The sequence below is a fragment of the Pipra filicauda genome, unplaced genomic scaffold (assembly GCF_003945595.2).
Source record: "Pipra filicauda isolate LSUMZ 115617 unplaced genomic scaffold, ASM394559v2 scaffold532_size348037_pilon, whole genome shotgun sequence".
Classification (NCBI taxonomy): domain Eukaryota; kingdom Metazoa; phylum Chordata; class Aves; order Passeriformes; family Pipridae; genus Pipra; species Pipra filicauda.
Window position 1 is genome coordinate 1,416 of NW_024104679.1, and position 140,745 is coordinate 142,160.

The 140,745-nt window shown below is 50.9% G+C and overlaps 4 protein-coding genes and 1 non-coding gene across 11 annotated transcripts; 2 read left to right on the forward strand and 3 right to left on the reverse strand.

The window, feature by feature from the left end:
• Positions 1-11,020: 11,020 nt before the first annotated feature.
• Positions 11,021-39,979, reverse strand: LOC113985228 (Krueppel-like factor 5). The gene is made up of 5 exons (XM_027715856.2): positions 39,815-39,979; positions 25,805-25,852; positions 20,786-21,689; positions 17,682-17,741; positions 11,021-12,482 (listed from the first exon to the last, which is right to left on the reverse strand). The coding sequence occupies exons 1-5, from the start codon at positions 39,977-39,979 to the stop codon at positions 12,304-12,306; spliced, it is 1,356 nt and encodes a 451-aa protein (XP_027571657.2). The 3' UTR covers positions 11,021-12,303.
• A 13,987-nt stretch (positions 39,980-53,966) lies between these two features.
• Positions 53,967-61,089, reverse strand: KLF8 (Kruppel like factor 8). 2 transcript variants are annotated; one of them, XM_027715893.2, is made up of 5 exons: positions 61,048-61,089; positions 56,555-57,098; positions 55,863-55,989; positions 55,622-55,755; positions 53,967-54,928 (listed from the first exon to the last, which is right to left on the reverse strand). In XM_027715893.2, the coding sequence occupies exons 1-5, from the start codon at positions 61,072-61,074 to the stop codon at positions 54,747-54,749; spliced, it is 1,014 nt and encodes a 337-aa protein (XP_027571694.2). In that variant the 5' UTR covers positions 61,075-61,089; the 3' UTR covers positions 53,967-54,746. The 2 variants fall into 2 exon arrangements, with proteins under 2 accessions (XP_027571694.2, XP_039243080.1); XM_039387146.1 differs by having other exon boundaries at positions 55,622-55,773.
• A 5,261-nt stretch (positions 61,090-66,350) lies between these two features.
• Positions 66,351-82,576, reverse strand: LOC113985265 (ras-related GTP-binding protein A). The gene is made up of 10 exons (XM_027715908.2): positions 82,346-82,576; positions 81,848-81,881; positions 79,913-80,012; positions 78,759-78,825; positions 77,794-78,016; positions 75,785-75,880; positions 71,638-71,760; positions 69,188-69,279; positions 68,284-68,399; positions 66,351-66,840 (listed from the first exon to the last, which is right to left on the reverse strand). Exons 2-10 carry the CDS (start codon positions 81,872-81,874, stop codon positions 66,743-66,745), a joined length of 942 nt encoding a protein of 313 aa, XP_027571709.1. The 5' UTR covers positions 81,875-81,881; positions 82,346-82,576; the 3' UTR covers positions 66,351-66,742.
• Positions 82,577-82,888: 312 nt separating this feature from the next.
• Positions 82,889-82,960, forward strand: TRNAE-UUC. Its single transcript has one exon. It is a non-coding gene; the product is annotated as a tRNA-Glu (tRNA).
• Positions 82,961-95,960: 13,000 nt separating this feature from the next.
• On the forward strand, positions 95,961-135,726 carry RPGRIP1L (RPGRIP1 like). Of its 6 annotated transcripts, none has more exons than XM_027715838.2 (23): positions 95,961-96,382; positions 99,548-99,688; positions 100,504-100,648; positions 103,877-104,175; positions 105,458-105,557; positions 106,624-106,767; positions 108,369-108,474; positions 109,720-109,866; positions 111,114-111,187; positions 112,959-113,098; positions 115,213-115,319; positions 115,510-115,566; positions 116,427-116,606; positions 117,253-117,370; positions 118,543-118,995; positions 120,392-120,519; positions 121,434-121,517; positions 124,323-124,494; positions 125,602-125,726; positions 128,546-128,729; positions 130,554-130,638; positions 132,404-132,537; positions 133,148-133,250. In XM_027715838.2, exons 2-23 carry the CDS (start codon positions 99,604-99,606, stop codon positions 133,195-133,197), a joined length of 3,117 nt encoding a protein of 1,038 aa, XP_027571639.1. In that variant the 5' UTR covers positions 95,961-96,382; positions 99,548-99,603; the 3' UTR covers positions 133,198-133,250. The 6 variants fall into 6 exon arrangements, with proteins under 6 accessions (XP_027571639.1, XP_027571624.1, XP_039243076.1 ...); XM_027715823.2 differs by lacking the exon at positions 133,148-133,250 and adding an exon at positions 133,257-135,726 and having other exon boundaries at positions 95,962-96,900; XM_039387142.1 differs by lacking the exon at positions 133,148-133,250 and adding an exon at positions 133,257-135,726 and having other exon boundaries at positions 95,962-96,900; positions 99,560-99,688.
• Positions 135,727-140,745: the final 5,019 nt, after the last annotated feature.

The window sequence follows — 140,745 nt, forward strand, 5'->3', positions numbered from 1 at the left end:
GGTGTCCATGTCCTCCCCAAATGCCAGCAGGCTCAGATGCTCTAATTGATTCCTTCCCCAGCCCCTGCTTTGTTCCTCGCTGACGAACATTATTAATTGCAGGCTGCCCTCCCCGGGGGTACAATCCAGCCAGGAGGGCTGTGCCCTTTGCTCCGTGGCAGAGCTCATGAATCTTCCTAGAGGAGGAAAGGGAAAGCCCTGGAGGACCATGAGACTGAAGGAGCTTCAGAGGAAAGTTCAGGTTGTTTTGCAGAACCTCCTGCAGCCTTGGTGTGACCTTAAAGCAGCAGGATTGGGCTGGGCTGGGAATTGCTGTAAAAGAGATGGAAAATGCACCTCCTGACGGAAGAGATGGGATCTGCCAAGAGCTCCCTGGAGTCTGCTGACCCTATATCCGTGCAGGGCTTTCCTGCCCAGCCCCACAGCCATGCACAGCTTAGCTTTGCCATGTCTGCACCAAGGGATGGCTTGGGAATGGCAGAGGATCAGGCACTGGAGTCACCCATGGGTGCCTCGTTACTCCTGTCTCATCCTCCTGTGCTGTGACCCCACTGGCTCAGAGCAGAGCAGAGAGTGCTGGACCCTCCACATGTCCAGGCTGACACATCAATGACCCCTCATTGTATCCAGGTGGGTTCTGAATGTGTTTGTGGGGTCATGGTGCTGGTGCAGGCTCTGTGAGATCTTTGGGAGCCCATCTCCAAGCACAACAGGCCTTCCGTTCTCTCCCAGCAAGTGTGAGAAAGCTCTGGAGAGATCAATCAGCTCTGAAAGGATTATCCCCAGGCTTAGTGTTCAATTAATGCCCCGGATCTAATGATGGGGCTATTTTTCAGCAAGGACACCCCCCCTGGGGAGTGGAGCAGTGGCTGCTCCAGCCTAATCCCGCTTCCTGAGGAGCCCTGTCACTGATCCTGATGGATAGTGTTAATTACAGCAGGGCCAGCCCAGGGGAAGGGTCCTCCCAGCACTGAGCAAGGACATAAATCCTTGCCAAAAAAACCTGGGAGGAGTTGCCCTCAACAGTGGCCACGTGTGGGCTTGGGCACGTTCCGGGGCGACGGCGATTTCGGGACGGTTGGGTCATGGTCCTGCGGGGAAAACAGGGCCATTTGCTGGAATTTTCTGGAATAAATATAATTTCTGGAATTAACATCTGATAATGTAGTGGAAGAGGCCAGAAATTCAGCTTCTGCCCAGCAGCTGCTTGACACAGTTGTTAATGTGTAAAAGGTTGATGCATCCTCGCTGGAGTGAAGGATTTGGAGCAGCAGCGTCTCCCTTTGATGGAATCTCACATGGGCTTTTTCTCCTCGCTTTTAAATGACTCTTCAAAGCCCAACTCTATCTGAGATAAGAAAACCAATAAATCAGCTTTTCCAGCTGCTGGCTGGAGGAAAGCAGGACATCCCTCTGGCTGAAATCCTTCCTGCCCCAGCTGCAAGGAGCTGCATCTCCCCCCACCTGAGCCTCCTTCCCTTTTTTTCCTCCAAACGTTGCTGGTTTGCCCCAGATTTGCCTCTCTGGCTACACCCAGACATGTTTTCCGTGGGGAAAGGGAATGGGGAACCAGTGCCCCAGCACTGGTGCCCTGCTGGGGGTGGGAGCTCTGCTGGGGTGCTCAGGGGTGGAGGGAAGCTCCCGGGGTGTTCCTGGTGGTGCAGGAGCTATGGAATGGCCTCTGGAAGCAGATTCAACTAGTGAGGGAGCGATGATGTTCCTTTATTAAATGTTGCTCCCCAGGCAGCTCCTGGAAGCAGCCAAGCAACAGATTAGAGGCTTTCAGTTTGTTCTCCTGGCCCTCCTGGGTGGACACGGGGGGTGGGGTGGGGAGGGCTGGACTCCTGGGGTTCTGCCAGAGGGGATCTGGCCTGGTGTCCCTTTCCCGTGGCTGAGAAGGAATGTGGGGTGGAACTTGCCCAAAGATCCATGGGGTTATTCTGCTGCTGTCCTGGGACGTGTAAAATTCGGATCCTGGTGGGGGACTGCAGAGGGTTGTGCTGGTGTCCTGAGCTCCAGAGGGATATTCCCACACGGGGAGCAGGGCCAGCATCCCACTAGATGGCACAGCAGGACAACGGGGGCCACTGCAACCCCTCCACCTGCCTGTCCCAGGCAGCACTGGGGGTGCAAGGCCAAGGCAACCCCTGGATCCAAGAACTGCCCCAAGAACTGCTGGGAAACATCCCGAGGCCTTTGTGTGAAGCTCTGAACTCCAGGAGCCCAAGCAAATCTTCCAGTGCAGGTGTCCCATCCACCCATCCATCCCTCCCTCCCCTGGGTGATGCTTTCAGTGACACCTTCCAGGACCTCCCTCCCCTTCCTATTCCTTTTATTCCAGTACTATTTACGGAATTTTTCCCTCTGGCTGCTCTCCCAGCCAGACCAGCCACAGGAGCCTGGGAATGGGCTTTGAACGTGGAGCTGAGCCCCTCATCTTCCTCTGGGGCTCGCTCCCTGCTTCCCCTGGTTGGAGCATCGTCCCACAAAGCTCTGCCACGAAAGGACCCAAGGGGAAAGCGCCGCCCGCCTTCCTCGGGGGCAGGTAAAGCTCAGCCTGGGCAGGCCCGGCTCGCAGGACCGCGGCTGAGGCTCGGCCAAGCGCGGGGCTCTGCTGCCCCAAGTGCTGCTCGGGCGAACGGCAGCGAACGGAGGGACAGGGGATGGAGCGGGAGGAGTTTGGGGAAAGCGAAGGGTCCGGGGGTGAAGATCCGGCTCATCTCCCGCACTGGGTGGAGCTGTGCGAGGGAGGAAGAAGCCTCTGCTCTTCCTCGTGCCTTGGCAGATGCGTCGGCTTCTCCTGAGCGCGGAGACAGAGAACGGGCTGTGGAGTAAAAGTTTGTGCAGTAGAAGTGCGTAGAATCCCAGACTGGTTTGGGTTGGAAGGGACCTTCAAGGCCACCTAGTCCAACCCCCTGCCACGGGCAGGGACACCTTCCACTGGACCGGGTTGTTCGGAGCCCCCGTGCTGGACGCGAGGGGGTGGAATCACCTCCAGGAACAAGCCCTGCTCCCAAAACTCGCTGTGGAGCGAGGATGTCCCCCCTCCCTGCGGCGTCACACGGACACAGCCCCCGGGCCGGGTTTGTTTGCTCGGAGCGTTTTTGGCAGCGCTGCCGTCGGGGCTGTTTTGCCTTGGCCCCGCTCCGGGGCAGTCCCGGGGCACGGCAGGGGCACCCCCGCGGCACCCGCGGGCACTGGCCACGCTCCCTCTTTCGTGGCTTCCTTGCCCGAGGGAATGCAGGACCTCGGGACAGCGGGAGGCACCGGCAGGGACAGGGATTGACGTCACCGCGGGAAAAATTCCCGTCACCGGTGCGATGAGTTGCAAGGTCTCAGCTGAACTGGAGTCCAGTGGGAGGTGGTGGGAGCTTCCAGGGACATCCCTGAGGATGCCCAGGCAGGGGCTGAAGTGCCCTGTGAGCTGGAGGACATGATGGGAGCCGGAAGGGCGTTCCCTGCTCTCCTCACCCTTCCCAGTCCCGGGGGGAGCCTGGTGTGTTCAGAGGCCGAATCCTGTGGCAAGGGGGGGGGGGGGGGGGGGGTGTTGAATTGTCCCCTCCTGACCCCAGAGGGACCCTCGGTGATGATCCTGGCCTCCGGGCGGCTGTAGGGAAGTGAACGCCCCCCTCCCCAACCTCCCCATGTGTCCTGTGCCCTCTAATCCTCTCCAGCTCAGGGTTTGTCCCCGCTCTCACCACCTTTCCGGTGCCTGAGACAGATCTGAGCCTCACTGGGGCCATTCTCCCCCTGGTTTAGAGCCCTCACGCTCCTCCTGCCGCCACAGAGGGATTTTTCCATCAAAATATTTGTTGCATCCACCCAGGTTTCTCTCCAACCCACCCCCGGGGGGGGGTTAGGGCAGAGCAGACCCCACCCAGCGGTTTGGGGTCCCCATTTTTGTCAAGGCAAAGGCAATCCCGGGGGACACCTCTCACCCTTGTGGTGCCACAAAGACACTCCGGAAAAGGCGGTTTGGGAATATGGGAATAATTTGGGATAAACGCTGCCAGCGCCTGGGGGGGATTGGGATGGAACTGGGTTGCAAGGAGGGTGTGGAGCTGTTTGCTCCCTGCTCCATCCCCCAGCCCTGCTCCGTCTGTCAGGAGCACCGGGATGAGCCAAAAAGGGACGGGGGGGGGGGGAGGGGGGGGGGCGGGAAGCGGTTCCCCCTCTCTGGGGCCCCTCTGCCTCGCACATGCCGGGTAATGCCGGGTCTCCTTGGTGATGGATTACGGGATTAGAGGGTTCAGGTGAGCCCTCCTGGCTCCATTCGGGTACTCCTGGGAATGGCATTGTCTTGGCACGGGGAGGGGGGGTTGGGGAACCTCCTGCTGCTGCCACGTGCCCAGGAGGACCAGGCACAGCAGGAGGGTGAAGAATCTGTCCCACTGCCCAGTTCTGGGGTCAGTCAGGGCTCAGGTCGTGTTGTATCCTGGTGCTGAAAAGCCTGGGGATGTCCCTGCCCTTCCCCACCTCCAAGGAGAGGAAAAAAATGTCCTGGGGTTGGAAAAAAAGGACTTAGACCTGGGACAGTGACTTGGCTGGGGCAGGGCTGGGACTGGGGGTCCCTCTGCTTTGGGGCTGTGCAGCTTCAGAGGTGGGTGATGCCCCTCTACAACCCAAAGAAGGGTCTGGATGTGGATGTTCCCTATCCTGCCTCCTACTTCTGCCTCTGATGAGAGCAGGGAGTGGGATGAGCAGCCATTTGGGTGGAGATACAACGTGATTGGACACACAGCGGGGGGAAATCATCGGGAAAGGGAGGATTCCTTCCCAAAGATGATAAAAAAACAGGGGAAAGCCTGTAAGGAGCTTTTCTCCCACTGGTACCAGACCACCCCCCCTGTACAGGGCTGCCCATGGGCTGGGGGACACTGAGTGTCCCTGTGGGCTTGGAATTCTGAGTCTCCTCGTGGGACAAACAACCCTGGTAGGTCTGGTCACAGCAGCCATGTATCACCATGAGCTCCAGCACGTGAATCTTGGTCATAATCATCTTCATGATCTCAGGGGGGACAGGAGAGCCTGCAATGATTCCTGGAAGAAAGAGGAAAAGACCTCGGAAACCATCTGTTTATTCCCAGGAGCGGTCCCTCAAATGGTTCTGGGCACTCCCAGATGTCAGTGCTGGCAGGATCTTTGGGATACAATGGCTCATGTCAAAATACTCTCTATTTTTATGGATACAGGTCCTAGTTATTCTAGAAGCAAAGGCTGCAGCAAGGCCACTTTGCCTGGTTGAATTAAGGGCTGGCAGAGTTCACTCATCAGGAAAATAAACTCTACAGCACAACCCTCGTCTGAGCTGCAGTTCCCAAAAAAGGAAAGATCCAGAGCAGAAAGAGGTGCAGATTTTTAGCAGGACAAACACTCCCACCATAGCCCCAAAAACTTTGCCTCCTGCCTTGCACAGAGCAGCCCCCGTGGGCAGCTCCGAGTCTCCTCGTGGGCTGGGAATACCGAGGTGTCCCTGCTTGGCCGGGCCTCTCCAATCCCACCTCCCGGCAGCGCTGTTTGCCCTCTCTTATTTAAGCATTCATCTTGTTTAAGCACCACTTTAGCGCTGCAGGGCGGGGCGATATCTTGTAGAAAAGCAACAAGTCTTCCTCCCTCCCTTTCCCCCGGGCCTGTATTACCCCAAATAAACACTCACTTTGGGTAATAGTTAACTTTAATGGCTCGTCCCCGGCTTGGGCTGCACGATAGGGCTCGGCGGGGAGACTCGAGGGGTTGATAGTCCTCGGGGGAGAGGAGATAAGGGCTGGGTTTGAAGGGCAGCGCTCGTGGCTGCTGTCACGGCCGTGCCCGGGGGGTGGGAGCCACCACGGCACACGCATCTCTCCGCCACCTTCCCCAAAACGTCCCCGCTGTGGCACTGCCCTCCCAGCCTTTGTGTTTCCCAGGGGAGCTTCGCCATCCCCACAGCCCTGACCTGAACGTCTCTGTCCCAGGCCACAAACCTTGGCTGAGCTTCGGAGATGCCTGAAGAACCCGCCCAGCAGCTCCTTCTCTCTTAATTGCCTTTTCCCGAGTCAATGGATAACTTTACAGCCGGGGCCAGGGACACATCAAACGGCACAGCCTCGGGGAGGCAGCGCTTTGCCGCGGGGCGATGGCAGGGGGAGGCACTGGGGGGCAAGGACTGGAAAGTTCCAAACTAAAACCATCCTGAAAGTCACTGGCAGGCTGAGGGTGCACGGTGGGCGCCTGTGTGGTCCTCTCCAGATCCCCAGGGAAGCTGGGTGGAGTTTTCTCTCATCCCATCCCATCCTATCCCATCCCACCTGAACTTGGGCTGTCCGGGAGCAGTGGGACCTCCCAGCCTTTCCCTCCAAAATCTCGCCGGGGGGGGGGGGGGGGGGAAGAGGAAGAGCAAAGCCTCTCTGAGCCTCCCACAATGAGCTGCCCATCTCCACCAGCCCACCAGCCCCTCCTGCCACGGTGGCTCCCGTGGTCCTGGACATGGTGTGGTGCCACCGGCGCCGTTTCCTTCTGGATGCCAAGGAAAGGGCTGAGAGGACTCTCCAGTTGGCACCTTCACCTCCTGGTGAAGACCCTGTGGCAGGACCCCCTCCCCCAGGCTTTCCCCCAGGTTTTTATCCCCCCCTCTGCCTCCTCCTCCCCTCCCTGTCCTTGAGCAGCCGGATCCTGGCATTCCCGCAGCTTTAACAGCCCCAGGGGATGGTCAGTGGGATGGATCCAGGGTTTACAGCCCTTGCTTCACCCTGGCAGCACAAACAAGGCGGGGACGGTGCCAGCACTGGGGGGGCACTGGGGGCAGTGAAAGTCAAGGGGTGGGTGAGGGGGGTCTGCAGGGGAAGGGCTTTGGGCAGGGCAGGGTCCTGCTCTGCTGGGCACCCGCTGGGGAGGAGCCTGATCTCCCCTCTCTGCTTCGAGCAGAGCTCAAAAAGCCATCCCAGATTTACCCCTGTTGAAAGGGGATTTTTTTAACTGCCGCCTTCTCCTCGGTGTTCCAGGGAGGGGTTGTCCCAAAGGAACCTCAGAAAGCTCTTCCATCTCTCCCTCCAGTGCCCTCTCCGGGGTTTTCCCCGCTGCAGCTCCACTGAGGAAGGACACTTCAGTTTCCCATGCACTCAGCTTTCCTGGCATGGTGGTAGAGCTTCCCTGTGATCCACTGTCCTGGGGATCTCCCCAGGAACAGCTTGGCTGCACAGCCAGAGCAAAGTCCAGAGCACAGCATGTGCTGAAGGACAGGAGGGGGTTCCTGGAGATGTTCAGGTGTTCAGGCACGTGATGGCTCTTTCCATGGGAATGTATTGAGCAAAGATGAGCCAGTGGCCTGGCTCCTTCCCTCCTGGGCAATGTGAGACCATACACCAAAAATCAGAGTTTCCATGAATACTTTCAGAGCAGGAGATGGCTTCAAACAAGGCGTGTTGTGCCGTAGATCATGGAATCATGGAATGGAAAGGACCTTAAAAATCATCCAGTTCCAACCTCCTGCCATGGGCAGAGACACCTTCCAGTAGACCAGGCTGCTCCAACCAGGCCTTGGACACTTCCAGGGATGGGGCAGCCACAGCTTCTCTGGGCAACCTGTGCCAGGGCCTCCCCACCCTCATTGTAAAAACATCTTCCTTTGTTTTGTGTTGGGGATCCCACAAAAATTCCTTCTATCTGTGGGCTCGTGTCTAGGCACGTGGATGTGGCACTTGGTTATAACTGTGTTGGCCTTGGCAGAGCTGAGGGAACAGTTGGACTTGGTGCTCTTGGAAGGCTCTTCCAACCCAAACGATCCCGTGGTTCGATGTAACACAACTCGCCCGGGCATCGGAACAACGTTTGAGCTGAAGGGACTTAATCAGTCAGGGAAAGAGGATTTTCTTCACCAAAAAATGAAGCTGAAACACAAGACCTTTGGGAAGCTTTAGGGAATTGTTGGTTTGAACATGATCCTGCAAGTGTAGCCGGGCTGGGAGGTGACTGTGACAAAGGAGATGCTGGAGAAGGCAGGTGGGATCCTGCCAGGAACGGCTTAGAAAGAGCTGTTTGGTTCAGCCTGTGGAGTTACAAGGGCAGGGGGGGCTGGGGGGTCTGGGGGGTGTTGGGTGTGTCCATGCTAAAGGCATGAGCTCATCAGCCCTCTCAGAGCTGTTTGCATATGGACAAATGTGTTTATACACACACAACAGTTCACTCAGAGGGATTTCGGAGCCCAACCCAGCACTTCCTCATGTTCCCCTGGCTTATCTCTCCTCCCCCTGCCTAGCTCTGCTCTGACTCCCTCTGACCCCCAAGGTCTGTGGGTGTCCTTTCTCCCCTCACACAACGAAAAAGTGGGAGCACTTAGTGAAGGTGAAGAGCATTAAAAATAAATATTGTTTATAATATTGCAACATCAACCTGGGACAGGGCTGCAGGCTCTCGCCATGCACAGATCCTTCCTTGCCCAGAGACCCACTTTCCCAATTAAAAAAACCTTTTTTCCCCATTTTCTTAAGCTTGTAAAAGCAGAGGGTAAAGGCAAAAAAAAAAAAAAAAAAAAAAAGGCATTTTTAACAGGAGGGAACAGAAGGCAGACAACGTCTCCACGTGATAAAATTTTATTACAAAATATGAGATGGATTAATAGTCACAGGGGAGTTTGGCAGGGGAGAAGGAGTTCTGTAACAAACACAGCATCACCAGCGAAATAAATCTTCCACCCAAGTTCTCCAGGGCCCCAATTTCTTTCACATTGTGTTCATCTTGCACAGGAAAGGATCACCCTGAATCCACAGCCCCACGAAGCCACACCGCGCTTTTTTTGCCTATTTACAGCGATTTTCTCCCCGTTATCATACAGAGACCAGGCCCCACCTCCTGGCCTTCCATCAGCTCCTTGGAAAGCTTTTCCTAAGTCCCTGTCACCCCAGTGTCCCCTGGGATTGGGGATGGAGGCTGGGATCACCACAAGGTTCCATCAGCATCGCTCCCCGTCTCCCCGTCCTGCTCCCCAGAAACAGCCACGAAAATGCCATGAAATGCCATAAAATGCCATGAAAGGCAAACCTAAAGCTGTCCACTTCTGTACATATAAAAATAGAGAAATAAAAGCCAAGGCTTGTTGTGGTTTTCCTCTTTTTTTAAAAAAAGAAAACACCCCAAGTGTTGCCTTTGCATAGCCAAGCATTTGCATGGCAGCACTTTGCATACAGAGCAGTGGGGCTGGGCTGGGCTGGGGTGTTAAGACACTTCTTCCTCTGCCCCTCCCCATCAAATTTAAAAAAAAAATATATATTTATATATATATATATACACAGAGAGAGGACAAGGAGGTGCATTTTTTTTCTTTAGTGAAAATAAAAAAAAAAGATATTATCAGGAAAATTATTTAAAATTTCAAGCTGCCTGTTGGTTGGTCTGGCTTTGGAGTGGTTTTTAGCCAACTGGTTTTGGGCCCCCCTCAGAATCACAGCAGAGCTTTCCTTCTCCAAAAAGCAGAGGGGGGCAAAGGGACCCCTCTGAGAGGGCCAGGGGTGGGGGTGACCCCCCGACAGCGGGGGGACCCCGTGCCTTGTGCTTTAGCTCAGGCCTTGAGGAGGTTCAACCACAAAAGGTGCACCAAAAAGCCATCTTGGAGCGTGGAGGTTGGGATTGCAACCATGGGAGCTCCTGGGGGGCGTGGGGACACAGGTTCCCTGTGCCAGGGCTCATCCATGGAGGGGCTGAGCTGTGCCAGTGGAGGGAGTGGAGCTCAGCAGGTCCCAGCATGGCCATGGGGGGTCCCCACCAACCTCACCAAGCCAACCTGAGCTTCCTGGAGACACCCTGAGCCTCCTGGAGACACCCTGAGCCTCCTGGAGACACGGGTGGGGGACTGGCTGAGGCATCTCCACACTGTGCTGAAATTCCTTTGGGATGAGCTTGTCCGGGCCGCTCCACCACTGCTCTCCAAGAGGCTTTTCCATCATCAGAGACCTTCCCTGGGGCTCTCCAGATCCACCTCCCAGGCACAAGGCAAGAGGTAAAACTGTCCCCTGTGGTTCTACCTTCGCCGGGAGGGGGTGGCACCGCAGGTCCAACCTCCCAGGTGAGCTCAGGTCACAGGAAGGAGCCCAGGTCGTGGGGGTGGCATTGGCAAGGTCCTGCCCTGTGCCCCAGAGAGGAGCCAGAGCCCACAGGCAACAAGGGACATGGCCAACGAGCCCCTTGGCCCCACGGCCAGCCAATCCTCATGGAGCTGCCACGACAAGCAACGGAAGAGTTGGAAAAGGGATTGGAAAAAGCACTTGGAGGTCCATCCACGTGGTCAGCTGGGTATGAGCCAGGCCCTCCGACCTTCACTTGAGCTCGGTGTCAAGAGGTTGCTGATGTCAGACCCTCCAGCCCTGGTGCTGAGGGCTGGAAAGCCCTTCCCATGCACCATTGGAAAAGCCACCTAAGCCACCTCCAGCAATTCCATGGCCTGACATTCCCACCCTGCCTGAGAGCCAAAGAGCCACCCCAAGGGCTCACGGCAGCGCTGGGCCATCAGCCGTGGGCACATCACCCACCCCAAAGCCTACACCACACCACGGACCCCCCAGATCCTCCCTGCCCTCCTCTCCTGCCACAGGTGCCCCTCGGCTTTATTTATCCAAGGAAAAGCACGAGCAGGACCCCAAGGATGGGCTGTGGCTCCCATGCAGTTTGACACCAGCAGAGAGGAGTGGCCTCCACATTCCCACCACTCAAAGATGCCCCAGTTCAGCGTGGCCTCTCATCCCACACTGCAGACACACATCAGGCCACGGGGCACCGAAATTTGTTCGAGGAGAAATAAAAGAGGAGGAGGGTGTGAGGAAAATCAATATTCAGTTGGACACACCAGGCCCATTATTTGTTCTTGATTTATTTATGACCCACACAGCTGCTGTTGGAACTGGCAGGGCCTGGCTCTTGTCCTGCCCAAATTTAACCCCTGGTAGGCTTTGGAGAGCGGGTGATGTGCCCCACGTGTCGTGGCACCCCACAGCAAGGGGGGAAGGTGCTCACGGAGCCCGAGGTCATGAACTTGTGAGGTAGGTAAATGTGATTACAATCTGAACAGGAGGATTTATTGGAATTTGTTTCAAAGATGCTTTTTTTCTATTTTTTTTCCCCTCATCTGAAGGTGATGAAATGGCAACAGCACAGACCTGGTGTGATCGGCGACCACAGAGTCCTTGTGTGCGTCTTCTGGAGAAAGGCACCACCGGTGTCTTCTGGGAAACCAGACCTTCATCAGTGGCTTTTTGGGTGGCTTCAAACCCATGCCGGTCCTCCCAGAGACACCTGAAGTCAAAATTCATCTTGGAAGCAGAAATGCTAAGGACACAACCGAAAAACCTCGCCAGGCAGGGCAGGTGTTTGCTGAGCTGAGCTGCTGCCAGGAAACCACAGCTGGGCTCAACAGGACACAGGTGGGGCTTCTGTCACCTGCTTTTGTGCTGTCCCTTGCTTGAAGGCACGTCAGGTGAGTATGTCATAGGTCTTCTCCTCTTATGCCCCCACAGAGACTGGGATTGTCAACTCAAACAGCCCTGGGCATGTGCTCCTGTTCTCACACAACAGAGGTGCCACCTTCATGGTCACACCATGGGGCAAAGTGTCACATCCATGGCCATGCCAAGGGGCAAGGTGTCACACCATGGGGCAAAGTGTCACATCCATGGCCATGCCAAGGGGCAAGGTGTCCCATCCACGGTCACTTCATGGGACAAGGTGCCACATCCATGGTCACACCATGAGACAAGGGGGTCACACCATGGGACAAGGTGTCCCATCCACGGTCACTTCATGGGACAAGGTGCCACATCCATGGTCACACCATGGGGCGAGGTGTCACATCCATGGTCACACCATGGCAGAAGGTGTCACATCCATGGCCATGCCATGGGGCAGTCCAAGAGGGTCCAAGCTGCTGACCCGTCACATCCCTCCTGGGCCTCACCAAAGGCACCACCCTGGAAGGGGTAAAAAAACCATCCCCAAGAACTTGAGGCAGGAAGGACAGTTGCTCCTGAGTGACAAATAAATAGCAGGTTTGCCGGAAGAAAGCCCTTTGGAATCCAAGGTCTGTCAGCCCAGTGGCACCGGGAGCCTCGTCAGGAGATCAGTCTGTAATTAGAACTCATTGTAAACGAGCCAGTTGGGGTTTTAATTTCTTTTAAAACCAGAAAGAGTCGGGGACAGGCCTGGCAGGGGGTTCACCCGCCATCCCTGCCCTGCCAGTTGATCACAGCGTGGGTTTGTTCCTATGTACAGCACGAGGGGAGGCCCCTCGGAGGAGGAAAGAGTTCCAGCTGCTCTTGGAGAAGTGTGGGAAGGAGGCAACTCCTAGTTCTGGTGCCTCTTCATGTGCAGGGCCAGGTGGTCGGAGCGGGAGAAGCAGCGGCCGCAGGCGAGGCACTTGAAGGGCTTGGCCCCCGTGTGCTTCCGATAGTGCCGGGTGAGCTCGTCGGAGCGGGCGAAGCGCCAGTCACAGCCCTCCCAGGTGCACTTGTAGGGCTTCTCACCTGCGGGGGACAGCCACAGGTCACGGGCACAGCCTCCCAGAAACCCACCCCGTCCCCTGGGAGACGCCCAACTTCCTCAGGAGGACCAACGAGGGCACCCTGGCACTGCCAGGGCTCGCCCGGAGTCACCGCGGGCATCGTGGACTGCTGAGCTGCAGCAGCCACGTCTTGCCCCTCTTCACCCTGCTCCCACTTTGCTTTTCAGGCTTGTTTTCATGTCCCACTTTGCTTTCTAGGCTTGTTTTCTAGGGCTGCCCGTGTTCCTGTTGCATTTTGGAGCGTTTCTGGCTTAAAAAAAAAAACCAAATTTCTGAGTTTGTTGGGTTTTTTAAATAAAAAGTCAGCAGTTCCTAAGAAAGGTGTCGCTGCTCATACAGGTGGGAGGGATTTTCCTGTTGGATTTTGGAGCATTTCTGGCTTTAAAAAAAAACTTTTGAGTTTGTTGGGATTTTTTTTTTCAAATGAAAAGTCAGGAATTCCTAAGGAAGGTGGTGCTGCTTATATAGGTGGGGAGGATTTTCCTGTCAGATTTTGGAACGTTTCTGGCTTAAAAAAAAAAAAAACAACTTCTGAGTTTGTTGGGTTTTTTAAATAAAAAGTCAAGAGTTCCTAAGAAAGGTGTTGCTGCTCATACAGGCAGGAGGGATTTTCCTGTTGGATTTTGGAGCATTTCTGGCTTAAAAAAACCCCAAACTTTGGAGTTTGTTGTTGGTTTGGGTTTTTTTTTAAATGAAAAGTCAGGAATTCCTAAGGAAGGTGTCGCTGCTCATACAGGTGGGGGGGATTTTCCTGTTGGATTTTGGAGCATTTCTGGCTTTAAAAAAAACTTTTGAGTTTGTTGGGATTTTTTTTTTTCAAATGAAAAGTCAGGAATTCCTAAGGAAGGTGGTGCTGCCCATACAGGTGGTGGGGAGCATGAGAAGGAAGACAGGAATTACAGCACTGACCTTTTTTTGAGACCACCACCCAGGGATGGTGGCTGTCCCATGCCTGGAATTGTTCAAAGACAGGTCTTGGAGCAACCTGGCCTAGTGGAAGGTGTCCCTAAAGTCCTAGCTGACCTCCAAAGACCCCTCCCAACCCACACCACTCCTTGGTTCCATGATCTGAGAATGTTGCCCAGCTGCTTCTGGCAACTTGAGGGCTCCTGTCTCACCAAAACGGAGATCAGAAGAGTGTCCCATCCACTGCCAACGTTTGCTGGCACCAAAATGGGTGAGGAATTAAAATTTTTCCTTTTCCCCCGGGGAACACTCCGTCTTCCTCTCCCAAACGCCCGTTTACAGGTGACATGAGGTGTGGGGGGTGACCTTGGCTGGCCACCAGGTGCCCACCAAGCTGCTCCAGTGCTCAGCAGCAGGGGGAGGGAGAAAATAAGCTAGAAAAAAACCCTTTGTGGGTCAAGATAAATGGAGTTTGATGCGGGGGAGGCTGAGCTCCCCCGCAGCTCCCTCAGAAGTTCTCCTTGTGCTCCATTCCCTTCCCTGGACACGCTCCAGCCCCTCAGTGTCTCTCTGCCTCGAAGTTCACCCGGGGAGCAGCTCTGTACACAACACATTGTGTTTTCCTCGGGGTGATGTAATGCCTCTGCCCTCCTCCCTCCCTCCCTCCCTCCCTCACACACCTATTTTCCCCAACTGAAACCCATTAAATCACGCAACTCCTCGGCCAGCTGGGAACTGGGCTGGAAAAGCCAGTGGCCGCTTCCAACCGCCTGCGTGCCCGGGTTGTGGAGCTTGAACCCTGGCTGCAGCCCTCTCCACGCAAGGGTGTGGCGCTCTCAAATATTAGCCCTCGCTCTTAACAGCCTGAACAAGCAGGCAGAGTTCAGGGAATGTGCTGACTTTCCCGACCTCAAATATTTACCGTCGCAGCGGCCAATTGCCGCGCGCGGCGTCGCGGCCCAGCGCACGTACGCCCGCGCCCGGCGTGCACAGGCATGTGTGCCCCGCTCTCACACGCTCCCCACGCAGCGGCTCTGCCTTCCCCGCAGCCCCTGGGCCTGGCACAGCCGGGGGATCGTGCCGTGGATCGGGTCGGAAGGCACCTCACAGCTCGTCCCGTGTCCCGCGGGCAGGGGCACCTTCCGCTGGATGAGGCGCCTTCCAAACCGGCTTTGGGCACTTCCAGGGCTGGGCAAGGGGCAGGAGCACCTTCCACTAGACCACAGTGGAAGCTCCAGGCTCCTTCCAAGCTGGCCTGGAGCACCTCCAGGGCTGGGAAAGAGGCAGGAGCACCTTCCAATAGACAGGACACCTTCCAAACCAGCCTGGAGCACTGCCAGGGCTGGGGAAGGAGCAGGAGCACCTTCCACTACACCACAGTGCTCCAGGCTCCTTTCAAGCTGGCCTTGAACACTTCCAGGGGTGAAGAAGGGTCAGGGGCACCTTCCACTAGACCAGGCTGGCCTTGAGCACTTCCAGGGCTGGGGAAGCGGCAGGGACACCTTCCACTAGACCAGGCTCATTCCAAACCGATCTTGAGCACTTCCAGGGCTGGGGAAGGGGCACGGGCACCTTCCAAGCCAGTCTTGAACACTTCCAGGGCTGGGGAAGGGGCACGGGCACCTTCCAAGCCAGTCTTGAACACTTCCAGGGCTGGGGAAGGGGCACGGGCACCTTCCAAGCCAGTCTGGAACACTTCCAGGGGTGAAGAAGGGTCAGGGGCACCTTCCACTAGACCAGGCTCATTCCAAGCTGGCCTTGAGCACTTCCAGGGGTAATAAAGGGGCAGGGGCACCTTCCGCTAGGCCACATTGCTCCAGGCTCATTCCAAGCTGGCCTTGAGAACTTCCAGGGGAGGGGAAGCCACGTTTGGGCAGGAAAGTGAAAACACTGGGCCACAGCAAGATCTCCAGGGCCTTGCCCGCAGCCGTGAAACCTGGAGGAGACAGGTTGCCAGGACCACATCCTGCTCCTCAAAAAACCCCTGGAGGCTGCACCACGGGGAGGAGGGAGGTGTATTTTTTATGGCTCAGGGAAATACAGGTTCTGCAGAGGGCTTACCAGCAGTTGGCCGGGTGTTTTATGGGATCTGGGGGTGCCTCAGCGTGCCAAGACAAAGGCGGGATTCGCCCACCCAGTGCAGCCCAGACATTGTCCCCAGCAGGTCACCTGGCTGGGTCAGCCACACCGAGGCCCTTCGGTTGTAAACAATACCAGGTTGATCTCCAGGATGGAAACCATTGTCCCAGGAGCTGGCTCCATCTCCCAGGACAGCACGGCAGGGCAGGCTCAAACAAAGGGCCCGAACGGGCATTCCCGGCCCCGGGGGAGGCGGGGGAGCAGCCACGGGTTAGATATTTAATCTCACAATGGCTCCCAGGAAATGAATGGTGTCTCCAGGAGAGGGACACGGCCCAGCCCACAGCAAAACCACAAGGAAAGATCTCAGAGATCAGGTACTTCTCAGCCCAGGCAGGGAATGGGGAGGAAGGACATGATTAACCCTTCAGGGGATGGAGCTGAGGTGGCATCGGGCAGGAGTTGGGATGGGTCCTGCCATTGCAGCTCCAGTGAGGTGAAAGCCTCAAAAGCAAAACATGAGGCTTAAAATATTGGATGCAGAAACCCCGAGCCTGCCTGTGTCTGGCCCTGGATTGGATTCCCTTCTTTTTACTCGCTCCACACCACCAAAAGTTCTCTTCACTACTCAGATCACACCCTCCCTCACCTCTATGCCCTTCCCTCTTTGAGTAAGTGAAGTGGAAGGAGGCAAACACACGAGGCTTTCCAACCCAGTTACTGGGAAACCTGGAAAAACCACCACATTTGATTGGATTTAAAAGCCACCCAGGTTTTCCTGGACACCTCTTTATACTGCCTGACTCAGGTGGGTCATGGAGCTCTGAAGTGAAGGGGGAAAGAGAGTTTTCATTTTAAAGCAGAGCCCTGTGACAAAGGCCTGTCACCACCCAGCTTTGGGAGCAGGGACAACATCCTTCCTGTTCCTTTCTGTGCTGGTCTCCAGCCCACTCCTACCCAGATCCTGCCAAAAAAATATTGTACCTCACACACACAAAGAAAAATTCTTTGCTGGAGTGTTCAAGGGGCTGATAAGGGGAGAAGGGAAGGGAGCCAAGAGCAGGAAGCGATTCCCAGCCACGGGATGGGGTTTGGTCGTTGTTCATAAAAAAAGAAAAGTGAACTCTGGGCCAGCTTAATTGCTTTCAGTAAAGATCAGCCCTTCTATAAAAGAGATTTATGAGGGCACTGATGGTTCCTGGACTACCAGGGGATCTGATAAAGTTTCAGGTATAATAAATGCCTTAATGAGGGGACCTGGGCTTGAATGCACAAGTGGCACCGAGGGGAGCTGGCTGTGGTGGGAGCTGCTCTGGGCTGGGCACTCTGTTTGCACCAGCGAGGGCACCCCTGCCCTGGGAAGGAGGGCACAGCCCTTCTGTGCATGGATTTGGAGCCCTTCTGGAGGTGGGTTGGGAGTGATGCACCACTGGCAGCTGCTGAGGGGACACGAGTGGTCAGTGTAAACAGGGAGACACGAGGGGTCCCCTCCCTTCCTTGGGAGTCACAGGGGTGCTGACAAAAAAGAGACAGCCCTTGTCTCCTCAGAGGTCCTGTGCAGGCAACACAGGCCTTCACACAATCCTTCTGTGGGAGAAGCAGGATCAGATCTGGGGAGGATCTGGCAGATCTCAAAGGAAGAGCTCAGAGTGACAGAGGATCCCAGAATCCCAGACTGGGTTGGGTTGGAAGGGACCTTAAAGCTCATCCAGTCCCACCCCCTGCCATGGGCAGGGACACCTTCCACTAGTCCAAGCTGCTCCAAGCCCTGTCCAACCTGGCCTTGGGCACTTCCAGGGATGGGGCAGCCACAGCTTCTCAGGGAAACCTGTGCCAGGGCCTCCCCACCCTCTTCCCAACATCCCATCTAACCTTGCCTTCTTTTTGGGGGGTTTAGGAGGCATCTCTTCCAAACCATTGACTCGAGAGCCTCCCAGAGTTCTCCTAAATTCCAGACCATCCCAGCAGAAGGCAAGCAAGCACCCACAGCAGTGTGTGTCCTATAAAATCCACTATAAACCAGCACAACCCCTGGAGTTTTCTCAGCATTAACAGCAGCAGACCTGCCTGTGCTCCTTATCCTGACCAGATGAAACAGCTCAGTGACATTCTCAGCACCATTAACAGGACAGGGAAGGAGCACAGGCAGCATTTCCTGGTGCTGTGCTGCTCTTACCTGTGTGAGTCCTCTGATGTGCCTTCAGGTGGGAGCTCTTGGTATAAACTTTGGAGCAACCTGCAAGAACAGGAAAAAAACCCCACAATTTCCTCATGAGAAAGGGGCCCTTGCTCAAACAGTCTCTGATATTTGAGGTGAGGGACAGAGCTGGGTAATGCAAATAAGCCTGGCTGTACTACTTGGGTTCAGCAGGAACTAAAGAGCATTTGTTCTCCCAGACAGACAGGCCTTTACATCATCTTTGGACACAATCCTGACACCCCTGGCCATTGTGCTGGGAATTAGGGGGGGAAGAATCAGGCACAAACATTCAAACCTCCCCTTCCTCCACCAGATCTTCCAGGCAGGATAAAAACACTCAATTCACCCCCATTAGCTGCTGGCTTTGTGCTGCCCTTTGTCTCTCTGGATTCCAGACATAACTGATATCACTTTGCAAGGCTGGAGGGAAGGTGTATTTTGTAACAGTCCCAGCCCCAGCAGACGTGGTAAAAATGTCCCAGGCAGCAGGAAACATCAGGTACAGTGTGGAGCCACTACTTGCCTTCCAGGATCCAGAATAAAGCCAGTGGGAAGTGTTTGCAGAAGCTCTGCAAGGACAGTTTAGTCAAAGAAAGGGTCTGACCGAAACACTGTGATCCGGGCAGAAGTTTCAACAGCAGGTGTGTCAAAACGAGTCCTCAGTTCCTCTTTTCAGTCAGAGAGGGCTCAGGAGAGCCCCTCCTGCTGCCTTCCTGGCCCTGCTGCTTTGTGTTTTGACAAGCAGACTAAAATATGAATTTGAATTTTTATGACCTGCATAATGGTCCCATTTTCCATTCCAGCGTTTCCACCCAGCCTAAAGAAGCCTCTTGCCCCAGCTCAGCCCTTGGTCCCATCCTGCTCAGGTGGTGGGAGACCTTATCCCTCCTGGCTGGGGGGGGACAAGGGTTGGTGACCCACTTCAGTTCTGCTGCTGGTGCTCTGAAGCCTCACACTTGGAAGAGAAATCGTGGAATCACAGACTGGTTTGGATTGGAAAGGACCTTAAAGCCCATCCTGTCCCATCCCCTGCCATGGGCAGGGACACCTTCCACTAGCCCAGATTGTTCCAACCTGGCCTTGGATATTTCCAGGGATGGGGCAGCCACAGCTTCTCTGGGCAACCTGTGCCAGGGCCTCCCCACCCTCCCAGCCCAGAATTCCTCCCCAGCATTCCATCTAACTCCGGCAGTTTGAAGCCATTCCCCCTGTCGTGTCCCTCCAGGCCTTTGTCCAAATCCCTCTCCAAGTCTCTTGGGGCCCCTTTAGGGCCTAGAAGGTGCTGGATGGGGCTTTGCAAATACATCTCCCCCATTCCTGCAGTTCCAGGTGTGAATTCTCCCCGTGTCCCTTCCCTGCCTCACACAGCCCATGGCAGTGAGAGCTGCTGCCCCTGCCAGAAGTCCTGACTGGTCTCACCTCCAGCTGAACCTCAGAGTGAAGGCTGAGCCAGAGCCCAGCTCTGTCTCTGCACGTACACACCCCTCAGACACCCAGTGTTTGTTCAGCACAGGTTGCTGAGGGGTTTTTTTGCACCACAGACCAAAATCCTGCTGAAAACAGGTGAGTTTTGCCTTGGTACTTCATCTTACAGGAGGAGACTCTTCCTCAGAGCAGCGAGACAAGAGCAAGGAGTCTGTCCCAGAGCAGTGCTCCACTTACAGCCTTCAGGTGGAAGGTAAAAAGCAGCACATGCTGTCAACCCCAAGAACATGGGGGCAGCTGCTGGCTCAGAAAATCCCTGCTCTGCAGGTTGCCAGAGGGTGGGAAGGGGTAAGATCCTGGAGACAGGACCTGGACTAGGCAAAGCCTCTGAGCTGCCTTGCTCCAGACGCTCCTACACCACAGAAAGAGCACATAAATCTCCCAGGAGGCAGGTAGGAAATGACTCTCCTCGGTTCAAACACCCCCTTGGGAAAACTGTTTGCTAATCCACTACTGGTCAGCAGCTGGAGATCAGCCCAGGAAGTGGGAGGTGTGTGTCCCTGCCCTGGGAGTGGGGATTTTCAAGCCCTCACTCTGCTCTCAGCTGGGATCTCTCACTTGGGATTTGCTTCCCTCCTGTGTGTCACGGAATCCCAGAACTGTTTGTGGCAGGAGGGACCTTCCACCCCCTGCCATAGGCAGGGACACCTGGTTGCTCCAGCCTGGCCTTGAATACTTCCAGGGATGGGGAATGAAGGAAGGAATGAGTGAATGTGAGTTTGCAGCTGTGGGTCCAGGGAACTCGGCAAGGTCTCCACCTGCCAAGGCACCACAGATGTCCATCATTAGATGGACACCTCACGGAGTGGGAAGGCACAGGGAACACCTTCAGCTCTGGGCTGGACAAGTTTCATACAATGAGGGTGAGGAGGCTCTGGCACAGGTTGCCCAGAGAAGCCGTGGCTGCCCCATCCCTGGAAGTGTCCAAGGCCAGGTTGGAGCAACCTGGGATAGTGAAAGTGTCCCTGCCCATGGCAGGGGTGGAACTGAGTGATCTTTAAGGTCCTTCCAATCCAAACCATTCCATGATTCCACTGAAATGCCCTTTCACACCACCGTGATGCAGGACACGAAGCCATGGAAGGACATGACATGAAGACCCTCAACTTCATTGCCTGTTTGGAAGAATTGGGGCTACAGAGAGAGACCATCAAGGCTGCTTGTGGAAATTACTTCCTGGTTTTCCACCCTCTATGAGAGAGCAGGAAAGGAAGAGTCAGTGAGAAAGGCAGCGTGCTTTCACCTGCAGAGGTGATTCCACGTGGGGTTATTCAAGACCAGAGCAAAACAGGCAGCTGAGGAGCAGCTTTCCAGGAGCATCCCTGTGCTTTGCAGGACCTCTCTGCCCCTCAGAGCCGGGCTTGCTTTTGCCAGAGCATGAAGGGGAGAGGGAAAGGGAGACAACAGGCACCAGACAGTGCAGGTGGGATCAACCTCTTCTATTCCCTCCCACTTCCCCAGGGCTCTCCGCTGGACTCCACAGCTCCCTCCATCACGCAGATAAGAGGATTTGAGATTAAAAAAGAGGCCCAAGGCAGCCCCCAACCATCCTCAGGGTGCCAAGAGACCCCCCCGAAGCCAAGCCCTGCACACACCTGGGTAGTCACAGTGGTGGATCCTCCTCTTCTCCAGCTCAGGGTTGTTGCGTCGGTTGTACTTGGGGGGCTGCATGACAATGTGCCCCTGGGAGAGGGTCCCGACGCCATTGGGGACCGGGGGCACCTGGGATGACTGGACCAGTTTCAGTCCAAAAGTGGCCTCGTAGGACGGCGGGGGGGAGATGGTGTTGATGAGCTCGGGCTGGTTCTCTGGGCTGCCCGGCTGCGAGTTGGGGGGCGAGGGGGGCAGGGTGACCCCCGGGGCAGGGTAGAACTGCCCGGAGATGTTGAAGCTGCCCTGTCCCTGGGACACGTGTGGGTACTGCTTCAGCGGCCCCGCCGGCGGGACGGGCCTGTGGCCCACGCTGGCCATGGTGCTGCCCGTGGCCATGGTGACCCCCCCGAGGCAGCTGACGGCCGTGGTGGTGCTGCCCGAGGACGTCAGGGCGGGGACGTCGGCGCTGCCGCCGCCCAGGGGCAGCTGGTAGAGCTGGGACGGCTGGGGGGGGGCAGACAAGGGGACCTCCGAGGGCATCTCCTGCTTGATGAAGATGTTGTTGACCGCCACCGACTGGGGCATGCTGAACACGCTGGTGAAGTCGGGCAGGGTCTGCGTGGGGCCGGGCGCCGACGAGCAGGGCTGGGCGAAGCCGGTGCCGGGCTCGGTTTTGATCTGTGGGAAGGGTGCCATGGGTTTGGGGGGCCGGTAGAGCCCCGTGCGCAGGTGGGTCGTGTCCGGCAGGATGACGTTGATGTTGACGCTGTAGGGGGTGGAGCTGGGCTTCTCCGTGGAGAAGAACTCGTCCACCACCGAGGCGCTCTCCCGACGGTACTTCTTGTCCGGCAGCATCGGGATGGGGGGCACCTCGCTGGAAAGGTACTTGTCCATCTCAGAGCGTGCCTGGGGCGAAAAAACACGGACAGGAGAACTTGGGAAGAGGAACCTGGGAAGAGGAACTTGGGAAGAGAGGTCCCCTCTGGTTGTGGGGGCAATGCCCAACAGGGATTTGAGCCAGCAGGAAAGGGGGAGAGCGTCAGGAATGGCCCAGGAGCCACAGGCTGAGCTGATTTAGCTCAGTCTCTGACTCAGCCAGACGCCCCAGCAGTGAATCACTGTCCTCTGCCCCACTTCCCTCCTCCATACCTCCACTGGTAACACAGAGGATGCAGTTAGGGGAGGAATACAGCCTGATAAAGGGGAGACAAGCTTTGGGCACAAAGCCTGGGGCACACAAAGGAGAGACTGACACTAGGAATGGGAGGAAAGCAGAAGCTCTGCTCCAGCCATGCTCTCACACCTTGGGCATGTTGGATTTGCAGTGCACCTTGGACATGCTGGCTCTGGTCTCCTTCAAACTCAGCAGCCTGAGATGGGTTTTATTCTGGGGCAGTGTCTTTAATTACCTGAGAAATTCTAGGACAGCATCTTTAATTAATTGAGAATAATTTGGGCCTAGAAATCTAAGTGTTGTTGTTCAGTGCACTCTGAGCCTAAGATGGAAACCTCCAGGCACACTCTTACTGCCTCACCTTGGCAGAGTGACTCAGCCCTCACTTCACCTTTGGCTTAGTCCTGGTTTTACAGAGCTGTTTTTACAAGCCTGGGTCCTCCAAGCTAACAGGACTTCTGGCTCAGACAAGCAGGTTCCTTCCCCTCCTGGTTCCTGTCTGCTGTGGCATCCCACTGGATCCAGGCCCAATAAGTCAGCAACCTGATGGAGCAATCCTCTAGGAAATTCATCCCCTGGCGTTGGATGACTCAAGTTCTGCTCTCTGTGGTTACAGATACCAGCTCTAATGCTCTTCTGCAAAGCTCCAGCCTTTAATTATGTGGTTATCCATGTGTCAAGCTCCTTGCAAAGCCCTCGGAGACTCATTCATATGTAGAGGAGCTGGCAGAGCCGCCAGGTTTCCCTGGCAGAGCCCTCAGTGCACTCCAGGAGCACGAGCTGATCTCAGCCCACGCCCTGCCCAGGGTTGTACAGCCCTGAACTATGTCACCAGAGTGCCAGGGGCCAAAGTCAGCCCTGCTGCAACTCCACTGCTCATAACAAAGCTGGAGGGGGGCCAAGAGACTTCCTTGTCCTTTCCAGCAAAACGTATCACCTGGGATCCAGCTCATTCCAAGGGCCTTTGCCCCTCCGGGAGCACAACTGGCGGCGCTTGGCTGAGCTGGCACCTCCCCAGGCACAGGGACGGGCACAAATACAGCCTCTGCTCCACTGATACAGCCTCTTCTCCAGAAATACAGCCTCTGCTCCACAAATACAGCCTCTGCTCCACTGATACAGCCTCTTCTCCAGAAATACAGCCTCTTCTCCAGAAATACAGCCTCTTCTCCAGAAATACACCCTCCTCTCCACAAATACAGCCTCTGCTCCACTAATACAGCCTCTGCTCCACAAATACAGCCTCTGCTCCACAAATACAGCCTCTGCTCCACTAATACAGCCTCTTCTCCAGAAATACAGCCTCTTCTCCACAAATACAGCCTCTGCTCCACTAATACAGCCTCTTCTCCAGAAATACAGCCTCTGCTCCACAAATACAGCCTCTGCTCCACTAATACAGCCTCTTCTCCAGAAATACAGCCTCTTCTCCAGAAATACAGCCTCTTCTCCAGAAATACAGCCTCTTCTCCACAAATACAGCCTCTTCTCCACAAATACAGCCTCTTCTCCACAAATACACCTCCTCTCCACAAATACAGCCTCCTGTCCAGAAATACACCTCCTCTCCACAAATACAGCCTCTTCTCCAGGGACAGGAGCTCAGGGAAGCCAGGCTGGGAAGGGCTACACTGCCCCAGAACAGAGTACACCAGACTGGGACTGGGGTGTGTGCCCACTGCACTGGGAATCCTATGGAATCATGGAATCCTTATGGTGGAAAAGACCTCTAAGATCATCAAGTCCAACCATAACATGTCCATGCTTATCAGGCCCTGAAAAGTCCCTTGTTAAAGGAAGCTCAAACAACCCCCTCACGTGCTCCAGAGGGAACTCTCACTCAGGAGGAACCTAAAGCCACTCACAGAGTCATGGAATATCCTGAGATGCAAGGGATCCACCATGATCATCCAGTCCAACTCCTGGCCCTGCACAGACACCCCAACAATCCCCCCTGTCCCTCAGAGCGTTGTCCAAACCCTCATGGAGCTCTGGCAGCCTTGGGGCTGTGCCCACTGCCCTGGGGAGCCTGGGCAGTGCCCAACCAGCCTCTGGGGGAAGAACCTTTCCCTGAGATCCAACCCAACCCTGCCCTGGCACAGCTCCAGCCGTTCCTGGGTCCTGTCACCAGAGATCAGCCCCTGCCTTCCCTTTATTCCCAAAGGCATCAGTGGGAGGCAGGGAAGGGACTCCGAGACCCTTCACCTCCCTCCTCCCAGAGGGCTCCAAAGCCCTGATTTCCTCCCAGTGTCCAGCCTGGGTTCCTGCCCTAGGGAGAACCACTCCAAAGCTGTGGAGTTGAGCCCTGGGTGCTCCTGGCACCCAGACTGGCACGGGTTCCCTCGGGAGCCAGCTCCAGGCAGTCGCAGTGGCTCCGGATGCCACACATACCTGAGCAGTGAAGGGCCCCGCTGGCCACTCCAGCAGGGAAGGTGCTGGATGCCTTTTACTTCCACACTTCTCTTATCTCTGGCATTTCACTTTCTCACCTCCAGTTCCCAAGGGAAGGTCTCCTCCCCACTCCTCCAGTGGGGCAGGTGACCAGGCAGGCGGATAAAGGTGGAAAGGTGTGGATTTTAGAGGTCCTTCCCAAACTAACTGGTTCCATGGAGGGCCCTAATTTCAGATGCCAGAGGTGCATCCTCAGCTGGAGACCCCCTGCCCTCTGCCTGCCCCCCCCTTCGGTGTCACCCAACATCCCTTTCTCCCACAACCCCCCTACCTGCAGAGCACAGTCTTCTCCCTATTTTTCCACTAAAACCCAATTCCCTTTCTTTCCTTCAGGCTTCCCAGGAGGGTGTTGAGGGGCAGCAGTGGGGTGTCACCACATGGGAGGACACCAGTGGGGACTGCCTGTGGCTGCAGCCCCCCTGCTGTGTGTGTGTGTGCAGGACCTGGACAACAATGGAATTGTCCCATGGGATGCTCCACTGTGTCCCCAGGAGCCCCAGAGTTCCAGCATCCTTCCAACAGGGAGAAACGGGCACTTCTTGTTTGTGGCCCAGAAACACGTGGTAACCACAGACCCCCTGGCACTGCTCAGCAAGGGGGTGGCACTTCAGACCCCAAAGCACTTCCCAAGCAGAGCTCCATCCAAAACCAGGAACAGCTGAGGGAGCTGGGGAGGCTCAGCCTGGAGAAAAGGAGGCTCAGGGGGGACCTTCTGGCTCTGCAACCCCCTGACAGGAGGGGGGAGCCAGGGGGGGGTTGGGCTCTGCTCCCAAGGAACAAGGGACAGGAGGAGAGGGAACGGCCTCCAGCTGTGCCAGGGTGAGCTTAGATTGGATATTAGGAAAAAATTCCTTCATGGAAAGGGCTGTCCAGCCCTGGCACAGCTGCCCAGGGGAAGGGTGGAGTCCCCATCCATCCCTGGAAGGATTTAACAGCCCTGTGGATGTGGCACCTGGGGACATGGGTCAGTGGTGGCCTTGGCACTGCTGGACCTGATGGTCTTGGAGAGCTTCTCCAAATTAAACAATTCCATGAGTCCGTGAAGTCCTCGGCCCAGGGTGGGCACAGCAGGGGTGACCCAGTGCAGACATGCCTGTGTGGGATTCCCCTGAATTCAGGTGCCTCAGGCTGTCACTCAGGGCTCCTGTCACAGCCCCTGGGATCCAGTTCAGGGATTAACTGGAGCCATGAAGGACACACAGGTGCCTGGGGACTGGCAGAGTTGGAGGACGTGCCCTGCCTGGTGGTGGGGGCAGAAGGAGGGAGTGGAGGTGCCACCTTGTCCTCACAGTGGATCTGGGTGGGTGGGGGGATGTCCCAGCTCCAGGGGATGTCAGTGGTCCCTCACCAAGGGGAGCAGGAGGATGCAGGGGGAGGAATGAGGGAAGTGACTCACCTCCAGAATGAGTGGTGGCATCCGCTGGTCCATCCTCATGGGGTGCAGCTGTGGGACACAGCACGGGGTTAGTGGGGTGTCCACCCCTGCAGGCCCCCCCAGACACCCCTGGCCATGGAGGGCATTGCCCCCCACAGCCCCCACAGCCCCCTCAGCCTGCCCACCCTGTGCCCGCCGTCTCCTCCCACTCCACACCCCATGCAAGCAGCTGATGGTTGCCCACCACAGGTTGATGGTTGCCCACCATGGGTTGGGACTTGCCCAAGGAGGAACAGTGAAGCCTCTTTGGCTTCTCACAGGGAAAGCAAAGCCAGCTGAGAAGCACAGAGCTCTGCAGAGGAGACTTTGAGGCACACAGAGCAATGACCTTCGGAGACATCCAGCCCAGTGAAACCAGTCTGTCCTCCCAGTTCCCTGCTGGGCAGGCAGGAACATTCCTGCTGTGTGCTGGGAATGGGCTGGAAGCCCCTGGAGCAGACAGCAAGGGCTGAGCCCCAACACTCACTCCCCAAGCCATGCAGGAGGGTTTTTTGGTGCAGAGCAGGGGCTGTGATGAACCCCAACACTCCCCAGGGTGGGCACCCCCTACGAGGGGCTGGGACAGCAGCAGTGGGACAGCTCCATGAACTCAACCCAGCCCCTGCAAGGTGATGTTCTCACATCACACCGCTGCCAGGCTCCCACACACAGAGGACTTGAGGGAATCCCACCTCCCCAGGGACCTTCTCTGCCATTTGCCCTCAGCTGGCCCGTTCCTGTGCTTCTTTCCAAGGTGGAAAGACTTTGCCAGGATTTACATCTGCTTTAGCATTCCCTGTATGCCAACAGTAAACGTTGTGCATACACAGCCTCTCCTCTCCTGCCTCAGTTCCCCCCAGATTTTCACAGAGGGCCAAGGACTCTTCCCAAATCCCTCCCCCAGACCCAGATCCTTTCCCCAAGGTCAGTGCTCCAAACAGGCCACAGTCCTCCGGCACCAAGTAGGGGGGAAGAGTTTTATCCAAATCCCAAACCAGTATTTATCAGCCTTCTGAGGGTTCTGCCTGTGTCCCATTCTCCCTCCACGTCCTTCTCCTGCTCACTTCCAGTGTGTCCATCTTCTCCACAACCCCTTGGTTCCATCTGCTCTCCCATTCCTCCAGTCCAGCAGGTGGTAAAGCTCCTCTCCCCTCCCGGTTTGGGGCCACTCACACATCATCAGGCTGGTCATGAGACCAGCAAGGGCTCGAAACCAGCACAGCCTTCCCTCTGTCCCACAGAAAACCAGCAAAACCAACTCAGTGGACTCATTTTTGAGGTGTCCACATTCTGGGAGCTGCATCCAAATGGAGGATGTTCCTTGCAGAGCCACAACAGACTCCAGAGCCCCATGGCATTGAGAGGAGAGATGCCAGGCTGGGAATGCTGAGAACTGCCACCCCTGGAGAGCTGCTGGGCTCCATGTGCCCATGGAAGCACGAGGAGATGCTTAAACATGAACTCTCCTGAGGTTTGGGCTTGAAAGCTGTGTCCCATCACCCCCATCAGCTGGAAGAACCAGCTTCAGAAGCACCTGCATCCTTCAGCCAAGCTCCTTCACAGGGAATCCTGAGCCTGCAGCAGCTGGATCCTCCTGCTGGGGTCAACCTCACCAGGAGACCACCAAACCCTCTGCTCTGGCAGCTGTCTGCAGTCCAGCCTGGCCTTGGAGAGTGCAGACACAGAGGAAGGACTGAGAGCAAAGGGGCAGGGAGCCTCATGGACACAGGGGTTCTGCATCCTCACCCAGATCCATGGACACTGGGGCTCTGCATCCTCACCCAGATCCATGGACATGGGCTCTGCATCCTCACCCAGATCCATGGACACAGGGGCTCTGCATCCTCACCCAGATCCATGGACACTGGGGCTCTGCATCCTCACCCAGATCCATGGACATGGGCTCTGCAGCCTCCTTTTCCATCCCAAGCAGGTCCTGGCTGCATCCCTGCCTGGGACAGCTCCAGCCTCTTTGGGGGGCTCACACAAAACAGGAATGACCTGGACTGATCAGCCCATCCTTTCCTCCCTATCCTCCAGCCACGGGCAGGGAATGAACATTTCCTTACTTTTTTATGAAGGACTGAACTTATCACACCCCCAGGGCACTCAGTTCATCAGCAGGGCACAAGATGCCCACCATGACTCGATGGGGAAAGCCCTCAGGGCCTTCCAGATGAAGAACCAGATGAAGTTGACCCAGATGGGATCACCTTCCTATAGCAGGGACACCTTCCACTGTCCCAGGTTGCTCCAATCAGGCCTTGGACACTCCCAGGGATGGGGCAGCCACAGCTTCTCTGGGCAACCTGTGCCAGGGCCTGCCCACCTTCACAGCCAAAAATCCCTTCCCAATATCCCATCTAACCCTACTGTCTTTCATTTGAAGTCACCCTTGGTGTGGCCAGGAAGGCAAAGCCAACAGGAACAGTCTTTCACACAGTCAAAGCACTGAGCTCTGGGCACATTTTCCCCTCAAACATCAGAGTCTCTGTTTTTGACCCCAAAGGAGCATCTCTTCAACTTGCCACAGAAAAGAAAACCGAAATAAAACCGAGAAGAAAACACAAACAAGCACTTTGTCCACCCCAGTAAGGCCACTGGACACCAGTTTGTGTGACTGGAGCAGCAGGACCGTGTCACGCTCAGCACTGGCACGTCCCAACCTGGCCACCAAAATTCCCAGGAGGGCAAGATTACCTTGGGAGCAGCTCTGGGAGGGCTGTGTGGTGTGGAACCCCCCAGCCCTGCAGGCCAGTCACTCACTGAAGATGCAATGACACCCCAGCTCCCCAGAGTGGATTCTCCCGTGGCTCACGGGTGTGGACACAAACCTTCCCTCTCTGCCAGTTTCCATAAATCCTGCAGGAACCTGGAGACCTGCAAGCCCTGGAGCCCTCTCTCCCTCCTTCAGGTGTTGTCAAAGCCAGGTGAGGTGTTATCAGGACACGGATCGATACAAGCAGAGTCCAAGACAAACATTTCTGGGGAGGACTGAGATAAAACCCCGCTGAAGCCAAGGGTGGGGATTAACCAGGAGCATGGTTAGCACAGCGGGGCTGCCGAGGGGGGACTGTCTGTCCCGTGATTAAACGCTTTCTAATCTGCAGTTGATAAATAACAAACCGTCAGAGAAACATCAGGCGTTGTCAGCACAGCAGAGAACAAGGCGAGAAATCAATGTTTGCTAAACAGGCAACGAGCTTGTAAAGCTGCCACAGGGAGGGGCTGGGGGGGGGGAGAGGCCTCAGGGGGGACTCTCAGCCTCGAGCCCAGGGCTCATTCCTGCCTGGCCAAAGCCCCCATCCCATTTTCCAGACAGGAGACCCCTTCCCAGCTGGGTTCCCAGCCACCCCCCAGCAGTGGTGCTGTGCTGGTCACTGGTGCAAAGAGCTTTGGGGACAGAGGTGCCAGCAAAATGTCCCTGCAGGGCAGCCAACGGCACAACCCTGTGTCCAGCTCTGGGGAACAACAGAAGGATGTGGAGCTGCTGGAGCAAATCCAGAGGAGGCCCCGGAGATGCTCCAGGGCTGGAGCCCCTCTGCTGTGGAGCCAGGCTGGGAGAGCTGGGGGGGTTCACCTGGAGGAGAGAAGGCTCCAGGGAGAGCTGAGAGCCCCTTGCAGGGTCTAAAGGGGCTCCAGGAGAGTTGGAGAGGGACTGGGGACAAGGGATGGAGGGACAGCACAAGGGGGAATTGCTTTAAATTGGAGTAGGACAGGTTTAAGTTGCATATTGGGAAGGAATTCTTCCCTGTGAGGGTGGGGAGGCCCTGGCACAGGTTGCCCAGAGAAGCTGTGGCTGCTCCATCCCTGGAAGTGTCCAGGGGCAGGTTGGAGCAACCTGGGACAGTGGAAGGTGTCTCTGCCCATTGCAGGGGGTGGGACTGGACGGGCTTTAATATCCCTTCCAACCCAACCCATTCCAGGATTCCATGACATGGGGGTTCAAGGGATGGGGGAATGGCAGGATTCTCCATCCAGAGGCAAAGGGGGGCCCTCCTCGGGCCCAGGCACAGACAGTTGTGCCCGTTGTGCCAGCCCTGGGATTACCCAGCACAGCCTTTCTCATACGTGCACCTGCATGAAACTCCAGCCTCCAAGGGAATCAGCAAACAATGGGCAGGATAATCATCAATCAACCCCCCTGGCAAGTACCTGGCAGTGCCCCTTTACAGGCTCACATTATAAATAGACCGTATTTATATACAGATTTGGTTCAATATCAGCATTTATTGTCTCCTAGTTAAATATTGACCTGTGTAAATATTTGTTTCTCTGATCATTTGGGTTTGATACCGACCTCGATCGACGTTCTTTTTTCTGTTTGTTCCTCAGGTCTTCTGGAACTCTCTGTAAAACGGGATTAGCAAAGAAAGCCCCGGGACTCTTCCTTTCAAGCACCCACCGTTTGGCTGCTGGAAACAACAGAGCTGAGCCACACTCCTGGGGGAGGTGGCTGGGCTGGGGAAGGGCCCAGATGGGCTCCTCTGCTCACTCTGTCTCACAAGGCTTTGAAGAAACTCCAGGATTAGGTGCTGCCCTCAAAGAATCACAGAATTCTTTGGGTTGGAGAAGACCTCTCTAAGGTCACAGAGTCCAACCATTGGATGTCCCAGTCCAACCGTTTCTCTGTTTCCCGCAGCAATTCCCTGCCAGGCCATGGATAAGCAGAGTGAGCCCCCCACACTGCCCAGGCCTGGGGGTCCCAAACCATCATCCCACCCAGCTTGTTGTAAAGATGCTGTAAAATCCCACCAGGAGCAGGGGGAGAGGGGGACAACCGAAATCCTTTGGGAGGGAGGGGGGCTGGGGAGCAGAATTCATCCCCTGCACACAGAGGGGGTCACAGCTGGCCCCCAGGGGTGTTGGGGGTGTCTCTGTCACACACAGTGGGCAAAATTCACCTGTTTTGGCCCCTGGAAAGTGGGGATTGACATGGAAATCTCTGTGCAAGCTCTCCCTGGAGCCCATGGAGAAGCCTCCCACAGGTGGTCCACCCCACCACCTTCCCACCTACGAGAGCAGCTGCTGGAGGAGGACAAAGATCCCCCTCTTTCCAGGTTTTTACCTCATGGATGGCCCAGGAGCAGAGCCACGCAGCTCCACAGGGTTATTCCAGTGCTCCTTCATTTGTGTTTGAACTACCCAAGGTGATTATCACCTCTGAGGAACCAGGAATTTGCCTGAGGCCAAGAGTCACCATCCAGGCAGATGTGGGCAGCTGGGAGGCTGCCTGGCCTCTGGCAGCACCATTCCCAGCAGACTTGCTGACTCTGTTTGCTATTCCTTCCCTCCAACAGCTGATAAAGGCTCCCTCAGAGGCAATCTCCCTGGGTTAGTTATCAGGGGAATCATTCCACCGCAGCCAGGGATCCCAAAGGCCAAGGAAACCAGGAAAAACACCCTCAGCCAACGCCAAGGTCAAGTGCCTGGAAGAGGAGCAGTCGAAGAGAGCAAGGAGAAACCTTTCCAGAAATAAAGCCATAAATGGACTGAAAAATAACCAAACTGAGCCTGGAGCCAGTGCTGGCCCAGCCACAGCTTCTCCAGACCTTATGGAGCAGCACCTTATGGAGCAGGTCTAGGTGAGGGGTCCAGGTTGGCATTAGAGCAGCTCCACACTGGTTTCCCCTTTTGCAGAACTCCAAAGTGCCACCTCAGCACCAAATGGAGCCCAAAGGCAGGTGGGACACAGGGACAGTGTGTCCCCTCCCTGGCGTGAGGGCTGTGCTCAAGGTGTGGCAGGGGGGGCCAAGGGGAACCAAGGGAGCTGTACCTTCACACACAGCCTTCAGGAGATTCTGATCCCGTGATTTCTGAGCTGCCAAACCCACCTAAGCCAGCTGGAGGTTTTCCATCAGGCCAAGGAGGCCCCCAGTGCTGGAGGCTGAGCTGGGCTGACTCTTGGTGTGAGCTGCTACAGCCATTTGGATGGTTTTTTTGGAAAGATGAAATGATTTAATACTGTTTCCACTCCTGCAAGGTCAGGAAGTTTGGAGCTACTTCAGCCCCAGCCAAAACATGCCATGTAAACTCAAGTGTTTCTGAGTTTACATGTGCGTAAATCAACGCTGAATTTGGACACCAACCAGGAGCAGGTGCCACCATTTCTCCTTCTGGATCCAGCCCCCACCCCAGCACACCTTCTCCCTGACTCTGGGAAGATGGAAGCACTTGGATGTCATCACCAGGATGACCTGGACAAATTTATCCCCCTGTTTCCAGCCGTTTCCTGGCCACAGGACACTGGGCTTGTCCTTGAACCTTCCAGCTCCCCCTGGTTACACATCCCTGCAAGTCCTGAGCAGAGCATGATGTGGGAGAGCTCCCAGGGAGCTTCCCCAGTTGGCTTATGGTGGGATTCAGCCCACCCCACCCAAGCCATGGTGAAGCTCTCACTCATCACCTCACCCCTGATCCAAGGCAGCACATTCCCAGGGCTGACAAAGGCAGGGTGAGTCACCCACTGCTTGCTGGGGCTTGTGGAGCCCTCCTGGCATTGAGCACATCCAAAATCAGCCAGAGAGCCTGTTCTTCCCAGGGAAATGCAGCAGGCACCCCGTGCCAGGCCAGGTTTCACGTGCAGACAGCAAATCCCCCCCCCGGCCCTGCACTTCCTCCCCAAACCACTCGGCAAAACAAAGCAAACCAACCCCGAGGCAGGTGGGAACGTCGTGTGGGAACGAGCAGGTCTTTGGGCCAGCCCTTCTCTGAGGTTTGCCCAGCTCAGGGCCAAGGGGACACTGCCAGAACAGGGATGGAGGGGATGTGGGAGCAGCCCCATCCACTGCAGCCCCTTGTGCCACCCTAGAACCATGGAATGCTTTGGGTTGGACCTTGCAGATCATCTCGTTCCAACCCTCTGCCATGAGCAGGGACTTCTGTGCTGCCAGGAGGGCCCTGGTGTTGGCCTGAGAGCAGAAAGAGTCTAGATCCAGTCCTTCAGCTTAAAGGCTCTCTCTCCACATTTTCCCTCCATATAAATGAATTCCAATCGCTGTTAATTAAGGGACACTGATTAAGGCAATCAACAGTTCCTGTGGGAAGGCTCCAAGCCCTGCAGAAGCTCCAGACAGAGCATTTTGGAGCCCAGGGTTTGCCAGCCCCCGGGAAACAGGAGGGCTGTGACACCCCTCAGGTCCCAGAGGGGATGACAAACAGCCAAATTAATAGTTTTGAGCTCTCCCACGACACAGAAACACCAGATATTCAAAGTCACTCAGAACAAAACGTTATGAAATGTTCTGGATGATCAGTTGGGAAGGGGAATTTGAACTTTCCCATTCAAATGAACAAACTTGGGTCATTTCCACTCTCAAACCTGTTCACTGGGAGAAGGATTTTAATTTGGGTATATCCAGCCACCCCTGGGCACCCTCGACTGTCCCTGAGGAGCAGCACAGCGATGGTGTTGCACAGGCAGCATCAAAACGTTGGGCTGGATGGGCTGGGGAGGATCCACATCCTCTGTCCTCTCCAGGAGGGGTTCAGATTTGTGACATTCATGTGTGATAACAGAGGGAAAATATTCTTTCCTCCTGCAAGGTGATAAGTACCGTGGCTTTGGATAAACCTGCGTTTTCAGACCCACTACACTGGGACCGATTCCTTGTCATTCCCATCTCCTGCTTCTACTGGAAATGCTACAAAGAGGAAGGTCAGGAAATGCATTTTAATACTTGCAAATCCTGGTCTTGGTGGAAACTTGAAGGTCCCCCCCCCGTCACATTAAAAAAAACCAAAAAACCACAAATAAAAAATAACAATTTTGCATGAATTCTCCCAGCATTTCTGAACTTAATGAAAGATTCTTTGTTTGAGTTTCAAGCTGAGCTTGAAAGGGGCTGAACCTCTTTGATGTGGTAAACAGCCCATGGGGGTTTTTTTGGAGAGTTTTCATGCAAGCTCAAGTTCTGAGAACATCTGAATGGTAAACAGGAGTTCTCCAATCCCCAAAGCCCGGCCGGACCCTGTGACTCAGGTAATTCTCCAATGGAGCACAAGAAAAGCAAATACTGTAATCAAGGGGCTCAGCTAACGAGACGCTAAGTGCGATTATTTGCAGTGGATGGGTTAGATAAAAGAACTCACTGGAGCAGGGAAGGAGGAGAAAATAGCGCGGGGAAGGTGCCCAAACAGGTTTGAGAAGGGAAAACTCACAGTTGATGATGCACCGGCCAGAAATGCGTTACCCTAAACCCCGGTGAGTAAGTTCAGGTGACGGTGTTTGCTTCCCACACACTGTGCAGGAAGGGCGATAAAGGGAAATCCGTTGCCTTCGTTATGGAGTCGGAGTCTCCTGCTCATTCCCTCCCTTCCCAGGTTTCCATTTGGTTTTTTTAATGTTAGAAAAAAAAAAAACGAAATACCGACCCCACCAGACGCTTTTGCAGCGAATCCCCAACCCCTGGGCGGGCACGTGGGGAAGAGTGAGGAGCACAAGGACAGCACACCTGTAAATCTGTAAATCCTTGTCTTTCCCAGCGCTGTCCCTTTCCCTCTCTCCCCACCTCCCGAGCCAAACTTCCCCCGGGCAGAACAATCAGCCTTTGTCCCACCCAGACAAAGCCACGGAGCTCCAGAGCTCAAAGTTCGGAGCTGTTCCATCCTCCTCGGAGCTCCCCCACCCACACCTGGGGAACTCCTGGGTCCGGGGCGGGGGGGGGGCTCAGAAACATCAAAGAACAAATATTGGGAGTGAAAGGCCCCGAATTTCCCAGGTTTTGGCTCGGTGGTAACACCATTTTTATCCACAGCCTGCTGAGCCGTAGCAAGGTCCTGCTGACTCTGGATCTGCTCCCGCCACAGTGAGACCACCCCCCTGACACGTGGCTGGGTCAGGGGCTCTCCCTGAGGGTCTTCCTGCCAAACTGGAGGGATAATTGGATCCCTCCTGGGGATCTGGCCTAGCCCCCCGTGGCCCTGCAGGCACAAAGCCCAGCAGACTTGCAAATCCACGGGCTGGGCCTGGAAGCATCGAGATCAGCTGATCCCAAAGCAAAACAGCGGGAAGGGAGGGATCCCTCCAGCCAGAGACCGTGCAGGGCTCAGCAGGCAGCTCCCACCGGGAGGGGTCAGGGGATCCCACTCCTCCTTGCCCAGATTTTACTTGCTGTCTCTGTCCCCACCTTCCTGCCAGCACCCTCAGGAAATGAATTTTGTACACTTCCCTGGATTCCGTGGACATTTCTGACCCCTTCTGCAAAGCCAGGAGGATCCCAAAGGGCAGAACATCCCAGCCACCTGAGGGGGAGTGAGGTACCACTGCCCAGGGAAGCACGTTCTGGGTGGAGCAGCTCGGGAAGAGGAAGAAGGGACTGGACACGGAGTCCTGGGCAGGTCCCACCAGCCTGCTCCGCTTCCATGCCTGGAAAGGTGGGATCCTGAGCTCAGCTCGGCACAGAGGGAGGATGGGGGAGGGCTGAAGGAGTCACCAGCTCTCCCAGGGCTGTGGGTGGTGGCTCGGGTGACATGTGCTGGTGCAAACCTGCACGGTCCCCTCACACGGTCACCAGCTGGCAGGGGCACCTCTGATTGCAACACCAGGAGCTCGGGGACTGTCCCCAGACACGGGCACAGCCTTGGAAATGGGCACTGCCCTGCAGGGCTCGTGGCTGGGGTGTCCCCACGCCTGGGGACACGTCCAGCAGCCACAGCCAGGACCTTCTCCTGAGCATGCTGGGCACAAGCAGGACCCTGGGAAAGGACACAATATTTTCAGCCCTCTCTGAGTACCCAAGGAGTGACATTAAACTGCAGAAAGATGCCCAGGCTTGGCTACCTCTTTACTGTGAGGGTGGGGAGGCCCTGGCACAGGTTGCCCAGAGAAGCTGTGGCTGCCCCATCCCTGGAAGCGTCCAAGGTCAGGTTGGACAAGGCTTGGAGCAACCTGGGAGAGTGGGAGGTGTCCCTGCCCATGGCAGGGGGTGGAATGGGATGAATTTTAAGGTCCCTTCCCACTCAAACCATCCTGTGATTCCATGATTTTATTCCCAGCCACAAGCTGTCAGCATCTCATTCCAGCTCCACAGCAGAACTCAAAGCCACCATGTCCTCTTTTCCTGCAGAAAAGCCAAATTTATCCACTGCCTGCAGCTCCTGGAAATGAATTACTCCTTGACAGAGGTACTGTGACTTCTACATCTCTCCTAATAAATAAAGGTTCTTTATTTTTGAGGGCAGGACTCCTTCCTGGCCCTGACACAAACCACATCTGTACCAGCAGGACCCATCACCCTCGTTCCAACTGGGCTGTGCCAGGTGCTGGACCACCAAGGAGCAGGGAAGCCCATCCCTGGTCCAAGGGAAAGCCACCCTCTAGTCACCACCCCAGCACAGCCACGTTCCTGACAGGGATGTGGCCAAAAGGGCTCAGATCCAGGAGATGCAGGACATACAAACAGGGACAGAGCCACCCCAGGGACTCCAACAGCTCCTGAAAGCTGGAGCACTCCTAAAAATTCTCATCCCAGCTTCTCCTGTGACACCAGGAGGAAGATCCCTGCCAGGGGAGATCAGAGGAACATCACAGCACATCCTTCCAGCCTGTTGCAAGGGTCTGGGAAATGCCATTCCTGGTGCTGTGGATCTGAAGCACCAGGAAAAGCTCTGGGGGAACACCAGCACCATCCTGGTACATCTGATCTGTTCAAGCACCTCCCACATGCTGGAGATGTTTTGCTGTTCCCAGTGAGCCCCCCACCCAGCCCTGGAGCAGGGCAGGAGGGTGGGAGCCAAGCACAGGGTGAGGAACTGCCTGTGGGGCAGGAACTGGGCTCCAGGGACACAAGGGGAGCCCTTGATGCCATTCCTTATTTGCAGCAGCACGGCCCACCCAAGGAAAATCCCCTTCCACGCTCACCAGAATCTTCCCTGTCACCCACAGCAGCCTCTGTCCCCACTGGGTGCTCACAGGTCTCAACACAACCACCCCTGAGGCTCTGCTACAGGTAGGAAGGGGTTAAACCAGGGGACAGGATGGAGGGTTTGTCCATCTCTGTCTTCCCAGCAGCTTCTTTGCCAGGTCCTGCCCTGGAAGCGCAAGTGACCCCCCCCAACACCAGAATTCCCGGCCAGTGACCCTTCAACACCAGAATTCCCACTGAGACAGGCACTGCCTTCCCCAAATCCTCAAGGACAGGCGATGGCAGAGTCATCTCACAAGTGCAGGGAGGCCACAGGAGCACTTGGCCTGCACATGTTGGGCAGGAGCAGGGAAGTGCCATTTCCTTCCTGGAAACCCAGCTCTGTCCCCCCCATGTCACTGTCCAACCCCACAGCTCTCAGGAGAGGGCAGGGACCTCCATGGCACCACTGGAGACCACGGCACAAAGCCACAGGAGGCCCCAGAGGGACGGGGGGACCCAAACAGGACCTGGCAGTGGGTAACATCCCCCAAGCCCAGCCCAGAGGGACATGGTCACCTGCCTGAGAAGCAGCAGGAGACCCCAGGATGGTTCTCCAGGAGCTGCTGTGGCCCAACAGACTTGGAGAGCCAAGGGCAGCCAGGTGGGACCACAGATGAGCCCTGGTGCCCCCAGTGCCCTCCCTCATCCAAGAGACCTGACAGCAAAGGGATCAGCTCCTCCTCTCCCCTGGAACACTCCCCTGGATGTGCCTTGCTCTTGCTTTTATTTATTATTATTTTTTACCTTCTCTCCGGGGAAAAGATTTAAAGGGGAAAATGCCATTTCTGGCCAACCTGACTCAAATCAGGAGGGAAAAGTGCTTTTCTCTCTTTTCTCTCTGTTTTGTAACTTGGCTGGAAAGACCAAGGAAAGGGAAAAACCTGCTCAGAAACCCTACAAAGAATCTATTCCCACCTGGCTCAGACTGAACCAAATTTTTGTCAGCAAACAGCTCCCACCTTCCCCTCCTGTTTGAAAAGGGATTTGGGGCAGTGGGAGGGGACACGCACACGACCCTGAAACCAGGGAGATGGTTCGCTCCTGCCTTTGCCTGAGCTCAGGAGCAGCGGGAGATGCCCCGTGGGCGACAGCCCGAGCTCTGACAGGTCACAGCCCTGTCCAAGTGCCCTGATAAACATCCTCCCGGAGCAAAGGGATTCCAGCCTTTCCACCCTCCGGCCCCGGCAGCTCCCGCCGCGCCACAGCCTCTGGCATCGGTTAAGAGAAAGGGGCCAGGGCACGGAAAACTCCTCCCCGGGACATGTGGGGTCCAGCCCCGGGGGGTTCCCACCCAGAACGCTGCACCCTGTCCCGACGCTGCTCCTGGAGGCCGGGGGGGGATCCAGGGAGTGGGGCTGATCCAGGGAACGGGGCTGATCCAGGGAACGGGGCTGATCCAGGGAGTGGGGTGATCCAGGGAGTGGGGTGATCCAGGGAACGGGGCTGATCCAAGGAACGGGGCTGATCCAGGGACCGGGGCTGATCCAGGGACCGGGGCTGATCCAGGGACCGGGGGTGAGCTGGTGCTCAGCTCCAGCCCAGCAGCTTCCCAGCCACCATCCCAGGGATCCCAAAAGTGACACAGGATGGCCCGTGGCAAAGGGTTGGGGGGCGAAGGTGTTTCCAACCTGCATCCCCAGGTCCCTCAGGAGGAGAGCAGGAGGTGGCACAGGGCTGAGCAATGCCAGAGCTGCCACTGCCCACCCACCCCAGGGCTGATGTGTGGGACCAGTCCTGGCCCCGCTGCCTCATCCCACCCCTCATCCCCCACAAAGGCAGGGAAAAGCAAACCTCACACTCTCCCCGAGCGCTTTGGGGGAGGTCTGGATGGAGCTGACACCCTTTCCCACCGGGACAGGCCCTGGAGATCACCAGCACCTTCCCCACAGCCACCACCTCATCCCTGTTCCAGGGAATCACCCCAAAGCCGGCACGGAGGGGTAAAGGCTCCACAGCCCCGGGATTATGGGAGAGGGCCCAAACCAGGAGCACCACAGGGGGAGGGGGAGGAGGTTGCAAGGCCCTCTCCCCTTGTTTGACCGCCACATCCATGGCCACCACTGACAGGGATGCTGGATCACCAGGGAGTTCCACGGAAATACGGAGACACGGCCTTAATCCCAACACCTCCCTCGGAGGGACAGAGCCCCAAAGTGCCACTGGGAAAGGGGAAGTGGCTACAGAACCCCAACCCCTGTGCCAAACCAGAGCCACCCACCACAGGGACACCCTCCTGGGGGTCCCCAAAGGAACAGAGGCGGGGTGAGGGAGGTCCCCGTGGAGCCGGAGCCACCCTCCCTCCGGATCAAAATGGCGCTGGGGTTAATCATTACCCCGCGCCCCAAACCCCGGGGAAAAGCCTCGGCAGCAGGGTGGGGTCAGGCCTGGCTCACCCCCCTTCCCACCAGGAAGAGCAGCTGGAGGCTCTTGGTGGTGGGACAAGGGGTCTGGCACCCGAAACGCCACCGGGGAGCCTCGTCCCCTTGGCTGGGTGGGCAGCAGGGCTCGGACGGGGCTTCTGCCACCACCCAGGACAGGGGTGGACACGCAGGAACATCCCAAAGCCACTTCTCCGGGTCTTTACCTCCTGCACACAGAGGGAGGCTGCCCAGGGAATTTCAAGGAGTATTCCTTCCCCGCCAGGGCGGTGGAAAAATACATCTAATAAAATAAAATGGAAAACGAGGTCCCATTTTCCCCCTGGAAACGTCACGGACGCAGCGATCCCATGGCCCACGTCCTTCCCGGCGATCCAACGGCGGCACGGAACCCCTGGAGCCCCCTCGCCTGCTGGTTCCTGGGATCAAAAGCCCTACAAACCCCAGGTTCTCCTCCCAAACAGGGTGTTGTGAAGGAAGGCAGGAGAAAAAAAAAAAAAAAAAAAAACCAACAAAAAACCAAAACCACCAAAACACAAAACCACACAAACGAAACCCAACACGCCCAAGAGAAAACCCGGCCGAGGGGGAAGCGGGAGCGGACAAAGCCACGGAGGGGCTTCGGCAAAGAGCAGGAAAACGAGGCAGAATTAAACCCAAACCCAGGCTGGAGTTTTTGGGAGGAGCAGGCAAAACCTGAGCCTTACCTGGGCCAGGTCGGGCGGGTTCTCCAGGGGCCGGGAGGGGGGTTTGATGTCCTCGAAGACGGGGGTGTCCTCGCCGGGCTCCCCCGACATGGTGACGGGTTTGAGCTGCGTGAACACCGCGGGGTCCTCGGGCAGCGGGGTGCGCAGCACCAGCCCGCTGCTCATTCCTCACACACCCCGGGGGCAGAGCAGGCTGGGTGCCAAACAATATTTAAAATAAAAAAAAAAAAAAAGGGGGGGGGGGAAAAAGGTGAAAACGAAAAAAAAAAAAAAGGCAAGGAAGGGGAGGGGAAAGGGGAAAAAAAAGCTGGAGGTAGAGGCGAGCCGGAGCGAGGTGTAACCGTGGGAGGTGGCGGGTCAGGGAAGGCTCTACCTGGGCTGGGGAGGAGGAACGGGAGGAACACCAACGCCAACCTGGAAGCGGCGGAGAGGCTGCCGGAGCCAATCAGGCTCCCGGTGATGGCCCCGCCGGAGGCTCCACCGGGACACCGGCGCATAAAAGGCTGAGTGGGAGCTTCGCAGGCAGACACGCTCCCACACGGGGCTTGGGATCACCTGGCACCACGGGAGCCAGCCCCCAGCCCCAGGCAGGTGGCCAGGAGGGCCTCCAAGGGCCACGCTCCTACACGGCGGTTGGGAGGATCCGGCACCTCAGGATTCAGTTCCCAACCCCAAGCGGGTGGGTCAGGAGCTTCAGTGTCAGCCATACTCTGCCACAGTGCTCGGGAAGCTCTGGCACCCCAGGACTCAATCCCCAACCCCAGGCGGGTGGCCGGGAGCTTTGGTGTCAGCCATATTCTACCACACTGCTCTGGAAGCTCCAGCAGCCCAGGATTCAGTCCCCAACCCCAGGCAGGTGGCCAGGAGGATCTCCAGCTCTGACACGGTGCTCGGGAAGATCCAGCACCCCCACACTCAGGCCCCAACCCCAAGTGGGTGACAGGAGCTTCAGCACCAGCCACACTCCAACACGGTGCTCAGGAAGCTCCAGCAGCCCTGGACTCGAGTGGGTGGCTGGGAGCTTTACCAGCAGCCACGCTCTGACAGTGTTCAGGAAGGTCCACCACCCCCAGACTCAGTTCCCAACCCCAAGAGGGTGGGCAGGAGCTTCTCCAACAGCCACTCTCTGACACAGGGCTCGGGAAGCTCCAGCACCTCAGGACTCAGTTCCCAACCCCAAGCAGGTGGCCAGGAGGTTCTCCAACAGCCACGCTCCGACACGGTGCTCAGGAAGATCCCGCACTCCCAGACTCAGGCCCCAAACCTGAGCAAGTGGCCAGGAGCTCCAACATCAACCACGCTCTGACACGGTGCTTGGGAAGCTCCAGCACCCCAGGACTCAGTTCCCAACCCCAGGCAGGAGGTTCTCTAACAGCGACACCCGAACACGGTGCTCGGGAAGCTCCAGCACCTCTGGACTTAGTCCCCAACCCCGAGCGGGTGGCCAGGAGCTTCAACATCAGCCACACTCCACCACAGTCCTCACAAAGCTCTGCCACCCCAGGCTCAGTTCCCAGTCCCACATGGGTGACCAGGAACTTCAACATCGGCCACACTGACATGGTGCTTGGGAAGCTCCGGCACTCCAGGACTCAGTCCCGACCCCAAGAGGGTGGCCAGGAGGTTCTTCAGCAGCCACACTCCAACACAGTGCTCGGGAAGTTCCAGCACCCCTGGAGTCACTCCCCAGTCCCAAGTGGGTGGCCAGGACACCTGGCCAGGAGCCTCCTCATCAGCCACGTTCCACCACGGCACCCAGGCAGCTCCGGCACCACCGATCGGCTCCTCCGGGATGGAGGGACTCAGTCCCCACCCCAAGGGGTGACCACCCCCCAGCTGGGACACCATTCCCCACACCAAGTCCCCTGCACTGAAACCAGGGGGTCATGTGAGTTTTTTTACAGCCACAGCTGTTTTTTTTTAATAAGAAAACACCAGTTTTCTGACAAACGGTCGAATTTGGCATGAAAACTGGTTTTTAGAGAGGGGGTTCCTGCTTGCACTTTTCTCATTCCCGGGGAGAAAAAGGGAAGGATCAAAAATAAAAGGGACAAACCTCAGGGAGAGCAAAAAAACCAACAACTAATGAAAAGCTGGAAAGGCACAGCAACAAACAACACAAGTGACTGTGTTTGGGTTTCACTTTTTGAAAGGAAGGAGTGTAAAAATCCAGAGATACAGGGGAATAAAAATCACCTTTCTGGCCAAGAAAAAAAACCCCAAACCATTCTCCTCCGGACACATCCAGCCCCAAGTGTCCCCAGCCCCTTCCCAAGGAGCTGCACTGTGCCAGGCTCACTAAGAGCCCGGTCTCTGCCTCCTCTCTGTGTTCACCCACCCCAAATCAGCCCCAGAACCTCCCTTGCCCACTTCCCTGTGCCTCCCAGGCAGGATTCCCACACAGGCTGTGTCCTTGCAGGGGGATGTTGCTGTCACCCCCCTCGGGGACAACCCACCACCCTCAGGGGCCTCGAGGACCACAGAAATAGGAGAGGGAGGGGATTCCTGCCACTCTGGGGACTTCACAGGGGCCACACAAGGCCTGTGATCACTCAGATGACTCCAGGAGCCACAGCAGAGGTTGGGGGTCTCACAGCTGCCATTCCCACACCAGGCTCCAATAAGCATCAGCTGGCAGGGGCTCAGCATGTTGGGCCCTTGGAAAAGCAAACACAGGAAAAGCTCAGGCCTTGCCAGGAGCCCTGCCAGGCTTTGTTTTCCAGGGAAGCTGTGCTGCTGCTGGAGCACACACCAGAGCTCCCAGGGAACACCAGGAAGATGGGGGTGTCCCCACCAAGCCTTGCAGGACCACACAGGGAAAGGATTTCACAATGAGGGTGAGGAGGCCCTGGCACAGGTTGCCCAGAGAAGCTGTGGCTGCCCCATCCCTGGAAGTGTCCAAGGCCAGGGCTGGAGAAACCAGGTCTGCAGGAAGGTGTCCCTGCCCATGGCAGGGGCTTTGGACTAGATAATCTTTAAGATCCTTCCAAGCCAAACCATTCTGGGATTCTGTGATAAATTATATAAACCAAAAGAGTTCCTTCTCTCTCCACCCCATCACCAAAGCGTGGCCTTGCAGCCCCGGGGCCGGGTGCCCCCCATTCCCGGAGCAGGGCACGCTCCAGGCTGTGCCTGCCCTGCAGGGATCAGCCCAGATGGGATTTCCCGAGGCAGAGCAGCTCCCCCTGGCAGGGATGGGCCAAAGCCACGGCAGGGCCCTTATCTGCTGCTGGCCTTGAGTACATCCTCCCACCTGGGACTTTGCCCCCAGCCCCCGGGGGGGCCCCCTGGGCACACCCCGCTGGCACAGGGTCCCTTTGTGGCCCCACGTGCCGGCGGGGACAGCACGTCTGGTACAGCGATAAGGGCAGCTCTCCCTGACCCCGCCACACCACGCACCTCCCTCCCAACATTCCTCTCTCTCCCTCCATCACTCCATGCAGAATTCCCTTCTGTGGGGGAAAGCCGAGATGCCGAGGGGGGTTCGGGGAAGGGAGAGCCTGGGAAGGGGGTGATGGAGGGTCCACGGTGGCTCAACCCACCCGAGGGGGTCTCAACCCAAGGGCTGGGGCTGAAGGCTCTTTGCAGTGCCAAGGAGGGCAGGGGGTGCTGGTGGGAAAAGTGGGGAGCCAGCCCCTGATCCCCAGCCCTCGAGCACTCGGGGTTCATGGGAATGGCAAGGAAGGACACCCGGGTCCTCCTCTCACCTTCAAGCAGAGGGAGCAGCAGGATGTGAAGCCCTGAGTTAGAGACTTGAGCTAAAAGGCAAGAAAGGCACCGAATTTTGAGGCAGTCTGGATCAGGCTGGGAAGTGAACCTCGGCTCCTGCCTCCCAGATCATCCAGAGGCACCCCCAGCCTGGGTGAGCCCCAGGGGCTTCCACCCATCCTCAGATCCCAGCACTGGGCTGGGTCCCAAGAGCCACCCCAACGGGCGACAGCCCAGCAGCACAGCCCGGTCCCATCCCTGCCGGGGTCCCAGAGCACATCCCACCCAACAGGTGGGGACAGGGAAAGGGGCCAGACCCTGGCTGGGGGTCCCAAGCCCTGCTCTCCTCCTGCAGCAGCTGTTCCTCCCCCTGCTGCTCCCCCAAACCCACTACTCACCCCGAAAGCGGCGGCTGCAGCACTGACCTCTTGCTGTGCCATGATGGACATCCCAAATCCTCTCTGCCTCCCTGGGGCCAGGCGCTCCTGGTTCAGCCTGGGTGCTGCTCGGGATTCCTCTGGGAGTCACAGGCTGGCCAGGGAAGGGGGACAAACCCCCCCTTGCCTTTCCCCAGGACCAGCAGACAAAGGTCGGCGAAGCTGCCGGAGCCACCCCGCGCCTGCCCCGCTCCCCCAGCGAAACCCAAAACCACCTATTTTTGTCTCTTCCTTTCTCCTCCTCGGGAGGTTTTCCAGCCATCAAATCCCTTCCCGGGAGCCCTTCAAAGGAGAAGCGGCCGCCCCATCATCCACTTGCTAAACCAGTCTGAGCAGTGCCGGGAGAGGCCCCGCACCCTCCGGGAAAGGGACGGGGAACCGTCCGGAGGGACCTCGGGTGACCCCGGAGCGAGGAGAGGGATGAGTGTGGCACCTCTGGGACAAAGGCATTGCCACCCCCTGTGCACCCTAAGGGTGCCACCAGACACCAGGACCCCTCAGCCAGGCTGCAGACCCTCCTCAGTCACAGCTCGTCCGCAGCGGGGAGCGATTTCGAGATTGCTAAATTCTTATCCCGGCCAGGGAAAACGGCAGGCAGGGGATGGGGAAAGAGCCCCGCGGAGCTGGGGAGGTCCCCAGCGTCCCCAGTCGGGCGGTGCTGGAGCACTGGGAGGTATCACAGCCCCCGGCAGGGAAATCGAGCGGCTGTTCCAGGCGTTCCTGGGAGAGAAGGAGGGTGGGGAGGAAGCAGAAGGGCCCGAGGCTGAGGTAAATTTCCAGGACAAATGGCAAGTGGGAGGAAGGGGATGGTATCTGTCTTTTTAATCCCCCAAAACCCAGGCTCGGACCTTTGTCAAACCTGGAAACCAAGCGGAGGGGTTCCCCATGTTCCCATCTGGGCTGCAGGGATAGACCTGGGGCCTCTGCAGCAGGATCCACACCCGGCTCCACACCCTGATCCCAGTCCAGGGACACCCACTGCACGGAGGGATTTAACCCCCTGCCCCTCCCGAGCCCACGGGGGAGGGCAGTGCCCAAAACCAAAGCCAACCCCAAGAGTTCCAGCAAAGCCCAGTTCCCCCCAGTCCAACCCAGTTTGAGCTGTTGCTGCCTGTACCCAGTCGGACCGTGCTGGGAACACCATCTGCTCCCACCTCACAGGGAGACCCTCCAGCACCCACCGAGGGAACAGCCAAGCCACAAGCACAACCCCACCCAGCCACTGGAGAACCCCCCCGAGGATGTGGAGCTGGAGAACCACCTCATTCCACAGGGTCTGGCAGCAGCACAACCCCACCCAGCCACTGGAGAACCCCCCCCAGAGAACGTGGAGCTGGGTGTCCACCTCATTCCACAGGGTCTGGCAGCTCTGCAGCCACTGAGGGGCTTTGCTGAAGCTCAGGGCCCACCTGCCCCAAGAAAGGGGGTGGCACAGACCACCCTGGGGAGTTCCCCTTGCTCTGGGCCCCGGGCACCAACAGGATCCCAGGGGTGAGACAGGTCCAAGGCGGAGAGCCAGGAGGGTCCATGGCTGTGGAGGTGCCAAAACAGCTCCAGCACAGCAAAAGGGGGAGCTGAGGCTCTCACACCGAGCTTAAATGGTCCCACGGCTGTGGGTTGGGGTCTCGGGTGGGGCTGCTCACAGCAATTACGGCCAATTAGTGCCCTCAGGGCCTCAGCCGGGAGAGCAGAGCCTGGACGTCCTGGGATGATGATTCCAGCAGGTGGGGAAGGGCTGGCACCAGCTGCCTGTGCAGCAGGAGCTTGGCATCTTCTCCGACCACAGGGTGATGCCAACTGAGAGGGGACCGATGTCCCTTTGTCACGTGTGTGTGACACAGGACCCCGTGTGACCCCCAAACCTCTGTGCCTTCCCCCAAGACCTGGGGGCTGCACCCCACCACCACCCACCCTGCCAAGGGAGCAGGAGATGCTGAGCTCCAGCACCAGGAAAGGTGTCCCAGAGGCAGGAGAAAAGATGAAGGAGGCGACATTGGGGCTGGACAGAGCACAGGGGGTCCCACAAAGGGGGAGTGGGGTGGTCTGAGGCCTTCCCCAGCTCATCCCGTGAGGTGAGGACATCATCCCATGAGGCACCCTGCAGGCAGGAGGGGGGTTTGCTCCGGGGCTGGAGTGTTTGCCTCCACTCTGGAATGACAACCTGGCACCCTCCAGCCAAATGTCCACACGCAGGAGAGGCAAGGCAGGATGCAGGGGGGAAATCCAGGGAAAAAGGCACTTTTCCCTGAAAGCACATTCCCACTGGAGTGAGCTCAGCCAGCACTGGCATCTGAGACACGATTCCCTCTCTGGGATAAGACAAAGCCGTGGTTGGCAGCTGGGAGCAGTGACATGGGGACACCAGAGCTGTCCCACCATCGGTGCAGCGAGTTTCTCCCCTGCCAGGTCTCAGCACCGCCCCCCGGGGGCTGGCTCAGGGTTTGGGCACAAACACCTCGGGGTTTGGGCCACAAGGGCCAAAATCTCACACAACACCTTGGGTTTTCCTTGGAAAACTTCCTCTCTTTTGTTGCAGTTGCTCTGGCTCCTCCACCGGCAAACTGGAGCAGCGCAGGGAAGAGCTCGGCTGCCCCTGGGGCTTCCACGATGGACACGTGTCTCCCTGGAAAACCATCACCTGCTCCCAGGCATTCAGGGAATATTTGGCCGAGCTTCTGTAAAAAGTCATTTTTTTGCCTTTAAAAAGTCTTTTTTTTGCCGTTAAAGATTCCTTTTTTTTTTTTTTTTGCGTTAAAAAGTTTTTTTTAATCCACTGGATCAACGTAAAAAAATAGAAGCCCAAAGTAAAAAGAAAAAAAAAATTAAAAAATAAAAATAAAATTAAAACAAAATTTAAAAATAATATATAAAATAAATTAAAAATAAAATAAAAATAAGGTAATATAAAAATAAAAATAAATTCCAAAATAAAGTAGAAATAAAAAATAAAATATAAATAAAAACCAAAATGAAATTAAAAATAAAATTAAATTAAAAATAAAATGAAATTAAAAATAAAATTAAATTAAAAATAAAATTAAATTAAAAATAAAGCAGGATAAATAAATAAATAAATTAAATAAAGCCACGGCAGCAGGGAAGGATGGGTGGTGGGGCACCACCAACCCCTTCACTGCCACTTCAGAGGGGTTTTTCCACCCCTGCTCCACCTGGGGGTCCGGGGATGCCGCAGGGGTGGGTGAGGTGTTCGCCTCGGGGGGTCACTGCTGAAGCCAGAGGCAGGTCGAGGTGCTGCTGTTTCCCGCTGCGGGAGTTGTTCAAAAGGAAGGAAAAGCCACATTTTTCCCCAACACTGAAATTTTTTTCCCAGTTGCTGGGAAAAGGGAGATGATTAAACCCAAACACTGTGCCCAGCTCGGCCCCTCTCCCTGCCCCACAGCACGGCACACACGGAGCAAACCCCACTCTTCCCAGTGTTATTCCTCTGTGGAAAGAACGGGTTTGTATAAATCTCACAGCTCTGGAGGTCCAAAGTGCCCGTAGGGTCGAACAACAAAAGAGCAAACAGACCCACTCCCGCCCCAGGGCTCGCAGCAGAGCAGGGGGGGCGATGGAGTCCCCGCCTGGGGGGCTCGGGGCTGGCCCCAAAGCCCCCGGGAACGGAGCAGCCCCAGCCCCCGAGGGGCTCAGAGACCCCCCCGGGTTCTCCCTTCTCTGGGGGAAGGCAGGACACGGGAGCAGCCCCGGGAGGAGCCGCAGCAGTTGGAGAGCTCGGCTTTGGAGAGGGAACAGCAGAGGGGTGGGGATGTTTTGGTTAACGAAGGGCCCGAAAATCGGTGGACAGACACTGGGAGACAGAGGAATCCAGGAATCCAGAGGAAAACCGCTTGGACTGGGAGGGGAAAAAAGGACAGGGGTTCCTTCGTTGTGGGTCCTATGAGGTACCAGCTCGGGTTGTTTCTGTGTCACTGTGCCGTGAATAAATTGCTTTATGGGATGGGTCCAGGGAAGGGAATGGAGCTGGGGAAGGGGCTGGAGCAGCAGGAGCGGCTGAGGGAGCTGGGGGGGCTCAGCCTGGAGAAAAGGAGGCTCAGGGGGGACCTTCTGGCTCTGCAACTCCCTGACAGGAGGGGGGAACCGGGGGGGGGGGTCGGTAACATGTGAGTGGTAACGAGTGACAAGATGAAACAGGTTGCTCCAGGGGAGTTGGAGATTGGATATCAGGGGAAACTTCTTCCCAGAAAGGGTAATTAGACATTGGAAGGGGCTGCCCAGGGAGGTGGTGGAGGTGTCCAAGGAAGGCCTGGATGTGGCCCTCAGTGCTCTGGGCTGGGGGACAAGGTGGGGGTCGGGCACAGGTTGGACTCCATGGTCTCAGAGGTCTCTTCCAACCTCAGCGGTTCTGGGATTCTGAGACATCTGACATCTCTTCTCCTGCTGGGACAATGGGTGGCGATGGAGAGGGAAGAGCCCATCGCCCCGTGCCCCTGTCCTTGCCACGGCTCCCAGGGCGAGGAAGGGCTTGATGCCCGTGTGGCTGCGGGAGTCGGGGGAGCTCCTCGGGACGGGCCAACTCCCAGGTGCAGCTTCCCCGGGGGCACTTGCAGGGCTTCTCACCCGTGTGGGGGGAACAGAGAGGGGTCAGCGCTGCCACAACGACCCCCACGCGCCTCCCGGCAACTTCCAGGGAAGCGCAATCCCTCGGTAATCCCAGAGCAGGGCAATCCCTCGGCACCTCCTCCCAGCCCTCGTCCAGCGCGGGCCGCGGGCGCCACCGGGTGCCCGAGCGCTGCCGTCGGGTGCCAACAGCAGCACAGCCCGGCCCGGATTTTGGGGGCACTGCCCTGCCCCAGCAGCCCCCACGGCACAGCCGGGGGTCCCAGCCCCGCACCCGGCGCAGAGAGACCCCCCGGGCGCTGGGGCTGGTGAGGAGGGGGGAGCCCCAGCTGGGCACTTTGGGGGCTTGGGGAGGCCTTTTGGGGGTGCATGCGCTCTCTGAAAAAAACCAGAAAGGGGTCCTTTATGGGGTTAGGGGTGTCTTTGGGGGCGCTGGCACCCTCTGCCAGAGACTGGGGAGTCCCTTTGGGGGCTCAGAGGGCTGACACCCTGTGCCAGGGCTGGGGAGTCCCTTTGGGGGCTCAGAGGGCTGACACCCTGTGCCAGGGCTGGGGAGTTTCCTCTGGGGACATGGGGGGCTCTTGGGAGGTGGCCTTTGGGCGCACGGGGAGCCCTTTGGAGGTGCTGCCATCCTCCGTCAGGGTTCAGGGCGGCCCCTTTAGGTACCTCTGGGGCACTTCTTGGGCTCTGTGCTGGCCTTTTTGGGGGTGCTGGTACACAAAGCCATGTCCCGGGGACCCTCCCGCCCCCTCTCCCCCCAGGCTGGTTATGGGGGCTCCCGGTGCCCCCGTGTGCGGGGCTGGGACCCCCGGCTGTGCCGTGGGGGCTGCTGGGGCAGGGCAGTGCCCCCAAAATCCGGGCCGGGCTGTGCTGCTGTTGGCACCCGACGGCAGCGCTCGGGCACCCGGTGGCGCCCGCGGCCCGCGCTGGACGAGGGCTGGGAGGAGGTGCCGAGGGATTGCCCTGCTCTGGGATTACCGAGGGATCGCCCTTCCCTGGGAATTGCCAGGAGGCACGTGGGGGTCGTTGTGGCAGCGCTGACCCCTCTCTGCTCCCCCCACACGGGTGAGAAGCCCTACAAGTGCCCCCGGGGAGGCTGCACCTGGGAGTTGGCCCGTTCCGAGGAGCTCACTTGGCACCTCCACGAGCAGCCAGTGCCAGGCACTGTGCCCATGGAACACCATCCTGGGCATGGACATCAAGTCCTGCGGTGACATGGCCCCCAAAGAGAACTGAGTGGGACAATGGGAGTCCTTTCAAAACCAGCCTCGTGGAGCCCTGGGCCAGAGAGCTCGGGATGGAGCAGGGGGATCATATTCCCTGTCAGGCAGCAGCCTCTGGGAAAGGTGAATGGAATAATGGACTGTTAAAGACCACACTGAGAGCAATGGGCGTGGGACCTTCAAACATCGGGATCTACATTTAGGAAAGGCCCATGCTGGAACAGTTCCTGAAGATCTGTAGCCTGTGGGAAGGACTCACACTGGAGAAGTTCCTGGAGAACTGTTTCCCGTGGGAGGGACCCCACTCTGGAGCTGGGGAAGGACCCCTCTCCCTGAGCAGCATCAGGAATGTGGGATGACCTGACCGTGCCTCCCATTCCCATCCCCCTGCATCACTGGAGGGAGGAGGCAGAGCCTGGGAAGGAGGGAGGGGTGGGGGGAAGGGGTTTTTAAGCTTTATTTTACTTCTCATTCTCCTCCTCTAATTTTGTTAGTAATAAATTCAGTTAATATCCCCAGTTTGGGTCTGTTTTGGCCATGGCAGTGATCAGTGAGTGGCCTCTCCCTGTCCTTACCTCAGCTCCTGAACTTTAGGCTGTATTTTCTTTCCCTGCCCAGCTGTGGAGGGCAGTGATGGGCAGCTTTGGTGGGCACGGGGCATCCAGGAGGGTCCAGCCCACCACAGGGGTGGGCAATATGCTGGTTCTGGCCAGGACAGGGTTAACTCGTGCAGCTCCAGGAGGAGCAGGATTCTGGGTTATTGATCCCACCTCAGCCACGTGCAGGGGGATGGAGTCTGGAGGGTTCTCCCCAGCTTTCCAAGTGTGGGGTCAGGTGGTTCCACGTGGTGAGGGATCACCTGGGAATCATTCCCTGCTTTATACACTCTGTTGTTGGTGTTGGTACTGTCTGTTTCCTTATTTCACTGCTGTTTCTGGTTAATTGTTCTTATCTCAACCCCTGATCTTTACTTTCTTATGCCTCCACTTCTCCTCCCCATCCCCCCCGAGTGCTCTGGGGTGTTTCAGTGGGAACACTAAATGGGGGGATACCATTCCCAAACCACCACAGGTGTACTGGACATCCCTCCAGGGGAAGGCAAACGGTGGCCTGCACTCTGCTGCCAGAGGAAGGACCTGACCACTCCCTGGCTCTCCAGTTCCCAAATCATCTCATGGATGGGGATCACAGAGTCTCAATTCCATCCTCGTGCCGAACCTGGCCCCTTCTCCTGGTACGGAGGGGGCAGGGGAGCTCCCACTGCTGCCAGCCCCCCTCCCTGCCCCACAGCACGGCACACACAGGGCAAACCCGACTCCTTCCTGTGTCGAAAAGAACGGGTTTGTATAAATCTCACAGCTCTGGAGGCTCAAAGTGCCCGTCGGGTCGAACAACAAAAGAGCAAACAGACCCGCCCCCGCCCCAGGGCTCGCAGCAGAGCAGGGGGGGCGATGGAGTCCCCGCCTGGGGGGCTCGGGGCTGGTCCCAAAGCCCCCGGGAACGGAGCAGCCCCAGCCCCCGAGGGGCTCAGAGACCCCCCCGGGTTCTCCCTTCTCTGGGGGAAGGCAGGACACGGGAGCAGCCCCGGGAGGAGCCGCTTCAGTTGGAGAGCTCGGCTTTGGGGAGGGAACAGCAGAGGGGTGGGGACACACAGACTGAGACCTCGCAGGAGTCACAGAATCCTTTGGGTTGGAAAAGCCCTCTGAGACCATCGAGTCCAACCATCCCCCAGCACTGCCAAGGCCACCACTAGCCCATGTCCCCGAGTGCCACATCCACAGGGCTGTTAAATCCTTCCCAGGAGAGGGGACTCCACCCCTGCCCTGGGCAGCTGTGCCAGGGCTGCACAGCCCTTTCCATGAAGAATTTTTCCTTAATATCCAACCTGACCCTCCCCCGGCACAGCTGGAGGCCGTTCCCTCTCCTCCTGTCCCTTGTTCCCTGGCAGCAGAGCCTGACTTCCCCCCGGCTCCCCCCTCCTGTCAGGGAGTTGCAGAGCCAGAAGGTCCCCCCTGAGCCTCCTTTTCTCCAGGCCGAGCCCCCCCAGCTCCCTCAGCTGCTCCTGCTGCTCCAGCCCCTTCCCAGCTCCGTTCCCTTCCCTGCACACGCTCCAGCCCCTCAGTGTCTCTCTTGTCTGAGGGGCCCAGAGCTGCCCCCAGGGCTGGAGGTGCCTCAGCAGTGCCAGCACCGGGACGGGCACTGCCCTGGGCCTGCTGCCACACCAGGGCTGGCACAGCCCAGGTGCCCTTGGCTCCTTGGCCACCTGGGCACACACTGGCTCTTCCAGGTCCTTTCACAGAATCATGGAGTATCCTGAGTCGGAAAGGACCCACCAGGATCACCCAGTCCAACCCCTGGCCCTGCACAGACACCTCAACAATCCCCCCTGTCCCTCAGAGTGTTGTCCAAACCCTCCTGGAGCTCTGGCAGCCTTGGGGCTGTGCCCACTGCCCTGGGGAGCCTGGTCAGTGCCCAACCACCCTCTGGGGGAAGAACCTTTCCCTGAGATCCAACCTGACCCTGCCCTGGCACAGCTCCAGCCAATCCTCAGGTCTTGTCACTGGTCACAGAGCAGAGGCTGGAGCTGCCCCTTTGCTGCCCCTCATAAGGATGTTGAAGATCCCAGTGAGGTCTTCCTTGTTTCCTCCAGGCTGAACAAACATTCCCCAGACTGTCCATATATCTGGGGTTGCCCCATCCCAGGGGCAGAATCTGGCCCTTGCCCTTGGCAAACTCCACATGGCTGGTGGTTGCTCATGTCTGATCTGTCCAGGTCTCCCTGCAGGGCCTCCCTCCCTTCCAGGGACTCAACAGCTCCTCCCTGTTTGGTGGTGTTGGCAAAGTTACTGAGCATCCCTTTGAGTTCTGTGGTGAGGTCAGGTCAGGTTAATGACGATGTTGAAGAGCACAGGGCCAAGGAGGGAACCCTGTGGAACCCCACTGGTGACCAGTGTCACCCGCTGTCACCCCAGTCACTGTCACCCTTTGTGCTCAGCTGCTCACCCATCCTGTAACACAGTTATCCAGCTGTGGGCTGAGTTTGTCCAGCAGGATCCTGGGAGACACTATGGAAAGCTTTGCTGAAGTCCCAAAAGATTCCATCTCCTGGCTTTCCTAGATCAGCCACGTTACCCTGTCCCAGAAGGAAATCAGGTGGGATAAGCAGGTCTTTCCCCTGGCTGCAACCAGTTGTCCTCCAGGTGTTTTTCAGTACTTCCCAGAAAAATCTTTTCCATGATTATCCCGGGCACTGAATGAGACTGACAGGCCTGGAGTTTCCAGGATCCTCCTTCTTGCCCTTATTGAAAATGGGGACAACATTCTCCAGATTCCAGTCAGCTGAGAATGCCCTGGATTCCCAAGACCACTCAAAAATCATGGAGAGAAGTTTTGTGATGACATCAGCAGCTCCTGAAGGATTCTGGGATGAATCCCATCAGGCTCCATAGATTTGTAGGGATCCAGCTGGAGCACCAGATCCCACATGATTTCAGGCTCCACTTGGAGTTGGTCATTTTGCAGTCACAGTCCTGCAGCTCAGGGCACTGAGGCCCCCCTTGGTCCATCATCCATGTTGAAGATGGAGACAAAGAAAGGGTTAAACCCCTCTGCTTGTCCCTGTCCCTGCTGGTGAGGTGACCACCCTCATCCTGGAACAGGATGATGTCATTTCTACACTGCCATTAATATATCTGAAACATTCTTCCCCATCTGGCAGCTTGCCAGCCCCTCTGCCCCAGGCCTGCGGCTTGTGGGGGGCTGTCGTGCCCAAGTGCAGGACCTGGCACTTCACCTGAATCACCTGTGCCCACCCTCTAGCTGTGCCCAGCCTCAGGGGGGTCAGGAACCACAAAGCTCTGCCCATGAACACCCTGAAGTGGAGAGGAAAAGCAGTATCCCAAGCTGCCATCAGTTGTTTTTAGGGGCCACAGGTCTCTGAACTGTCCCCCCAGACCCTCCCCACACCAGCTGCTCCCTCCCCAAGCAGCCAAGGCAAAGGCATCAGCTCCAAGAGACGTTTTGGGAAGCTCATCCCTCAAACTAGCCCCTGCAGGGACAGCCTGAGGATTAGGGTGTCATGGCCCCCCCATCCATCACCCCTCCCACCACTCAACAGCTTCAACCCCAAATCCTGCCACCCTCCCAGAAACCAGGGGGAGGTTGGCTGAGGGGGAAGGAGGAAGAAGAAACACTCCACGAAAACAATTATTAAAAAGCAAAGTGTGTGGCCACAGCCGCTGGTTTAACTTAGAAATGCTTCACGTGGCCCAGAGGCTTCCAAAAAACCCGAGAGCTGGTGGCTCTCATTCCCCCCACCCTGTCCCACCCCCTCTTAAAATTCCATAAAGTCAAAGTTTCATGTTCCACAGAGTTTCCCTTTTTGTGGTGGTGGTGGTGGCCTTGTTTGTGGGTCACTGTGGGGTTGTGTTTCCCCCTGTTCTTGCTTCCTCTTTTCCTCTTGGCCCTCGACGTGACCCCGGCACTTCCCACAAAGCCCAGCACGCACTGAGGGACACACAGAGGTGACACTCCAGAGTCCCTTCTCCCACTGGGACAGTGTCTGGGAGGGAGAGGGAAAAGGCCAACAGCTCCTGCACAAGGGCCTCGTTGCCTCCCTGACCTTGCCATGGCTCCCAGATTTGCCCACAGGCACTGGGAGGGGGCAGGGGACAGTGAGCACACCGGGTGGAACAGGCTGAAGAGACGCGGGTCAGGAGGCAGCTGCTGGATGAATCCCGGGTGAGGAGTCAAGGAGGAGCCTCCAGCCATGCCGAGTGGGGAGGAGAATCCCAGGAAACAGAAGAGTTGGGGACAAGAGAGAAGGAGGAGCAGTCCAGAATCCAGTTTCCCACGCTGCGCCAGCGGGGCTCCCGCAGCACACTGCTCCCGCAGCTAACTGCTCACAGTTAGCTCGGCCTCTCCACTCCCACAGTCCCTGCACACGGAGGGGCACGGGGGCCCCCTGGCACCCCTGGCACCCCGAGCTCACATCATGACGTGCCGCCGGCGGTGCAGGGCCAGGTGGTCGGAGCGGGAGAAGCTGCGGTCGCAGTCCGAGCAGCGGAAGGGTTTGATGCCCGTGTGCTTGCGGAAGTGCCGCGTCAGTTCGTCCGAGCGGGCGAACTTCCAGGTGCAGCCTTCCCACGTGCACTTGTAGGGCTTCTCACCTGTGGGGGGGAGGCACAGAAGGGTCAGCGCTGCCACAGCGACCCCCAGGTGCCCCCCGGCTATTCCCAGGGAAGGGCAGTTCCTTGGTGCCTCGGAAGAGTCGCCGCTGAGCCCAGGGACGGACCACGCGTGGCCCAGGGTACCGGCACCACGAGAGGGCCAGCACAGAGCACAAGAAATCCAAAGGTACCCTGACACAGGGTACCAGCACCCTGAGCCCCCAAAAGGACTCCCCAGTCTTTGGCAGAGGGTGCCAGAACCCCTAAGGGGCCACCCCTGAGCCCAGGGATGGACCACGCATGGCCTTGGGCACCAACACAGGGCTCAAATGCCCCAAAGGTACCTAAGGGGGCCACCCTGAACCCTGACAGAGGGTAACAGCACCCCCACAGAGCACCCTGTGCCTACAGAGAGCACCTCCCAAGAGCCCCCTATGACCCCAGAGGAAAGCCTCCAGCCCTGACACAGGGTGCCAGCACCCTGAGCCCCCAAAGGGCCTCTCCAAGGGCCCCTCTCTGTTTTTTTCAAAGGGCCCTGCACCCCCTAAAAGGCCTCCCCAAGCCCCCATAGTGTCCCCTAGCTCTGGCATAGAGTCACCCCAGAGCCCAGGGATGACCCACTATCACCCTCCCAGCCCATCCCTGGGTGCTCCCAGCCGATGGGGGTCCTGGGGACACTGCTCCTGCTCCCACCTGTGTGTATCCTCCGGTGGGCTTTGAGGTGGGAGCTCTTGGTGTAGACCTTGTTGCAGCCCTCAAAGTCGCACTGGTGGATGCGCCGCTTCTTCAGGTCGGGGGAGTCAGCCCTGGGCCCCCTCACTGCCGGCCTGCGGGAGGAGGGAGGGCTGGAGGCACAACCCTGGCACCCCTGGGCTCTGTGGGGCACCCAGGGGGCACAAACCCGGAGGGGAGGCACAGACAGGGTGAGACTCACTCTCTTTGGAGGTCCTGGAACGGGGCTGGGCCGCTCTCCGAGGCGCTGTCCTCGCTGTCGCTGTTCATGTCCATGGGGAACACGGAGCCCGGGTCCATTTTCACAGGTGGGGTCCGGGATAGGAAAGCTGTTGGCACAGAAAGAGGGAAGGGGTGAGGCAGGTGAGCACAGAAAAGGGACACTCCCAAAATCACCCACCCCTACAGCATCAAAACCATCATCCTCCTGCTCCCGCAGGGCATCGAACACTCTCCATCCCCCCCCGGAATCAAATCCAATTGGGCAGATGGAGAAACTCCCGAGGCGGGGAACAACTTGGGGGGCACCCTTTTGGCTGCCTGCTCCTGCCCAGAGGAGGGCACATCCAGGGAATGTCCTGGGAAAGGGGATTGCAGGGGGCACAGGAAGCAGGCAAACTGAAACCAGAGCTGCTGGCAGCGGGCAGCCAGTGGGAAGGGCAGGCAGACTGCCAGCAGCAGCATGGGTGGAGGACAGGCAGTGCCATGCCCCGCGTGTCCCCGCCCTGCCGTGTCCCCTGAGGGGCACAGGCTGGGGGCTGAGGGCGAAGGTGGCACACGGCGCGTGGGGGGGGGAACACCCCACAGTGGAAAAACCTGATCCCCTTAAAGAGTGAGGCGGGACAGCTGCCCCCCCCCCCTCCCACCCCCCCCAAACTTCAGGGCTGCCCTTACCGGACCCCGCGTTCTTGCCGTCGCCCCCGATGAGGGGCACGGTGATGGCGGTGACGCCGTCGGTGGGCACGGTGGTGTAGACCACGGGCAGCGACTGCACCACCACGGGGATGGTCTGCAGGTTGCCCATCTTGCTGGGCAGGTTGACGGAGGGGATGGTGTGAATGACGTGCAGGATCTGCTGCCCGCCGCTGCCCTGCGTGGACGCCAGGATGGAGCCGGGCGACAGCACGGCCGGGATGGCCGAGGTGGAGCTGAGGCCCGAGGGCGGGATGGACACGGTGGCGGGCGCGGGCAGCGGCGGGGCCACCAACATGGGCGAGGACTGCACCGAGGAGGGGGGAGGCGGCGGTGGCGGCGCCGAGGCGGGAGCCACCTTAGACTTGTTGAGCGAGAGATCCACGGGCTCAGCCTGGGGCTGGCTGCAGTCGCTGGCCAGCAGCTCCTCGGGGGGCTCCGTCTTGATGTCCGCCAGCAGCACCGGCGGGTCGAGGGGGCCCTCGGCCAGCAGCGCCGACGAGCTCATGGCGGGCGTGGCCTTCCCCTGCGAGAGAGAGAGAGAGAGAGAGAAGGAGAGAGACCCGTGAGCGCTGAGGGGAAACTGAGGCACCAATCAACAGAGCGAGAGAGAGGGGGAAGGACTCGGCGCCTCAGGCGGCGCCGGGGCCGGGCGGGGCCGTGAGGGGCGGGCGGGACCCGCCGGGAGGGGCCGTCACGGCCCCTCCCGGCGGGTCCCGGCGGGTCCCGCCCGCCCCTCACGGCCCCGCCCGGCCCCTCACGGCGGGTCATGGCGGGTCCCGCCCGGCCCCTCACGGCCCCGCCCCGCCCGCGCGCGCCTTTGTGCCGGCCCAGACCCCGCCCCGCGCGCGCCTTAAAGGGGCCGCGCCCTCCCCCGCACCCCACCCATGGGGTCACTCACTCGCTGACCCGCCCCCCCCCCTCCATCCACCCTCCTACCCCCCCCTTCCTCACGCGTGGCCGCGGAGCTCAGCGACCCACCCGCAGCCTCCCCGCAACGCCGGCAGCGCCATCTCACCTCCAACCCCCCCCCCCCGCCACCACCACCACCTTCCCTCCCCCGCCGTGAGGGGCGAGGTGCGAAGGGCCCCGCGGCTCCACCCGGGCTCGGCCGCGCGGGTGGAGCTTTCTTAAAGGGGCCAGCGAGGCAGCGGGGACCACCTCCCCCCCCCCACACACCCTCCGCCGCCACCTCAGGGCTGCCGCTCCGCGACACAACACCGTGGAGCAACAGGGACCCCCAAACACCCCCGCGCCCCCCCCCCCTCAAGACACGCGTGGGGGTGCCCGGCACGCGGCGGCCACGGGGGACCCCCCCCTCCGCAAAGCTGCGCCTCGTCACCCCCCCCTACAGTGACCCTCCAGACCCTCCGCACCGACCCCGGGACCCCCCTACACTGACCCGGGACCCCCTCCCCCGGCACGTACCTGCCCCCGCAGGGCCCGTCCCCGCCCGCGGAGCCCCCACGCACCGGCCCCGCGCGGCCCCGCCCCGCCACACCCAGCGCCGCGCCCCGCGCACTCGGCCCGGCCCCGCACGGGGCGGGGGGGGGATAGAACACACCCCCCCGAACCGGTACACACCCCCCCGAACCGGTACACACCCCCCAACACCGGTACACACCCCCCAACACCGGTACACCCCCCAAACACCGGTACACCCCCCAACAACACCCCGGTACACCCCCCGAACACCCCCCCCAAAAACCGGACACTCCCCCAACACCGGTACCACCCCAACACCGTTACACACCCCCCGAAACACCCCCACACCGGTACACACCCCCCAACACCGGTACACACCCCCCCGAACCGGTACACCCCCCCCAACACCGGTACACACCCCCGATCAGACACCGACCCCCGAAACGCGCACACCCACGGTCACGCCTCAGAGGGACACCCCCCCCCCTCAAAGCACCTCCACACACACAGCCAGGGAACCCCACCAAGCAGAGCCACGTATTCACCTGGGGACCCCCAAACCACCAGGAACCTCCCCCCAAACAAAGCCAGGGACACCCCCACCCTCCCAAGGACCCACATATTCAGCTGGGGACCACCAAACCAAGAAGGACCTCCCCAAACAAAGCCAGAGACCCCCTCTTGTACCCATATGTTCACCTGGGGACCCCCAAACCACCAGGACCCTGCCCCAGACAGAGCCAGGGACCCCCCTGAACACACTCAGGGACCCACCCCCAGTACCCACATATTCACCTGAGGACCCCCAAACCATGAGGGTCCCCACCCCCAGACACACAACACTCAGCCAGGGACACCCCAAGCAGAGCCAGAGACCCCCACATATTCACCTGGGGACCCCCAAACCACCAAGAATCCCCCCCCAGACAAAGCCAGAGACGCCTCCTCATACCCACACGTTCACCTGGGGACCCCCAAACCACCAGGACCACCCCCCAGACACAGTCAGGGACCCCCTCCCAGTACCCACATATTCACCTAGGGAACCCCAAACCACCAGGGACCCCCTCCTCCCCCAGACACAGCCAGGGACCCCCCTGGACACAGCCAGGGACCCATCCCCAGTACCCACATATTCACCTGGGGACCCCCAAACCACGAGGGACCTCCTCCTCCCACAGACACAGTCAGGGACCCCCCAGATAAAGCCAAGGACCCCCCTGGACAGAGTCAGGGACTGACCCCCAGTACCCACATATTCACCTGAGGACCCCCCCAAACCACCACATACCCCTGAAAGAAAGCCAGAGACCCCCACATATTGACCTGGGGACCCTCAAACCACGAGGGACCCCCCCAGACACAGCCACACACAGCCAGGGACCCCCTCAAATAAAGCCAGAGACCCCTCCCCAGTACCCACCTATTCACCAGGGGACCCCCAAACCACGAGGGATCCCCCCAAAACAGCCACAGACACACAGGGATCCCCCTAAGCAGAGCCAGAGGAGAGCTCTCCAAGGAGAGCCACAGACACCCCCCTCAGTACCCATGTATTCATCTGGGGACCTCCAAACCACCAGGAACCCCCCCCCCAGCAAAGCCAGGGAACCCCCCAGTACCCCCATATTCACCTCGGGACCCCCCAACACACACACTCAGCCAAGGACCCCCCCAGACACCCCCAGACAGAGCTATGGAGCCCCAAAACACCCCCTCCCCCCAAAAACACTTCCTCTCTCAGCCAGGGGCCCCCAAGACGCCCCCACAGAGCAAAGGACCCCCAAAACACCCACCTGAAGAATCACAGATCACCAGGACCCCCAAAACACCCCCCCACAAGCAGATATCGCCCCCAAACACCTCGACTCACAGCCACTACCCCCCAAGACCCCCACGCTTGGCCAGTGCCCCCCAAGACCCCCAAAACACCCCCCCAGTCAGACACCTCCCCCCCAAAAAAACACACCGGAGGACGCCCCCAGACAGACACACAACTGTCCCCCCGCATCTGGGTACCCGCAACGCACTCCCGGAGCCCCCCCGGGGCCCCCAAACCAACCCCTCACGCGCGAGGAGTCCCCACAAACAGATTCATTTGGGGGGGGAGCACAAAGGGGAGCCCCTTCCTCCCCGGGGAGACCCTCCCCAACCGCATTTTGGGGGGTCTCTTGCACCCCAAAGCCCCGCGGGGTTGGGGGGGGGTGAGATGGGGCTCGTGCCCCCCCAAATTCCAGCCTTGCTGCCCTCCCCCCTTCATCAGTGAACTGAATTCCTCCGTCCTCAGCCTGGGCACACCCCAGACCCAGCCAAGCGCGGCGAGGGGGAACTGTGGGACCCCTCCCTCGGCCCCACACATCGGGGGGTGCTGTTCTCCCCCCTCCGCAAGAATTAGTCCCTCCCCCCCTTTCGCCCTAAACAGCTTAAAGAAGGATTTGGGGTGACCTTGGCGGGACGGGGGGGGTAAACGGCTTCCACCCCTCTCCCCCGCTTTGTCCCCTGCGTGTCCCCACCCCCGGGGTCCCCCACCCGTGGGCGTGGGGGGGTCACGCCCCGCCGCCGCCACCGCCACACCCCCCCGTGGAATTTCCTCCGCGCTCCACCCTCCGCTCGGGACACGGCGCGGGGGGAGAGGAGGGAATACAAAGAGGGGGAATACAGGGAGGGGGGATACGGGGGACGGGGGAGGGGAGAGGGTCAAGGCGAAAAAAGGGGGGTGTCCCTTTAAGAGCAAAGGGCGTGGGAGGGGGAGGGCCGGGCGGGGCCGCCCGCGGGGACCTCCCGGCCGCGGGGGGGCGCCCTCCGCGGAAGCGCGCGCGGCGCGTGGGGGGGGGGGGACACCCCACGCGCGACCTCCGCGGGGGGGGGGGGGCGGGGGGGGGAGGGGGAGAGACGGGGGGGAGCCGGACCCTCCCCCACCCACCACCGCCCCCTCCCCGCCATCCCCGCGTTCACACCCCACACGCCCCCCCCCGCCCCCCAAAACCCACCCCAAAAGACCCCACGCGCGACCCCCCCGGAGCCCGCCCCCCCCCCCGGTGCCCCCTCACCGTCCCCGCCGCCTCCTCCGAGCGCATCCCCGGCCGGCGCCGCCGCCGCTGCCCCCGGGGCGGTGCCGGGTGGGGCGGGGTGGGGCCCCCACGGGCGGGGAGGGGCCGCGTGGGGCGGAGCTCCCCTCCCCCACCCTCTCCGGTTTTTTTGGGGTGGGGGGTGCCCCGCCCTGGAGGTGACATCATCGGCAGCCAATGGGCGGCTCCCCTCGCATCCGGCGTTGCCATGGGAACGGACGGGGGTTTTGGGGATGGGGGGGTGAACCCCAACTTGCTCCCCCCCCCCCACGAAGGGCACACCCACCCCCCAAGGAGGGCGCCCCCAAAATCGGGGAGGGGGGGGGGGGGGGGTTTTGCTGAGACCTGGTGAACTCGTGTCAGCGATGGGGGGGAGCAGAGACCCACCCTTTTGGGGGTCGTGTCCCCCCCCCCCTGACTGAGAGGCAGGAGCATCCCACTGCACCCCCACCCCAGAGGGGCTCGGGACACCCCCAAATCCTTGGGCTGAGCACCCCTGGGGGCCCGGGGTGGGGACAGGGCATGATGTGGCCCCCTGGGGGGGTGGTGTCATTCCTAAAGTGGGGGGGGGGGGCACTGCCCGCACCCCTCCCTGCCCAATCTCTGCCTCACCCTACAGGTAACCCCCCACCCCCAAATATTTGGGAACCCCCTTGGCACCCTAGCTGGGGGGCACCCGTGTGGCTCTGGGGACAGTGGGGGTCCCCCGGGTTTGTCGGGGCTGTGGCAGAGCTGGGGGAGCCTCCCCGAGGGGCTGCAGCCACAGGAGGGGCTGGGGGTCCCCCGGCCCCTTCCTAGGGTTCCTGGGGAGCCCCAGGGCACAGCTGCCACCTGGGAATCCACCCCCCACCCACCCCACGCTCCCTGGGCCCCCACGATTTTCCAGCCCCTTGTTCCATGGGGACCTGGCAGCTCCCAGTGCAGTGTCCCCAACCTCGGGGTGACCCCACTCTCGGGGTGTCCCCAGTCTCTGGGTGACCCCAATCTCAAGGGGTCCCCAGTCGCAGGGTGACCCCAGTCCCACAGTGACCCCACTCTCAGGGTGCCCCCATTCTCGGGGTGACCCTACTGTCCTCCCCCTGCACTGAGTTTGCCAGGGCTCAGCTGCTGGCTGGGGCATCCCCGGGCAGGTTAATCACCCCCTGACCCCAAAAAATGTATCTCCTGCCCCAACCCAGGTCATCCCCAGGGCTGTTTCTCACATGGCCAGGTGCCCTCCACCCACGATGTCCCCCCCCAGGGGTGACTCAAGGCCAGCACGAGTGACCTTGGCCGAGAAGCTGCAGCTCCTCCGACCACCACAGAGCTCAACTGGGGGGGAGGAGGGACCCCCGTGACCAAAATGACCCTGTTTGGGAAAAAAAATGTAATCTCACCCCCTAGAAATGTGAGGGAAGGGGTCACCTCCACGAGGAGGGGTCACCCTTGACCAGCCTCCCCCGGGAAGCTTTTGGGGCCAGAAAAGTTTTTTTGGGACCACAAAAGCTTTGTGGGGAGGGAGTTGTATGGTGGGAGTGGGCCCTGGAGGGACCTCCACCCTTGGGACCCCCACCCCGATGGCACTGAGCTGAAGGAGCAGCTGCAGGCCCTGCAGTGCCAGGTGAGCTCCCAAAAAACACAGGAGAAAGGGGGGAATGGGTCATGGGGTTCCCCCGAGGTCCCTGTGGCAGCTGGGGGACCCAGGGCACATCCCCCCCTCCTGCTCTCCCTGGAAGGGCATCCCTGAGGATGAATTTGGACAGGAGGGGGCACACCCCGGGTTGTGCTGGTGCTGGGGGGGCCCTGCAGCTCCAGGGGGCCCCATGCCCATGGCACTGGTGCCTCCTCCAGCAGCTCTGCCCCAGCAGGAACAGGGCAGGAAGGGCTTAGGGAGACCCCACATCTGGGGGGACACAGAGGAGGCAGAGGCAGAGGAGGGAAGGACAGGGACAGCCCCCCCAGGAAGGGGCTCTGGGGGGTCCCCTGGGCTTTGTCACTTCCCAAGCGGAAGGTCCATCACCTCCAGCCTGTTGGATCCAAGCAGCAGCAGCTGATCCCAGGTCCAGGGGATGGACAACACCACTGGGGCCGGGCAGAAGGTGAGGGACAGGGAAGGGCCATGGAAGGAGAGGGGGGTCACAAAGAAGGACAAGCAAAAGAGCGAGAAGGTCACAGCCCCAGCAGCCCTCCAGCCCTCCGGGCAGCAGCAGCACGTGCTGGGCTCCAGCAGAGGTGGGGGTTGTTCCTGCCCACCCTGGGAGCAGCCAAACAACAAAAGCACCCCAGAAATGGGTGTTTTGCTGTTCTCCCGCCACCTCAGGTGAGGAGCCGGATGTGGAATATCCCAGATCCCTCCTCCATGCAGCCATGGAAGCCAGGGCAGTGGTCTCCAGGTTAACCACAGGTGTGATCCTTGACTCCACAAAACCCACAGGACCTTGGCCATGCACCATCCTGCCTCTCCCCTCCCCGCTGAGCCTGATCCGCCACATCTCCAGGTCCAACTGCACCAAGATGTTTCCTTCCACAAACCACTTCAGCTCCAATAGGAGATGGTCCCTTCTCACTGCTCTGCTGAGGGAGCAGGTCCCTCCATCCCAGCACTGGCCTCCTGGAGCTCTGGTTTGACCAAACACTTCAGGTGGGCTCAGCTCATCCCTCCAAGGGCAGGTCCCAACCCCTTCCAGCCCAGCTAAACACACCTCACCTTGTTCTTGACCCGCGGAACTCCGGAGCAACCCCAACACCCACAGCTTCCAGAAAAATGGGCGGAAAACTAAAGGAACTCTTGCGGCTCAAAGGGTTGGGATGAACATTAGGAATCCCCATGACCACTGGTGAGGGAAGATGAGACTGTTCCACTCCTTACAGCACTTCGAGACCAGCCTTTGCCCAGCACATCAAAAGCAGGGATGGAGGCACTGGAGCACACCCAGGAGGTGCTGGGGCACCTTGGGAAAGAGCCAGGTGGCTCTCCTCGTGGAGATGGTGGTGGCAGGACAAGAGGCACCATGGGAAGCTCCAATATGTGGATTTCTATTCTTAATTTTAAAATGCTGAGGGTGATGACACAACAGAAAGATGCTCATCTCAGCAAGGCCAGGCCCTCAGCTCCCACCTGGACCTGCCTAGAGCAGGACAATGGCCATGGAGATGGGGCCAGGCTGCAGCTGGGTGAGATCCAGCACCATATAATCATAACCACCCAAAATCATCCCCAGCTCACACGTGGGAAAGACCCTCATCTGACAGAAGGTCCCACAAGAGCTCAGACTTGGAGATCTTGGATCTTCTGAACTCCAGGCCCCTGGGGATGCTGTGGATGCTCCTCATGAGGTGCCTACAAGCCACAGTTGAGCAGAGCAAGGCTACTGCCAGGGATTTGCAGAATCCATGCTCCCCACTGGATGTGCTGGAGGAGCTGGATCCCAGCTGGATCCCAGTGCCTGGCAGCTGGTGAGCACCACAGACCTATGTCCATCCCACCCAGCCAATTCTCCTGGGGACAACCAGGTGCTGCTAAGGAGAGAAAAGCAGCAGGGGTACCCTCAGGGAGAGCCCCAGAAGCCAAGTTGACCCTAACACAGCTCATCACTGCTCACCCTAAAGCTGACCCGACTTGGACCATCCACAGTCCAATGCAGGAAGGGAACAGTCAGAAAATTTGGGAGCAACACCCAAGACAAACACAGGGACCCCAACCTGCCCAGCCCCAGGGAACCCACCCTGGGCCCCACGGCAGCTCTAGGAGGAAAGGAACAGGGGGGGGATTCACTCAGGATCTCGGTGACAGGTGGCATCAAGTTTCTCCCAGTTCCAAGGTCAAGCACTGACGGAAAAGGACGGATCGCTGCCATCTCAGCGGGGTTTGCCTCTTTGGGACAGGATGTGTGTGTGAGCAACATCTGGAGCAGCACCAGCTGGTTTTTGCTGTGAAGATCTGCCAGAGAAAGGAGGAAGAGTTTTCCAGGAGTGGGATGAGGGTGCTGAGCCTGATCCCCCAAACCTCCCTGCTCAGATCTGGGGAGAGGCAAACAAGCCAACACGGTGCTGCTGGAGCATCTTGCTATAAAGCCACCTGTGTTTTGTCACAGGAGGTTTCACAGAGCAGCACCAGCAGCACTTCCACCAGAGCAAAAGCACAAGGTTGATTCCCAAAATCCATGTATTTTAGGAAGAGAGATTTGCAGCCAGAGAACAGCAGATCTTTAGCCCCAACACTGGGTCACTGGCCCTGACAGGCTCCAGCCAGGCCAGACCCGGCACACGGGGTTTGGCTCCTGAGCAGCTCCCAGAACACTCCTCCCTCACCCCCATTTCCACCCCTTAACCTTATCCCGCTTCCATGTGCTGAAGTTTATCCCCTAAGGAAGCCCAACAACTCCTCATCTCCATGGAAATGACGCAGCATTCCCACTGTCCTTGCCCCGGCTCCGGCAGGATCAGGGATAACGTGTTGGGATAAGGTGCTCCCAGCAGGTGCCTCAGTCTTCCTGGAATTGTGGCTGTGACCCATCTTGTGCTGTCCTGGAGCTGCAAGCAGAGCCCATCCTGGTTATCCCCTGGAGCTGGATTCCCAAGGCTCCAACACATGGATCAGCAGCGACTCCTCCTCTTGCTCTGCTCGGCAGCACGGAGGGCAGGGTTGGGGGGTGGGAATCCACGACATTCCCTGCAGGACCTGGCCTGGTCCCAGCTGGAGGGGGAACTGGAGTTTGCTCCACCCAGATCTGCTGTTCCCACTCCAGGTATTCCACAGTCAAGCACAACCCCTCCATCTCCAGCCCATTCACAGTTCTCCAGAAGCTCCTGGACTGTTCACAGCTCCTCTCCCACGGGGATGATTCCCATTGAAAGCTCCCCCAGCCTGAGCAGCTGCAGGGTGGGCGGTGTGAGACACGGGTGTTAATTCCATGAGGATGGAGAGTGGATGGGAGGGTTTGTGTGGAGCCCCCTCCATTCTCCAGCCCAAGGTGCCCTTTGGCTCCTCATCCTCACCCAACAGACTTGCCCTGTCGGATGTCTCCCCTCCCAGTGGGTGTGTGGGCAGGGATATGGGGGCAAAGCCAGGCTTGGAGTCACCACACCCTTTTTATACAGTAACCTGATGCAGCAAGAGAAAAAAAAGGGAGGGAGATGCTGCCAAGCATCAGCTCCCACCCACCACGCCAGCAATTCCCAATGAAACTCCGGAATGGCTTCCAGACAAATCCCCCAAAAACATGAAAGGTGAAATGCAGCTCCCACACATCTGCTTCCCAAAGCTGCCTCAGGTTTTGGAAGAAAGCAAACCCACTTTCCAAAGCTGTAGGATCTGAAATCCCTGGTAGCAAAAATTTAATTTTATGATCGAAGACAAGGAGAAATTCAGAAACTTATTCAAGCAACCAACCGAGAAACCACTAAATATCCCATATTCCTGGAACTTAAAATGTCCTCCTGGCAGCAAAACATCCACCTGAGAGCACCAGCCCACGGGCATATCACCTGTCCTGCCTCCTCCCCAAGCCCAGGGGGTGCCAGGGAAGTCTCTGAAGGTCCGCAGTGTATCCAGACATCCTCTGAGCCTCTAGTGTCCGACGTGAAAAGGAGAGAAAACAAAGCAGCACACTCATAAAGCCCAACAAAGACATCGACAGTGTTAGATTCTCCTAAAAAGTAGTCCCAAATCCATGCTTGCTGCCCCCAAAGCCTGGGATCAGCGCATGAGCAGGCTGTGCTTTGGGCCATCCACCCTCTCCAGCTTCTCAAAGTGTTTCCTGGCGTTGCGGATGTTGATCAGCGTGGCCGCGGAAGCTGCGACGGAAAAGGGACAGGGGAGATAAAAAGGAGTTAAAAGGGGGCAGTGGCCACGTCCTGAGGGCAACAGCCCTGTCTGCAAGGTCCTGCTTCATCCTGCTGCTCCCAGGATGGGCAAAATTCAGTGTGGGAGGCTCCGGGGGAAATCTGATGTGGGAGGGTTTTGGCAGAATTTGATGTGGGAGGGTCTGGGCAAAATTTAATGTGGGAGGGTCTGGGCAGAATTTAATGTGGAATGGTCTGGGCAAAATTTAATGTGGGAGGGTCTGGGCAGAATTTAATGTGGAATGGTCTGGGCAAAATTTAATGTGGAATGGTCTGGGCAAAATTTAATGGGGAAGGGTCTGGGCACAGTTTAATGTGGGAGGGTCTGGGCACAGTTTAATGTGGGAGGGCCTGGGCAAAATTTCATGTCAGATGATCTGGGCAGAATTTAATGTGAGATGGTCTGGGCAAAATTTAATGGGGAAGGGTCTGGGCAAAATTTGATGTGGGAAGGTCTGGGTAAAGTTTAATGTGGGATGATCCAGGCACAATTTAATGTGGGATGGTCTGGGCACAGTTTGATGTGGGAGGGTCTGGGTAAAATTTAGTTGGGATGGTCTGGGCAAAATTTAATGTAGGAAGGTCTGGGCACAATTTGATGTGGGAAGGTCTGGGCAGAATTCAGTGTGGGAGGGTCTGGGCAAAATATAATGTGGGAGGGTCTGGGCACAATTTAATGTGAGGGGGCCTGGGCTGTTTGCTGATCCAAGAACACCACGAGGAAGAGCCCAGTGAACTCCAGCCACAGGGAGAGCTGCACAAGTCCCCAGAGCTGCCCATCTGCTGTTCCCCAGCACAGCCCTGTCCCAGCTGTGCCTCAGTCACACAGTTTCCCTATTTCAGTAACAAATGCAAGGGCAAGCACAGTGTGAGGCACGAGGTGTCCTGGACAGTGTCTCTGGAGCACCTCAGATCCCACCAGGAGCTCCAAGTGGAGCTGTGTAAACAGTTAACTGGTCCCAGGGGGCCTGGGCTGGCACTGCTGCAGCTTCTCCTTTAGGATAAATAGATGCTGCTATAATTAGAGTCCTGTCCACCAAGAGCAACACTCCAACATGATCCATCCCTGCTTCCTCTCCAAAACTCACCGGGGCTGCCAGCCCAGAACAGCCCAAAATAGGTTATTAGACATGACCTGCTAAACCAGGTCACATCTGTTCTGGTGGTTCCTCTCACAGCCACAGATCCTCCCCGTGACAGCAAGAGCTCAGCTGTCCCAGCACATCCCACCTCTGCAGAGTCACTGCTCACCCACCCTCCCCACCCCGCTCAATTCCTCTCCCTCTCTTCAGTTTTGTAATTAAATCTCATTTTCACAGTTGAAACTGTACTCATTTTGGCCTGTTGGGTTTTTTTTTTCCTGTCCTAAACAGGCTTATCTTGGCTTTGACTTACGTATGGAAGGGTCTGACATAACCACCATCACGTATGTGTTGGATGTAAAGATGTCAATGAAAGCAGCAAAGTTAGAGTTCCTGACCTCCATGCTCTGGAAAGAGGCTGCCAGCTTACTGAAAAAGTAGAAATAAAGGAAAAAAAAAGTAAATTAATTATTCCCGTACCACTGCTCAAGCAGCTTTTGTGCCCACATGGCCAAAATCCCTTATTTGAGCTGTGGGGAACAAAGCAGAGTTTGAATTCCCACTTGGCAGGGAAAACCAGGTGTGACCACAGCAGGGTTGGTTTTTAAGGACAAAACTCTTTGGCTCTGGGCTAAATGAGAACAGTACAAAGTGATTTGTGCATTGAACAGTGAAGGAAACTCCAGACACACAACCCCCTGACTGAGCCTGGACACTCTGGAGGACCCAGCAGAGATAAGGATAAAACTGGAACATCTGGAGACATCTGAACACCTGTAAACCATGGAGCCACTTCTCCATCCACCCAGGCTCCACACACTTCCAGGTATAACCAGACTGCAGAGCCTGGAGGCTGCTCAGAGCCAAGCTGCCCCAAAGCTTTCCACTTTTCCATTCAAAATATATGGATAAATAGTGCCTGGAAGCCTCTTCCTCCCCAGCCAGCCCAGGACTGGAGCAGAGCTTTCCACCTGACATTCCAAGCACTGTCATTGATTTATCCTGGAACTTTCCTCCTTTGCCCAGGAGAAAACAGCTGTTTCAGAACAAAAAAACCTCTTCAACCATCAGCAAAGGAGAAAGATATAAAAGCAACAACTTAAGTGAGCTGTGCTTAAGCCCAGTACAATCCCACAGAACTGGGATTCACTGGAGAGCCCCACAAAGCCAAAATCCCTGCTGAGGTTTCTCCCCACCTCCTGATCACATCAGCTCACCTGCAGCTCAGCTTGAATTGTTTGATGATGTTGCTGATTTTCTCAAACCTGTGGACGTCCCTCTGCTCTTTGCACTGATAGTGAGAAATGACCTGGAGAGGGGGCAGAGTCAGTCAGTGAGTCCAGCACAGGTTCCTCACTGTCAACAGCAATTCTGGGAATGGGTGGGACCAGGATTCCCTTTGCCTTTGGCTGATAGAATCTTGGGAACTATTTGCAAGAACTCTTGTGGTGCTTTCAGGGAGGAACAGGAGCCAGTAACACAATCACCAGGGAGCCTTTCACACACACAAAGCCTGGAAATATGCAGTTGTCCACCTGAGGTCTGGATGCTGCAACTTAGCAGCAATTTAAATCTTGATTCAAAGTAAAAGAATGTGCAAGGAGAGGAAAAAAATGCAACCTCAGGAACGGGAAAGGACACCTGCCAAGTGCTGGGATGGCTCTTCTCAGTCTAAGGTGCTGTGGATTCTCAAGGAACCTGAGCACAGGCAGGATGCACAAACGGAGCTCCTGGAGCCAGACCAAGCTGTTCCTCCTGGAGAAAAGCAGCACAAAGGCAGCTGGATTCCTCAGGAGTTCTCTATCCATCAGTCCAGTCAGACCAGCACTGAGCTGCCTCATCCAGAGCACTTCCCTCCTCTTCCTCCCACGCAAATCCAGCAGCAGTTGCAGGATTGGATTCAAACATTCAGGGGATCTAAAGCCTTTTAGGAATCCTTGCAGTGGGATCTCTCTGCAAACCTTTCTCCCCAACCCCTTCCCTCCTCAGCCACATGAAGAACAGGCCAAGAACTGCATTTACTGCACGAGGGAAGGGCACAAAGAGCTGCACCATCTCCATTCCCACAGCAAAGCAAAGAGGAATTTTAAAAAACCTGAAGCCACAAGATTCTTCAGAATCACAAAATCAACTGTTACTGGCAGTGCCCTTGCACAAGGATGTGAAACTCTGGAGTCACATTTGTGACTTCTGAGAATTAATGGGTTTTTTAAGTTTGGGGTTTTTTTCCTCTTTTTTTCCCTTAAGCACCTTAAAACAATCACTCTTTAAACCTGCCCAATTATTCACACAAGGACAGGTTTAGCCAGATTCAAGGGTTGCATTCCCAGTGTGAAGTTCCTTCCTAAACATCCCAGATGAGGTGTTTTTTTTTTTTTAAACTATGATTTGAACACAATTTCAGAATCAGGTTTCCAGAGTAAGATTCCACAGTAAGATTTTCAGAGTTAAGATTTCACTTCAGGAGAAAAAAGCCCTGGGGGCTTTTTAATGTATTCCATAAATACATGGAATATATTATTATATATGAATATGTATTATTATTCACATATTTCATAAATACATGAAAAAAGGGAGATGAGTCTTATAAAAGTCACCATCACACTGAAAATAAGAAGTTTTGTAGCAAAGATTATTCATTTTCAGTTAAAAATGTCCTTCACTGTTACACACCCCCAAGGTGGAACTATTTATTATCTAGAAGAGGTCAAAAAGCAGAACTTGCCAGACATGGCAGGTGTTTGCTTCTGATAGTTTAAGAAGGGGGAAGAGTCATGGCTCCTTTCCCACATTCCCTCCATCATTTCCAAATCCCCATCAAGGAAAGCACTCAAAAAACTTCAAACTCTTTCCTTCAGCTCAGCAAGAGTTTTGGGGTAAAGACTGAGGAGCCAAATCCATAATCCAAGAGTGTGGATGGACAAGCAGCAGTGGTGGTTTTAAGCAGCACCTTTCACCTGGCAGAGACAGGGATTGGGAGCACAATAACCTGGAAAACCATTGCAACCCAATGGTTCATGATCCTTTATCTGTATTCTGGGTTTGCAGAGCATCAAACCCCAAAAGAAATCAAGTCCAGTTTAAATGTCACAGCAGGAGGAAATGAAAAGGCTTCTTTTTCAAGCTAAATGAGGTTCCTGCCCTGTGCAGAAAGGAATTCTCAAAGAAGTCTCACACTTTCACAGCCTGGAAGAGGGAAACACCAATAAACCCTCAGCTCAGCTGCTGGAAGGGGGAATTTTGGGAAGGTCCCATGAGCCACAGAATCATATCAGCTACTTTCAGTATCCCAAGGGCTGGATCAAAGCATCCCCTGTGTGGGGCTGGCACCTCCCAACAGCACTTCCATGGAATCCTAAATGGTTTGGGTGGGAAGGGACCTTAAAGGGCATCTCATTCCACTCCCTGCCATGGGCAGGGACACCTTCCACTAGCCCAAGTTGCTCCAACCTGGCCTTGGACACTTCCAGGGATGGGGCAGCCACAGCTTCTCTGGGCAACCTGTGCCAGAGCCTCCCCACCCTCACAGCCCAGAATTCCTTCCCAATATCCCATCTAACCCTGCCCCTGGCAGTGGGAAGCCATTCCCCCTTGTTCTCTCTCTCCAGACCCTTGTCCCAAGTCCCTCTCCAGCTCTCCTGGAGCCCCTTTAGGCCCTGGAACTCACCAGGAAGGTGGCTCTCTCAAACAGCAGCACTTCATCTGCCTCGATGATCTGAGCAAAGTTCCTCAGGTTCATCTCCAGCTGCTGCACGTTGGGGATCAGCTGGTACACGATGCTGGACCAGGCCTGGCAACACAGACACAACATGAGGGGTCACCAGCACTTCTTTGGTTCCCAATGTGCTCAGATTCCCTAAAAGTCCAGATGGCGTACAGTGCACCTCCCAGATGTGGTTAAAGTTTGCACGACTCGGGCCAGAAATGTATTCCCGCTACTTAGCAACGCTGCAATGGAGGGAGGGAGAGGACAAGGTGGGAGCATTGGTCAGTAAACTCAGGATGTATGAAGACACTGTCACCGCCCCATTACGAGCCCACGTCTCATCTGTGGAAACCAAACTGGCTGAACACGTCCGAAGCCTGGAAGAGAAGATTGAAGAGGGACACCAAAAGCTAAGAGAGGAAATTAAGGAAGGGATGTTCCATATCTCGCCAGGACAAACTGTGAGATAGCTCTCTGCTATCAGGAGCCAGCGTCCCCCAGCCAAGGAGAGAAGGTACACTCCACATAGCAATCTATGGTTTTACCTCCATGAGCACGGAGAAGATATGAGGAAGTGGGATGGGAAACCCACCTCTTCCTTAGCAGCCCGGGTATGTGAACTGAAAAGAGGAACAAGTACCACAAGGAACTCTCCAAAGGTTAATGCTGCTCCAGTCTCTCATGGGCAAGACTCCAGACGGTACAGGAATGATGATACGTCTAAACCTCTTGAAGGGACCTCCAGGTCATACCCACAAGAAGAGCACAATGAGTACCATGACCAGGACTAGGGGTGCCCTGCCTCTAGCCAGGTAGAGGAGAGGGACAATCGGGTCTATTGGACAGTGTGGATTCGGTGGCCTGGCACATCAGAGCCACTCACTGGAAAAGGGTGAGGCTCCAGAGCACCTACAGTACATTGACGACATCATTGTATGGGGGAACACGGCGGGCGAAGTCTTCGAGAAAGGAGAGAAGATCATCCAGATTCTCCTAAGAGCCGGTTTTGCCATTAAACGGAGTAAGGTCAAGGGACCTGCTCAGGAAATTCAGCTCCTAGGAGTGAAGTGGCAAGATGGACGCCGCCTAATCCCAATGGAGGTGATTAACAAAATAGCAGCCATGTCCCCACCAACCAGCAAGAAGGAAACACAGGCTTTCTTAGGCGCTGTGGGCTTTTGGAGGATGCATATCCCCGAGTATAGTCAGATTGTAAGCCCTCTCTACCTTGTGACACGGAGGAAAAATGATTTCCAGTGGGGCCCCGAACAACAACAAGCCTTTGAACAAATTAAACAGGAGATTGCCCATGCGGTAGCCCTTGGGCCAGTAAGGACAGGACAGGACGTGAAGAACGTGCTCTACACCGCAGCCGGGGAGAATGGCCCTTCTTGGAGCCTTTGGCAGAAAGTGCCTGGGGAGACCCGAGGACGACCGCTGGGATTCTGGAGTCGGGGATACAAAGGATCTGAAGCCAGCTATACACCAACTGAGAAAGAGATCCTGGCTGCCTATGAAGGAGTTCGAGCTGCCTCAGAAGTAATCGGCACCGAAGCGCAGCTCCTCCTGGCACCCCGACTACCAGTGCTGGGCTGGATGTTCAAGGGAAGAGTTCCTTCCACACATCACGCCACCGATGCCACGTGGAGTAAGTGGATCGCTCTGATCACGCAGCGAACCCGGATAGGGAACCCTAATCGCCCTGGGATTCTGGAAATTATCACCAATTGGCCCGAAGGTGAGAGTTTCGGACTATCCTCTGAAGAAGAGGAGGAGAAGGTGACACGGGCTGAGGAGGCCCCACCATATGACAAGCTACCAGCAGATGAAAGGCGATATGTGCTCTTCACGGATGGCTCCTGCCGCATTGTAGGGACAAACCGAAAATGGAAGGCAGCTGTATGGAGTCCCACACGGCGAGTTGCAGAAGCGACCGAAGGACAAGGTGGGTCAAGTCAGTTTGCAGAGCTTAAAGCCGTTCAGTTGGCTTTGGATATAGCTGAACGAGAGAAGTGGCCAAGACTCTATCTCTACACTGACTCATGGATGGTGGCCAATGCTCTGTGGGGATGGCTGGAGCGATGGAAAAAGGCCAACTGGCAGCGCCAAGGGAAACCCATCTGGGCGGCGGAGATGTGGCAGGACATCGCTGGCCGGGTAGAGAAACTGAGTGTGAAGGTCCGTCACGTAGACGCTCATGTAGGCAAGAAACGGGCTAATGAGGAGCATCGTAACAACGAGCAGGCGGACCGAGCTGCCAGGATTAAAGTCTCTCAGGTAGATCTGGATTGGCAGCACAAAGGAGAATTATTTCTGGCTCGATGGGCCCATGACACCTCTGGTCACCAGGGGAGAGATGCAACATACAGATGGGCTCGTGACCGAGGGGTGGACTTAACCAAGGACATTGTCTCACAGGTCATCCATGACTGCGAGACGTGTGCTGCCATCAAGCAGGCCAAGCGGGTGAAGCCTCTATGGTATGGTGGACGGTGGTCAAAGTACAGGTATGGGGAAGCCTGGCAAGTTGACTACATCACGCTCCCCAAAACCCGCCAAGGCAAGCACTACGTACTGACCATGGTAGAAGGAAGTACTGGATGGTTGGAGACATACCCCGTGCCTCATGCCACTGCCCGGAATACCATCCTGGGCCTTGAAAAACAAGTCCTGTGGCGACACGGCACCCCGGAGAGAATTGAGTCTGATAATGGGACCCATTTCAAGAATGGCCTCGTAGACACCTGGGCCAAAGAGCACGGCATTGAGTGGGTGTATCATATCCCCTACCATGCACCAGCTGCTGGAAAAGTTGAGCGGTGCAACGGACTGCTGAAAACCACCCTGAAGGCACTGTGTGGGGAGACTCTCAAACACTGGGAGCTGCATTTAGCAAAGGCCACCTGGTTGGTCAACACCCGAGGCTCCATCAATCAAGCTGGCCCTGCCCAATCAGAACCTTTGCATACTGTAGATGGAGATAAAGTCCCCGTGGTGCATATGAGAGGAATGTTAGGGAACACTGTTTGGATTAGTCCCACCTCATAGGGAAGACTGGATTAGTCCCACCTCAAGCAAAGGCAAACCCATCCGAGGGGTTGTTTTTGCCCAAGGGCCGGGTTTCACCTGGTGGGTAATGCAAAAAGATGGGGAGACACGTTGTGTACCACAAGAGGACCTAATTTTGAGTGAGAATGGTCTGTAATGTTTCATTGTATATATATATATATATAGATGTACATAGTTTTAAAGGGATATAGTTTTTAAAGGGGGTTAATTTGGGCATGACATGGATGGCATAGAATAAGGGTGGATAATGTCCTAGTTAGGACAGCTGAGACCAGTTCATCAGGGTATGGGTGTAACCCAAAACTGTGTATTCTATAGCCTTCCATGCCATTTCCCAGAAACACTCAGAGAGGGATTATTTGCAGTTCTGGGTATTGACAGCCTGGGCAACACTGAGAAGCTTCTCTCACCTCAGGTACCTACAGTGGACACCACCAGAGGAAGCCCAGACCTGAGGAGACTCTTCACCAAGTCAAGTTCTTCTCCACATCACTCAGAGAAACCATAATGCCACTAAACAGGCTTAAACCACCCTCATTTGAAGTTGGCAATGCTTCTGTCTCTTCCTCCCAGATAAATCTGCTCAGGTTTCCAGAGATATTTCAATCTGGAGGAAGGTCAGATCGCAGATGGACACTTGGCAGCCCATCCCTGATCCAGAGAGCTCCACCCTATCCCAAGGAGCCAGGAACAAGCCCAGGAGGGGCTGGGGATGCTGTGATCAACATCTGTGCTCTTCCAGACTGGGATCCTCCCAGCTCAGCTCCCCCTCTCTGCCCCTCTGCTGACCCGGGTGTGTGGCACTGCCTGACCAGACCCTTCCCCAGGAGCCAGCTGGATATTTGGGATGCCTGTTTGCCAAGTACCTGACTTCTTTTAATTAATTAATTAAGCCCAGGATGCCCTGACACCATTTACACCCTCCAGAAGGAGCTGTTGCAGAACTGACCAGAGCCAGTCTCTGCCACAACACCTCTTCCTCTTCTCATGCTCCTGTCTCCAAGTGGGAAGGCAGATATGGAGAGGGAGCTGTACAAACCTTGTAAAGGGTTTCATCCCAGATGGAGGTTCTAAAACAAACACATTCCAAGGGCCGGGAGAGGCGTTTCAAGTCCTCTTCACGCTCCTTAAAAATCTGGGAGATGAAAAGACAGAGCAGCAGTTGAGTGAAAGCAGTTTTGCCTGTGCTGTGGCCACACAGACCATGGATGTCTTGCTAGATTATCCCAGACTGGTTTGGGTTGGAAGGGACCTTAAGGATCATCTCATTCCACCCCCTGCCATGGGCAGGGACACCTTCCACTAGCCCAGGTTGCTCCAAGTCCTGTCCAACCTGGCCTTGGGCACTTCCAGGGATGGGGAATCCAAAACTTCTCTGAGACCCAAAGCTGAAATAACTGCAGTGGGAGTGGGAGTGAAGGCAGACAGGCTGGAGTGTCCCTGAGGACCTAAACTGTGACAAATCCCTGGCAAAAAGCTCCATCACTGAGAGCAGGATGGGAGGGAAGCAGCTGAGGGCCCTCAGAATGAGCTCACACAGACTTCTCTGCCCACACCACACTCTGCCCTCAGAAGTTATGGGCACCAAAAAAGGGCAGCAGAGGAACAGCAAAGCCCAGCCAGGCTCCTCTGGAACTGCTGGAACAGCAGCAGGACAGCCAGCAAGGGGAACACACAACCACCACCCTCACTTGAGTCTTGTGGGAACATGACAGAGCATGAACCAAGCCCCATGAAATGCTGGGCCAACACCATGTGGGTCCTGGACAGAACAGGCTTCACTAAGACCTACAAAAACAGTGATTTAGCCCAGTGTTTGCATGGGCTACTGAGCAGCAGATACCCTAAAACAGCTCTTGATGGGTGGTAAGGCCCCTCTTCTGCCCACCCCTCCCTTCAGGGCCTCTCCTGAGTCTGTACCACTGGTTAAACCAGTATTTGTGCACTAGTCCCTCCACAAATCTGGACAGGACTGCAGCAAAGAAGATTTTAGACTCATCCTTCCACCTGGAGGGAAATGAGGAAAAGCACCTTGAGCCCTCTGAAAGAGCTCTGAGCTGTTTCTGCCCTGAGCTGGAGGGCAGAACTAGAACTGGAAGAGGAAGATCTCTGCTCTCAGATAGGACAAGGGATCCAAAGCCCACCTGCCACGTGGAAAGGTGTGTCTGTGCAGGGAGGTCAGCTCTGGTTTCAGCCACAGGACCTGCACGTTCCCTCTGCAGATGCCCAGGCAAAACTCAGTGGGAACTGGTAAAAAGTTTAATAAAACCTCTTATTTCTGACAAAACCCAACACCCTGAAGTGGTCTCCAAACTCCCTGCAATGCAGGGAGTGGCCAAGCAGCTGGGGATGTGCTCAGACCCACACAGCTCAACTCCCTTGGGCTATCAGGAGCTGTCCAAGCACAAAAAGGAAGGTTTGTAGGAATTCAACATCTTCCCACCTCCCTGTGACCTTTCAAAAGCTCCAAACAGAACAGAAGTCACCCAACGCCTCTGAAAGGTTGATCCTCAGCCTTTGGTTAGGTGCTTGGGTGCTTCAGAGGATCTCTGGGCAGGCAGAGCAGGATCGACCAACCGAAACCACCTCCTGGTTAAGTGGGAAAGTTCCACCTCTTATTTTTTGGTGATGCTTTAGAACAGAGCCTGTGCTGGACTGAAAGCAGCAGCTGAGCTGAAAACAACTCTCACTGTCACCACCACCATCCAAATGGCAGGCAGGGAGTTTAAGGAGCTGGATTTCCTTCAGTTCCACCTCCCTTCTGGAGCCAAGGTGTGCTGGAAGCTCTGGAACCAGCACTATAAAGGGAAAGGCTTTGAGTGGTTGTCACTAAAAATCACTGCTTCTGTTCTCCGGGACATTACAAGATGACACACTTCAAAAAAGGCAGAGAAAGCTTAGAGGGCTCTGCCAAGCCTGAACATCTGAGAAACCCTTCGAGGAACAGCCCTGGCAGGGCTGTGTTTGATGTGTGACACCGCCCTGCACCCGCACAGGCAGGAGATGCTCCGTGGGGAAGCATTTCCATGGCAACCCCCGGCTTCTCACCAAATCCCGCTGGTCCTCCTGCACCAAGTCCATCTTGTGCACCAGGCAGAAGATCTTGGCATCAGGGGAGTTCTGCAGAATGGCCTCCAGGCAGGACTGGTAGTAGTGCATGTCCTTCTCCAGCTCCCGGCTCTCCACGTCGAACACGTAGATGAGAACCTCCACGTTGCGGAAGATGTTGTCCCTCTGGCTGGTGAAGTAGTTCTCCATGAAGGTGTCCTGCCTGAGGAGCAGAGCAGGAAAGCAAGGAGACTCCTGTTAGAGCAAGCAGGACTTGCTTGGAAAGGTGAAGAAGGTGCTAAGTGTAAAATATCAGGGCTTTCATTTGGAGCTGCAGATCCCACCGCAGGAGCCCGTGTTAGAGCTCTATTCCCCATGACAAAGCTCCCTGAGCATTCCCAAGCAAAGCTGGAAGCTCCTGAAGAGCATCAGCCCACCAGTTCCACCTTAAGCTGAAGCTTCCCTTGTGCTCTGTGTCCTGCTTCTGGATCCACACTGGCTTCTAAAGAGCTGCTTATAAAACACCCACAGCAGCAGAAGCAGCTGAAATATGACCAAGGTATCAGTTTAGCCTGTTATCCCAGGATTTCAGTCTCCCCTGGCTTTGGTTGAATGTGTTTAGGTGATGCATGAGGCCATGGAGCTGAGGAAGCTGAGCAAAGCTCAGCTGAGGCTCTGTCAGAGGGACAGCATTCCTCAAAAAGCTGCTTCCAGGAGCCACAGGATCACTGGTAACCTTCAGCATCACCTCTCTGCACACATCCCACTTGGAACAAGCTGGTGGTGGGCAATTCCAAGAGCAGTAGCACCTCCCAGTACCTCAGGAGAAAGCCCAGATGGAGGATTCTCTTGGCACACAAGCACCACACTCCCCCCTTGGAGCAGAATCTGCTCTGTTCCATCCTTACCTGATTCCCCACACCACCCCCAAAGGACTCAAAAAGAAAGGAATAAACAGTACCTACCCTCCACAGTCCCACAGGTTTAACACCAGGTTCCCCAGGAATCTGACATGGGAATGCTCCACATCAACTGCAGAGAGACAACAGGAGTTTACTGACTGTACCACACACCTGGATCAGAGCTGCCTCCTCCAAAAATCAGCAGAGAATCATGGAATGGTTTGGGTTGGAAGGGACATTAAAGCCCATCTCATCCCACCCCCTGCCATGGGCAGGGACACCAGGTTGCTCCAAGCTCAGTCCAGCCTGGCCTTGGACATTTCTGAGGATGGGCCATTTCTCCCAACACAGCCCCCAGTTGGTAAAATCCCACCTAAACACCACTGCTGGACATTTCCCCCAGGAATTCCAGCCTCCCTGCCCAGGGCACTGCTCTCCTGAGAAGTGCAGCAGGTGCCCCCCCCTTCAACCACACGCTCCCTGATCTCTGGGATGTTTTAGGAATGATTTTAGTTGCATCAAACCCTGCAAGGCCTGAATCCAGCCTTGACAAAATAAACCAATAACACAGAGAATGGAAACTTCAGGAACAGGCCAAATTTACACCAATCCCTGACATTAAGCCCTCACATTAAATCCTTCCCCATGAGGAGTGTTAGATACGGACAATTCACCCTCCTCTTTCAGAGGAACCACTTCTTGCTTTTTCTCATCAATGGCTGCTTTGGAAGGGGAAAAAGAAAAGGCACAAGGCACTAATTAAGCCCAGTGTTTAATCCTTCCAAAACCACGGGCAGATTGCAGGATCCCTGTGCTGGAGATCAGCTGCATACAAGAGGAATGCTCCACCAACACAGAGCACGAGGAGGCTCTGACACTCCTCCACTAACAGGTGTAGCTGCAGCACAAGCTGCTTCCTTATCCCAAAATAAAAAAAGTTCAGGATGAAGGTCAAACAGTAAAGCAGCAAAACAGGACCCAGTCAATAAAGCAGCAAAACTGAAGCCAGTGCTGCCTCCCCCTTCCTTCTCCAGCTTCCTGCCTGTCCCCGGCTGGCCTCCGAGGGAGCTCCCTGTGAGGTGTGGCAGCTGGGAGGACCAGCAGGGACACACCTAATCCAGAGGAGAGGCAGGAATTGCTGCAGGGAATGGTCCCACCCCATTAATGAGGGGAGTTTGAGCCCTGAGAGCTGGGAGTGCAGACAAGAGCAGCCTTACTGGTGGCCCCCAGGCGCCGCGTGTCCCGGGCGATGTAGTTGGCAAAGATAATAGATCTCATGCTGGTCTTCCCAGACCCACTTTTACCCATCAGCAGCACCTGGGAAGGAAAAGAAAACCAGGAAGAATTAGGTATGAAACAGCACTAAGGCCTTCACAGCCCCCTCTAGTTGCCATCTCACTGCCAAAGCCACAGAAACACAGCACTGACATGTTTCAGCTGGGACTGCACAGGAGAGAGAGGCAAAGAGGAGCATCAGGCCTGGGAAGCAGGACATGGACATCCTTAACTCCTTTCTATCCATGGGCACTGGACTGTGGTCAGACTGAACACCTTCTCCCAACACAGCACTTGGGAAGAGCAGGAGCTGCCTCCCCCTTTCCCGGCCCCTCACCACAGGAAGAGCCCTGATGGCTTTCATGGCAGCAAACGACTTTGCCAGGACAGAGGAACAGCTTTGTCTCAAGCTGTTAAGACCAGACTGGAAACAATCCCTCCCCCCCTTTCCTAATCACAGGATGGTTTGGGTTGGAAGAGACATTAAAGATCATCTGATCCTGTTGTTCTCCTTCCCGTAATGTGACTTGTTTTCTCTTCCCCAACAGAAGTGACAATTCAAGTTTCAGGGGTTAGAAGACCAGAAGAAAGAAGTTAAAAGCAGGTGGGACAGCCCAGGTCAAGTGCACCAGTGTATGGGGGACACTTGACTCCAGAGTCTTGTCTGCAGGACATCAGGCCAAAGGAGAGGTACCAAAAAGTAGGGGATGCTGGGGCTTGGGGAGTGGGGATGAGGGGAGACAGTCCCACAGGAGACAGTCCCACAAGGCAAGACTTGACATTGTGATCTAAAAATAAAAATAAAAAAGAAACCCAAGCCAACCGTGGCAACCAACACAAAACCCAGCTGTTAAACGAGTTCCAGTCACAGAACCGAGTCCAGCCTTTGGCAACAGCTCTGGAAGTCTCCCATCAAGGAGAGGTTTAAGGAGAGCAGGGGCAATTTAAGGAGTGCAGGACACTGGCCAGGAGGGCACTTGCTCCACTCCCACCCTCTCTCTGTGACAGTACAACAGGAGCTGCCACAATTTCATGGGAAAACCTCAGCAGAATCCCACCTCTCTGCTCGCTCCAGTCATTCCTGCAGCTTCCCAGAGGCTGAGAGAGCCCTGGCCAGAGGAACCTGAGCACAGGCCTCCAGGATTTGGGAATGAGGCCTGTCCCTGAGTGAGGGAGGCTGGTCAAGCCAGCCCAGAAGGCTGTGCTGTCCCCTGAGCTCATCCCAGGGAACACAGCACAGCACAGCTCTTATTTCACAGCACCAGCACAAACGCCACAGCCAGGAACTCCATCCAGATCACAGGGAAACCCAAATCCCAAGTTTTGGGCTGCAGAGGCCTTGCAAAGGGATCAACCAGCAGGCAGGAAACCCAATCCCAGCACATCATGGAAAACCAGCCACATATTCCCTACACAGCCCCTTTAACAGCTTTGGATGTGCTTCTGCTGGAATACACCCACCCCTTCAATTCCCAGAGGAGCTTCTCCTTCCCCAAGGGTTAAATTCCATCCTCCCAGGAGCCCTGAGTGAATTATGGGCTCCCCACTGAGCTCCTGGACACCTTGGAAGGCTCTCCCCTTGGAAGGGCCAAGGAAGTGGTTTGGAGTAGATCCTCTTCCCCCACGCTGAGCACGGGGGTTTGCAGAGGGTTTTGCAACACATCCCAGAAACAGCTGCCCACAGTTCTGGTGGATGGCCCTGCAATCAGCCAGGAATAAACCCAATTTTAATGTCTGGCTCTTGATGCAGCCGCTGATTCCAAGAGCCTTCCAAGGCACCTGAGCCCCAGAGGGACGGACACAACAAACAACGACATTCCCAAACGGGGATGGGGAAGGAAAACCCAACAGCACAGGATCCCCCTCCCAGTCCTTACCTTCTTCTTCATGGCTGTGCTGGGCATCACACACCTGCCGAGAGAAGCCCACCTTGGATCGCTGCTTTCCTTGGATCACCGCTCGCCCATCCCGATCCCACCCCCGCAGCGCGGGGGAAGCGCTGGCACAGCCCCCCCTCCCCCTGCCATGGGGAACTCCCGCTGCTGGGAAACCTCCGGCACTCCCGGAATCCCACGGCCCGGGCGGGAGGGGCCGGGACCCCCCGCAGCCTCTTCCCCGGGACGAGCCGGGATGTCCCTGCCCTAGGGATGTTCCGCAGCCCCTTCCCCGGGGATGGCCCCAGAGCCCCTTTCCCAGGATGTTCCACAGCCCATTCCCCTGGGATGGCCCCACAGCCCCTTCCCCCGGGATGCCCCTTTCCCCGGTCCCCCCTTCCCCCCCAGCCCCATCCCCAGCCCGCCCCGAGGCCCTCGCCCCCATCCCCGCGGGGCCCCGCAGCGGCCTGGCCGCCGGGGCCGGGCCGTGCCCGCCGGTACCTGCGGCGGCGCTGGGCGGCTCGGGGGGGGCTGTGCCGGGGCGGCCCCCGGTGCCTGCGGCGGGTCGGGGCCGGCCGGGGGCGGTGCCGCTGTGGCCGCCGGTGAGTCGGGCGGCGGTGGCGCGGGGGGCGGGCCGGGAGTGTGTCCCAGTTTATCCGGGCGGAGTGTCCCGGAGTGTCCCGGAGTGTCCCGCCGTGTCCCGGTTCCCCCCCCACCGCCGCTCACGGGACCCAGCGCTGTGGGGCGGCCGCCGCCGGTCACGTGAGCGCGCGCGCGCGCGCGCACCCCGCCCGCCGCGCGCGCGCCCCCACCATCCCGTCAGGAAGCCCCGGCCGCCATGTTAAGTGAGGGCAGCCCTTCGCTGGCAAAGAGTGAGGGGGGGTGTGTGGCGAGGGTGTCCTGGTGATTCCCGGCCATTCCCGGTGGTCCCGAGGGCACGCGTGGGGCGGCGGAGCGGGGCCCGCCGGAGCAGCACCGCTCGGCGCGGCGGCGGGGAGAGGCAGTGGCACTTTGGGCCGCGCGGGAAGAATAACTTCCATCGCCTCCCATATGGTCTAGCGGTTAGGATTCCTGGTTTTCACCCAGGCGGCCCGGGTTCGACTCCCGGTATGGGAAGCTTCACCTTTTCCTGCCGGGAAGGGGGAACTGTCGCCCGTGTCTCGCCGCTTTCCTCAGATTTCTCTCGCAAAACTCTTTCGGGCTTCTTTTCCGCACCTCTGCGGCAAAATTTCTCCCTGTTTAAAACCTTCGAGTGCGTCGGACCGCACAGCCCCTCGCTAATTAACATACCGTTAATTGCCCTTTTAGCTAAGGCAAGCAAGAAAATTCCTGCTTGTGTCCCACAGAGTGTTTTAACCCAAGGCAAATACCATTGTACTGCAACTCCAGCAGCAGAAATCTGCTGGAGATATACATCTATAGAAATATATATATATATATAAATGTAATGTATAGAAATATATTACATATATTATACATAGAAATTTATTCTATTATATTACAGTAATATATATATTACATATATATAGAAATATATTTTATATGTATATATATAAATTGGGGGGGGTCTCATTGCTGAAAGAAAATCTTGGAGCAAAGCCAGATGTGTCCAATGCCTTTGTCACGAGGTGCCCATGCTCTGGCAGAAAGAACATGGGTGGCAGCAGATCCCACCAGGCTCCTCCACCAAAGCCCACCTGGGTTCCCACAGAGAGGCAGGGCAGGGCAGCCCCCCATCCACGGGGAGAAGTTGGGGTCTTCCTGGGAGCTCCCTCAAAGCTGGGGGACTCGGAGGGGACATCCCCACCGGCTGCTGTGGCCTCCTGGGTGCCAGAGATCCGGAGGTCAGGGGGGCTTCGGGAGACGCCGAGGTGGTGCTGCCACAAAGTCAGAGCCTTGTCACCTTGTGTGTCCCCTCTCAGGCCTTGTCACATTGTGTGCCCCTCTCACAGCCTTGTCACCCCATGTACCCCCACTCAGAGCCTTGGTACCCCATGTGTCCCCTCTCACAGCCTTGGCGCCCCATGTATCCCCTCTCACAGCCTTGGCACCCCATGTGTCCCCTTTAGAGCCCGGTCACCCCATGTACCCCCCTTTCAGAGCTCTGGCACCTCATTTATCCCTCCAAGAACCTCCTCACCTCATTTATCCCCCCTCAGAGCCTTAACACCTTCTGCACCCCCTTTCAGCGCCCTGGCACCTCATGGATCCCCCCTTCCAGAGCACCTGGCACATTTTGGCTCTGAGGCAATCCCTGCCTGGCAAGATTTTGGGACGTGGCCCCTCAGAGCTGCCTCTCCTGCCCAGGAAGGCCCTGCCCAGCTCTGCCCTCTGCCAGGGGGCCCCCAAGCAGGTTTTAGGGGGTCCGTAGACAGGATGACGTGTTCCTCGGGGGGCTGTGGGTTCCAGGGAAGCTGGGCTTGTCCTGGGTGGATGGTGGGGCTTGGCAGGAGACCCCTCAGCTTCTCTCAGCCTCTTCCAGCCAGGAATCCCCATGGAAACAGAGTCTCTGTGTCCCCTCATGAGGAAAACTCCTGCTGGTGTTTTTTGAGGTTACTTAAATGATTTCCAAGACCCACCCAGGGCTATAAATACCTGATGGAGTTCCAACTTCAATAAGAAGCTCTAAACAACCCTAAAAACAGAGGCCAGAAGTCTAAATTATAAAGAACTAAAGACTTCAGGCACCACCAAGGACATTTTGTTCCTTTGAACCCCAGAATGAAGATATTTCTGCTAAAATCTCAACCTGCATCTTAAGAGAAAGGAATTATTTCGTTCCACCAGGACACAGAGAGTACCAGGAATATTCAGTGCAGGGTCTCCCAGGAGGCCTTTCCTCCTCCTCCTGCTCCCACAGATGTGGGACACTCTGGCTATTGCCTGCCCTGATGCCTCCTTGTGACATCCACAGCCTTGGGAGTTCATGGAGTTGTTCTGGGAGCAGAGCCATGAGTGAAGGAAACCATTCCAGAGGGCTGGAGAGAGGAATGTGCAGCTCCAAAATGCATAAGGGTGAAGAGATGAACGACAGAGCTGACCGACAGGTATCCTTAGGGATAGAGCAGCCAGTTCCAGCTGGATGGGCTCTGAGGGAATTACCAGATTCCCAACTGGGAAGGGAAGCTCATTGCTTCCAAATCAGTGAACGAGGCACAAAACATTCCCTTTGGAGCCAAGGAGGGTTTGTACATCCATGCAAGGGAATTTCAGCCAGGGAAGTTTCTTGGATGCTGGATAAAAAAATATCCACACAGCAGAGGAAAATGTGTCCCAAGGGGGTCAACAGCAGCTGAAAAGGAGTTTTAGGACACACAGCCCCCACATTCCATGTGCTTCCCACAGAACTGCTGGGGTTGGGAGGGACTTGGAGGTGTCCAGTCCAACCCCTGCTCACAAGAGCAGGTGTCCAGGGCTGTGTCCAGAGAATCTCCAAGGAAAATGGGTGGGAATGGCAGTGATTGCCCAGAGGATTTCACGCTCTTAGGCTTTTTTAAGTCTTTTTTCCCCCATTACTTAAAGCTTTTAAGAGCCAACACAGCCAAAATTGGTTTTAGGTCTCTCTTTGAAGACTGGGAAAGATGTGAGGAAAACATCCCCCCTGTTCCTTTTTATATTTGCATTTCAAACATCAGGACAACACCCTTGTTAGAGGCATTTCACCTCTTCATTCCTCCATCTGAACCCTTAGAGGTTCCAATTAAGCAGAAAAAAAATTAAAAGTGTGATTAGCTGTGAAGGGGGAGCAGAATAAAATGGTTTTTTCCTCTCCCACCCCCTTCCTTCTGTACCTCTCCCTTTAAATGTGTCCTTTAAAGTACATTTTCAAAGAGAACTGTACAAAGTCAGAACATTCTGATAAAATCCCTTTAATTCTCTGATATTTTTGTAGGAGAGAAGCTCGTCTTCAATTTTGACACTAAGTTTATAATTTATCTGCACAAGGACAACATTCACTTGCTGCCAACACCTGCTCTGAGCTTGTTCATCAAGGGCCTCCTGCACAGATCCTGGTAATTGCACGTTTAAATTGTTGATGTTTGAAGCTTTATTGGCCAAACTTTCACTGGAACAATCCCAAAGGCTCCAAAAACTGCAGCTCAGGGACTGTACAGGAATAACAACACACTCCACGAGACAAACTGCAACCACTGAACTTCTCTGCACCTTCAACTCTCACTTTTAGGATTGTGACAGACAATAAATAGTTAGAAAATGTGTAGCTACACTATTTCCTTGCCAGGCTGCCCTGGAGTTTGTGTTTAGCAGTGAGGGGGGTTAGCACAGAGACATGAAGGCACCAGCACTCTGATCATCTTTTGCAGCACTACAGGAAACAAGCCTGGAAGCCTCAGTTCCAAAAATATCCAGGTTTTTCTGGTCTAAAATAGCCTCATCACCCAGGTAGTGTTTAACTGGCTTCATTACTGCAGCCTGAGATGAATCAGTGACCCCACAGGATTGTCACTGTGAGCAGCTCCCACTTCCCTCACACTGAGAAGAAAAAAAAATACACACACCCCCCTCAAAAAGCTGCCAAAACTTTAAGACAAAGCATTTTGTGTAAAAAGTGTAAAAAAGAAGTTCACTGTGCTCTGATAAAAGCTGTACCAAGGGCTCCAACAAGTGCCAAGACACTTTGTTCCCAGGGTCTGACTGTGGGGCTGCAGGATTTTCTGAACACACAGAACATTTTAATCTGCTTTAGCTGCTTTTATGGAAAAGAGAGACACAAAATGAGGTAACAACCCCCCTCCCTTCTCATCCTGCCCCCAAACCTGACTGAAGGGCAGCAGTAACTGTTGTTTAAAGAACAGGAAAACAAGGGCATTGTGTGAAAGCACTTGAAGAGACAAAATGTGTGGGTTGTAAAATCCTCCAGAGCAGGTGAGGTGGCGAGCTCTCTGTGCCAGTGCTGCCTGGGGGGAATTAGCACAGAATCATTAATCACAGAATCATGGAATGGGTTGGGTTGGAAGGGACCTTAAGGATCATCTCATTCCACCCCCTGCCATGGCAAGGACACCTTCCACTATCCCTGTCCAACCTGGCCTTGGACACTTCCAGGGATGGGGCAGCCACAGCATCTTCTTGTCTGTAATCACCCAAAATGATCCAGCAGGGAAAAAAAGAGGGAAGCTCAGAGGTGTTGGGACAGGAGGGAGCCTTGTCAGGTGGATTCTCCACATGGATATTCCCGTTCTAGTCCTGGAAAGCCTTTGCTGACCCCAGTTGTGATCACCCTTTGTTTGCTGCAGCATTCCTTTCTTACCTCCTGCTTTGAAAAGCAGAGAATCCTTTCCAAACCTGTCAGGAGGATACAGGGCAAGGGTGGAGCTGCTGATGAGCTTGGAAGGGTACGGATGATAACTGGGATGTGACTGGTTTGACTTCCAGATGTTCATCCAGCTGGAAATCAACACAACATTCCCACTCCAGCTCTGGGGCAAGGACTGGGGAGTGTGAGGGGTCTGACAGCACACGTGAGGTCAAGCCCAGAGCTCCAGCGGGGATTTGGGGAAGCTCATCCCCCATGGATATATGAATTCTGGAGCAGCCCCTGCTCGTTTTCCCACCTCCAGCTCCTGCCTTTTGAAGGTGATTTGGGAGGGGGTTTCCCCACTGCCCTTCTCCAGCTCCACGACACAAACGAGTTCGAAACGCTTGAGCTGAGGCCTCTCCCACGTCCCTCACCCAGATCCCTCTGGAAAACTGCCCCCCGGCCCCAGCTCAGCTCCGGCGCCTCCCACGGGATTCCCCTCCGCGGAGATTTAACGCAGCGCTCGAGACCCTCCTAAAGGCCACCAAAGCCACCCCTTGGCCACCCCCACGGCTCAAACACCCGCAGACAAATCTCTCCGGGTCGTTTTTTGTCTCCTTTTCCAAGGCGCAAAAACTCCCAAAAATTCACTTCCCGAAGGCCCCTCACGGCCCCCTGTGACGTCACCAGCGCGCCGCCCACTGATTTGTCGCTCCCGCGCTCGCGCCTGCGTACTGAAGCTGGCGGTGCTTCCGGGTTGTTGAGGGTCGGCCCCGCCGCTCCCGGTATTCCCGGTGTTCCCAGTACCCCCGGTGTTTCCCGTGATCCCGGTGGGGCAGGGCGGTCTCTCCGACCCCGCCCTTCCCCCCGAGTCTGAGGCCCCGCCTGGCCCGGGGCGGTGCGGGCGGGCCCGCGGACGGGAGAGCGCGCAGTGCGCGTGCGCGAGACGCGCGGGTTCTGGCGCCCCCTGGCGGCCGCGGGGCGTGGGACAGGGGACATGGGACCCCCCCAGTGACACAGAGAGAGAGACCCCCTGAGTGACACAGAGACCCCCAGTGACACAGAGACCCCCAGTGACACAGAGAGAGACCCCTGAGTGACACAGAGACCCCCTGACACAGAGACCCCCTGAGTGACACAGAGACCCCCAGTGACACAGAGACCCCCAGTGACACAGAGACCCCCAGTGAGTGACACAGAGACCCCCAGTGACACAGAGAGAGACCCCCAGTGACACAGAGACCCCCAGTGACACAGAGACCCCCTGAGTGACACAGAGACCCCCTGAGTGACACAGAGACCCCTGAGTGACACAGAGACCCCCAGTGACACAGAGACCCCTGAGTGACACAGAGAGAGACCCCCTGAGTGGCACAGAGACCCCCAGTGACACAGAGACCCCCAGTGACACAGAGAGAGAACCCCTGAGTGACACAGAGACCCCCTGAGTGACACAGAGACCCCTGAGTGACACAGAGAGAGACCCCCTGAGTGACACAGAGACCCCTCGAGTGTGACAGAGAACCCTAGGCCCAACAGAAACCCCCGAACCCCACTGAGAGACCCCCGAGTGACACAGAGACCCCTGAGTGACACAGAGACCCCCCTGAGTGTCGCAGAGACGCCTGAGTGTCACAGAGACCCCCCGGGCCCCACAGACCCCACAGTCACTGAGGGGGAAAAGCCCTCCAGGATCATCCAGTCCCCCCTGTGGTGACCCACCCCACCTTGTCCCCAGCCCAGAGCACTGAGTGTCACGGCCAGGCCTTCCTTGGACACCTCCAGGGGTGGGGACTCCACCACCTCCCTGGGCAGCCCCTGCCAACGTCTGACCATCCTTTCTAGGAAGAAATTCCTCCTGATGTCCCACCTGACCCTCCCCTGGCACAGCTTGGGGCTGTTCCTACTCATCCTATCCCTTGTTCCCTGGGAGCAGAGCCCAAATTCCCCCCCCAGCTCCCCCCTCCTGTCAGGGAGTTGCAGAGCCAGAAGGTCCCCCCTGAGCCTCCTTTTCTCCAGGCTGAGCCCCCCCAGCTCCCTCAGCTGCTCCTGCTGCTCCAGCCCCTTCCCAGCTCCGTTCCCTTCCCTGCACACGCTCCAGCCCCTCAGTGTCTCTCTTGTCTGAGGGGCCCAGAGCTGCCCCCAGGGCTGGAGGTGCCTCAGCAGTGCCAGCACCGGGACGGGCACTGCCCTGGGCCTGCTGCCACACCAGGGCTGGCACAGCCCAGGTGCCTCCTGCCCCCCTGGGCACACCCAGGCTCACGCCCAGCCGCTGTCACCAGCACCCTCAGGGCCTTTCCCAGCTTTCCAGCCCCTCTTTCCCCAGCCTGGAGCTCCATGGGGTTGTGGTGACCCAAGTGCAGGACTTGGCACTTGCCCTTGTTGTCCCTCACACTGTTGGTCTCATCCCATGGATCCAGCCTGTCCAGATCCCTCTGCAGAGCCTTCCTGCCCTCCAGCACAGCCACATCCCACCCAACTTGGTGTGATCCATGAATGTACCAAGGGTGCACTCAACCCCCTCACCCAGATCATCAATAAAGGGATGGACCAGGACTGGGCCCAGCACTGATCCCTGAGGGACACCACTGGATGTGGCACCATTCCCACTCCTTCCTGGGCCCAGCCAAAAGGGAACTTCTCCAAAACTGTGGCTGCAGCTTTTCCAGCAGGTCCACCCTGTGCAGTGCTGAAATGGGGCACGAAGGCAATATTCCAGGCCAAAGAATAGCTTGAAAAAAGGAAAAGCATGAGAAAAGCCAAAGAGGATGATGAGGAGAAACAATCCTGGCCTCGGGGACAGGGAAAGGTGTAAGTTCAGCCCAGAGGAGAACTGGTGCTTTAACTAGCACATTTAATTACCAACCTGATGTAAAAGTAGAGGAAAGTAGAGGGGTCTGGAGCACAGGTAAAGTGAAAAAAACCAACCCCAAAAGTGAACAAACCCCTCACAAATAAAGAGCCCTGAGAAGGAAGGACAGGAGGCTTCAGCAACAGAGAGATGTGGCACAGCCAGGTTCATTTGGGTTGCTTTGTTTGAGGCAGGGCCCAAAAAGAGGAATCTGAGAGAGGAATCAAAGAGCAACAGGGTGGAAACAGAGGGAGGTGAAGGGCTGTCCCTCTCCCAGGTAGAGGGAGGTGGAAGGACTGTGGGTGTAACACACCTTTGAAGGTGAACCCCTGTGGCTGAAGTCAAACAGAAGGTTGGGAACAAAGCAAGGGAGAAGCAGCCAGACCTGAATCCAACAGAGCTGCCTCCACTTCCAAACAGGGCAATCCTCAGAGGACAAATGTCCTTCCTCTGAGTAGCTCCAGAGGTTACAGATCACCAGAGCCCCTGCAGAAAATTAGAAATAGAAAAATAGAATAGAAAGTTAAACACAGAGAGAAATAAGTTGCTGCACCCATAAAATAGAATATATTTTCAGATGTAGGAAAGCTCAGGCAAATCCTTTACATGTACAAACACTCTGCACAGCCCACTGTGCTGGAGCACATTGTACCCCCCAGGAGTGGCTTTTCAGCACCTGCATCCATTCATCCATCCCATCCATCCATGAATCCTTGGCTGGAAAGAGCAGGGAATTACCCTGAGTGGCAGCCAGAGGTCCCTCAGTCGCAGGCAGTGCAGTGCTGTGTGTGGAACCCACTCACACAGCAAGGGCATGACAAGGACAGTTCTGTTACTGCTGAGGAGTAAATGGCAAAAATGCACAGTTCCAGTTCCTGTCTTGGGGAAAAAAGCAGCAGGGATCCGAAAAAAGAAGCAGGGATCAGTCCTTGGAGTCCTTGATTGGTCTGGGAAGGGTTTTTCCAAGTCAGGGACAAGCACAGGCAGCAGCTCCACAGGAGGAACAAGCTTTGGAGCTGAATGCCTGCTCTGCACAGCTGGACTCAGGGGTGGCACAGCACCACAGCAAAAGAGGCATTTAGTGGGTTTTAGTAAAAAAACAAGGAGTTTTCAGGGACTCCTCAGGTGTTGCAGGGCTGGGTTTGTCCCAGGAGTGCTGCAGACACTGGGTTAGTCTGTGCTACCACAGCCCTGCCAGTGCCCAAGGCCAGGTTGGAGCAACCTGGGCCAGTGGAAGGTGTCCCTGCCCGTGGCAGGGGGTGGGACTGGATGAGCTTTAAGGTCCCTTGCAACCCAAACCATTCTGGGATGCTCTGACTGTTGCTGGTGTTCCTGTAATCCCAAATCCCTGCTCCCCCTGGCTGGATGAGTAGTAACTCCTGAGAGCAAAACCTAGAGCTCAACAGCCCCATAACAAGGCAGCTGTGACTGTCCTTAGTCCTGAGAGCACACATAATCCCAGGACCTCCAAGGAAACCTCTGGAATTACTTCCAGGCCAATGTTATTCATCCTGGAGCAGAAGCTGTTGGAACAGCAGGAGAGGGAGGTGCCCCAGGTGTCTTCTTCTGAACTTACAAACATAGTCCCTTTTCACCCTGTGAAACACAGAACAGGGAGGGCAGAGCTGAGCCAGGCACAGCTCCCAACATTCCCCGGGCTGGAATGGCTGATTTATTCAGGAGGGTTTTTTCTCAGGCTGGGCACCTCCTTCCAGAGGAGTTTCTGCTGATATCAAGGGTCCCTTAAACTGCATTTTGGCTCCATTACTTTACCAAGTTCATTAGGTAGCATCGAGAAATACTGAGCCTTGCTCACATTGCACCCTTTGTTATCATTGGTTACATCTCTAGAGCAAACATAAATTTTAATGTAATTTAAATGAGATACTATAACATTTAAGCATCAATTTTTACCATTTTCTTTTTCTTTCTCTTTTTAATTTTTCTCTTTTTTCTTTTTCTTTCTCTTTCTTTTTTTTCTTTCCATCTTCCTCATTTTCTTTCTCTTTCTGTTTTTCTTTCCATCTTCCTCATTTTCTTTCTCTTTCTGTTTTTCTTTCCATCTTTCTCATTTTCTTTCTCTTTCTGTTTTTCTTTCCATCTTTCTCATTTTCTTTATCTTTCTGTTTTTCTTTCCATCTTCCTCATTTTCTTTTTCTTTTTTCTTTCCATTATTCTCATTTTCTTTCTCTTTCTGTTTTTCTTTCTTTCTCATTTTCTTTCTCTTTCTTTTTCTTTCCTATACTCTTTTTATCTTTCTCTGTTTCTTCCCTTTCCTCATTTCCCTTTTCTCCTTTCCCTTTCCCCTTTCCTCTTTTCCCTTTTCCCTTTCCTCCATTCCCTTTTCTCCTTTTCCTTTCATCTTTTCCCTTTCCTCCTTTCCCTTTCCTCTTTTGCCTTTTTCCAGGGAAAATCTTAGCTCACCACTTGCAGTAATGCACAAATCAAAACTTTTTGGAAGCAGCAAATTCAGTGTTCAAACTCTGATTATTGGACAGGGAATCTCGTCACACCTCACTGTGCCATCACCTGCTGGACTTATTTATGTCCTGGGTCAATCCTACTATTGCTTCCAATAATCCTAACAGGAAAGAAAGGGGGATCTGGGTGTGATTGAGTGTTCAGAACTCAGGGAACACGCAGCACTCAGCCCTTTCCCTGCTCCTGGGGATGAGGATTTCATTCACCCCCCCACCCCTGGGCATCAGAACATGCTCTTTGTGTGGCACCACAGCCTGGAACCAGTGCTCAGACCCTGCCCACACTGGGACCAGTGCTCAGATCCAGCCTAAAACCAGTGCTCAGACCCTGCCCAGACTGGGACCAGTGCTCAGATCCAGCCTAAAACCAGTGCTCAGACCCTGCCCACACTGGGACCACTGCTCAGATCCAGCCTAAAACCAGTGCTCAGACCCTGCCCAGACTGGGACCACTGCTCAGATCCAGCCTAAAACCAGTGCTCAGACCCTGCCCAGACTGGGACCAGTGCTCAGATCCACCCTAAAACCAGTGCTCAGACTCTGCCCAGACTGGGACCACTGCTCAGATCCAGCCTAAAACCAGTGCTCAGACTCTGCCCAGACTGGGACCAGTGCTCAGACCGTGCCCAGACTGGGACCAGTGCTCAGATCCAGCCTAAAACCAGTGCTCCCATCCTGCCCAGGGATCTGCTGGCATTGTCCACTTGGAATCATTCCCTAGGTCAGGCTCCACGGAGGAGAAAAGCAGCTCTGGGATCTCCCCTGTACTGAGTTATTTGGCTCCCTCCAAACCTACCCCTGGAGCAGACCCAGCCCCTTCAGCACAGCCTGTCAGGATCCCAGGATTTTGGTTCCAGACTGGCAGCAGAGGGAAGTGCTATAAAAGTGAGGATGCTGAAAATAAAACCAGACACAACCCAGTGTCACAAAACAGCTGCTTAATGACACCTGGAGTGTCCCTGAGCCAACCCCTCAGCCAGGGCTTGCTGGCTTTAGCTCAGTCAAATCTCCTCATGTGATTCCCTTTTATTTCTAAAAAATACAGATTGATTATCAAGAGCCCAAGTTCCCCCCTCTTTGCTCAGGAACAAAAGGCTCTCAGATCAACCTATAAAATTTTACTGGCTGAAAAATGCAAGTTCTAACTGATCTGAGCGCTGGTGCTGGACCACGGTGAATCCTGGGAAAATCTGCCACAAATACAGAGAATGTTCCTGTAAAATATTCCCTGATGTCTGTGGTAAGTCAGCACACATCACCTGGAACAGGTTTCCAGCATTTCTTTATCAGTGTATGAGCACAGCTTTGGCCAAGCTAAAAAGCCCCTTTTGTGTTTCCAATCCCAAAACAAAACACTCAGAAACCCCCAAACAACCAACCCCCCCCAAACAAACAAACAAAAAACTGCCCAAAACAAAAACCAAAACAAAACACTAAAAAAAACCCCAAAAAACCAAAAAAGCCCAACCAAAATACAAATTGGATTAGTTGCACAAGTCAAGATTATTCTTAGAAAAATCACGTTCAGGGTATTTATGTCTTAACAAACCTGGGTGAAATCAAAGGATGGATTCAGGGGGTTTGCTACCAGCGTTCCCTGTGTCCTCCTCAAATTCCTCTGAAGGAAAGGGACTCTACAGGAGATGGATTCTGCAGGGACACAGGGCTGTGGTCACTCCTCTCCTTATCTGTGCCCAGGAATTTGGAGCCCAAAGGGGCTCCAAGGGAACTCCAAGGAGGAGAAGCTCCTTGGCTTTTGCATTTCCTTGTCCTGACACACTTCGGTGACCCTGCAGTGTTTTGGGCTCTTGCTCATTCCAGCAAGGATTGAAATGAAAAAAAGCCACCCCAAACTGTCACTGCAAACCTACAGGGAAATCCAATCCCTCAGACCCTGCATCCCTGGACATAAGGGCAACTGGAGTTTGAACCAGATCCCAGTGCCCTGGACAGGTGTGTTCCCACAAGCACAAGCCCATGGCTCCATTCCCAAGAATGAATTTTCACATCCACCTTCTCAGGAATATTTGAGAGAGTGAGACCAGCTTACCATAAATACAAAGCAAAAGCCAATCACTGGGATTCTGCTAGACAGCATTTAATTGTACACAACTATAGCAAAACAAGACCGATTACAAAATGACCAGGTCATTGTTAAAGAGAAGAATTTTACTGCTGCCAGCAGTAGTAAATTAAAATCTTCAGTTGCAAACTTGGATCAAATCTTTTGCCTGCCCCTACAGTGAAACAACTTTTAATGTTGAATAGTAAATTAACAGCAATACCAAACCCATACGTTCTCTGTTCAGGTGTGTCTGATTGCAATCTTAGAAAGCTTTATCTCAGTTTACAATGGAATTGGCTGTTCTTTCATTATCATCACTAAAATCAGCATTATGCTTTCAAAGAATATGCTTTCATACTGCTTCTCTGGACTGCTATTTTCTGAACAGAAACCAGCAGAGGCACAACAGCCATCAAGAGCTGCAGTCCAGTATTGTGCAATGTGGTAGAAACAAAAAATTATGTTCAAAGGCACCTGTAACAGCAAAACCTTTAGCAACGCTGTTTGCTTTCACCAACGTCTTTTATTAACATCTTTGGTGCCAGCAAAAAAAAATCTAAACACGTTATAAAAGCATTATAAAACTTGGGTCACGTAAAAGATGAAAAATGTCCTAAACTTGGCGTAGAGTACTTTTAAATTTGAAAATAAAAGTTACGTAGCGGCACAGTGCAGCATCTCCCTAGGAATATATATATATATATATATATATACACACATATATATATATACATATATATATATACACATATATATATACATATATATATACACACATATATATACATATATATATACACATATACATATATATATATACATATATATATATTACACTAGAGACTCTTCTAAATTTAAATATCTTGCCCAGATGGCACAAACGTTTATCACTAGCTACTGTTAAAAAACTATTAGTTTTCGTCTTTAAAGGGAGAGGGGAAATACGTTTTCACCCGGCGTGCAAGGGGCCGATCCACCCACAAAGCCGAGCCATTTTATTTATTTACAGCTCTACAGCAGAAAGAAAGGGGGGGGCTGGGTGGCAAATGCACAGCGCCAGCACGACGGCTACCGAAGCTTTTCACTATTTTTACCTTTTTAGAAAACTTTTACACGTCTCCGACGTTTTGCAGCGGGACCTTCAATCCTCGGTCCGGCCCCGCGCCAGCAGGGGGCGAGCGAGAGGCCCGAGCGTGAGGCGGCGGCGCGCGGGCCCCGCCCCAACCGGGCGTGAGGCGGGGGCTGAGCACGGACCTGAACCCGAACCGAGCGTGAGGCGGGGGCTGAGCCCGGACCCGAACCGAGCGTGAGGCGGGGGCCGAGCCCGGACCCGAACCCGGACCCGAACCGAGCGTGAGGCGGGGGCCGAGCCCGGACCCGAACCGGGCGTGAGGCGGGGGCCGAGCCCGGACCCGAACCCGAACCGACGTGCGGCGGGGGCCGAGCCCGGAGCCGAACCGAGCGTGAGGCGGGGGCCGAGCCCGGAGCCGAACCCGAACCGAGCGTGAGGCGGGGGCTGAGCCCGGACCCGAACCCGGAGCCGAACCCGAACCGAGCGTGAGGCGGGGGCTGAGCCCGGACCCGAACCCGGAGCCGAACCCGAACCGAGCGTGAGACGGGGGCCGAGCCCGGACCCGGACCCGAACCCGACCCGAGCGTGAGGCGGGGGCTGAGCCCGAACCCGACCCGAGCGTGAGGCGGGGGCTGAGCCCGAACCCGACTCGAGCGTGAGGCGGGGGCCGAGCCCGAGCCCTAAGCGCGGCTGCCGGCGGGGCTGAGCCCGAACCGCGGTCCCGGGGGGCAGCGGGCGCTCGGCCCGCACGGCGGCTGCCGTTGTTCCCGCCGGCAGTTGCCGAGGGAGCACCGAGGACGCGCCGGGCCGGTGAGTGCGGGGGGGCTGCTCCTCCTGCGGGCGGGAGCTGCCGAGGGCGATGTGGCGCCGAGCCCCGCGCGGGGCTGTGCCCGGCCCGGCAGCCGGCCTGCGGCGTGGCAACCCGAGAGGGGGTGTCAGACCCGCGGGGGCTCCTCCTCGCACCTCGGTGAAGAGACCGAGTGCCTCACGGCTTTAATCAAAAGAGCCCTGAGAGGCGGCCTGGGTTGCAGCTTTGTACGTAGAAAGGCCGCTGGGCTCGAGCGGGAGTTGCGTTCCTGTGCCCGAAGAGGTCCCTGCCCAGACTGGGACCAGTGCTCAGATCCAGCCTAAAACCAGTGCTCAGACCCTGCCCAGACTGAGACTAGTGCTCAGATCCAGCCTAAAAACAATGCTCAGACCCTGACTGGGACCACTCCCCGTGAGGCGAACGCCGCCTTCCCTCCCTGCTCCTTCCAGTCGTGTAAGGATTCGTCAGAACTGGCGGAGCTGAAGAAAAGTTTGGAAGGCACTTGTAAAATATATTAAAGGCAAGACAAGGTTGTTTTGATTTTTCTGTGTTGTAGTAGGACTTACAGGTCTGAGAGGTGTTTCTCCCCTCAGTCTACAGCAGAATATTGTGATCTTGTTTCCTACTATCTTCTCTCCTTTTTTCCTTTCCACCTCCCAAAAGTCACAACACTGCAGCAGATAATGTTTGGAAGATGATATGTGAAAGTTTATATGAGTGAATACTCCTTCCAAGTAATAAATGAGATTATTTTAGATGACAAGCCAAATAGAGTAAATGTTTATCTTTGAAGGAGTCAATAGAGAGAGAATGTAGGCTGGAAATACTTTGTATTTCCAAGGCCAAGGTAGACAAGGGGTTTCTCCTCCTTTTTGTTTTTTCCTTTTCCTTTTCTTTTTTTCTTCTTCCTTCTATCAGAGAAGTGGGACAGGATTTTGTGAGAAAAGCATCATCTTGGCCATGTCCGAGACTCAGGAAATTCTAAATCCGTATTGAAACAATTAAATGGTCACAGTTTTTAAGATTTCATTAGAAACCCCGTCCAGCCCCACTGGCTGAGAACTTCTGATAATTTAAAATCCGCAGTTTTGCTACTTTTGAATGATGCTGGGACAACAGTTCACTTCTGGGAGTTATACAGGAATTTGGACCTAAAGCATGAGCTTTGATACTCTAGTTTTAAGTATCCATCTCATTATGGTCTGGTCTTGTCTAACACTGCAAAGTCATATGCACTTTTTTTGTCAGATACTGGTGGTGATAGAACCAGTTTTTAAAGTAGTGCAGTATATAAAAAAGTTAAGGTTTCTTTAACTTTAGTAACTACATGTAAAATTCTTACTTATACTAGGTTAATCCTAGAGATATGGATTTTTTTTCCTCTCTTCATATGTGAAGTTCTGCTCTCTTAATTTTTGATTACTCTACAGTCACTTCAGCATTTGTTAATCTTTCTTGGAAATAAAACCTGATTTAAGTTTTTAAGGTTCAGCATGACGTGGATCTGGCAAGATATAAATACAAATTTATCTCTCTTGCTTTATTATGCTTTCTCTTATTCGAGGTACAAGCATATGTTGTTTTGGCTTTGTTTTTAAATGAATGGGTTTCTTTGATACTGAAGAGAACAACCATAGCAAAGTTTCTTAAGCAAGCAGGAAATAGTGAAAACCAGTAGTGTTTGCCTATGCCTGTTATTGTGGTGGTGGGTTTGAAGCTTGGTTTTGATAGATCACAAACATTGTGGAGTCTTACTGATAAAATATTTGTTTAGCTCTTGACATCTCTGAAATTTTCCAAAAACCTTTGTATTTTTTGGTTTGTCAATCAAAAGACAAAGACATCTACATTCTGGAAAGACATAATTGTAACATCTTCTCCTTGCTACCATCACGAACCAAATTTGGGTTGATTATCTAGGGGTTCTGGTTTCTCTTTAATCTCAGTTGCTGTAAAGACATTGGTACAGTGACATATAACATAAGGAAGCATTTGTTCCACAGGAAAGAAAAATGGGTCCAGGTTTTTATAAACAGTCAAAGCTGGAAATAACACTAAATTTTAGTGAAAAGAATTGAAAGCAAGACTGACTTGTTGGAAACTAAACTTCCATTAAAAACCTTTTTGTTCCTTTTGGACAAAGCCATAAGGACACCTGTTCATGACAGAAGACTTTACTAGCAGAAGGAAGGCATTGCTCTAGCAGCAGCTTTGATTAGGATAAAATTAACAGGTATTTCATGGAATGTCTGTGTAGCTTCTGTCCTCTGGTGCAGGTCTTTAGTAACATCACTGTTCATTTCCCAGTACATTCCTAGATATTTTTCAATTCACCAGGGATTTGTATCACCTCAAGAGTGTAACAACAGTGGGAGGAAAAGGCCATGCAAAGGACTTTATGTTTCTCCTTTTCTTGCTGTTTCAGCATTACTTGAATCTCTGGCCAGCAGCTAATTTTCTGCACTGGAAGACAAGAAAGAAACAGCAGTGGTTAACAAGTTTCTTCACATATTACTCTGAAACAAATGTAGTACTTTCTCACATGAATACTTTCCTAATCTCACTTTGTCATGTAACTAAACTTTCTGCTGCCTCAAGAGAGAAATGTCTTGGTGTTTATGAGAATCATTCCTAGGAGTGTCTCTGTCTTAAAAACTAATTTCTCTTATGACAATGATTGCAAGAAGATGAAGAGAATGGCAGGCATGGAAATGACTCCATAACCCCCAGTACCTTGGTTTCAGAGTCCCACTGAAAATGTGGAAGATGGCATTAGTCACCTACCAGTTGATGCCTTAAGCTTTGACCTGTCTTAAAATGAATAAATAGTTAAAAAAACCCCTCCAAACCCCGAACAAAAACCCAAAAATCTCCACAGGTTCCCCTCCCCCATCTATTTGGAAATATGGCCTTAGCCCAAAGATTTCTGAAGACAACAATGATAATTCTACATTTACAGTTGGAGCTATTGTGTAACAAAAAAGCTGTGTTTTGTCCATGGATTACAGTTAGCATAACATGAAACTTAAAAGTTCAGATTGTCCCCTGAGCAATCCAGTTGAGACAGGAGCATTTCCAGTCACGTGTGAGTTTGTTATTTCAGTGAATCTGCCATGGCTTTTGTCACTGTTTTACATGATGTGTTGGGGTTCACTCTGGTCTCACAGTTTCAATTGCAGCTGGAGAATCATTTCCTTTGGAGTTTGTTCCTGGTGGATAAGCCATGCCTGTGTCAGCTGATGAACCTGGGGGGGACCCAGCTGGGAGAGAGCCAGGTCAAACTCCAGCTGGAACTGAAGGACCACAAGGTTGGTGCCAGATGCTGCTTATTGCACTTACAGACTCGGATCAGTGGCTTTAGTTTCTTTCTAAAGATGCTTTTGATGTTCCCATTTGCAAAATTAAGTTCAAATACCATTCAGAATCTCAGTTAAATTCTGAAAGGTGCTGTGACCTATTCTATGTTTAAGTTGCTTGTTATAAGAGAGGAGCTGCTGTGAGATGCTAAAACCTGGAAAACTCCTTGAGCTGTAACATTCATCCTTCCAAAAGGCAAGAGAACTTTTTTGCTGAATTAAGGTCAAGGCCAGATCCATTCAAAAAAATTGGAACCAAAAGTACCACGCAATTCTTATATGTTACTCAGCTGCTGTTAGAATAGAACTATAGGACTTACTTTCAGAATTATGAGTTAACCCTTTCAAGCTTCAAGAGACTATGTTGACCTTGAAACAGATTTGAAAGCATCTTCATTGCAATGCTAATTTTATTTTTTCAGTAGTACGTTTGATCGTACTCGGTTGCTTGCTAAATTGTTACCTTTGCATGGTCTAGTAGATAATTTTTAAAAATTTTTCGGCTTGGGTTTTTTGGGGGGTGTTTTGTTTAGTTTGCTGCATCATTTGAACTCTTTTTTTAGTCTTTAAGAGGAAGGAAAAAGGAAGCGATTAACGTGCCAATAAATCTGAAAAAATTATCAGACCGATGGGAGTGTAAAATATCAAATGACTTGAAAATTGTCATGAATATTTTTTTTTTTCCAGTATTTCAAAGCGGGGTAGGCTTTGAATTACGTGCTGTTGAAGGTGTTGAGGGTAATTTGAAGTTGCCTTGCTTTGGGCAGAACCGTCGGCTGCACAGAGCGTGAAAGCTCGACAGGCCGTGTCGCGCATCAGCCGCGAGGAACTGGAGGACAGATTCCTGCGGATAAGCGACGACCACCTCCTGCTCAAGCAGCATGCAAACAGGCAGGAGGAGAAAATTAAAAGGTAGGGGGGTTAGTATTTTTATTTTAAACTTTTTTTTTTTTGCCCCTCAAAACGTTATTGACGTGTTGAAAGTCACGCTGGTTTCTCTCAGAGCGCTTTCTGATGCCGTGGGGAAAATCACGCCTTGGAATCCATTTCTGTGTTGGTTTCTGGTTGTCTCTGGGTATGTGAGATGCTTTTTGCAGTGCACCCTGTTAGATCTCCATGTACAGAGGTACACTGCTACCTGCTACTGTGGAGTTGGCACTTTGGGTTCCCAGCTGTGCTGGCAAAGTACAAATATAACAGGTGTTCTGGGAGTTGAAGAAGAGGCTGCAGAAGCCTAATGATTTATCAAGGGTTTTATTCTAGAATCAAAATGACCTATACAGAGAGATTCTGCCCCTTTTTTTGTCCCTGTCTGTTTTTTGAAGAAGCTGACTAGCATCCAGCCTTTTATCATTGAATTAGCACCAAAATATTTTTATAATCAGCTTAATTTTTATTCAGCATAATAGATAACTCCAATGAAAAAGTCCCAGGGAGCATGGGGAGCACAGTACCCAGTGTGCCCAAACATATACAAGCAACTTTAGGCTGATTATTGAACTTAGTGTGCTAAGATCTGTGTGTTAATCAAGCTGGTCTGGACTCTGCAGAACTGTTTGTGGTATTCCTGTGTTGCAGGAGGGCTGGTTACTCCCCAACCACTTTTCCTGTGTGTTCCCATTGTGCTAATTGCTAATCCAGTCTTGCTGCATGGGATCAGGCTTTTCAGCAGAAGCCAACAAATTCATCAAAGGGCAGCTGAAAATATTGCCTCTGTACATGAGACTGTTTCATACTTTGTTAAAGTCCAGAATATTCTTCCCTTACGGCTCAGTGTTCAGTGAGCCAGGATCCAGTAGACCAGCAGGACATAATTTCCATCTTTTCTGTTAGACTGTTGTCAGATATAAGATGATAGAGCAAATGAATTGTTTCCTTACAAATGGCTGTTCCTCTGTTTCTGTGCACAGCAACGTGGGCCATACCACTCCATATCCACTTAGGTGGATGCAGTCAGCATCCCCTTAGGTAAAATTACACATAATGTCCAAAATGGTAGAGCAAGGCACAGAAAATAAAAAATATAGAGTGCCAGAGAAAAATCTAAAGCTAAATCTAAAGCTAAATTTCTTCCTTAGCTTCCCTCATGCCAAAACCCTTGTAACTAGAAGTTTGGAATGAATTTCTAGTAGAATTACACTGAAAAAAACCAAATAAACAAAAAACCTGCTTACAGGCAAGTAACATTCTGTGACATCCTACTACGGATGTGTTTGGTTTAATTTTGTTCTTTCAAGTAGAAGCTTCTGTCCACAAGTATCCAAAAATCTAACAAGCCCCTTTAGACAAATTAAGTGTGTCCTTATTTTCAGTTTTCTTTCTGGGCTTTCAAAAATAGGTTCCCTGTAAACTGGATACAGGTCTGGATGATATGTGGCCAGTTTTGTGAAGTCTTGAACTTGTCTGTCCCATCAAAGCCACCCTTCTCCTTTTGTCCTTTTAAAGATAGATGGCAACCATGCCCTCTGTATCTAATTGTATTCTTCAGCTCACTGTTCCTTCTCTGAAGCACATTGGTCATATTTACCCAGGATAAAATTGAGTATGGTAATGGCAACTATTAAGTCTCTTTTTACAGAGTACCTTAAATATCTCCACTTATGTATTTTAGCCACTTTAGAAATGAAATATATAATTAAATCCTAAAATACTGGAAATTATATCTCATTGAAATGTTGCATGTTATTATCATTCTTTCAGTAGTCGAATGTTTTGTGGAATTGGAGCTTTTATAGTTTGCCCCATCACATCCAAAGTCTGTAACTCCACTTAACAGCATGCAGAGGTTCTAATAGAAGATCATGTGTTAAAATTAAGCAGCCTGTGGAGCAAATATGCCTCCTTCCTTTACTAACCTTAAATCTGTTTATTTGTCAGTTGTAGTGGGTTGACCTTTGCCTGATGCCAGGTGCCCACCAAGCCACTGTCACTGCCCTTCCCAGCCAGACAGGGGAGAGAGAATAAGATGGAAAACTACTTGTGGGTTGAGATGAGGCACTTTACTAAAGCCAAAGGCAAAGTTTGTGCACCCACAAGCAAAGAGGAAAATAAGAAGGTTTATTCTCCCCTTCCCAGCAGCAGCCGTGTCCGGCCACTTCCCGGGGAGCGGGAATTCAGCATGCAGTGGTTGCTCCAGAAGGCAAACACTGTAAAAAACAAATGCCCCCACTTCCTCCTCCTTTCCTTAGCTTTTATATCTGAGCTGATGTTCCACGGTGTGGAATGTCACTTTGGTCACTTTGGGTCAGCTGGCCTGCTTGTGTCCCCTGCCAGAATCTTGCCCTCGATTGGTGGGGGAGGAATGTGCCAGTGCTGGTGCTGTGCCAGCCCTGCTCAGTAGGAGCCAAAACACTGGGGTGTTATCAACACCTTTCTAGCTCCCAGTGCCAAGCACAGCACTGTGAGGGCTGCTGGGGAACTGAACTGCAGCTCAGCCAGACCCAGTACAGCTGTAAAGCACATTGCTGCACAGTGCTTTCACTTACCTGCAGAGAGTTCTTCACAGGCAGTAATAGTTATACCAAAACCTGGCTTTATTATTGTGAGAAATAGAAACCCAATCGGGCAATTTCCAATCAGAATTTATTATATGATAAAAGCAAATTCAGCGCTGGGTGATCAGGGAAGGGGTTCAACAACTCCCAATGCCTGTCACACCCAAAGAAGACATTTGTTCTACATTTATTTCCAGCTACTACATGAATATTCATTATACATGAGTATAAACATTACACATTGTTAGGTACCTGGGTATAAACATTACACATTGTTAAATCAGACTTTCAGCAGATGTTCGCTTGTTATCTATACAAAGTTATACATTTTAAGAAAGGTGCTATTATCTAGCTAACTAAACAAAATTCTCTCACTATAAATCCTACACAAGGTAAAAGAGGGGTAACTTGTTTTATCTCTTTATAGGGGCCCAATTAAGTTTTATGACTTGTTTTTCTTTTCTCTCCAGGTCATATTGACCTTACACTGTTTTCTCTTAATCAGCTCGAATCATTTTCTCAGTTTATCACAATTATCCAGGTTCTACGGTGAAGTCTTCACAGTGATCACGTTTCTTCCAACAGAATACTTTTGATGCTGAGTTTTCACGTTCCTTTTCCTGTTTTTTGGATTGTTTTCCCCCAGAATGACCACCAAGTTAATGAGGCTTGTTAAGGACAGAAGAAAATCCGAGCAGGCAGGTGGTGGGCCCAGGAGGCTGGGCCAGGCCCTGGAGCTGGAGGAGATGATGGAGCATTTGCAAGAAAGAGTTCGGGAGCTGGAGAAACAAAACGAGAACCTGCGCAACAAACTCATTTCGACCAAGCAGCAGCTGCAGATCCAGGGCCACAGGCCCTGTCCCTACAGCCACGTCCAGTCCCGCGTCAACTCCGGGCTCAGGAAAGTCAGCGAGGCTTCCGGCACGCCCGAGCACGCCAAGAAAGGTACCAGCCACACTCCTCCCAAACAGGGAGCTCACAGGCTGCTCCCGAGCCTCAACCTCAAAACACCTTCAGTGCAGGTCAGAAAATCCGCAGAGCAGTTATCCAAAAATAAAAAAAACCGCCTGGAAAAATTCAGGAAGAGTTTAGCTCTGTGAGGAGGCAGGAAAAAGAAATAAATATGTCTTGCTGTGTCTGCTTTGTGTTTGGCTGATTTAAAAATACCATGGAAAGCTCATCCAAAAGTCCTAGTCAGGTATGGATTTTCAGTAGATACTCTCTGGTTTCTCATCACTTTCTTTATTGAGTGCCAGAAACACCTTGATTTGAACAAAAGTAAATAAAAACATATATAGTCTAGGCATATATACAGGCACATATATATGTATATCACAATTACCAGTACCTTAAAAATAATACTTTCTTTATTGAGTGCAAGAAATACCTTGATTTGAACAAAAGTAAATAAAAATATATGTAGTCTAGGCATATATACAGGCACATATATATGTATATCACAATTACCAGTACCTTAAAAATAATACTTAGAGACCAAAATTCAAATTAGATCAAGGTAACACAAATGCAAAGTAGGTAATTTTTTTCAGGTGTTTGGGGAACTGATGGTCTCGTTGTACTTTCAACCTAAATGAGTCCCTTTTGGGGACTGAGGGATGGCCTTAATGCTGTGTTTGAAATGTAGTGCATGCTTTGGTCCCACCTCAAAACTTTATTTCTTCTTGTTGGAAAAAGAGAAGTAGAAAAATTTGGAGAAACCATTGCTTTTGCAGTTCTTCCTTAGTTAGTTTCTGACTTTTCTTCTTCACTAGGGGCTTAGGATTCTTCTAAAGAACACAAGAAAATTATTTGCACTGCTACTAAAAATGGCCCTTTAGTTGCCTGTCTGGGTGAATGACTCTTGTGATTTTGCAAAGAAAATGCTGACAAAAACCAATCACAATTCCATGTTCCTGTTTAGTAATATTGATATTGTTCTTCTGAGAAGACACCACCTCTGCTTTCTGACTTTGAAAGTAAAATCTTCTAAAAAGACCTCTCAGGACATGTTTTTAACACTTAACACTATGCTGTATCACCCATAGTTGAGATTTTACAGCAGCTGTGTTGTAGATACTCTGTTTCTTTCCATGTGAATTTGATGTAAAAATACTTTTTATGGCATCTACAATAGAAGTTGCAAGTGTTTGTACTGTATAGAGGTTGCTGGTTTGTTAAATGCTTTTTCATGCAACGTGACAAAAATTTATCTTTTCTTTGTTTTCAGGAATGAGACTTCAGAATTTAGAAGTGAGATCATCTGACCTTGTGCTCCCAAAATATGGACAGAGTCTGCTTGAGGATTCAAGGGCTGAAATAAGAAATTTGTATGATTTTCATATTATTTATTTTCTGTCACTATTATTCTTAAAACTTATGGTTTTCTCGAAGAGGGAAAAAAATACATCTTTTCAGAAGTTTTCACTTCAGAAAATAAACTGAAGTGGTTGGATCTGATAACAGTAACAATGCAGAAATGTTTTCTGATAAGGAACATGGAGGATTGGTTTGTAATCCAACTGCACCTTTGAACTGAAAATAAACCCTTATAACATCCCTGATACAGAGTTTAATGAGCAGATAGGTGCTATATAGGCTGGAGAAAAGGTAGTTAACATCTAATTTAAAGATACTGAGGTCTGATTAGAACATTTTTCTTCTCTAAAGTATAGGTTTTGAAATCTGGTTTTCCAAAAGCTATTTTAGCATGTTTCTTTATTCTCATAATGATTTAGCTAAATTGGATTTAAGACATCATCTGTAAATGCTATACTTTCAATAAATGGGCAAGCTAAGTATAGAAATATATGAATTAATGTGCAGTCATATATTTTGTGCTCGGAGTTGTGTAAACACAAAGATTTACTGGGATCACAGGAAATCATTGCACAGAAATGTTTTCATCAATTATTTTTTAAATTGCATTTACTGCATAAATCCCAGTGTTTAAGACACATCTTTTGGGTGTTTTTTTTTTGGTGTAAATTTACCTATCTCAGAATAAAAGCTTAAAAATTACTTTAACTGCTCCATCCATGGAAGATCTGGTAATCCTTTGATAGCTAGTCCTGGTGGTTTGCTTTTCAGAAAACACTTGGTACTGATAGATTAGAGGGAGGATAATTCTAATATAGAGTAGAAGACAGCATGGACAGTGTTTTCAGCCAGGTTCTGCTAAGCATTGTTCAGCCCACATAAACATTTATTTTGAGAGTTTGTGTTGTGTTTTCATAGTAATTTAAACTCTCAAGCCTCTGTTGTGATGCCTGTGATTAAGAAATATAAATTTTGCTGAACACTTAAAAGTTTTAGCTCTGTTGAGCATTCATTAAAAGTTTTTCCTTTTCTTAAATACTTCCCTGCTTTTGGAATGTAAGATGTTTGACCTTGCAGGGAGGCTGTGATTGACTCCCAGAGGAAACACATTGAGGAACTAGAACATGCCAGAGAGATCCTCGTGGGTCAGCTGAGGAGGAAAGAAAAGGAGATTGAAGACTCTCTCCTGAGGCTGAAAGAGCAAGGCACAGCAAGCCAAAGGTACTGGGAAAGCTGGGAAGTTCCATGGTGGAAGCACTGGAAGAGCTATGTCATAATCTTTATATGTAGCTGTGGAAATTACTGCTAAATTACTAAATTACTGTAAAGGAATAGGGGCTTCATCCATTTTTTTCCCTTTAGTGAAACTAAGTCACCAAATAGCCATGGGTACTTCTGAGCAAGGAGATAGTCACAGTAAGAAGTTATAATGTGTTTTTCATAAATAAACAAGTTCATAATTACCATGTTGGAGAATTCATTTCCAGCTGATACAGATTCAGTCGAAGTTCAAGTCATAAAATTTTAATCCTTCACTATTAATCCTTATAAAATTTTAGGTACAAGCTCATATGGGCAATTGAATGTTCACTAATACTCATTAAGAATTTGGAATCTACAAATAGTAGTAAAATATTGGCCCTACTGTTGCTGAAAGCATTGGGATACATTGAACTCTCCAGCACTAATTTTTAGTATGAGAAAGTGGCACTGCTTTATTCCCAGTGCTGAGGGCAGGGGGGGCTCCAACTAGATGCACACACACATTCAAAACTTCTTCAGTATTTATACATCTTTAGCAAACAGAAAATAACATTCATTGGTTCTAGATGATATTATTGTCTTCGCTAATTAGTGTTATATCTTCTAATGGTTACTGGTTTCTTGCTTCTCATGCTCATTAGTCCACATTGTCATCCTTTTTATTATCCTTTTTCCAGGTACTGTCTTTGTTTCTTCTTTTTCTTCTGGTTTCTTCAGCATGTCCTCAGAGGGCTATAAGCTGTGCCTTCTTTGTGTCCAATTTTCAGCAATACTTCTCTCCCCCAGGGTTTGTTCATTGAAGCCTCTGAGGGTTGGTTTAGCAAAACTTCAAAGTTTCAGTGATTTTTCTGAAGCTGTTCTAACAATAGCAGTCTGTGGAAAAAAAACCACCTTTGCTGTGTGCTGGCTAAAGTGAAAAATTACACTGCTTATATTTAATACATTTTTTTTTAACTTTCTGAAAAAATGAAAGTAATGAAAACAATAATTTTCTCTTCCCATACTCGTGAAAAGAACGGGGTTGAGTTGCACTGGTTTGAAGTAAGGAAAAACACTTAAATATTTTTTAAAACTTGGAATTCTTTTAAGCATCCTTTCTGTTAAACAGTACATTCTCAAATTAATCTTAGGATTGTAAGAACATGGATATTAAGTGATTTTCATGTAGTTAAGACACACCTACAGGTTGTTTGAGTACCAGCCTTAAGGTGTTCCAGTATAAATTGCTAAGGCTTATTTTCTTAACAGTGTTTGACAGGTGGAAACTGTGAATACAAAATGGTATTCTGCTGGCACCAAATACTTTGGATGGTGGGAAAGAAGTGAATGGAAAACAAATAATCTCTTTAGGTGTAGGATTGTTTTCTCTTCCTGTCGTGTACAGTTCTGTACAATAAGCAAAGATGTATTGATTGAAGTTGCTGTGTCATCATGCAGTGGAATGTTTATCTCCCTAAATTCTGTAGTATGGTTTACAGAAGGAGAAATTAATTTGGGTATTACACACGAAATCTTCTTCCATATGTGTTCTCATGAGGCATTTCTTTTTAATTTGGAAGGCTAAACATTCAGGACAACGTGGAAATGATCAAGGTCCGTAAACAGCTGGCTGAGAAAAGCAATGCTCTTTCAGCTATGGAAGGAAAATTCCTCCAGCTTCAAGAGGTAAATGCAATTTGATCAGTAACATTCCTATACTCCTGTCACATTAACAGGCTAAGTGGAAAAACAGATTATACACAATTCTTGACAATACCGAGTACATGAAAGTGAACCACACATTACATTGCACTCAAGCAAATTTTTAGTCTTAATTTCTCTTTTTCAGAAGGGTCTTAGTGATTTTATCTGCAAAGTCATCCCAAGCAGATTATGAAGAGTGACCTGGGTTGCCATTAGAGATTCCTGATCATTTAAAGAGAGAGCTTTGACTTAAATGTACCAATTTACAAAAAGAGGTACCAGACCCCTCTCACTTTATCAATCTTGGGTAAAGTTGGGGAGGTTTGGCTCTTTTGTTCTCACATTAGGGTTTAGCTTCCGTTCATATGTTTGTGGAAGTTATTTTAAAGTGGAAAATCATGTATTGCCTGAATGCCTCTTCATTTCAAATTTATAATCATTTGGAGGGAGGGATCTTCTTTCTGTTCCAGGAACGTTCCCATCTTCCTTGGCAAACATTATCTTTAAGAGAGAAAGGAAGAAATGTGGAGGGATATGAGAAGAATGTAAAAACATGATTTTTAGGGTGTCATTTTTGAAGTTATTTAAATACAGTTCACAGAGCAAGAGGAGCCCTGAAGAAAGACTTAAAAATTTATGAGTAATAGACTTCATTAACTCTCTGAAATAAGATTGACTGCTAATATTATTTATTCTCTGTAACATTTTTCTTACTGAGAAATGAGATATTTCATTTCTGAAGATGAAGTTAGCGATTGCTTTTTCATGGTTTTCTTTTTCTTTTCCAGTCTATTCAGGCTGCATATGAACATAAATAATTTGTACAGGGTTCATACTCAGCTGCTCCATTTAACTACTTTGTAGGAATATATATGGAAAAAATGAAGTTAACTTCTTTCTGTCTACAGTCATTAATCTGTACTCACATATATATTTGGCATAAGTTCTCAATCATTTTATTAATCAGGAGGTGAGCCTTTGGACTGTTTTGTCTCAAGTCATAATTTTAATGTGATTTACATTGAAATTTTTAATGAATGAGGATTTATTAAAGGATTGTGGAATGTAGGCAGTATAATATTAACTAAGATTCTGCAAATAGAGGCTCTATCAGCATTAAAATTGGTTAAGTGTGCCTTACTATAATCCATTGAAGTAAATGAAAATGTAAAGGAAATAAAAAGTCCTTTATTTATTTTTATCCTGTATACTCCTTCCTTCTCATAGAACCTGAAGAATTTGAGGACCAACCATGATGCTTTATTAGCCAAAGGTGATGAACTGAATGCACAACTTAAAGAGGAAAGGTTAAAGTGCTTCCATCTTCAGAAAGAATTGCAATCAGTAACTATTTCAAACAGGAGGACAGAAGAGGTGAGATTGTGTTCAAGAGATCTTGAATCTGCTTTAGGTAGTACATATAGATAAGGGAGAAGTTAATGATGGGATACTTTTTAATTTCAGAAATGTGAATAGGCCATTCAAGCACATTTAGAAGATTGACCTCATTATATATATACTTTTATCCCATTAAAAAGAAAAAGCTACTGCTTGCATTTTATAGAATTGTGAACAGCACCTGATCCCTGTGCCACATAATCCCTGCACCAGTGTCTGCACAGTATTTGAGGTTAAACCATAGGATTTTGTGTCAATTCTGATACTGAACAAGTGTGTTGTTAACTGAAAAAAAAATCATACTTGCTTTCTTGAAAATGTATTGCTACTTTATTAGTATTCTTTCGACCTGATTTAATTACAGTAGTAATTAAATGTGGTGTTACGTCTGATTTAGCAGTTCAAATCAGTCACTTCTATTACTTTGTCTAGAGGCTCTCAGAAAGCAGTGTCATCACTAACAGTCATCCAGATTTAGGGCTGAAAATCAGGTGGTTTATTCCTCATTCTCTTCCATATATGAAGAGTAAGAGTCTACAAGCTTACTTGTTCTTTCTTACGTTTTGTAGCAACTTAAATTTAATTTCACATATTTTAAATGTATTTTACGTGAACCAAGTTTACCAGGATTATCTTACAGATATTTCCTCCAAACCTTCAAACTGTTGTAATGCATGTAGGTGTCTTCCCTGGTTAAGGTGTCTCAGAGCTTTACAATCATATCCTGCTTTAGTGAGTACTTTGAAAGCAAGGATGTGTTGTTTCTATAATGGCAGTAAAAAACATTAATTATACAAAAGTCATACAGTAGCTAATACTAATAGTCACTTACTGAAATGGAAATTTAAAAAAGGCTATAGATTTTTATGTTATTTTACATAAGAGAGAATGTGATTAGATACTGTTCCACTGCAACAGTCTGAGCTGCACAGAAACAACAGGAAAAGACTGTTTAGGCCAAATTTAAATCCATGTGGTGTTACTTTGAAGCTTCTGAGAGACTGATGTGGCCCCTGAGGTTGGCTCCACTGGTTAGAACAGAGTGCTGAGAGTTGGGCTTGGTGCTCCTTGTGGGGCCCTTCCAGCTCAGAATATCCTGTGATTCTGATTCTGTGGAAAAAGAACAAATAACAGCCTGACAATGCATACAGATTATTAACTATTTGTCTTCACACGTTCACTGTAATTCCCTTTTGTGCTGAAATGATCCTTCTCCATGATAGTTACAGGAAAGAATAAATTATCTAGAAAAAGAGAATGAGCTCTTGAAGGAAAACTATGATAAGCTGCATAATAGGTAAGTTATGGGTTTTGTAGATAAAAAACTAGATCCCTGTCCTGTTGAATAGGTCTTCATACACTGTGCTGGAATGTGCACCTGCATGTTGAGTGTGCACACGTGGGAATACTGTGATAAACAAAGAGTTTGTTATCTGGTAAAAGCAAAGCAGCCAGCTGGGTGACAGAGATGGGACCAGCTGCCCAAATCTGCACACACACTACAGGGTACATTTAGTATTTACCTTAGCTACTTCATGCATATTAATTATATCCTAGACATAGACATTCTACAGGTTTTTGCTAAGTATTTAATATCTGGGTTTTCTTACAGCTAAAGCTAAAAGTTATCTCTACAACCAGTCATAATTCCTGCATCCTTGGACAAACAGGCACCTAAAGATTTAAAGTTCTACTATATTTTATTCTTAGGACAGCAAGGAGGTTTTAGGCCTCTTGACCTTGTAAGGGTGTGTTTTATTTCTTTATGGGGGTGTAATTAAGTTTTACAATCCGTTTATTTTGCTGTAATCACCCCTTTGTTTCACGAATCACAGTTCTTTATTTATCACAGTATGTTCATGCTCCAGTTTCTCATCTCAGGAGGTGTGTTTGGACCCTCCTGTGGGGCTCTGGCTGTGTTTCATCTCTGCTGTTGAAACGGAGCAACTTTTCCTAATGCTCTCCAAGTAGTAGGTTATACTGCTTTGAAAAAATGTAATTAAAAATAAGTGAGGCTCACTTTGTTTTGAACATAAACACAAGAAGTTCTTTATTATTTCTAATAATTTTCTTTAGAGTTATTATTGAAAGAATACATCCAGGTAGACATATATTCCATTAGGGTTGTTTTGGCCTTTGGGATTGTTCCTTTTTAATTTTGGTTTGGTTTTTTTTAACAAAGGGGTGTTTGAACTTTTTGTATGTTCTTCCAGCACTTCTCAGTGAACTTACAGAAAGTCTGATATTTGAGAGCTTCTCCAATGTTTATTTTTGAGAGGTGGTTAGTTTGTTTTGGTAATAGCTACCATTTCACAGCTATTGGTAAAGAAAAGAAGTCACTCTAGTCCATTGCCACAAGCATATTAAAATGACCTTCAAATAAACCTTTATTGTAAAACTATGTGATTTTTTTTTTACACTTAAAGAGGTTTAGAAAATAAGACACATGTCCTAGAGCTAAGAATTGCCTCAGAAAGCAGGTAAAATGCTTGAAGTCTTTTCTCGTATCGAAATTATTTCTCCTTTAAAAGTGTTTGGCTTGTCAGTGTGATGTCTGTCCAAAAAATACCAATGACTGAACACAATGTGAGTGATATCAAATTTTGTTTATAGTATTCTTACAATATCTGTTACACCTCTTGTACTGTCTGTGATGAAATTAAAAGTTAAGGCAGTAAAAAACTGATTACAAATAAAACATTTTTTTCCTTATAACAGTTGTATAATCACAATATTTAGGTTTTTTATAGAGGTAGTTGATGAGTTGTCTCTCAAGTTAATTGTGGATTTCTCCAAAGTTTGATCATGTTATAAATATTTCTGATGATCATTTTTTTTTTCTCCTCTATCATCATGGAGAAAAATCACTCTTACTAACAAATCAACTTCCAGTCTTTTTGTTCTCCATAAATCACGGTGAGATAAATTAAGAAGATGTTTAACCAGATGAATTTATGTTTCTGTTATAACACAGTCATCTACAATATTGCTTTTCTTTTACATGAAATGACCTGCCTTTCCACACACTCCCATTTCACTGTTGGTTCCTGCCCCATGTGTTTTATCAGTGTCTTCAGCCTGCCCTACGACCAGCAGTGGAAATCAAAGGAGCAGCAGCTGAAACTGCAGATTGCCAAGCTAGAGACAGCTATCAAGTCTGATTTAGCAGACAAAAATGAAATCCTTGACAAGATTAAAGTAGAAAGGGGTATGTTTCTGAAAAATACATTATTTTCTCAAGACATGAGACTGCAGTTGAGGTATTCTGCCCAGAAAAGGGTAGTTTCTGTTGGTGGTGGTTTCAAAGCTGCCTTTTAAGTGTACATTTGCTCAATATGAGTATGTTATGACTATTTATTAAATACAAAAATTGACCCAATACATATTATGTGCTGAATGAGGCTCATATAATTTCAGCTGTATTCATTCTTCATTTGTTTGGTTAATAATTACTCTTTATTCAGTATTTCTTACAGAAAAGAGGCTTATCTGACAGTCTCTCTCAAGTTATAAACCACTCTTCTGTTTACTGTACAAAGTTATTGGCCCCTGGTGATGTTTAATTGTCTTTTAATTTTATTAATTCAGAATTTTTTAATATTTTCAGTATATACTAATTTTTATTTACAGCTTTGTACATTTGCAATAACACAGTTTTCTTATAATCTGCTGAACAGATTATTTCATGTGTTTTTCCCATGCTGTAGGACAAGTTCTGGTGAATATTTTTAAGAGCTTCCAATCTTTTCTTTTTTTATCTCAACACTGTGATATCCTGTAGCAATATAAGGTTTACAAAAGAAGAGCACAGGCAGGAGGAATTGAAAATATTTAGTTTAGAGGTGATTCTTCAAATGTGTATTTTTAAAAGGTGCCTCTCCAGATTCTCAACAGGCTGTTCACAATTTTGAAGTTAGTGTTTTGAGCAGCAAGTGTGAATGAATATTACAAATGTGTACAAAAACTGGAGTTCATGTTAGAAAAAGAGTGGACTGAGCTTGTTGCTGTTACCAGAAAATCCATGGTGAGACAGAATTGCTTGAGGAGGGGGATATCTTGTCTCATCCTTGGAAAAAGTGCCAGTTCAGATCTCAGTTTATATTACAGGGAAAAGAAACATTATCAACATAAGGGGCCATTTCTCTCTGTGGGAGATCTCCAAACAGATACAGATCTTTCAGGTTTGTTATCTGGGAGGATCTGGAGGCCTCAATTGCTATCTTCTCTGGCCATTCACAAGGCTTATTTTAACTGTTCTCTTGTTTGGTTTAGCCCTTAGTGTTTCTAATTACATTTTCAAATGCATTGCATTTTCCTCAATAACTGTATAGAATTAAAACCTTGCTTTGGTGACTGTGTGTCTGAATTCAAAGTGACTCTTGTGCAGAATCCTCACACGTGTCAGGCTACTGAGTATAAGAGCAATGGCATTACAGGTGTTTCATTTTTAGTAAAGATGTCAATATAGAAACACTGGAAAATTAAAACAAGCCTTGGAACATCTCAGGACCCTTGAGACCAGCATCTCAGCCTCCTGTTTCCAGATGAATTCAAATTCATTCAGATTGACAAAGAATTTTATATCCTCTCTGTTCCCCTCTTCCCTTCCTCCCCCAAAACAGAAAGCTGTACTTAGTCAGGCATTACCTCTCAATTTAGAAATAGAAAAAGTGTAGATTTTTGACACTGTAGGTTCCCTTTTTTTAATCCTTCCATGTATGAGATGTATTAAAGAGGAATAGCTTTCTGTTCCTGTCTGTGTGATGGTTAATACCAAATGTGGTGTTTTAGGAATGCTATTCCCCAATTTAGTGTTCCCACCAAACCGTCCAAGCCATGTGCTGCTGGCTCCCCTCTCCCCCTTCCCCTCCCCTGGAGAGGAGAATTGGAGGCACAAAAGGCCAAGATCACAGGTTGAGAGAAGAACAATTTACTGGAAACAGCAGTGGGACAAGAAAACAAACAGCAACAACCCCAATATTAATGCTGGGGTCCAAGAGGTCAATGATTCCCACCTGTGCTCCCCACAGAGGACCCCCACAATCCCGACCATGTCCTGGGAGAAACCCCCTTCCTGCGTGCCCAGCAGGGCCAGGAGGTGGCACAGAATAACCTCAGGGTCCTGGCCATGCACCTCCTGCCTGCTGCAGAAATGAACCCTGGCCTGGCAGGAACCAGCACCCAAAGATTGCCTCAGACAAAGTACGTTCGGTTCTGCATTTTGAAATTAAGTTTTCATGCATCTATTAATATGAAAAAAGCCAGTTTAATTTTTTTTAGCTATGCTGAATTAAGCTTAATATTTTCTTCTTCCATATTAAGACCAAAAGGAAAAGCTGATGCAAGACAACAAGGACCTGCAGTTATGTTACCTGGAACAAAAGGAACAACTAGATGATCTGAAAAATCAAGTGAAGTTTTTGACCAAGGTGAACTCTATTTCTGTTTAGAATATGAGGCAAAAAAAACCCTCTATGTTTTATGCATAGCATGAATACTTCCTGGAAATAAAAGAATGCAGAAATAGAAGTGTTTGGTTATTCATGCTGTCAAGCAAAGTGGCATGTCTAGTGAGAATGTATTTCTTTGATTCCCATCTGATGCCATCTTTCCCTTAAGTTTCAGGAAGGTGATGTTGATGTGGCAGAACTCAATGAAGCTCTCTTGCTTATAAAGGTAATTTACAGAGCATGAGCCTATGAGGAACTAGATGATCTGTAGGATCCCTTCCAGTGCAAACCATCTAGCAGTCTATATTTTGCATTAATTCTATTATTTTAAATCAGATTCACAACCGTTTTTCTCAGTTAAACGACTTATCAGGCCATTTTGTTCTTCCTATAATGTTTGTTAAAAGCAGTTTTGTTCACTAATTGTGTAATTTCTGCGAGCAGACCATAAGCAGGGAAGTTCTAATGTGTGACACAGCAATGCTTAGCAACTTCTCTCTGTTTATTGAAACAGAAAACCAAAAATACTCAGAAAATTTGCAGCAAGTTTCCACTGAGTGACTTACATTTTATTTTCTTGAGGAAGTGTTTACTGTAAATATAATCTTTTTCTGCAACAGAAATGCAAATGATAATTATATAAGGATAATGAAAAAAAGAAAGAAAAAAAACCACCAAAAACCCCTCGATGAAAATTAAAACCCCAGCATTAATAACAGAAGTAATGTAGACTTGAGAATAATAATTCAGATTTTATACATTCACTGAAGCAGGATTATTAATTATATAAAAGGCAAATATATGAACAAGTTTGTATCTTCATTGGATAGACAGGAGTGATTGCTTCTGAATAGCTGATGTGCTTTAATTGGTGCCTGGTAATCAAAAGATTACATTGCTTAACACAACCCTGACACTTTCTAGTCTACCTCGTTCCTATTTTTGTGTGCTCAAAATTTATGAAGTTCTGCTGACTGTCTTCTTGTTTTACCACAAGTATATCCCAGTGTTGCATTTAGTCAGGCACAAATAGGTCCAAAGCTTTTGCACAAGTTTGTTCTGGTAATTTTTTTGAACTTGCTCCAGGATCGAAAGCAGCAGAAGAACGGGGACCCTCTGTTTTTGGAAAAACCAGAAGATGAGATCCATAAAGATTCAGAACACTCCATAAGGGAGCTGCAGTTAACACATGCAGAAACAGTGCAAGAACTTGAAAAGACAAGGAATATGTTAATTATGCAGCACAAAATTAGCAAAGATTACCAGGTACTAAACTCTGCTTACAGTGGAAAATAACCTGATAATGGCATTTTAACATTTGTGGCTTTGACACCTGCAATAATTAAGACTTGCAAATTCAGCAAGCAACAAAGCCAGCCTGTGCATAGGGAACTGAACATAAAATTTGGTGGTGTTGAAAGCATTGTTTGAAAAAAACCTGAGGTCCCAATGAATATAATTGTAGTCTTTTAACTCCTCCTGATCAGAGCCCTCAAGCTGTGCTTTCTTGGCATTATCTCTGAGCTCTTATCAGCTCCTCACAGGTAAGACAGTAACTGTGCTTATCTGATAAGCTTCCCTTTCTGCTTTCACTCTCTTCTGTGGGATTATTGCAGATCATATTTTGACTTCTCATTCGATTACTTTAAGTTTAAAATAACAGACTTATTAAAGAAACTGTTAGGAACATTGTCCTGAAAGAACAGCTACTCTGTTTTTCTGAATAATGTGTTTAGATTTTGCTGAAATTAGAACTGATTGCTGCATTGATGTATTAAAAACTGCTGCATTTTTGGGTGCTGTAAATGTTTTTACCTCAAATCTAACTCTGTTTTAATTTGTTGCCAGAAGCATTTGCAATATCAGTGCAGACAAGCCTCAAAAGTCATTTTTACATGAATTTTTTTTTCAGACTGAAGTAGAAACAATGACTAAAAAGATGGAAAGGATACAGAAAGAGTACGAGTTCAAACTGGAACAGGATGCCCACCTTCTTGATATCAGAGCTGCCCGGATCAGAAAACTAGAAGGTATCTTTATTGGACTCAGGGATCCTGATGAGTCCTTTCCAACCCACCACATTATATGATTCTTCTCTAATTTTTTTTTTAATATTTTATCTCTTGTAAATTACTGTTGTAAATCTGTTCTTCACTTGAAACACTTTTCCATTCCTAAAACTGGTAGAAAGGTTAGTTCTTTCATGGAAAATTATCTGTGTACTATTTTATTGACTTCAATGACAGTTACTAATCAAACAAAATCCAACAAAGCAGATTATGCTGCAGCTATTGCTGAATAAGAATAAAATTACCAGACTTTATTTTTTTAAGTAAATCATATGTTTATGGTCAGCCTTTTGTTTTGCAGCCCTGTCATTACAGAATCACTTCCTGTTGCTAAAAACCCTGAAGTCATGTTATAATATACTGACATATTATTTCAACAGGATGAATTTCAAATAGTTTTTTAATGACTTCACTGTGTAAAAAGGTGCATAAGAAGCCTGAAATAGAAAATCTTGCAAACCCTGATGTTGTAACAATTCTCATGTTTTGTCTTCCAAGTTGCATCCCCCACATCATGGTTTATGTCCTGGCTCTGTAAGCACCTATTTTGATTTCACAGAGTCACAGAATCTTAGAACAGCTTGGTTTGGGACTGATCTTGAACACCTGCCACTGGCCCAGGCTGCTCAGAGCCCTCTCTGGCCTTTGTTAGCCACATGGTAACCACTGACCACCCGAAGCTGGGCAACATGGGAGGGTTTGGCTGAGAGTTCTACCCACTCAAGATTTAACACATGTTAAAAGTCAGATGTATGGTTTCTTTCCCTACAAAAACATGCATCTTAAATCTCTGGTACATTTGCACAGTGATAGTTATTTTGAACAGTGCATCAAACTTCTGAATTCTTGCTTTTTAACTCCTTTATAACCTGATAATAACTGTTAGGGGCCTGTGTCTATTTTTATGTATACTGAAGCAGGGCCACTGAGAAATGCTCTTGATTGTTGTCAGTGTTCTCAGTGAGCATTAGATGTATGATTTAAAGTGTGATTTCTTCTTTTCGGTAGTGCCTTTAAGAAAGTAACATTGTTCATAGAACTGAGTTAGGCTTTTATCCTTTCTACTCAGCCATTAATTATATTTGATTTTTAAAAAAGACAGTCATATTATAGCTCTATTTTATCTGTTGCAGCCCAACTAAGAGATATCGTCTACGATGCAAAATCACCTAAGTCCAGACCAGAAATATCACCAGGTGATCCCATGGATGGATTTGTTGAAACTATTCATTTAGAGAAGGGAGAGAACCTTCTTGAAATTCATATCAGCAAAGTGATCTTCTCTCCTGAAGCCATGCACGCTTTCGGTGACCAGGAGCCCGCAACCTTCTGTACTTATGCCTTCTATGACTTTGAACTTCAGATAAGCCCAGTAGTGCGTGGGGGTGCCCCGTGCTATGACTTCACCTCTCAGTACCTGGTGCAGGCTGACGACACCTTCTGCCACTACCTCCAGCACAGCAGCGTCCCCCTGGAGCTGCACCGCGCCTGCGGCGTCGAGTACCAGACCCTCGCCGCCTGCCACCTCAGCTGCCAGCAGGTCCTGCACAGCAATGGGAGGATCTACAGCACAGCACATTTAGTTGGTAACTCAAATGGCACAGAGTGTTCTAGCTGATGCCCTGCTGTAAGTGGGAGCCGTGTGCATTTGGGCAAAAATTGAATTTGCGTATTACTAGTTCCAAAGGAGAAAAACCCGAGGTTTCTACAGAAGGCTGCTTTCTACAGAAGGCTGGTTTCTACAGAAGGCTGCTTTCTGCAGGAGGCTGCTTTCTGCAGGAGGCTGCTTTCTACAGGAGGCTGCTTTCTGCAGGAGGCTGCTTTCTGCAGGAGGCTGCTTTCTGCAGGAGGCTGCTTTCTGCAGGAGGCTGCTTTCTACGGAAGGCTGCTTTCTACAGGAGGCTGCTTTCTGCAGGAGGCTGCTTTCTACAGAAGGCTGCTTTCTACAGGAGGCTGCTTTCTACAGAAGGCTGCTTTCTGTGGGATGTGCAGCATGTTCTACAATTATATTCATTGGGACCTCGGGTTTTTTTCAAACAATGCTTTCAACACCACCAAATTTTATGTTCAGTTCCCTATGCACAGGCTGGCTTTGTTGCTTGCTGAATTTGCAAGTCTTAATTATTGCAGGTGCAGCTTTGCTCATAATGGCTTAGGGTAAAAGGGGGGGAAAAAAAACCAAACTGGGAGGGACCCCCACTTCACCCATATCAAATATCAGGGCTTTCTATCTGGCCCAAATGTCATCAATATATCCTTATCAATAAATGAAGAAACGGTGTAATTTAAACTGGGAGGACAAAGGTCTTCATATAATAGTTGTAAAGCATCAAAAAGGTGCAAACTATGGAGATTATGGTTAATAATATTTCATATATTATATGAATAATCTGTGGGGATGTTGGTTTACATTTTGTGCATTATTTCAAAATTGTGCCTAATTTAAAAATAATTTTAAGGTATCCTGGCCAAGACACTCTTAAGAAGTATTGAATGTTCTGTGCTGCTTGCTTTTACTTTTAAAAATGTCAGATCAGCATATTCAGTGAGCTCTAACTGCCCACTTTTGTAAAGAATCTGGTTTAAAAAGCCCTTATAAAGTGATACTTTTGCCAGTAATTTAAATTACATACCACTTTTTGGGACACTTCCAACTGTTGACATACAAAACTGTCCTAAGGTTTATTTGCTTTGAAGAGATTAAAATAATGAACTTGACTTGAACTCACTCTACAGCTTGCACAATAAGTATTGCAGATTCCAGTATGAAAAAGTCATATTTTGATTTTTGGATCATACATGTGGAGCCAGAGGAGCTGTTGTTTCTGTTTCTAACATGAGCTACAGATCTCTTGTCACAAACACTGTCATAATGCACAGGCACAAGTCAGCCAATCTCTAATTTGTGGGGCTTCCTAGCTTTTTACTAAAGGGCTTTATTTTTGAAATGAGAATTAATGCAATCCCATATTTATTCCTTAGGAAAACCAGGACATGTTCAGAATTACGGTACCATCGAATACTGGGTCAGGTTACAAGTTCCTATGGATCAAGCCATTATTCCTTACAAACAGACATCCAGTTTTAGGGAACATGAACAACCATCCCAGGTATGTTTGGGTCTCTACTTCATAGAGAGAATTACTTCATGGAGAAGAGAAGCTTTAGGGTGACCTAATTTTCTTTTTCAGTTCACATAGTTTAATTCAAGTCTTGATGTGTTGAAAGTTAATGGAGTTAAAGGTTCTTGAACTGGAAAACAGCAGTTGAATGACAGGTTTTTCATATAAAGAGATCAAGAACCAGTTGAATTATACCTTTCCCAAAGAGGCAAAGTCTGAAATTCAATTATTTATTTTTACTGAAATTGTCATCAGAACATTTGAAAGTATTATATTTAATTTTTTTAAGCCGTGACAGATTTTGTGAACATGTTATTCTAGTACAAGATTCATGAATGTTAAACCAACTAGGTGTCAGATCACTAGAATGGGTTGTTCAGAAAAGTCTCTGAGAAAATACTCAGAAATGTTTGAGTATTATGATATTACTTCACTTTGGGTTTTTTATTGGGTTTTTTTCTGGATATTGAAGAGAATTTTGGTAATATAATGCACAGCACAATCAAGTTAAAATAAGAGTCACAGAAAAAGAAGGGACTTCCAAACATAACAGTTGATTAAGAAATAAAAGCTATCAGGTGGAAATGTATTAAACACTAGAGTTTTTAATGGGCTTTTTTTAATCTAAGCTGTTTAAATTACTCTAGGTCTGGAGTAACTTTAATGTTTTATATTATTTCATAATGTAAGTTTATATTATATGACAATCTCAATGGGTTCCATGATGCAACCTGAGAAGTGTGTCATGTATGAGTTCTGATAAATCATCTCATCCATTTAGAATTGAATTTAGTGCCATTGGACTTGGCTTTGAGACAGATCAGGGTCTCTCCTCATTTACTGCAGTATAAGATGGTTAGACTATGGCAGTAAATGGTCTTCCTGTGTTTGTTTTGTGACAGAAACCAACCCCCAGGCGGAGGCAGCGAGCAGCACAAGCAGACAGGAGAGTCTCTTTTCTGGATCTCAGTACAAGACAGGGAGCAGTAAGTCCTGATTATTTTTGTCACACCTGTTGAAGCCTGAAAGGCTACTTATGGCTCAGTATGGACAATGTGTAGAACTAATAATCAGGAACACTTGATTATTTTAACAGCACAAGCCTGGCTTGTCCCAGGCAATGAGTGACAGCACAGTACTGCATACAGGTGGGGAATACAGTGCAGGGATATTTGTGTGACACCCTCAGAATTGCCTGATGTGCTCCACACTTCACAAGCTTCAGCTTGCACAGGCTTAGGGCAAATTCCATCAGGACCAATCCAGTCCCTCTGCACTGTGTTTTCAGCTCTCTGCATCATTAAAGTGTCTTTGCACAGTGCACCCCTTGCACCAGCACAGAAATGGCTCTGGAGGAACCAAGCATGGTCCAAACAGCTCCTGAGGGTTGTGCCAATGAGGTGCAATAGGGGACAGTTCAGAGTCACCCTTTAAATGAGATTTATCAGCCGAGATTGCACACGCTGTGAAAACAATTACACTGCTAAATGTGGGATACACTGTCATCTGCACATCCTTCCAGAGTCTGGGAGAGTCTGTGTGGAACTAACTCAAACATCTCTGCTGCATACTGTACATTTTCATTTGATCTGAAATAATTTGTCTTCAGAGAACTAAGAATAGGCTGTCTTTAGTCTTTTAATTAAATCCACTAAGTAAAGGAAAGTTTTTCAACAGGTAATTTTAAAAGGTTATGAGTATTAATATTACGTAATAATAATAATAATAATAATAATAATATTGTGTTGCATTAATTAAAAGCTAGCTGTGATAAGTTTTCCTTTCATAAATGCCTTGATTTATTTTTGAAATGTTAACATCAGTTTTCAATTAACAGATTCTGCTGTTGTTTAGTTTACTATGAATAGAACTTTCTTGTGAGCTATACAGTATAAACTGGAAATAATAATTAAGTCAATCTGTTGCACTTATTAACTTTATAAAAAACCAAAAAGGCAAATGTTGGTGAATAAAATCTTCTGAGAGTTAAGATAAGAAAAACTGAAATGTTAGCTGGATAGTCACACACACAGTGTATCTTCAGCTGTCCAAACAGTCACTTTTCAAAGTTCAATTTTTCACAAACTGGGATTTTCCAAGGGAGACAGCTACTTGGTTTCCATCAGGGTGGGCACCTCCCCTAGCTGTTTTAAAAATCTAAGTCTCACCATCTGGCTAGAGACAAAAGTACTGTTAGACCTAAATAATGAAATAGCTGGGCCTTCTCAGATGTCCAGATCTTGGGGTGAAATGGCAAGAGAGTGTCCCTGCAAGAGAATTAGTTCAGCAGATTAAAACAGGAACAGCCTGTTTCATTTTCCAGTTCATTTTCTGAATAGCAAAGAATCTAATTCTTGATTGAGGTTCTTATTAATGTGATACATGCCAAAGCAAATAATTGTTTTCAGAAAAGGAAACTGGCTAAAAAGATTTGACTCCCCAAAACTGCTGTAAGAATTGTCCAGCCTCATACACAGAAGCTACAGCAGGGGTAGAACCAGTAATGATAATGCAGGGAGGCCAAGGAGGACATAACCCCCTGTCCAAATGCTTCTCCAGTAAATTTATACCTACTTTTGTGTATTAATTGTCTACTATATATTAAAGGCTTCCTCTTATTTTATTCATAACTTGGGGCTCTGTTGTTGAAAATAACATGGAAGTACTTTTAACATTTACAAGGCAATTCCAAAGGGTTCACTGCAATTATAACAATGACTTAACTATAGATTTGAGATAGTAACATCCATACCAAAATCAGTTCACACACACAGAGGTAAAATTATGTGCAGGCCTGTTTCTGTATGTGTAAAGTTACCTGTCAAAAGTTCCCCTGGGGTTCAGTGAACTACTCACAGCAAATCCCTTTGTGTTTCCCGACTGGCAAGGGATGCACCTCGAGGAGTGTGGAGCTGTGTGGTGTCAGCAGTGGTCTTTGGGGGGTTTGTGAGCTCTGAGAGGCCCCACTTAGAGGGAGGTGCTGGAGCAGCCAGGAGGAGGGTGCAGGAGAGCTCAGAGGGCCTCACTCAGGACCACTGGTCATAGGGCTGCAAGGTGATCGACGTTGGTCTCAGTGAGTTTCCATCCTGGCCATATAACCCAAGTCTGGCTTTTTGTCCCAAAGTGCCATAGGAATGGGACAGTTCCACTTGGGCTGCAGTTCACAGTGGTGCTGCTCTACTCGGGCGTCATCATGGCCGGGTTCGTGAACGAAGGTTTGGGGAGGGCTCTGCCCACGTTTGTCACAAGCACACCGGTGGCTAAAGAGGCCAATACGAGACAGACACGTCTGGTTGCAAAAGGCACAGCAGAAAGACTCCTTAGGAGGTAAATTCTGCAAGGCACGGTTCTTTCTGCGCTGTCTTTTCTCCTCAAGGGTGATCCTGCTGCGTTCTCAAAGGAGACAGCTGCGTTAGAGATGGGGTGTCTCCAGAGCTCCTGGGTGGAGGCCAGAGCAGACCAGTTACGGTGATCAGTGTAGAACTTGTAGGACAAGATGAAATATAAATGAACCTGGAAATCTTAACAGGCTGTATATACATTGACAGGTACAAAATGATTATAATTGTTATGTTTCCACAAATACACATAGTTGGAGAACTGTCTTTCTGCTGTATCAATTATATGTTCCTGCAGCTGACACCTTCTTTTGCCCTGCATTGCATAAGCAACACAATTGTTTAAAGGCTGTGGATAATGAATGTGGGCCACAACTCTTCAAGTTTTGAACTTTAGTAGCTTTTACTATTCAAGGAATGTTAGACAGACTGTAAGTGTATTTTTTCCTACAGCATGTGGTGCAGGAGGTCAAACAGCCATCAGAGGATCAGGGGAAGGAGGTGGCTGAAGGAATTCAACAGGGAAAAGAAGAGCTCTCCCATCTCCCTGAGCAGCAGTTACCTGAGCAAACATCAGCTCCTTCTGCAGATGAGACAGAAGTCATTGAAGAACTGGAACCAGAAGGTAGAATTCGTTTTTGTTAATAAGTAGCTGTATTTTAGAAATTTTGGCTCTTTCCATTTTCATAAGCATTTCTTACTAGCAATGGGAGCTGCCTCATTATGAGAAACTGAGATTCTGGGGTGCTTTACAAGCTGGAGCTGGGTGGTGGATGATCTTCCCAAATGGAAACTGTATTGTAGTTGATTGCAAAAATCTGGTATCTTACCTAGATTCATAAAATATTAAAGGATATTTATATTCTCCCTTAGAAATAGGCTCTTCTAAAGAGTGTTTTAATGAATATGCTCCTTTTGTGTGCAGGTAAGAGCCAATGCTGGTCTCAGAAATCCTTTCAGGCAGTGAGAGGAGTGGTATGCCTTATCACATCTGTAACTTAAAGGTGTTAGAGGCACATTTATTTAAAGATTATATAAGCTATAAAGATTTATTTCAGATTATATAATTTATTTAAGATTTTTTTAAAGATTATATAATCCTCTTCCACCTCTGAGCTTAAACTGTTTAGTATTGAAATAAACCAAGTCCACATTACCAAGTTAAAAGTAAAAGCACAAGCAGAATGCTAAAATTTTATGTTTAATTGTTTTCAGCTTCTGCATAAGAATTCCTTAGAAAGACTGGAAAAACGTGATGTTGTCTTTATTATAAGTAATTTGCTTCAGAGAAAAAAAAACCCTGAATGCTCTAGAAAATAATCCATCTGCATACAGAATTACTTTTTTATTAAAAAAAAAAAAAGATGCATTCTTCTTTTACATGTGCATGGTTTTAAAGGAAGTCAGAGGAAATCCACAAATTCAGGCCACATTCTTATATAAAGCTGACAGTTGTTCATACCCCAGTTCATCACAGGACTTATGTCATTCTATTTGCCACCTTTCATCTGGGAAATATTACTATTTTTTTAACAAACCAGGAAAAAAATACAGTTTCTGTGACTCTAAAGGTCATTGATTTGCAGTGTTAATCTTCTGCAATGAAGAGAAGATTTACCTGGCACTTAATTCTTTATTTATTAGAAAAGGAAATGTATTACTATCAGATTTCTCAGCAAGTCTCAGATTGTCTAAAATAAAGGTTTTAGCTACATTGATTTTTTTTTTTCAGATCAAGATGATAGACAAGAGGATGATGCTGTTGAATCAATAAAAACTGACAGTGATGACTGTATCATTTCAAGTCCAGTATCCACAAATATTAAACAGCTGAATCAGAGTACATATGGCAATTTGGTAAGACTAAGAGAAATAGTTCAAGCCTAATGTCCTCTAGGAGCAGCTTTGCTCTACTAACCTCAGTTTTCAGTGAAGTTGTACATGCAGAGTATCCAACCTCTTGACTTCTTGAAACCAGCAATTCAGGACATGAAGTCATAATACACAAAATAGTGACATCTTGCCTTTGTTGTACAATCTTTTACTGTTATTGTTGTGTTTATTGCCATTTCCTCAGCAAATTGGGACTCCAGTTTATAATGCCTGTTAATATGCTCTCCTCCACTACCAGAAGAGGGCTGTTTGAGAGGGCTTGCTCTCCTCAGGGAGTTTTAGAACAAGTAGACCTTCTTTTAAAGGACCAGGGGTGTAATTTTATATCCAGTCACTTTTAACCATTTTTAGTGTTCTGCAGTGGGATATCCTAGAGGTAATTCAATTTTTTGAAGTGCTCTTTTCAAGGTTCTGGGACATCTTACAAAGTAACTAGCAACAAGAAACACGTGTGAGAAATATTGGCCCTTTTCTTTCAGCTGTAAAAGGTACATCTTAAAAGCTGTTACACATCTTCAGCTACACAGAGGTGTAGAAATGCTGTCACTTCTATGTTCTTAAGATACAGAAGGTACTTTTGAAGCTTGAATTATTTATATGTAAAACGTTAAAAAATTTTCATCTGTAATTTTGAGAACTAAAAGGACTGCTACTTATCAGTATTAATTCAAACTGTAATACAGTTGCTTTGTACTTTTCTAGTCATCCTGTATTTTATTTTATCAAAATTATTTAAGAAATAATGAGAATTTCTGAGACAATTTTGTGTGTAGATTCATTTCAGGTTCATCTGTTTCTGCCTTTCTCCACTGGTCTGTTCCTCTGGTAACAAAGGGCCTGTTCATGAAGGGTAGATAAAATAATAAAAGCTATAAACTACTAAGGCAACACATTTGATACAAGTTGGATTTTAAAAGCATGCATTGGTTTATTTGAATTCTTGAGCTAGTTACAGAATATGGCATGTCAGAATTGTTATTGAATTTGGGGGTTTTTTTTAAAGATTAAAAATTACTGTTTTTTATCTTTTAAGATAATTACCCTTCTGGTAATCAAATAGTGTAAATACATTTTGTGATTTTTAGAAATCATTGTGCTAATTATCCTGTAAATCTGCCAAACTGTTTAAGCCATTTAAGATCATACTGGGGGTTTTTTGCATGTTGCAAATTAGACAGTTCATGGTTATTTCTTACATTAATCACCAGGGATATCTAACAGATTTGCCAGTGCCTGGCTGTACCATTTGCTTCTTCTTCCTATGATGTAGGATTAATCACAGAATACTTCATTTTGTTTCATTTTATTTACAAATTTGAATATGAAAACCATAATTCAAGTCAAGGACCATCACTTTAATGATCCTTGGCAGTCATTTGACTTACTAGATTTTAGGCAAAGAATTCCTTTAACTCTTTCATCCTTCTGTGCCTATCCCAGTAATATTGCCAGCTGGAGTAGTGGAGACAGAATGGGGGGGAATTTTTTCTGTCATCCTAGTTAAATTTCCATTAATCAACTGAGTAGTAAAATAACCTTATTAAAATAATCAGATTTGGGGTTTTAGTTGAAGTGGCTTAAGATACATAATAAAAGGAAATGTTTGGAAAGAAGAGGGTAAAATTCTTCAACAAATACTGAAAGAACTTGACAGCAATGGAAAGTGTTCTCCATAATGGATATTTTTACAATAGGATATACCTGCTTTTCAGTTTAATTATATAATTTGCTTGGAAAAATGTAAGCTATCTCCATAATAAATAAGAATATTGATTTGCAGTTCTGACAGAGTCTAGGAAGCTAATCTTTTGAATATGGTTTAGTCCTTCAAGTGATTTAAGTTTACAATCAAAAGTTGTCAAAATACTTCAGTATAGGGGAAATATTTCTAATGAAGTTATGAACCTGAAAAGAAAGAAGTAAAAACCATTCTTTGACATTTCTGTACTCCAGCAGGTTCTGTTTGCTCTCTGAAGAATGTCATCTTTGATGCTCACCTGGGTATTCCAACTTTGATACCACAGTGGCTTTTCTTTCTTTGAATTACAGAGTTAACCAGGGCACTGCTTGTGATTCTTTCTCTTGAGTCTGACATTCCCACTGAAATACATCAAACTTATTAAAAGTTATCTGCACACAAATACTCCAGACTTTGCAGAACAGTATGAAAATTTCACATAAGGAACAGAAAAATGTAACTTCACTTAAAGACAATAAAAAAAGACTGTTAAAATTAACAATATGGTAATAAAAGTAATATCCCAATTGTTCTTCAACAACTTGTAAAGGTATGTTAGATTTACCTGGGAAAGTTCAGTATTTGACATTCAGTTCCTTGCAAATACATTGTTACTTTACATGCCTAACAATTTGTGACTTGATGGATTTTTATTGAACTGCAGGAGGTACTAACAATTCTCTTTCATCTGGAAAACTTTCGTCCCCAGTATCACTGCAACTGTTTTAAGCAGTTACAAGATCAGTTGGCTGTGTAGCTAAAAATGATGACAGCTGAAATTTCTGCTTCAGGCAATATTTGTACATAAAGATAACCTAATCTCCAGCAGACTGTGGCTATTGCAGAAATATTTTAAACATCAGACAGAAATCAGCATCTCTTGCAACAACAGTCTTCAGTACAAACCCTGGGGCTTTGGCTTCTCCTTGTGTATATGTAAAAATCAGCCAGTCAGCATTAATGAGACAAAACAGCTGATGGTTTACATGTATGAATGTTGGTGGGGGTTAATTTGGGGTTATGTTTGCGTTTTGTTTTGAAACAGGAAGCGGAAAAAATCCGGATTAAAATCACCTCCCTTGGTCTGAGTGAGTCCCGCATTACCTCGGATGACACAATCCAGCAGCTGTTTGTGGAGTGCAGATTAAACCATTTCCTGGCAGAGGAGACCCCCCTGTCACTCCCCAAGCCCAGGGCTGGGCAGAGGATTCACTATAACTACAGCACTGGTGAGTGGCAGGTGTCCTGAGCAGGCAGGTTCCCTGAAATGCCTGCAGTGAAACCTCCTTCCTGCCCACGACAGTTTGGTCAGCTGTGTGCCCACTGCATTGGTCTGCTTTCCAAATATTTTAGGAAATATTAATGGTGGTTTTTAAGAAATGAGGCAAAGATGCAGTTCTCCAGTACAAAATGAAATACTGAAGTAGGCTCGTGCATGAAATAGTAACATGACAATATATTTAAATATGCTGGTAGCATGTCAATTTTAAAATTAGAGTATGCCCAACAAATTTATATATTCTTTTTAAAAGAGCATGATGAACTAATTTTTCAATTTACATGATGATACAGCAAAAGAAAAACATTCTGTCTAACCACATACAACTAAAATACAGTTGAAAAGAGAATATGTAATTGGACTTGATCATCACTTGCAAATACTAAAAACAACTTTTTAATATGGGAAACTATTCACCCATGTTTAATACTAATACATTGCTAATCATTTCATAATACTTTATATTTACACTACTGGCATACATAGAACTATTGTAATAATTGATAATTCTCTTGTTAATGATTTTCCCAGCTATTTCTTAGTATTTCAATTATTCATTAACTTTTTCTTTCCTGTTAAAGTCTATTTCAATTAAGATTCAGTCTGAGTGCTTCATGTTGTCTTGGACTTTTAGGTGACAATCTCCTGGAGCAGGTGAATGAGTTTGCTATTTTTGACAAATCATTAATACAGACATTCAAATTAAACATTTTTTTTTTAAATAATTTTGTAAAAGTGGCTTTGCAGAAGTGGTGTCACAGTCAGATCTTTAAAACTGCTACCATCTACCAACCTGATTTGAGCTGTAACTTGCCAAGGAATTTCCTTACTTAGTAAGTAAGTACCTCATAAACTATTGGCTAAAGCTTTTAAATGCTTTTAATTTCTCTTGCTTCAGGAACTCTCATTGCTTGGAATATAAGAAGCTTTTAGAAGGTATAAAAGTTCTTAGACAATATTCTGATTCCTGTGTATATCAGCTACAGTCTGAGCATATTAGTTGTTTAAGTATCAACTCTGCAAAATTAAACTAATGAAATGCAGCAAAATTATCATGAATAGAAAATAAAACTGCAGTAAGATTATAGTAATGAAATCTGCATCTGTGTTTGCTACAGTTTTACTGCATCTTCCAGTCATGTCTAATTAGATTTGAGCATGCTGAATATTGGAGGTTAATTGAATGTTTTCTTAAATAAAAATAAGATTTGCATGGGTAGAAAGAAATTTACTTTGAGCTTAGAAGGAAACTAATAGTCTTTTAGACCTTTGTGTGGAGAAAATCAGGGTAAAGCCATAAATTATCTAAAAATTACTAATTCCTTTAATAAATAAAACATTTTATATTATCTATATCTGGAACTGCCTGACTGTTTTAAAAAGATCTAAAATAAATAGAAGAGAATGAATAGTAAAAATGTTGGAATTTAAAGACAGATGCATTTCTGGCTCCTCCTCCCCTCAAAAGCAAATGAAAACTGTTCCAAAGAGCTATGTTTGTCCCTCAGAGGGATATATATTCATTCAAGTTCTGTCCTAGCAAATTTTTTTCTTAAAAGAAAAAAAAAGTAATTCCTTTAGCACTTCTTCAGTTTTTGCATCCTGAATTTTTATACTATTCCACAGAGTTAATTTGCAAGAAAGAAGGTACCTTCTTAGTCTAAGATGCCCAAAAGAAACATTTCTTTTTCTTCATTCTTTTCTTCATGCCCTTTCTCGTGAAAGGTTAAAACCAACTGATAACTAATTATATCCATTTTGATTTCCTTTGCAGTGATAAATGTGGATAAGGCACATAATGGTGCAGAAAGAGAGTATCTCAAGTCCATTCTTCTGAAGGCAGATCCACCTGCTGACAGGTACAGATCAGTGCTGGAAACCTCTTACAGGGCTCATGGTTGGCCTTGTCCTACTCGAGGTAACCCCCAGAAATCAAGACATAACTACCCAGGGTGTCTGGTAAATAAAGAAGATGAGCTAAGGGATACCAAAGATCGTATTGAAATGTTTTCCTAAACTTCAAGCTCGGAATATTTTTTAAAATTCCAAAAGTCCAAGTGATTGTGGTCCCGTTCACACAAGTCCACCAGTTGGAGTATTCCCATGGGATCCAGAGTGCAAATCTCCTCCTTCCTGCTTAGCAGCAAACATTTAATCCAGTGTTATCATCCTGGAACTCTGAGAGGTTATAGAGGTACTCTGATTTGCATCTGGTTTGCTGAGCTTGCTCTTGTCATGTAAAAAACCTGTGTTTGATTTGAACCCCAGGCTGGGTCTGTATGAAGGATTCTCCCCTTTGGCAGTAAGTTACTGTCCCAAATGTTACTATACCTGCTTTTAATTTATGCTTTATTGAAAATTTTAGTAATAGTGGTAAGTTAAAAATTATTCCAGCACTAATCTCCTCTTCTATCACTGTCTTAGGTGCCAAGCTGATTTCCCCATATTGATTTGATTGATCACTGACACTGAATCAAAACAGATCTATTCCCAGTACCCAGTTTTATCAGTTGTTGTTATTATAATTTTCAAATATTAATATTAATATTTATCTTACACATCTAAGTATTTCTTTTTTATTGAGTTTTGGCAATTTTGCTTCTGCTTAGCTCCTTGTCAAAACCTAAGTTAAATCAATTATAATCGAGCCACCTGTTGAAAATAGCTGTGATATTTTCCCTTTTTTGCCTCTAGACCATTTATTTAAACACACATTTTCAGTAGGTCTCTGGGTTTAGTGACAAATATTTACATATATGTATTGGCAGAACAACAAAAGAACACAAAACCAACTAAACAACAATCCTGTACCCAAAATTCTCCTTCAAAAAGGAAACAGTTCAGTACTTTCCACCTTTTGGTGCAATTCTTCCTCCTCCAACAACTTCCTTTCACAAGTGGTGCAGGGGAAAAAAACATTTCAAGCGGGTTTTTTTGGAACAAGTAAACCTATGACAGGTGTTAAAAATCTCTTTAGGAAAATCTGTGTATATTTTGTATAAGATATCCTTTCCCACTGACTTGGATTTTGCACAATTTGAGCATCACCCATTTGAAATTATGCTGACTGTAACATTTTTAGGCTTTGAAGCACACAGGCATTCACAGTTTGACACAGCAAATGTCAGCTCTGAATTCCTGTCTAAATTCCAGCTCTAAATTGTCAGTCCCAGTGGTTTTGGCCTCAGCACAAGCCACTAACTCAGGTCAGCTCTAACACAGCACAACACAATTATGTGTTACATAGAAAAACTCTGTTTGAATGCAACAAGTGTCATTTAAGTTCACAGAAGAAAAGCAAATATTTGGTATAGTTGTTGGTAGAGCCATGTGGATAAGGACTGTACCACGGAGTGATGGGCAGGAGGGGAAATGAATCAGTTCTGGGGTTACAACCTCTCTGTCCTTTTAGTACTGCTCAATAATCCTAAAGGAGGAGGGAAGATTTCAGAGAAATGATCTCAGAATATTCTTGCAATGGGAAATGTTGAATATAATTCACTTTTAAAATAGTGTGGGTTTGCCTTTTTTATGGGTTTTTAATTCGATTTTTAACCTTTTTTGAAGGTAAAATATCTTTTTTGTTTGTTTGTTTGTTTTTTGGGGGGGCTTTTTCATGTTTAGCCTAAAATTTACAGTGGTCAGTGATCCCCCAGAAGACGAGCAGGACCTTGAGTGTGAGGACATTGGTTTTGCTTATGTCAGTTTGAAAGAGATATTCCAGAAGCAAAGAGATATCATTGAGCAAGACATTGATGGTAAGTTTTAAAGAGCTCTTTTTTGTTGACTTTTGTAGCCTAAAAATTGTCCCTTGAATTTCTACTTTTCCTTGCAAGACTTACTGTGCAAGTAATTGTTGGACATTGTTTCAATCTGAAACATTAATATTAATATTAATTAACTCATGGCTTCCACATTTGTTTGCAGAAGTCTGCAAAGGCAGGACCCTCCACCCCACAGCTTTCACCATACACCTTAAAAAAAACCCCTTGGAACTAAATGAAAAAGAAAACCCCACCCCCTTCTGGTTTTCCACTAAGTTCATTTGCTTATAATAAAACCATCAGGCACACAGTGTAGCAAATGCATTAATTGTTAGATTTTTACTTAAAACTATTGCTAACTATGCATATAATGTCTTTAACAGAGTTTGGAACATCTGTATTTACATATTGTGAAACATCATTATTTTATATAGGCAATTACTATACTGATAGTTTTTTATTTCACAGTTAATTCCAACATTAATACTTCTATTGTTGTACATTCTGGTTCTTGGACTCCTTTGTTTCTAGTAGGCTGAGGGGATGAATGAGAAGGTTTCTTTATTATTTCTTTCTTTCTTCTCTTTTCTTTTTTTTTCTTTAGCATATGATAGGTGCCTTTTAATCTGTCCAAACACCCAGGGCAATCATTAGAACGCAAGTGAAACCTTAAATTAAATGGCTCCTGCTGTTCTCTGCTGTTTCCTTTCCAGTTTTGGATTGCCAGGACGGCCGTGCAGTGCTTGGAGAGCTGCGAGTGACCGTGGAGGCCCTGCAGGCCCTGCGCTCGGTGCTCGAGGAGTGAGCGGGGCACAGGGGCCTCTGCCTGCAGGAGTCCTGCTCCTGGTATAGAGACATGGTGATGGTGCAGCAAAAAGCAGATCTTTGTCATTCTCACAGGATATTTACTATATCATTTATATGGAAAGGATGCCTGATGTGCAGCTGTACAATTTTGTATGCTTCTCAGTCTGTTTTCTTGGTTTTAAGGTCCTTGCTGAATCACATATCAACAGCTGATGGTATCAAGGTCTAACTCAGTCCTAGCAGTCTGTTTTCAAACCAAACCTGCTTGTCAATGATCAGATACCAGCTGAGGGTACTTTGTCTGAAGAAATAAGTGATGGTGACCCTCCAAACAGAAATGCTTGTAGGTTCTTACTCGGAGTAGTCCCATGCCATTCCTCTCTCAGGACAGGGGCAGGCTGCAGGATTAGCTGCTCTCAGACCATGGTGCTCAGGGCAGGGTGCAAACCTCCAAATCTGGAGCCTGCTCAGCTCCCCTGGGCACCCTGTTCCAGTGCCTGACTGTCCTCAGAGTGAGAGCAAGGAGATGCATTTCTAAACATGACTTCAGTCCCAATCAAAGCCAGGGCTAGATCTAAGCACGTGGGGCAGTTTTTGCACTTAATGTACCATCTAATAACTTAATTATTTTTTTTTAAATTCTGGAGATGGCATAAATATGACCATGTTTGTCATTTGTTTCAGCCATTTAACATTTTGCACAAAACCCAAAATAACAAAGCATTTTAGTGTTGATTTTCCTGGTTTGCAGTATGCCATCAAGTTACCATGCAGTTTTATGAAGCAGTTGATACAAAATAGGTGTTATTGTTACCAATGTGGTTCGCTCAGATAATTTTTCTGTACATTCCAGTGGTAAACAATTTGTTATGGTTTATTCCTGGGTTGTTTGGGGTTTCTTTATATTAGACTTAGATTATTTTAAGACTAAGGAAACGAACCAATAAATCAAACAGATCAGTCTTACACTGAAATTATCTTCCTAAGTTTCATTCATGAATTCTTCACACATTTTAGATTTTCAAAGATTTTCCCTGAGCTGTGAGAAACAGGGATATAAATATGTAACCTCTGTCCACACCCATTCTATGTATCAAAATATCTGTTACTTCAGGGGTCCAGCATCAACAGCTGCAAGACAGGCCTTGCACATGATCTAGCAATGATTTGTTTAACATTTTTGTGGATTTGGAAAACAACCTGTTTTCTGTTTAGACAAACTGTCATTCTTGTTGAATGCAAAATTATTTCCTTATGTATCAAAGTCACAAGAACTTGAAAAAATGTTGGGAAAATGTGGTCCTTCTACTACAAAAAAACTCAATTTGAACCTTCTTTTGCTTGAATGACTGTTATCAACCAGTAGTTATTCTGATTACTGACTCATAAACTTGCTGATAGCCTTTGACTTCAGTTATAATGAACAACAGAAAGTGTTTTACCTTATGTACAGGGCAATTTTCCCAGAGAAATTAAAGGTGACGCCAATCAGCGTCTGACTCCAAACACACAGTACACGAACAGTAAATAAAAATCAGCAAACTTAATAAAAGAACTTCAGAAAATCCTTACAGGACATCTTCCTACATTTTGAAAACATTCCTTAATGTTCTTTGCTCTGCAGTAAGCATTGTAGTATACCAAAATCAGACCCATCTGGAAACTTGCCAACAGGTTGGTAATGTCAGGGGTATAATTTATATCCCAGGTGAAATACACAACAATGGGTCTGTTTATAACACAGTGTCAGATGTGGATCGTGCATAGGGACTCATTTTCCCCAACAATTAGACATGTAGGCTGCTGCCCTTGTTTTCTCATTTGTCAAAACAGGGGTACAGGGCCTTTGTGCAGCAGTCAAGGGTGAAGCACAGGGATGACTTTTTTTTCTTATTAATCTCACAGAGGCCTGCTAAACTGCAGAAATGTTGCTAATAATTTTAACCTCTTCAGTATTTGCGAATTTCATTTACACAGTACCCTTAATAAACAGAACATGTACCATTCACAAACTCTACAAAATGTATGCTTCAGGTATTAAGCATGAAATGTAGGGTTTTGCTGAGGTCCTTGGATCTTTATGGTGCTGGTTAAGTGTGAAGGGTGCAAGGACTAACTCAACAACTTCAGCTTTGCCTGTTGTTCACAAACATTTTCGGGGTCCCCACACAGTGACTTCCAGAGCCCAACAGAGCCCAACCCCTGCTGACTGTGGTTAGAATTGCACAAAAAGGGGGAAAGTACTGAACTGTTTCCTTTCTGAAAGGGGTTTTTGGGTACAGGATTATTGTTTAGTTGGTTTTGTGTTCTTTTGTTGTTCTGCCCATACACAGATATCCTTTAACAAAGGGCTGTTATTTTTTTCCTTCTCCACAATTGGAGCCTCTTAATTTTGGATTTACAATTGCTTAGAGGGAGGAGTTTGGTCTTCCTCATAACTCATCCTCCTGAGCAAAACAGTCTCATTAAACTGAGACACAGCCCCATAGCCCTCACAGCCCCCACAGCTCTCAAACACTCCATATCCCTCACAGCCCACACAGCCCCTGGGAGATAGTGCATCTGAACCTCACTGAATTATTGATACGGGTCAGAACCAACTCGCTGGGACAGTGGGTGTGGAAGGACTGGGGCTGAACCTGCAGGTCCATGGTAAGGCTGCCATATCCCATACAGCCTGCAGCCAGCAGGGTCCCCCAGAGCACAGAGCTGCAGGGCTGCAGCCAGCACACTGTGCCCTGCACAGCACAGCCTGGCACTGAGGGACATGCACAGCACAGGCTGGCACTGACTGACAGCCCATGCACAGCACAGGGTGTCACTGACTGACAGCCCATGCACAGCACAGGGTGTCACTGACTGACAGCCCATGCACAGCACAGCCTGGCACTGAGGGACATGCACAGCACAGCCTGGCACTGACTGACAGCCCATGCACAGCACAGCCTGGCACTGAGGGACATGCACAGCACAGCCTGGCACTGACTGACAGCCCATGCACAGCACAGGGTGTCACTGACTGACAGCCCATGCACAGCACAGCCTGGCACTGAGGGACATGCACAGCACAGGGTGGCACAGCCCATGCACAGCACAGCCTGGCACTGACTGACAGCCCATGCACAGCACAGGCTGGCACTCACAGCCCATGCACAGCACAGGGTGTCACTCACAGCCCATGCACAGCACAGGGTGTCACAGGCTGGCACTGACTGACAGCCCATGCACAGCACAGGGTGTCACTCACAGCCCATGCACAACACAGGGTGTCACTCACAGCCCATGCACAGCACAGGGTGTCACTGAGGGCCATGCACAGCACAGGGTGTCACTCACAGCCCATGCACAGCACAGGGTGTCACTCACAGCCCATGCACAGCACAGGGTGTCACTCACAGCCCATGCACAGCACAGGGTGTCACTCACAGCCCATGCACAGCACAGGGTGTCACTCACAGCCCATGCACAGCACAGGGTGTCACTGACAGCCCATGCACAGCACAGGCTGGCACTGAAGGCCGAGCAGCCGGGCTGGCAGTCCGGGCACCTGCCCACCCCACAGCCCTGCAGCTGTGACTGGCTCCAGCACCCCCCCTCTGGCCTGCAAGGCACTGACCACATGTCCTGCCTGGGAGGGAACACTGAACTCTAGAATTACAGAGACTCCCCTGAGTTTTCTCTCTTCCTCTCCTCTGATTGGCAACTATTTTTTCTCTCTTTTCTCCTCTCTTTCTTCCTTCCTTCTTTCTTTACTTTTAATCTGTTTTTTGTTTTACTCTTTTCCTTCTCTTGGGGTAACTTAAAACCAGTTAATTGTGTTTCACTAAAGCTGGTATATTGATTGTTTGTAGTGGGTGGTTTTTGTGGAATGGGTCTTTGTGCTAAGTGTTTTAGTGAATGCTTCTCTTGGTTGTACTTTAGTCCTGTAAAACCTTTTGCAAAAATAATTTTTCTTATTTTTCTCACTAAATTAAAAGAATTTCTCTTAGAGTGTGTGGCTCTTTCTCCAGATGTGAATTCAAGGTTATAATGAACCAAAAGACATTTAAAACGTCTTAAATAAAATGTAACCACTCTGGGCAGCTTATGGCTGGGGAAGTCTTTGTCCAAATTGAGAACGTGTCTTCATCTGTGAAAAGTAAATCAATAAAGCAACTTTTGTCATTAACAGCCTAAAAATAAAAAGAGAGATCAGTCTGCTGTTCAAAAGGAAGGGTTGTTCAATAAGCTTTTTGTCCCATCTCTTCACAGAACAGTGGCTTCCCAGACTACTTGATTCTCGAGACCAAAGGCAAATGTATTTTGTGGCCCATAGGCTGGAAGGGGGACCACACTGGCTATTAATAACCACACACATTAGTAAAGCACAGTCACACAGTGACTTTTATTCTTTAATTCACCAAAAAAGAACAATAATTAAGTGGAACTGGCCAGTGAGCTTGTTCTGTTACTGACCCCAGAGGCTGGGGAAGAGGGACCTTGTGACTGCTGTTAGACAAACAAAGGCATCAGATGGAAACATCCTTGACTTTACCATAAATGTATTGCAACTGCTGCCACAGCTCAGACTGAAGTTTTGCCTGGGCTGACTTCGTGTTCTGCTCTTGGATGAAAACAGCAGATGCTAAAAGCTGTTGGATAAAGAAGCCTCTGGTGAAATGAAATGGGAACTCAGACACTATGCAGTTGTTCTTCACATGTTTTCATGCTGTCCACTCTCCTCCACAGCAGTCTCAAAGTGCCAGTTGGGGATCAAGTTTGGAACTGAAGCTCAAGAACCATCTACTCAGAATTCACTGATTATGTTGTTTCCTGTTACTGTGTCTGACACAAGTGACAAGAGTAGCATTTTTTACATCCCATGAATCACAAAGGATTTCAGAATTGGGTTATGTGACATAACTCTCTTCCTGCTCCCCTCACCACAGTAGCATAAATTGGGATACCAGTGCACAGGGCCAGGGCAAAGCACGGGATTTGTGTCAGTAAGTGGCAGATATTAAAGCACAAATGCTTTGGGGTAGAAGCCAGAGCAGTGCTTAGGAAGTCATGGCAAGAGAGGGATCCCTGCTGTTGAGAAGGGTCACTCCTGGGAAGTGGATTAAAGAGAAATACCTGAATGGCTGGTTTAGGGTGCAAAAGAACAAAGAGCAGCTATTTTTCCCGCTCTGATGTTCTGGACTATTTCAGTGATAAACAGCAATGGGTTCTCATGCCCCCCCACAGGTTAAATCAAATGGAGCCTTATTCCCAAACACATCTGTGGTGCTGACATGCATCCCAGGAAGCATTATGTGCCCCTGCACCCAATTCCCATGCAGACAGAGGCCACCAGGCACATCTTTACCACAAGATGAATTTTCCTGTGTTGTACAAGTAACCACAGCCAGCCACCCAAAGGCAAGGGGGCTGAGCAACACTGACTCCACACACTCCTTCAGCCTCATCACTTGAGCAAGGGCACACTGAAGAAGGTTTCAGGAGCTCTAAAGCACACAGGTGCAGCATAATCTGAACCCTTGGAAGATTTAATTCAGTGCCATTCTAGTACCACAACATGGGCTTTTATATCACTTGTAAGATTTTAATTTTTTTTTTTAGCTTAAACTGTGGTAAGTCTTTTAGTCCAACTGGCAGCAGCTCAGGACTCCTGTGCTGTGCTCTCCTGGATAGAACAGATACATCCAAACAGAGGGTTTCCTCGAAATTGCATCTAGCACTGTTTTTAAGTCTTCTGCTGTGAAGATTTCAACCATGTTTCCTCCAAACAGGTTTAGAAAGTGCTCATCCAATCCTGCATGGAAATGCTGGTATCTGAAATGTTACAGTGTGTGGGTGAGCAGAGCTCATATTTTGTAAATGAGAACAAGAAAAGATATTTTCTTCTCTAAGAATGGAATTAAAACAAACAATCCAAATAAATAAAAATTGGTGTAATGTGGTCATCACCAAATTTTTTTCCTTTTGGTATAAATTGTCATAATTATTATTTACTGATAGCAATTAAAAACTGATCCTCCTTGATACAGGCACAAGCCAATATATTAACTGTGGATCATGCAAATAATGTGGCATCAGAAGCTTCAAAGAAGGGTTTAGCTGCTTTGCAGCTCGCATTCCCCGTGCTCTGCCCACTGTTTGTTCAGCTTCACTGTCTGGAGGGGAGGATTTGGTAAGAATCCAAGGAATATCTGTTCATATTTTCAAGATTCTGGAAGTTATGCCTAATGGGTCCCTGCTGGTAGCGAGTTAGTCAATACCTGAGCCTATAAATGCTGAGCTCAGACCAAAATGCCATCCTGCAGAACGGTGAACTCCAGCTTCAGGACAGTTCTGCTCAGGAATTACCCATCAACACTGTAAGTCACAAGTGCTGCCCGGCAAGTTCAGGTGGTACCTTTGTAACAGAAGGAAAGACATATGTTTTAACATGTGTGACTGTATCTGAGACCTTCCTCACATCATCTGTGCTGTGAAAAGCACCTTTCAGGAATCCCTTCTAAGCCTCAGCCCTACAAGCTGTTCCTGCAGGCAGAAATCTGTGAGGAGCCCACAGGAGTCCAGGGCTCTTTGCACACAGCCAGGCCCAGCTCTGGGTGGGCTGGGCTGGGCTTTGTGGTGACAGGGTGTCCAGTGCCCTGAGACTGCCTCAGGCACCTCCCCACGGAGCAGCACAAGGTAACACCGAAGGCAGTGCACAGCCGGAGCACGGAGCCGGGCAGCGGGAAAATGAGGTGGGAATGGAAAATGAACAAGTACATTTTCGGCCTCGTAAAGGATGTCTGGAGTTTCAAAAGAAGCTGAACAGGAGCCAGAGTGTGCCCAGGTGGCCAAGAAGGCCAATGGATCCTGGCCTGGCTCAGGAACAGGGTGGCAGCAGGAGCAGGGAAGTGATTCTGCCCCTGTGAGGCCACCCCTGGAGTGCTGTGTCCAGCTCTGGGCCCTCAGCTCAGGAAGGACATGGAGGGGCTGGAGCAGGTCCAGAGGAGAGCAACGAGGCTGGGGAAGGGACTGGAGCACAAGTGCTGGGAGGAGAGGCTGAGGGAGCTGGGGGGGCTCAGCCTGGAGAAGAGGAGGCTCAGGGGAGACCTCCTCACTCTCTGCAACTCCCTGACAGGAGGGGGGAGCCGGGGGGGGGTTGGTCTCTTTTCCCAGGCAACCATCAGCAAGACAAGAGGGCTGGGTCTGCAGCTGTGCCAGGGGAGGGTTAGGTTGGATATTAGGAAGAATTTCTTTGCAGAGAGGGTGCTCAGCCATTGGAATGGGCTGCCCAGGGAAGGGGTGGATTCTCCATCCCTGGAGGTGTTTAAGGACAGACTGGATGTGGCATCAGTGCCATGGGCTGGGAACCACAGCGGGGTTGGATCAAGGGTTGGACTGGATGATCTCAGAGGT

Bases quoted from the DNA above. Each gene is read 5' to 3' on its own strand.
- LOC113985228 (XM_027715856.2), bottom strand. From the start codon at position 39,979: ATGAGCAGCGGGCTGGTGCTGCGCACCCCGCTGCCCGAGGACCCCGCG. The intron at 25,853-39,814 runs GTAAGGCTCAGG...TGTGTCCCACAG, and splicing joins ACCCGCCCGACCTGGCCCAG to CTGCACCCCATGAGGATGGA. The intron at 21,690-25,804 runs GTGAGTCACTTC...TTTTCGCCCCAG, and splicing joins TGCCACCACTCATTCTGGAG to GCACGCTCTGAGATGGACAA.
- KLF8 (XM_039387146.1), bottom strand. From the start codon at position 61,074: ATGCGCTCGGAGGAGGCGGCGGGGACG. The intron at 57,099-61,047 runs GTGAGGGGGCAC...TCTCTCTCGCAG, and splicing joins CGGAGGAGGCGGCGGGGACG to GGGAAGGCCACGCCCGCCAT. The intron at 55,990-56,554 runs GTAAGGGCAGCC...CTGTGCCAACAG, and splicing joins CGGCAAGAACGCGGGGTCCG to CTTTCCTATCCCGGACCCCA.
- LOC113985265 (XM_027715908.2), bottom strand. From the start codon at position 81,874: ATGCCCAGCACAGCCATGAAGAAGAAG. The intron at 80,013-81,847 runs GTAAGGACTGGG...TTTCCTTCCCAG, and splicing joins GCACAGCCATGAAGAAGAAG to GTGCTGCTGATGGGTAAAAG. The intron at 78,017-78,758 runs GTAGGTACTGTT...TCTGCTCCTCAG, and splicing joins AACCTGTGGGACTGTGGAGG to GCAGGACACCTTCATGGAGA.
- RPGRIP1L (XM_027715823.2), top strand. From the start codon at position 99,604: ATGCCTGTGTCAGCTGATGAACCTGGGGGGGACCCAGCTGGGAGAGAG. The intron at 113,099-115,212 runs GTATGTTTCTGA...TTCCATATTAAG, and splicing joins CAAGATTAAAGTAGAAAGGG to ACCAAAAGGAAAAGCTGATG. The intron at 121,518-124,322 runs GTAAGTCCTGAT...TTTTTCCTACAG, and splicing joins TCAGTACAAGACAGGGAGCA to CATGTGGTGCAGGAGGTCAA.